Below are 144,179 nucleotides of genomic sequence, written 5' to 3'. Positions count from 1 at the left end.
CTACGGTCACAAGACGCAGGCCTCCTTATTGTTCCTTATTGTTCTAAGCAAACAGCTGGAGGCAGCGCCTTCTCCTATAGAGCTACATTTTTATGGAATGGTCTGCCTATGAATGTCTCATCTCCTCAGTAGGTCCAATGATTGAGTGTAGTCTGGCCCAGGGGTGCGAAGGTGAATGGCAAGGCACTGGAGTGATGAACCGCCCTTGCTGTCTCTGCCTTGTCGGCTCCCCTCTCTCTACTGGGATTCTCAGCCTCTGACCCTATTACGGGGCCGTCCCAAGGAGAGGTGCGTCACGTTGTGCCAGGCTGTCTGGTTTTGCACCCCCCCGGGCTTGTGCGGTGGAGGAGATCTTTGTGGGCTATACTCAGCATTGTCTCAGGGTAGTAAGTTGGTCTGTTGATATCTCTCTAGTGGTGTGGGTTATATCCTGCCTGGTTGGCCCTGTCAGCAACAAACAGCTCTCAGAAAAAAGGTTTTTGAACATGCCCAAACCAAGGCCCATTTAGCAGCAGCAAGTATTATAGACAAGGCTAAAGACGACATCTTAACACAGGTTGTACTTAACGCTCAAAATTAAAACAGACACTACAACCAGAGTCCTACGAACAGCTTACAAGGAGGCTAAACGTCACAGACTCACGGTTTTGAGCAAGAAATTTACTGTCAGGAGTTAAATGGACTTGACATGGGGAGAATTCTCCATTCCAATGTATTCTGATATCAAGTCAAATGATTGTGATATGTTTGTTCTACTGCTACATTGATGTCTTGAAAAGTATATGATATTCGAGTCTTGTAAGCCCCATAGCTGAGTATGTGTGCATATGCATATGGCGGGTGTTCTGCAGTGACACCTAAAAATGTTGCTGTACATTGATGTCTTGAAAATTAGGCTATATGAAATTCAGACGTGTAAGCCCCGCAACTATACTAGAGTATGTGGGCATAGTATATGTTTGAGACCAACGTGTGGCCGACGCGTGACGGTGGCTGTGTGAGAAGCACGCCTGTATCTCTCACATAACTAGAATGAGATTCACTTTCTATGATCTCTCTCCCTCTCTGCTCCGATTGACATGACCCTGAACTCTCATCTCTCAAGCGTTGCACTTAAGAATTTATTTAGACTCTATGCTGTAGGCCACCTAAATATTTGATCAACTTCCAAATATTGTTTTACAAAAGAGAGAGAGAGAGATATGCTTTTGGCATGAGTGCATTGGCCATCACCAGTGAGTGAACTGCGCATCATTGGGTGAGTCAGTGAAACTGGAAAGCATTTTTAGGACTATAATTTCCTCCTCATATTGTAGCCTACAATATGTGTCTCCACACACCTAGGCCTAGGCTATTGATGGATTCAAAACAAGGTCGTTTTTATTGATCTCTGATTCTCAGTTTGTCAGTGTCAAACTAGCCTGCCATTTCGATCATTTGTGTGGTATTAACAAAAGATTCTGCCAAAGTCTCCAGTGATGACGTAGATTTGTATGAAATGCATTTATAAAAGGCCAACATATTATGTACTAAAAATGTACCCCATGTGTGCAACTTCTGTAAGTGCCTCTACTCTACTGCTCTATACCACTATGCAAATGTGACGATATGAATGCAATGCTTTATTATAAAGGAGTTAAAAAATATATATACATTCCGGTACCTCAGAACTCCCCAGGTCACACCCCTCTCATGCTCACTGTTTGTTCCTGCACCTCCAGATTGACAAATTAAGCACTGGTTGACAGTGCATGTCAGAGCAGAAATTATACCATGGAGTCCAAGGAACTGCCCGTAGATCTCAGAGATAGAATTGTGATGAGGCATATATCTGGGGAAGGGTATAAAACCATTTCTAGAGTGTTGAAAGTTTCCAAGAGCACAGTGGTCTCCATCATTGGGAAATTCAAAAAATATGGAACTACCTAGACTCTGCCAAGAGCTGGCTGTCTGACCAAACTGAGCAACCGGGCAAGAAGGGAGGGAAGTGACCAAGAACCCAATGACCACACTGACAGAACTACAGAGTTCCTTGGCTGAGATGGGAGAACCTGCCAGAAGGACAACAGTCTCTACAACACTTCACCAATCTGGGCTTTATGGGAGAGTGGCCAGACGGAAGCCATTCCTGAGAAAAAGGCACATGATCGCACGCCTGGAGTTTGCAAAAGGCACGTGAAAGACAGAGCATAGGGCAAAAGATGATGTGGTCTGATGAGACAAAAATGGAACTCTTTGGCCTGAATGAAAAGCGCTATGTTTGGAGAACCAGGCACAGCTCATAACCAGTCTAACTCCTATCCCTACCGTGAAGCATGGTGGTGGCAGCATCATGCTATGGGGATGCTTTTCAGCAGTAGGGACTGGAAGACTGGTAAGGATAGATGGAACAATTAATGGAGCCAAATACAGGCAAATCCTTAATGAGATTTCATGAGATTTAAAGATTTAATGAAGATTTACGTTCCAACAGGACAATGACCCCAAGCATACAGCCAAAGCAACGCTGGAATGGCTTCAAAACAAGAATGTGAAAGTCCTTGAGTGGCCCAGCCAAAGACCAGACTTGAAACCCATAACAAATCTGTGGAAAGACTTGAAGATTGCTGTTCAGCACTGCTCCCCATCTAACTTAACAGAGCTTGAGAAAATCTGCAAGGAAGAATGGGAGATAATCCTCAAATCCATATGTGCAAAGCTGATACAGACATACCCAAGACGACTCAAAGCTGTAATCGCTGCCAAAGGTGCTTTTACAAAGTATTGACTCAGGGGTGCGAATTTCTGCATTTCATTTCAATATACTTCAAAAAATTATTAAAACATGTTTTCACTTTGTCATTATGGGGTTTTGTGTGTAGAAGGGTGAGAAAAAAAATCTATATAAACCATTTTTAATTCAGGCAAACAACAAAATGTGGAATAAGTCAAGGGGTATCAGTACTTTGACGGCACTGTATATACAGTGGCTTGCGAAGGTATTCACCCCCCTTGGCATTTTTCTTATATTGTTGCCTTACAACCTGGAATTAAAATAGATTTTTTGGGCGTTTGTATCATTTGATTTACACAACATGCCTACCACTTTGAAGATGCAAAATATATTTTTTTGTGAAAAAAACAAGAAATAAGACAAAAAAACTGATACTTGAGCGTGCATAACTATTCACCCCCCCCCCCCCCCCCCCCCCCCCCCCCCCAAAGTCAATACTTTGTAGAGCCACCTTTGCAGCAATTACAGCTGCAAATCTCTTGGGGTATGTCTCTATAAGCTTGGCACATCTAGCCACCATTCTTCAAGGCAAAACTGCTCCAGCTCCTTCAAGTTGGATGGGTTCCGCTGGTGTACAGCAATCTTTAAGTCATACCACAGATTCTCAATTGGTTTGAGGTCTGGGCTTTGACTAGGCCATTCCAAGAAATTGTAATGTTTCCCCTTAAACCACTCGAGTGTTGCTTTAGCAGTATGCTTAGGGCCATTGTCCTGCTGGAAGGTGAACCTCCGTCCCAGTCTCAAATCTCTGGAAGACTGAAACAGGTTTCCCTCAAGAATTTCCCTGTATTTAGCGCCATCCATCATTCCTTCAATTCTGACCAGTTTCCCAGTCCCTGCCGATGAAAAACATCCCCACAGCATGATGCTGCCACCACCATGCTTCACTGTGGGGATGGTGTTCTCGGGGTGATGACAGGTGTTGGGTTTGTGCCAGACATAGCGTTTTCCTTGATGGCCAAAAAGCTCAATTTTAGTCTTATCTGACCAGAGTACCTTCTTCCATATGTTTGGGGAGTCTCCCACATGCCTTTTGGCGAACACCAAACATGTTTGCTTCTTTTTTTCTTTAAGCAATGGATTTTTTCTGGCCACTCTTCCGTAAAGCCCAGCTTTGTGGAGTGTTTGGCTTAAAGTGGTCCTATGGACAGATACTCCAATCTCTGCTGTGGAGCTTTGCAGCTCCTTCAGGGTTATCTTTGCCTCTCTGATTAATGCCCTCCTTGCCTGGTCCGTGAGTTTTTGTGGGCGGCCCTCTCTTGGCAGGTTTGTTGTGGTGCCATTTTCTTTCAATTTTTTAATAATGGATTTAATGGTGCTCCGTGGGATGTTCAAAGTTTCAGATATTTTTTTATAACCCAACCCGGATCTGTACTTCTCCACAACTTTGTCCCTGACCTGTTTGGAGAGCTCCTTGGTCTTCATGGTGCCGCTTGCTTGGTGGTGCCCCTTGCTTAGTGGTGTTGCAGACTCTTGGGCCTTTCAGAACAGGTGTATATATACTGAGATCATGTGACAGATCATGTGACACTTAGATTGCACACAGGTGGACTTTATTTAACTAATTATGTGACTTCTGAAGGTAATTGGTTGCACCAGATCTTATGTAGGGGTTTCATAGCAAAGGGGGTGAATACATATGCACGCACCAATTTTCCGTTATTTATTTTTTCGAATTCTTTGAAACAAGTTATTTTTTTCATTTCATTCACCAATTTAGACTATTTTGTGTATGTCCATTATATGAAATCCAAATAAAAATCCATTTAAATTACAGGTTTTAATGCAACAAAATAGGAAAAACGCCAAGGGGGATGAATACTTTGCCAAAATAAAGGAAACACCAACATAAAGTGTCTTAATAGGGCGATAGGCCACCACGAGCCAGAACATCTTCAATGTACCTTGGCATAAATTCTACAAGTGTCTGGAACTCTATTGGAGGGATGCGAGAAATTCCATAATTTGGTATTTTGTTGATGGTGGTGGAAAAAGCTGTGTCAGGCTCCACTCCAAGTGTTCAATTGGGTTGAGATCTGGTGACTGAGACAGCCATTGCATGGTTTACATTGTTTTCATACTCATCAAACCATTCAGTTGACCACTCGTGCCCTGTGGTTGGGGGCATTGTCATCCTATGGGGGCATAGCCATGGTAGCCAAAATAATAGCCTGCCCAGAATTTTTATACATGACCAGAAGCATGATGTTAATTGCTTAATTAACTCAGGGACCACACCTCTGTGGAAGCACCTGCTTTCAATACACTTTGTATCCTTCATTTACTCAAGTGTTTCCATTATTTTGGCAGTTACCTGTATACGTAGGTAAATGCCAATGATTCAAGTGCAACGGTCAAGTGTGGCCTTTTCCCACAATCTAAGGACGCTCTCATTGGTTGATATGTTATCTTTTAGATCTTGTATCATTTTAATTTAGATGTTTATGGTTGGTTACAATTACTTTGAGATACAAAGACAATATTATAATATTTTCTTTATTTAACAGAAGATGATTATTTTATTTTTTAAATAAATAAAATATTATATTGTCTATGTATCTCAAAGTGAAAGTGTATTGACTTCAATACAAAATCTAGGAGGCTCGTGCTCCTCACCCCCTTCCATAGACCTACTTGGTAATTATGACGACTTCCGGAGGAAGTAATTGACTCTACATACAGTAATGAGAGAAAATTGACAGGGCTACTCACAGTGCTTGGAAAGGAAACATTCAGTGAGTGAGAGACTTGGCTTCAGTTCATGTCAGGAGAGAGGTGACACTGGTAGTGGAGTGGTCATCACCTCTGAATCAGCGAACAGGAAGGGGCCTTAGCTTTAAATACAAATAGCAGATACATTCCATTACAGCTGCACCATCACAGGTTTGGGCAACAAGTTTCTCCATGAAGTTAAATCTCAGAATTCACAAAGTCAAATACTGCGAATCTTGCCCACTTGACATATCAAAATAGCCCAAGAAATGTTCATGAATAAAGCTTTTATCATTCAAATACCTGACTATAACTGACAACTGCGAGCGACAGCTAATTTCTGTGGTTTCATCCATTTGCCATGCGAAAAAAGGCACTGTGTCAACCTCATTTTAATATTTTTTAAATTACGTTTTCACAGATATTCCTTCACAATAACATAATATGCAATTGAAAAGTAATTAATCCTACAGGAATTGTTATTTTCTTGCCCACCCACCCACTTTTAACCCCACCCCTCACCCAAATGTCCATCTACCCTCTCACCCACTGTCACGTCTCCTCCCGTTGCTCCCCTCCGGCGCTCTGATTCGCCGGTCTACTGAGCCACCGGTCTGAGCGCACCACCTCGGCAACACTGGAATGGAAACCCAACGCACCCTAATCACCTCCAGCGCACCTGCATCTCATCATCTCATCACCACCCCTATTTAGTCCTGGACTGTTCTGTAATATGTTGTGTGTGATTGTTTTTGCTTCGTGTCATGTACTCTCTCTTTGTTAATTCTCTTTGTCATTGTTTGAGTAAAACCTTGACCTTGTTAATTCCTGCGTCTGCGTCCTGCCTCTTCGTATCCTCAGCACTCAGCACTCGTCACACCCACAACCCCACCCTCCCTCCCACCCATCTCTTCCCTATGGATGGGAAAAGAGCAGACAAATCATAACAAGTCATAAACATAAATAATAATAACACAAGAAAGCAAAACAAACAACAAACAAAACAAATAATTATAATTATAATAATTATAATAAAAGCAAACAAATAAAATAGAAGTACAATTATTCAAACATTGGTATTACTGTAAATAGGTTGTTGAAGTACACTTAGTGGTCTACATTTAGTGGTACATTTCAATTCATTTATTTATTTTTATTTATCATTATCTTTTCCTAAGTAGTTCCATCTGACACACATCATCCTCTTATTTCCTCACCTGCAGAGTTATTTAATAGTCTGCGACAGTGCCTCTCACACCGGCCTCCACGCCCCCCCGGCCACTCACACATACCGATCCACCCTGACACCAGCAAAACGGACCACGCAGGTCCTGGGTTTGCTAGTTAAATGGCTAGTTGGATCTGGTGTGCTAGAGCCGTGGACAGACCAAGCAGCCGGTGGCCACGAGGGCCGGACCTGGAGGCACCCGTCTACATAGAATGTTAGTAAACATTTACAGTGCCTTAAGAAAGTATTCATACCCCTTGACTTATTCCACATTTTGTTGTGTTACAGCCTGGTTATTTTATTTTTTTCAAACCCCTGAGTCAATACTTTGTAGAAGCACCTTTGGCGGCGATTACAGCTTTGAGTCATCTTGGGTAAGTCTCTAAGAGCTTTCCACACCTGGATTGGGCGAAGCCCATTATTCTTTCCAAAATTCAGAAACTCTGTCAAATTGGTTGTTGATCATTGCTAGACAACCATTTTCAGGTCGTGCATTGATTTTCAAGGAGATTTAAGTCAAAACTGTAACTCGGCCACTCAGGAATATTCACTGTCTTCTTGGTAAGCAACTCCAGTGTAGATTTGGTTAATGTCCTGCTGAACAGTGAATTCCTTTCCCAGTGTCTGGTGGAAAGCAGACTGAACCAGGTTATCCTCTAGGATTTTGCCTATGCTTAGCTCCATTCCGTTTCTTTTTTATCCTGAAAAACTCCCCAGTCTTTAACGATTACAAGCATACCAATAACATGATGCAGCCACCACTATGCTTGAAAATATGGAGAGTGGTACTCAGTAATGTGTTTTATTGGATTTGCCCCAAAAATAACACTTTGTATTAAGGAGAAAAAGTTAAATGCTTTGCCAATTTGTGCAGTATTACTTTAGTGCCTTGTTGCAAACAGGATGCATGTTTTGGAATATTTTTATTCTGTACAGGCTTCCTTTTTTTCACTCTGTCAATTAGGTTAGTATTGTGGCGTAACTACAATGTTGTTGATCCATCCTCAGTTTTCTCCTATCACAGCCATTGAACTCTGTAACTGTTATAAAGTCCCCATTAGTCTCATGGTGAAATCCCTGAGCGGTTTCCTTCCTCTCCGGCAACTGAGTTAGGAAGGACGCCTGTATCTTTGTAGTGACTGGGTGTATTGCTACACCATCCAAAGTGTAATTAATAACTTCACCATGCTCAAAGGGATATTCCAATGTTTGCTTTTGTATTTTATTTTTTTGTAAACAATTCAAAAAACATAATTCTACTTTTACATTATGGGGTATTGTGTGTAGGCCAGTGACAAACACATCACTTTCATCCATTTTAAATTCAGGCTGTAACTAGGGTTGTTACGGTGATGGTATTACCGCCACACCGGCGGTCACGAGTCATAAAGGCAGTCAAACTCCAAGCTCTGATGCTGCTAATGGTCATTAGTAGCCTACCAAATTTGCTAACTGCCTGGTACTCAGCACTCTATTGTCCCTCTAATCACTCTGACATCAATGCAAATGTGTTCGAAAATCTAATCAAACACTTCATGAGAGCCCATGAGTTCATGTTGCGCAACATTTCTATAGGCTATGCAATTGCGGGAGAAAACAGAGTGATGGCCTCTATTAAAAAGAGGAGGATCCCATCAGCTTTCTATAGGCTAGGCCTACTATATTTATTTCTCAACTTTCGTAATATTAAGCACATTGCTTCTCTTTACAATAGGAGTATAGCCTACCTGGCTGGCATGAAAATTAACCACAGGAAAAGCATCTCCAATTCGCTATTTAAGTACATAGATGACATATATCTTTTTCCCCCTGCCCCTGTTTCGAGACAGGTGCATGATAATGGTCCATTCTAAATAAAAACAAATTTCACACATATATTATTTAGTATTTGTAAAGACAAGATTAAATTAAGAATAGTTTGATGGCTGACAATATTAGCCTATCACTTGTGAATGATGCCCAGCGTGAGGCAAGAAACAATGTGTACCTTTTTTTAGCGACTTTTTCAAATTACAGTCGCACACCTCATGTAGCCTAGCCCATAGGCCTATAAGTTTTGATAAGGTTTGTATCACAACTAAAGTGGCCAAATAACTTCTTAAAATTAAGCACATTCATCTGCTTTACAAGGGGTGTAGAGCCTAACTGGCATACATACGCAGCGCGTGAGTTAGAAGTTTGCGCTTATAATGTGAAGAAATAGCCTAATAGTTTATCAACATTTTAAGCTAAACATTGTTATCTGTTGCGTCAGCCTCGTTGCTTAAATTTTTTTTGGGGATGCTAGTGGTTGTATTAATCTATTGCATCCCACAACCATCCCAGACTATGTTTGGAATATTTATTTCTCGCACAGAATAGAATAGGTCAACTTTTGTACTAATGGGGATAGTAGATTTAAATAGGTTAGTGCTTTTGCTGTTCATAAGGCCTACTCATCTTATTGGCTGACGAAAAGTAAATGTGGACAGTTCTTCCAAAATATTCAATATGCGCCTCGGAATTGGATAAGGACACGCGCAGTTGCGTCTCCGATGTGTTTGTTTTCACTTGTTGCCTGTGAGAAAGACCCGATCACGTGACTGAGAGCCATGTGAGTGAGAGGTGCTTTGGAGCAAGCAGCACCAAAGGAGAAGGGAATTATAATTATATTATATTCAGCCCAAAGGCACAACAGCCACTGGCCGCAAAAGGCATGGATTTTTTTAGGGTGCATTACGTCCACACAAAGGGGATGCCACCAGGAAATTCTAGGCATTATCAAGTGCTTGTCAAATTGTGAATGAGAGACTGATGAAGTGTGTACAGCCTGCAAAAAAACAAACAAAGCAGAGCTCATGCCTTTCATGCGACTTTTTTCATCATTAGAGTCGCGTCATGCAGCCTTAGAATGTATTTAAAAAACGGGCCTCCCGAGTGGCGCCGTGGTCTAAGGCATTGCATCGCAATGCTAGCTGTGCCACTAGAGATACTGGTTCGAGTCCATGGAGACCCATGGGGCGGCGCAGAATTGGCCCAGCGTCGTCCAGGGTAGGGGAGGGTTTGACCGGTCGCCAGGTGTACGGTGTTTCCTCCGGCACATTGGTGCTTCTGGGTTAAACGGGCACTGTGTCAAAAAGCAGTGCGGCTCGGTAAGGTTGGGTTGTGTTTCGGAGGACGCACGACTCTCTACCTTCGCCTCTCCCGTGTCCGTACGGGAGTTGCAGCGATGGGACAAGACTGTAACTACCAATTGGATACCATGAAAAAGGGGGTAAAATACAATTTAAAAAATAATGTATTAAAAATCAAAACATATAGCCTAAATTAAGCAAATAGGAGTACCTATTTCTTTGTTAACCGCTCAACACAGAATAGCCGCATGTGCGCACTCCCTCATATTGTTTGGAGAAAATATCCTTTCTATTTTATTCAATTGTATTTTTCATACTATAAAATACTATAAAAGAATGCCATATATAATAATTCTAAGCAAATCTTGTCTGCTAAATGAACTAGTGTAGCCCACAGCCATATGGCATAGCCAGATCAGTACCTAACACAAGGACAACTCAGAGTATGCTATTCTGTTCTTCTGAAATAGACTACATTTTCTTCATATCATGTTTCTTTAGACCTGTCTAAAATAAAGAATGGATTTATTGTGAAGGGGTAGGCTATATTACATGGATTTATTATACTTTTTTAAATGTAGATGTTCCAAAGGTCTGCATCAGTGGCTTGTAGGCTATGTGTGGAAGCCAGAAGATGCTAAATGTGTTTATGTTAATTAACGGTCAATTACTGTGAGACCGGCAGTTGATGAAATTTCGTGACCGCCACAGCCCTAGCTGTAACACAACAAAATCTGGAAAAAGTCAAGGGGTGTGAATACCTTCTGAAGGCACTGTAGTTATATTTGGGGACTGTACACTGTAAAACATTTCCCTGTAAATGTACAGCATTATACTGGCACCACAGTGGCCAGCTCAATACTGTAATTTTGCTTTACAGCAGGGATGCTGTAATATGTGTTGCCAACTAATTTTCAGGGGAAGTTGCTAGAGGCAGGTCGATTTGTTGCTAAATGACGTTGTGATATCATTGCGTGATGACGTCATTACGTAATAAGGTAAAACTGCGTCATTATGTAGAATACACAATAACGTTACTCAAACTGACTGGCCATCTCGGCGATAAATATGATTTGACATTTGTTAGTTTAGATTTGTTTGTTTATTATCACATATTTTTATTTGTAAAAGTAATATAAACACAACACATTTAATATGATCAGATAGTTATATTTTTAAACACAACACATTGAATTATTGAACAATTACACATTACACATTATTGAACAATTACATTTAATTTATTTTCCTATTAACTAGTAAACCTACACATTCTGAACAATTATAGTTTTAAGCAGTGTATTGGTAGTTAGTTAACATGCTACCTAACTGATCACCAATTATAGGTACAAGCTAATAACAAGGTATTATTCTATCTTATTGAACAAGCAACTTAACTCAAATAATGATGTGTGCGCTAGGCATCTCTCTCCAGCTCTCTCCAGGTTGTTGTGCTGCTTGGCTGGCCTGCTGCTGCCTGTGCACGAGCTGAGCGCCTGCTGCTGACGTCACTCACAATGCACTTTTGCAGCCATGCACGTCTGTTGTGACTGAGTGTGTGACAGAGAAAATCGTTTTTGTGTAATTTAGAGGGAAAATGCGCGCATTTTAGCGTTTGAGTCACTTTTCAAAAGTTGGTAAAAGTAGCTACATTTGTTGCTAGGTGCTGTTTGAAAAAAAAGTTGCCAGGGTAGTCTGAAAGGTTGCTAAATCTAGCAACAAAATTGCTAAGTTGGCATCACTGGGTCGGCAGGCACCTCGATACAACATGGTGCACTGCATGGTCATTCGCATCAGCTTTAGCGGCTCTTGAGTACGGTCCACAACGCGGTTTATGTGTAAAATGCAGCCCGTCAATCCGAAGAAATATGGGTCATCTTTTGAACTGCTAGGAACAAGCAATTTTGTCTTTAGTAATGGTGGAAACATAACGGTCACGAATCTGTGCTCTGGGTGATGTTTTTCTAGGTCGCACAGCTAGATCTTTACGAGCAATTTAAAGCAGACCAAAATTGATTTTGTCAACTTGAGCTAGCTAGCTAGCAAACGTTAGCCAACTATCTAGCTAGGTTAGCTAAGGAAACGTGCAGTAATTCAACGTTGGCTAGCAATAAATATAGTTATAAACAAGGCAAGGTACCTACCCAGTAGCTGCTGAAAATATTATTCCACTTCACAGCCGCTTCAGTATTTACTTAAATAGTCTGAGCTTCATGTGTCTCACCCGACAGCATAAGGTTGGCGCCTGAAACGGATAATTTGAATCTAAAGTAGGCATAAGCTATTACTGTAAAGAAATTACAGTTAATAACAGTGTTTTTCAGCATTTTACCCACAATGCAGTGCAATCTACAGCATGAATGCTGTTAAACTGTCACGCTCTGGCTCCGGGACTTTGTGTGTTGAGCCAGGGTGTGTTCGTTTCGTGGTGTTTTGTTTGGTTGGGTGGTTCTATGGGTTGTATTTCTTTGTTTGGTTGAGTGACTCCCAATCAGAGGTAACGAGTTCAGCTGTTGGCTCGTTGTCTCTGATTGGGAGCCATATTTATACTGTCTGTTTTCACCTTGTGTTTGTGGGTTTTTGTTCTATGTTCAGTCGTTGTCACTGAGGACTTCATGATCGTTGTTTATTGTTTTTGTTTCGTGTGCAGTACAAATAAAGTATGTACGCTTATCACGCTGCGCCTTGGTCCGCTTCCTCTATTAACGACGATCGTGACAGAAAAACCCACCAAGATGGGACCAAGCAGCGTGTTCAGGAGCCATTGCCAGGGAGATCCCTCACAGATCTCCTTCGCCTCCTGGACTGGGTCAAGCCGAGGGAGGAAGACAAGGGCTTGACGTTATGGCAGAAGGGCGAGAAGCTGGCGAGGGATATGGAGACGTGGTCCACGGGTAGGAGAGACGGCCCGAAAATTTTTAGGGGGGGGCTCACGACGGCGGACCAGCAGGAGGCCGCGATAGAGCGGTCCAGTGGGTTGCCGGAGAAGGCCGCCGGGTTACGGGGGCCACTGGTAGAAGAGGGGATGGAAGGTGTGGAGGCACGGCGAGAGGTACTGGCGTGTGTTGCCAGTCCGGTCCGGCCCGTTCCAGATCCCGGTGTAGAGCCAGTGGTGTGTGTCCCCAGTACGGTCCGGTCTATTCCTGCTCCCCGCATCGAACCTGCGGTGCGCGTCGCCAGCCCAGTCCGGCCCATTCCTGCTCCCCGCATCAAGTCTGTGGTGCGTCTCGTCAGCCCGGCTCTGCCCGTTCCTGCTCCCCGCACCAGGTCGGGGGTACGCGTCGCCAGCCCGGTCCGGCCCATTCCTGATCCCCGCGTCAAGTCTGTGGTGCGTCTCGTCAGCCCGGCTCTGCCCGTTCCTGCTCTCCGCGCCAAGTCTGTGGTGCGCGTCGCCAGCCCTGTCCGGCCCGTTCCTGCTCTCCGCACCAAGTCTGTGGTGCGCGTCGCCAGCCCAGTCCGGCTCATCCAAGCTCTCCGCACCAGGTCAGTGGTGCGCGTCGTCAGCCTGGTCCAGCTCGTTCCTCCTACACGCACCAAGCCAGGGGCGCGTGTCGTCAGTCCGGCTCCGACCAGCGGGGCTAGACAGGACCAGGGGTACTTTGGGGGGTTGGAGAGGAGGTGGGGATCAGGGCCGGAGCCAGAACCACCGCCGAGGAGGTATGCCCACCCAGCCCTCCCTTGTTTAGCCTTATTGAGGCGCGGTCGCAGTCCGCGCCTTTAGGGGGGGGTACTGTCACGCTCTGGCTCCGGGACTTTGTGTGTTGAGCCAGGGTGTGTTCGTTTCGTGGTGTTTTGTTTGGTTGGGTGGTTCTATGGGTTGTATTTCTTTGTTTGGTTGAGTGACTCCCAATCAGAGGTAACGAGTTCAGCTGTTGGCTCGTTGTCTCTGATTGGGAGCCATATTTATACTGTCTGTTTTCACCTTGTGTTTGTGGGTTTTTGTTCTATGTTCAGTCGTTGTCACTGAGGACTTCATGATCGTTGTTTATTGTTTTTGTTTCGTGTGCAGTACAAATAAAGTATGTACGCTTATCACGCTGCGCCTTGGTCCGCTTCCTCTATTAACGACGATCGTGACATAAACACATTTATGGTATTGTACGGTGCATCCTACAGTGCTTTACTGTTGAAATGACAGAAAAGTCTTAAAATGTAGAAATTCATACATTAAACCCTTTAGGTTTAACATATTCCAGGTATTCTGCCAATATACATTCAAATATCCTGGGTTTTCCTATTATAAAGCACGCGATCTACACTACCGGTCAAAAGTTTTAGAACACCTACTCATTCAAGGGTTTTTCTTTATTTTGTACTATTTTCTACATTGTAGAATAATAGTGAAGACATCAAAACTATGAAATAACACATATGGAATCATGTAGATGATCTCCGCATGTGTATTTCCCACTGTAAAGCATGGAGGAGGAGGTGTTATGGTGTGGGGGTGCTTAACCAGCATGGCTACCACAGCATTCTGCAGCTATACGCCATCCCATCTGGTTTGGGCTTAGTGGGAATATCATTAGTTTTTCAACAGGACAATGACCCAACACACCTCCAGGCTGTGTAAGGGCTATTTGACCAAGAAGGAGAGTGATGGAGTGCTGCATCAGATGACCTGGACTCCACAATCCCCCGACCTCAATCAAATTGAGATGGTTTGGGATGAATCGGACCGCAGAGTGAAGGAAAAGCAGCCAACAAGTGCTCAGCATATGTGGGAACTCCTTCAAGACTGTTGGAAAAGCATTCCAGGTGAAGCTGGTTGAGATAATGCCAAGAGTGTGCAAAGCTGTCATCAAGGCAAAGGGTGGCTATTTGAAGAATCTCAAATATAAAATATATTTTGATTTGTTTAACACTTTTTTGGTAACTACATGATTCCACGTGTTATTTCATAATTTTGATGTCTTCACTATTATTCTACAATATAGAAAATAGTAGAAATAAAGAAAAACCCTTGAATGAGTAGGTGTTCTAAAACTTTTGACTGATAGTGTAATTATCTAGCTCGATAATTCCACAAACCAATGGGCAACTGTTGGAGGATCGGGTGACTTCCAGTGCAGAGCAATAACATTTTATGCTGCTATAAGGGCTAAATTACAGAACTTCTGTTGATAGACGTCACCCATGTTTGTATTGGCCAAAAGGCATATGTAAGGGGACCTTGGTAAGTTTATTCCCACACACCGAGATATAACCAATATTATGGCGTCCCAAAACTTAGATAGCTCTGGACCAGAAAACAAAATAGTAAAATAAAATATATAATAATATATATACAGTGCTCAAAAAAATAAAGGGAACACTTAAACAACACAATGTAACTCCAAGTCAATCACACTTCTGTGAAATCAAACTGTCCACTTAGGAAGCAATACTGATTGACAATAAATGTCACATGCTGTTGTGCAAATGGAATAGACAACAGGTGGAAATTATAGGCAATTAGCAAGACACCCCCAATAAAGGACTGGTTTTGCAGGTGGTGACCACAGACCACTTCTCAGTTCCTATGCTTCCTGGCTGATGTTTTGGACACTTTTGAATGCTTTCACTCTAGTGGTAGCATGAGACGGACTCTACAACCCACACAAGTGGCTCAGGTAGTGCAGCTCATCCAGGATGGCACATCAATGCGAGCTGTGGTAAAAAGGTTTGCTGTGTCTGTCAGTGTAGTGTCCAGAGCATGGAGGCGCTACCAGGAGACAGGCCAGTACATCAGGAGACGTGGAGGAGGCCGTAGGAGGGCAACAACCCAGCAGCAGGACTGCTACCTCCGCCTTTGTGCAAGGAGGAGCAGGAGGAGCACTGCCAGAGCCCTGCAAAATGACCTCCAGCAGGCCACAAATGTGCATGTGTCTGCTCAAACGGTCAGAAACAGACTCCATGAGGGTGGTATGAGGGCCCGACGTCCACAGGTGGGGGTTGTGCTTACAGCCCAACACCATGCAGGACGTTTGGCATTTGCCAGAGAACACCAAGATTGGCAAATTCGCCACTGGCGCCGTGTGCTCTTCACAGATGAAAGCAGGTTCACACTGAGCACATGTGACAGACGTGACAGAGTCTGGAGACGCCGTGGAGAACGTTCTGCTGCCTGCAACATCCTCCAGCATGACCGGTTTGGCGGTGGGTCAGTCATGGTGTGGGGTGGCATTTCTTTGGGGGGCCGCACAGCCCTCCATGTGCTCGCCAGAGGTAGCCTGACTGCCATTAGGTACCGAGATGAGATCCTCAGTCCCCTTGTGAGACCATATGCTGGTGCGGTTGGCCCTGGGTTCCTCCTAATGCAAGACAATGCTAGACGTCATGTGGCTGGAGTGTGTCAGCAGTTCCTGCAAGAGGAAGGCATTGATGCTATGGACTGGCCCGCCCGTTCCCCAGACCTGAATCCAATTGAGCACATCTGGGACATCATGTCTCGCTCCATCCACCAACGCCACGTTGCACCACAGACTGTCCAGAAGTTGGCGGATGCTTTAGTCCAGCATTTCAAGGTAAGGTCTACACCTGTTGTATTTGGTGCATGTGACAAATAACATTTGATTTGATTAAAGGAGGATGGGATCCACCCAAATCACTTGGGTTCCTGGATCCTTTCACAGCATTATAAGGCTGCGTTGAGACAATTACTTATCAATGACCCAAGCCTAGCTCAGTTAATCCCTACCATTGTTTTGCTGAGTCATCATAATGCTTTAGCAAATGTACATTATACAAGGGGCATTGGAAGACACAATATAAGTAACCTAATTTATGTCCCTCTAACTGCCCTGAATGCCTCTGCTGATCCTACAGCTATTGTATGCAGCAATCATGTGCCTATGAACCAAATGTATGCTGTTAGCACTGAGGCAGTGTGCCCTAGTAGGAAGTCCACTCTGTGCAGCTTACCCTGCACAAACATAAATAACATGAAAATATCTACTTCTGCTAAACTTCCCAGTAAAGCAATGAAAATGATCTAGCATCCCAGAAAAGTGCTCAAAATAGCCCATGTTAACATATGTAGCTTAAGAAACAAGGTTCATTAAATTAATAATTTGCTAGTAATAGATGACATTCCCATTTTGACTATCTCTGAAATTCACTTATACAATACCTTTGATGATACAGTAGTAGCAATACAAGGTTATAACATTTACAGAAAAGACAGAAATGCCAATGGTGGAGGTGTTGCTGTTTATATTCAGAACCACATTCCTGTAAAGATTAGAGAGGATCTCATGTTAAATACTGTTGAAGTAATATGGCTACAGGTTCATCTGCCTCACCTAAAGCACATTCTTGTGGGAAGCTGCTATTGACCACCAAGTGCTAACAGTCAGTATCTGGATAACATGTGAAATGCTTGACAATGTATGTGATGTCAACAGAGAGGTATATTTTCTGGGTGATTTAAATATTGACTGGCTTTAAGCTGCCCACTCAAGAAAAAGCTTCAAAGTGTAAACAGTGTCTGCAACCTGGTTCAGGTTATCAGTCAACCTACCAGGGTAGTTACAAACAGCACAGGAATGAAATCATCAACATGTATTGATCACATCTTTACTAATGCTGCAGGAATGTGCTTGAAAGCAGTATGAAGATCCATTGGATGTAGTGATCACAATATAGGAGCCATATCTAGGAAAACCAAAGTTCCAAAGGATGGGCCTAATATAGTGTATAAGAGGTCATACAAGAAGTTCTGTAGTGATTCCTATGTTGTTGATGTAAATATTTGTTGGTCCGTGGTGTGTAATAAGGAGCAAACAGATGTTGCACTTGACACATTTATGAAATTGCTTATTCCAGTTACTAAAAAGCATGCACCCATTAAGAAAATGATTGTAAAAACGGTTAAATCCCCGTGGATTGATGAGGAATTTAAAAATGGTATGGTTGAGAGGGATGAGGCAAAGGGAATGGCAAATAAGTCTGGCTGCACAACCGATTTGCAAACGTACTGCAAATTGAGAAATCGTGTGACTAAACTGAATAAAAAGAAGAAGAAACTACACTATGAAACAAAGACAAATGACATAAAGAATGATAGTAAAAAGCTTTGGAGCACCTTCAATGACATTTTGGGAAAAAAGGCAAACTCAGCTCCATCATTCATTGAAATTAATGGCTCATTCATCACAAAACCCAATGATATTGCCAACTACTTTAATGATTTTTTCATTGGCAAGATTAGCAAACTTAGACATGACATGCCAGCATCAAACGCTGACACTACACATCCAAGTATAGCTGACCAATTTATGAAAGACAGGAATTGTAATTTTGGATTCCATAAAGTGATTGTGGAAGAGGTGAAAAAATGATTGTTGTCTATCAACAATGACAAGCCACCGGGGTCTGACAACTTGGATGGAAAATTACTGAAGAAAAGAGCGGACGATATTGCCACTCCTATTTGCCATATCTTCAATTTAAGCCTATTAGAAAGTGTGTTCCCTCAGGCCTGGAGGGAAGCATAAATCATTCCGCTATCTAAGAATAGTAAAGCCACCTTTACTGGCTCAAATAGCCGACCAATCAGCCTGTTACCAACCCTTAGTAAATCTTTGGAAAAAAATTGTATTTGACCAGGTACAATGCTGTTTTACAGTAAACAAATTGACAACAGACTTTCAGCACACTTGTAAAGAAGGACATTCAACAAGCACAGCACTTACACAAATTACTGATGATTGGCTGAGAGAAATTTATGATAAAAAGATTGTGGGGGCTGTTTTGTTAGACTTCAGTGCTGCTTTTGACATTATTGATCATAGTCTGCTGCTGGAAAAAATGTATGTGTTATGGCTTTACACCCTCTGCTATATTGTGGATAAAGAGTTACGTGTCTAACAGAACACAGAGGGTGTTATTTTAGGGAATCCTCTGCAACATAATCCAGGTAGAATCAGGAATTCCCCAGGGCAGCTGTCTAGGCCCCTTACTTTTTTCAATCTTGACATGCCACTGGCTAAGTAAATGACATTACTGGCTTGAGTAAAGCCAGTGTGTCTATGTATGTGGATGCCTCAACACTATACACAGCAGCTATTACAGCGACTGAAATTACTGCAACACTTAACAAAGAGCTGCAGTTAGTTTCAGAATGGGTGGCATGGAATAAGTTAGTCCTAAATATTTCAAAAACTAAAAGCATTGTATTTGGGACAAATCATTTACTAAACCCTAAACCTCAACTAAATCTTGTAATGAATAATGTGGAAATTTAGCAAGTTGAGGTGACTAAACTGCTTGGAGTAACCCTGGATTATAAACTGTCATGGTCAAAACATATTGATACAACAGTAGCTAAGATGGGGAGAAATCTGTCCATAATAAAGTCCTGCTCTACCTTCTTAACAGCACTATCAACAAGGCAGGTCCTACAGGCTCTAGTTTTGTTGCACCTGGACTACTGTTCAGTCGTGTGGTCAAGTGCCACAAAGAGGGCTTTAGGAAAATTGCAATTGTCTCAGAACAGGGCAGCATGGCTAGCCCTTGGATGTACACAGAGAGCAAACATGAATAATATGCATGTCAATCTCTCCTGGCTCAAAGTGGAGGAGAGATTGACTTCATCACTACTTGTATTTGTGAGAGGTATTGACATGTTGAAAGCACCGAGCTGTCTGTTGAAACGACTAGCACACAGCACACGGCTGATTTCTGGGGATCTGTATTCCCGAAGTTGTTGACTGTTTTTGTGCTTGCCAGTTAGCTAGCAGTTCTCATCTGTTAGCAGCCAATGGCTAGCAGTTTCTTACTGACGATAAAAAAAGATGATTGCCATCATTTTTTCTAATCATTATTGAATTACTCAATATAACAAATCAAATATTAAACCTCATAAACGATTCATGGTAACCTCGTAAACAATTAATTTGCGTTTATTTGAAACAGCCATTTATTTGCTGAAATGTGTGCCGTTGCCCGGCTATTAAAAGGGACAGGCGACTATTTGAGATTCAGCATTGACATTTTACGGTATTTGTCAAATCTGTCATAATTTGTGTGTTCTAATCTAGCAGGCCTCCAATGTGGTTACAAAAATCCGATTTGGTTATGTTTGGCTGTTTTCACAAAATAGTGTGAAATACACACATAAACAGCCAAAATATAGGCTAATGTTGTGCTGTAGAAAGATGAACCAATTGCTTCATCTTTTCTACAGCACATGCCAGCATGCCACATTTCAATTGACCAGGGACAATGATTGTCTCTGGCCAATAGCGGTGTTCACACAGCAGGAAAAGTGCAGAGCTACAAATCAGGATGATTTGGTCACAGAGTTTTCCAACCCAGAGTTCCAACAGGCGAATACTTCCGGGAATGCCTTTCGAACCAGACTTGACAGACCAGACCACGGGTTGCGGTTTGGGAAGTCAATGGGAGAAGTGAAAAATGTGTCCTTAGTTGATCATTTTCAGCCTTAAGTAGCTGAACATGTTATGAGTACAACCTTGTTAAAGTGACAAACGGACACGTCTTCATTTTTCGTCCACAACAACTTTATAGCGAAAGAGTGCCTTTGATTTGACGGCCTGCTCATGCGCAGGTCAGTGCGACACAACGTGATCGGGAGTTTCTATCGGAGAAGCAGTTTCTGGAGCTCTTCATCTACAGTATATACAGTGGGGGAAAAAAGTATTTAGTCAGCCACCAATTGTGCAAGTTCTCCCACTTAAAAAGATGGAGAGGCCTGTAATTTTCATCATAGGTACACGTCAACTATGACAGACAAAATGAGATTTTTTTTCTCCAGAAAATCACATTGTAGGATTTTTAATGAATTTATTTGCAAATTATGGTGGAAAATAAGTATTTGGTCAATAACAAAAGTTTCTCAATACTTTGTTATATACCCTTTGTTGGCAATGACACAGGTCAAACGTTTTCTGTAAGTCTTCACAAGGTTTTCAAACACTGTTACTGGTATTTTGGCCCATTCCTCCATGCAGATCTCCTCTAGAGCAGTGATGTTTTGGGGCTGTCGCTGGGCAACACGGACTTTCAACTCCCTCCAAAAATGTTCTATGGGGTTGAGATCTGGAGACTGGCTAGGCCACTCCAGGACCTTGAAATGCTTCTTACGAAGCCACTCCTTCGTTGCCCAGGCGGTGTGTTTGGGATCATTGTCATGCTGAAAGACCCAGCCACATTTCATCTTCAATGCCCTTGCTGATGGAAGGAGGTTTTCACTCAAAATCTCACGATACATGGCCCCATTCATTCTTTCCTTTACACGGATCAGTCGTCCTGGTCCCTTTGCAGAAAAACAGCCCCAAAGCATGATGTTTCCACCCCCATGCTTCACAGTAGGTATGGTGTTCTTTGGATGCAACTCAGCATTCTTTGTCCTCCAAACACGACGAGTTGAGTTTTTTCCAAAAAGTTATATTTTGGTTTCATCTGACCATATGACATTCTCCCAATCCTCTTCTGGATCATCCAAATGCACTCTAGCAAACTTCAGACGGGCCTGGACATGTACTGGCTTAAGCAGGGGGACAAGTCTGGCACTGCAGGATTTGAGTCCCTGGCGGCGTAGTGTGTTACTGATGGTAGGCTTTGTTACTTTGGTCCCAGCTCTCTGCAGGTCATTCACTAGGTCCCCCCGTGTGCTTGTGATCATTTTGACCCCACGGGGTCAGATCTTGCGTGGAGCCCCAGATCGAGGGAGATTATCAGTGGTCTTGTATGTCTTCCATTTCCTAATAATTGCTCCCACAGTTGATTTCTTCAAACCAAGCTGCTTACCTATTGCAGATTCAGTCTTCCCAGCCTGGTGCAGGTCTACAATTTTGTTTCTGGTGTCCTTTGACAGCTCTTTGGTCTTGGCCATAGTGGAGTTTGGAGTGTGACTGTTTGAGGTTGTGGACAGGTGTCTTTTATACTGATAACAAGTTCAAACAGGTGCCATTAATACAGGTAACGAGTGGAGGACAGAGGAGCCTCTTAAAGAAGAAGTTACAGGTCTGTGAGAGCCAGAAATCTTGCTTGTTTGTGGGTGACCAAATACTTATTTTCCACCATAATTTGCAAATAAATTCATAAAAAATCCTACAATGTGATTTTCTGGATTTTTTTTTCTCAATTTGTCTGTCATAGTTGACGTGTACCTACAGTGAGGGAAAAAAGTATTTGATCCCCTGCTGATTTTGTACGTTTGCCCACTGACAAAGAAATGATCAGTCTATAATTTGAATGGTAGGTTTATTTGAACAGTGAGAGACAGAATAACAACAAAAAAATCCAAAAAAACGCATGTCAAAAATGTTATAAATTGATTTGCATTTTAATGAGGGAAATAAGTATTTGACCCCTCTGCAAAACATGACTTAGTACTTGGTGACAAAACCCTTGTTGGCAATAACAGAGGTCAGATGTTTCTTGTAGTTGGCCACCAGGTTTGCACACATCTCAGGAGGGATTTTGTCCCACTCCTCTTTGCAGATCTTCTCCAAGTCATTAAGGTTTCGAGGCTGATGTTTGTCAACTTGAACCTTCAGCTCCCTCCACAGATTTTCTATGGGATTAAGGTCTGGAGACTGGCTAGGCCACTCCAGGACCTTAATGTGCTTCTTCTTGAGCCACTCCTTTGTTGCCTTGGCCGTGTGTTTTGGGTCATTGTCATGCTGGAATACCAATCCACGACCCATTTTCAATGCCCTGGCTGAGGGAAGGAGGTTCTCACCCAAGATTTGATGGTACATGGCCCCGTCCATCGTCCCTTTGATGCAGTGAAGTTGTCCTGTCCCCTTAGCAGAAAAACACCCCCAAAGCATAATGTTTCCACCTCCATGTTTGACGGTGGGGATGGTGTTCTTGGGGTCATAGGCAGCATTCCTCCTCCTCCAAACACGGCGAGTTGAGTTGATGCCAAAGAGCTCAATTTTGGTCTCATCTGACCACAACACTTTCACCCAGTTCTCCTCTGAATCATTCAGATGTTCATTGGCAAACTTCAGACGGCCCTGTATATGTGCTTTCTTGAGCAGGGGGACCTTGCAGGCACTGCAGGATTTCAGTCCTTCACGGCGTAGTGTGTTACCAATTATTTTCTTGGTGACTATGGTCCCAGCTGCCTTGAGATCATTGACAAGATCCTCCCGTGTAGTTCTGGGCTGATTCCTCACCGTTCTCATGTTCATTGCAACTCCACAAGGTGAGATCTTGCATGGAGCCCCAGGCCGAAGGAGATTGACAGTTCTTTTGTGTTTATTCCATTTGCGAATAATCGCACCAACTGTTGTCACCTTCTCACCAAGCTGCTTGGCGATGATCTTGTAGCCCATTCCAGCCTTGTGTAGGTCTACAATCTTGTCCCTGACATCCTTGGAGAGCTCTTTGGTCTTGGCCATGGTGGAGAGTTTGGAATCTGATTGATTGATTGCTTCTGTAGACAGGTGTCTTTTATACAGGTAACAAGCTGAGATTAGGAGCACTCCCTTTAAGAGTGTGCTCCTAATGTCGTCTTTTATACAGGTAACGAGCTGAGATTAGGAGCACACTCTTAAAGGGAGTGCTCCTAATCTCAGCTTGTTACCTGTATAAAAGACACCTGGGAGCCAGAAATCTTTCTGATTGAGAGGGGGTCAAATACTTATTTCCCTCATTAAAATGCAAATCAATTTATAACATTTTTGACATGCGTTTTTCTGGATTTTTTTGTTGTTATTCTGTCTCTCACAGTTCAAATAAACCTACTATTAAAATTATAGACTGATCATTTCTTTGTCAGTGGGCAAACGTACAAAATCAGCAGGGGATCAAATACTTTTTTCCCTCACTGTATGATGAAAATTACAGGCCTCTCTCATCTTTTTAAGTGGGAGAACTTGCACAATTGGTGGCTGACTAAATACTTTTTTTCCCCACTGTAGGCTCTTTGATTTGGAATTGTCTGGCGCTCGCAAGTGCAGTAAATTGAATGTCGTTGACCCTGCCACACTGTGCGACTCACAAGTTCCCGTTTTTCGTGAACAACAAAAATACAAGTAGTTGAATATTGGAATGTATTTGGAAATACACTTGGAAAGTATTGGCATGTATTTTCAGATACAAGTGTATTTCCAGATACAAATATTTAAATACTCCATGCACTCGTACCCCGGTCTGTTTGGTCCTAGGGGTATTTGGAAACAAGTATTTGAAAATTGTTTCAAATAGTACTTATAGGAAATTATTTGAAAAATACTTTCAAATACTTCAAATATAAATAGCTGATTTGGCCAGACAATAATTATTTAAAATACAAATACTTAGATACGCATGTATTTGAACCAGGTCTGCAAATAATTTCCAATCAATGAGGCGCTGTAGCATATGAACTATTCTTTATTCACCTTTAGATAAATAATCACAGATATGTATATCACAAAAAAAGGTTCTACAGTGAGGGCTAACTGTACGAACACAGGAGTGACGTCATATTCATTGCTATACTTAACAGTTGGACTATTGTGACCCTATTTAAACCAATTACATAGATTGCATATCTGATTTCTCTCCCAGCACCTTCCCAGTGATCTTAGACTTAAAAAATATAAAGTTAAATAAATACAATTTATCATAACATTTCATTCACAGATAAATAACTTCATATGTCTTTCCACTGGTTGACTTGGTTTCTTGTATATATGTAATTGCAGATATAAGGTATAAGGATATACACATTAACGTTTTATGTTAGGGAGCTAGTGTTATTTTTTTTATTTTACTTTGAGAAAGCTGCATCTGCCAGTTCCTGGATCTCAGCTTCATCACTAACATAATTTTTCATGCTGGAAACTCATCGGACGTCCAATCCGATGCTCAGAATTTCAATGTCCATTATGTTTCGGCAAGAGCACAGCATGTCTTGTCAATGAACAATGTCAACACAGAGTACGCCAAAAAAATCATCACCATAGCCACACACATACAGCCATGACACTACAAGAGAACACTAACAATGATGCAAGATAACATTTATGGCTGAAATGTCAGAAAGAAAACACTTAAAGTAACACTTAAGAACGGTTAGATAGATCATAGCACTACAGATTCCGATAAATTCCGCTGCAGAGCAACAAAATCAATACAATACACTTGGTGCAGAGAAGATAAGGTAACTTTTTTTTTTTTCTTCAGGAGGAATTTCTCATTTTAGTTTATCCTTCAAACAGATATGGATTTACATGTGGAGGTCAAGGGATTTACATGTGGAGGTCACCACACTTCCAACAAAGCACACATCAATTCGCCGCTGCTTAAAGGTTAACAAACAAAAAAAGGTTAGACCATACTATCGCATCATGCTCATGTTATTTTTCGTTATGCTTCGAGTAGGTACTAGTGTTTATCCACACTTGGTTTGTGTTGTTTCCTCTATTAGTGAGGGCCTTGGTCTGTCTGGTCACAGACGGGTCAGCAGACGATCGGCTAGACATTGTCTGGAGATCACAGGCCCCTTCACCTCCCCCCACAACTCTTTTCTCCAGGCTCAGATGGTTACTCCAAGCGTTGTGTGAAGTTTTCTGGGAAGAGTCCTTTGTGGGCACTGGCCCCAAGGTGCGACCATTCACTTTCCTTGATTCCTGTAAGCCAACCTGCATCCTGGAAAACATAGAGAAAGAGAGGCAAGGGGTGAATTTGATAGGCCATGGATATGCCTGTGTAGCTAACGTAAAGCTACACTACTCTATTTGTGTATGTGTTAGGTAGACAAGGGCCCAGCTGTTTCGGTCCTCTTACTTCCCCAAAAGCCTATCCTTTCAGTGTTCACAGATATGAGGCGTAAGCAATATGGTTATGGCTTCACCAAGTGGATCATCTGGCATATTGTTAAATGGAATCAGGTCTCTGTACTGAAGTCCTGTGTATGTTTTTTTTAACGTACAAATGATCTGAGAGCCACTCTATTTTATGTTATACCATATTTATGATATTCTATGGATGTGAAGTGCTCAGTATTTGTACAGGGTTAATATAGAGTTTCTAGAATTGTAATACTGGTTTAATACAGTTTTTCCTCACCTGATCTTCTGCTGTAGCCGTGGGAACAACCAGAACCACGTCACCTTTCTTCAGCTCCAGCTCATCTGAGTTTGCAGCTTCAAAGTCATGCAGGGTCTCCACCTACAGGATGGGAGTTCATAATACAGCATGAGCGCGCATGTGTGTGTGTTCATACACGTGTGTTGATAACGGTATACAACAAAATACAGTTATTCTATTTTGAGTGTTGCCAGATTCACACTATAGGGCCAAACCTAGCAAAGCCTAGCTGTATTGGGCTAGCCTGGGTATTGGGCTAGCCTGGGTATTGGGCTAGCCTGGGTATTGGGCTAGCCTGGTTATGAATCCACCATAGTTGCTGGAACGATGCTGGAAAGACAAAGTGAAAAGAAAATATACTACCAAGCCAGCACAGTACAATTCGGGTCAGGCTTATAGTGTGAATCAGGGAGGTCTTGTGGGTGTTTGTGTGTGTGTGTGTGTGTGTGTGAGAGCAAGAGTGAGAGAGAGACTGACACAAAAAAGGAGTATAGTGGGTGACAGAGTGTGTGTGTGTGTGTGTGTGTGTGTGTGTGTGTGTGTGTGTGTGTGTGTGTGTGTGTGTGTGTGTGTGTGTGTGTGTGTGTGTGTGTGTGTGTGTGTGTGTGTGTGTGTGTGTGTGTGTGTGTGTGTGTGTGTGGACCAGGGAAAACCTTGTAAAGGAAGCCAGGAGGGAGTCCTGGTGGGCCGTCAGAGGCGGTGATGTCGTTGGCCGTCTGACTGTCCGGTGTCACGCCGTTGTCGCTGATGGTCGTTGGGGAAATGATGTCAATGATGTCGCGGTCATCGTCACCTTCGTTGCTGGAGGCTGGCTCAATCACCACTGAGGGAATAGGCATCTTCTCCTGGCGAGGAAAGAAACCCGTTAACGAGACACAATAACACACACATATCCACACATTTATGCACGCTAAAACGTAGGCATACAAGCCAACTCTCCCTGCAGTTAACATATTCTTCAATAAATAAATAGAATGATACTCACACTACAGTTCCGAATAGTTTCATTGGATTAATACGTTGACATTTCAGTGTCTTGCGTGTATAGAATAAAAATGATTTGACAGCAAAAGTATATGCAATCTTCTCTCGCATGGAAAATAGCATAGCCTCAAATCAATGAATTTTGTTTATAAAGCGACTGCTAACCTCTCCGAAAACAAGTGTATTCACCATTAATTTGGCTATTCACCAGAAAAAAAGAACTGGTACTATTTTCATGAATACCATCCATGTTTACATCAATGACTACAGTACCTCCCAATAGTTCTAAACAAAAGCTTCCTTTCCTTCATGACCACTCATCACAAACATGATGACCTTATGTAAACAACATGGTGGCAACCAAACCTCAAAGGTCATCAAGGAAAGGAAAGGGAAAGGGGGATACCTAGTCAGTTGTACAACTGAATGCATTCAACTGAAATGTGTCTTCCGCATTTAACCTAACCCCTCTGAATCAGAGAGGTGCGACGAGGGACAGGTGTTTTTTAAGTAATGGGACAAAGCCTACAGTTATGTCCAAGGCTAAGTGATTTTCTGATCAGGTGACCTGACCAAGATAAATTCTGGGCCCCAATTATGTTTTTTTTTTCATTGTATAATGACATACCGGTAAGATATTTATGCTTTGCACCAATTTTTTCTAACATATTAACATTTAAAAAACATAATATGCAAAGGGAGTGGAGCTGTCCAAGGCAGCTAACAATAAGATAAAATAGGGGTGGGTAAGTTCAACAGCTGTGATGATGACCACAAAAAAAGTCAACAGCCCTAACGACAAGGAGTATTCCAGTCATCAGCGGATGTTCTGATTTGTCAGTGTGATGGGGGATTATTATCTATTCAACGAGTCAGAGCATCTCAGCGCATGAGGACAAATGAGTTTGCTCTTTTCTAATACCATTTGAAAATATGGGGGATTATTCCTTTCTATGGTATTCAGAAAAGAGGTATCTATAAAGGTGGGAATAGATTCCCACTCAAAAATGCGTTTAGCATTTGATAGGAAATGTAATTTTCAACAAATACAGTATGGAAGCGATCACCACAAATGAATACACAGTAAAAAATAAAAATAAACACCAGAAACATAAAAAAAACTAATGAATACCAAAATAAATAAACATTATTTTACAGTTCATAATGTGAGAAGTTTGGGAGGTTTTGGGGTATTTTTACTCTATTGCTCAGAGACCACTTGAATTAGGCAAGTTTTTTGATATAATAAATGTACATCGGTCTCCTAATCATTCATACCATTTATAGATCACAATATTGTCGGAGCACAATATTGATTTTAATCCGAAAAGTCAGGACATTACATTTGCCCCGTGCCAGGGGAATTGTAGCTGGAGTCAAATGTAACATCTAAAAAATAAACCAAATAAACTAACTTAACTTAAAAAACACTCAAGTTTATGAATGATCATATCATAGACATTTGTAATGATTTTGCAATAAATGTAAGTATTTTTAGGTATGTAACCAATATTTACAGTAACAACCCTGTTCGTGCATGGCCATTCGGTTCCGCTCAAAACATCTTGAATAGTCTGATGGTGCCCAGATCATATCTGTTTTGGCACTCTACAGGACCCCAAGGCTATTTCAAGTTAGTATTTGTATAATTAATGTATAATTCATACCACCTTAAAGTTAAAATCACTTCTTGTTTTCAACATTTGCCATTATGTGCCTAGCAAGAGACACTAATAGTAACACGTCAATGTTTTGCCAACATCTAGTGATGAAAACAATGCTAGTTTGAATTCTTTGACATTAATGCTCAGGACAGTATAAAAAAATATACAGCTGGTGGGAAAAACTACTTTCACCCCTAAAAAAACTAACATTTGGCCATAAAACAAGCAAATAGTGAGATATTTGGCTGAACAATTTCAAGCAGGGAGAGAACCTAAATTGTGAGTGAGTTTCATCACACTATCTTGTTTCTGTTTGGAGAAATTCAAAGTGTTACAATTGGCCCATGTTACAATTGCCCCTGGTCTCCCCTACTAGCAGCACTGCAAAAGATAATGTAACCACCAGAAAACAACACAACATATAAACACAAAATATATACGGCAAAACAGCACTATTCATAACAAAACAATATATGAACATAAAATATATACAGCATAGACGGGTTGGTTGTTTAGCAACATAACCGCCGCATACGCAACTATAGGGCAAAACAGACAGGGTTGGCTTAGATTGTTGACAACTTGTAAACTGTATTTCGTTTCCAATGTTATTGTTGGTTAGCAGCTAGTGAATTTGAGCCATATTAGCATAGACGTGATATCAGTCAAGACACCTCAAAACAAGACATGGTATCAAGAACAAGATAAAACTAGCTGAAACAAGCCACCTACGATACCCCACATGGCAGCTTATTGTCATTGTTGCTAGCTATCTGGCCATCCAGAATCACAACAACACTGACTTCTGCCCCATTGAAGCGTTTGTATCTTTTCCGTGACGTTGCCAACTAACCCGTCTATAACGACACCGAAAACATAATTGTATCAGAACTGCTCTTTGAATATTGAATTTAAGGGTTAAAGTTATAAATGATGAACACAATATATGTATGAACCAACAACAGGATCAAGGAAAATTACAACACAAGGTTAACAACACACCATGGAAAATACATGCATTTCAAACATCGTAATCTAATATCTGCCCGAATCATCATCTCCCACTGGGCACAGATGTCATTTCAACATCTATTCCACATTGGTTCAACGTAATTTCATTGAAATTACGTGGAAACAACGTTGATCCAACCAGTGTGTGCCCAGTGGGCTAGGTCTTTGTTAGTGCTACTGGTGTAACACCCACACCTGTAAACCTACTTGCTACTGTTTGTTTCAAGTCAAGTGATGTGGAAAGTAGGCTTTTGATAGAAAATATTAACAGCAAAAAGCTTGTTTTTCGATGTGTGAAAACAGTATCCTATAAAGGAGATCCGTTTTGGGGACAAGTCTGATACCAAGCTTGTAGATGATATATACATAATGTTGAGCATTGTGCAGCAATCCGGATACCATGCTGCTGCTACAAGGCAACATTTCCATCATTCAGTAACACTTTACCTAAACCCAACATTATATAACAGGTAATTTCGTTTGTTGTGCAACAAACTTAAAAGCTAACAAACTTAAATAACAGTACATCTCACAGATCAGGTAGCGGAAATCAGATGCCATGACTGTTTGCGACGTTAGCATTGTCATGTCTGCGACATGGTATGTCATCATTATGATCACATTATGTAGGCAGATTCAAATAAAGTGTTAGCAATAATGCTAGGTGATAGCTCTGGTATCAGATACATCACCACGATGAGGATAATGGGGATGCAACTTTCAGTAGTCAGTTTGTTACCGGAGTGTCTTCCTGAGGAGACCCTTTAGCATCCACAGGTGCCTACAGTTCAGACAAAGAGATGTTATTGATGCAGACCAACCACCATAAGGCTACGGCTCAAACAAGAGTTAAGACAAGTGCCTGTTCTCCATTACAAAGTACAATGTCTGTTCTACACCATATAGTTATCCATCTGAACGCTCAGTAATGTTGCACCCTCCTACATACGAAAACGACTGATAACTTTCAAAGATTTAGTCATGGCGGTGTTAAGGCAGCATTCACAAGAAATGTGAGTTAGAATTGTAGCAGTTGTTTGTGGTTCAGCAACTATTAATGACAGTTCATAAAATTAGATGGGAAGCAATTACGTAACATCTACCGTGGAATGGGGGGCAATAAAAAAGCATTGTGAACAATTTAGAAGCAGTTTCAACTTAAAACATTTCGGCCGACATCTGTTATAGCAATTTTTTATACATTTTAGTTAGCAGTGGAAACATTTATTGCGATGCAATCATGGCTGTGGTATTCAATTTTTTTTGTGGATTAACTGTCGCCTTGTTCGTTTGGCTTTGTTTTTTAAATATATTTTGAGCAACTTTCATGCCCTACAATAGCCATTTTGTTTATTTTCAGAATTGTTAAACACCCACACCAGTAGAAATCCACTTTTTCGAGCTGAAAGACGATGGCCAGAGCTTACCCATGATGTTGCGCAACGATTTAAGTCAAGAAGTCATCGTTTTAGTTAAGGTATGATATATTTGGGCTTGAAGTGCCTAATCCGAATGTGTGACTCCACATGTTTCCATGAGATTTACGTGTCTTTTCCTATGAAAAGTACATTTCAGCCTATGTTTTGTTTCAGGGCTGGGTTTTATTTAAATGTTACTTACCACCTACCAGTATGGCAATATTTATTAATCAGAAACACCTGCTGCAAAGTTCTTCCTATTCGCAAGTCGTCTGAGAGCCTTTTCTCTGTAGCCTACACTTGGGTTTCTACTAGATAAAACAGCTGCAAAGTCAAAATTGCCGTACAAATTCAAGAAAACAAAAATGAGCTTTTTGGTTTTAATTTAAGGTTAGGGTTAGGCTAAGGTTAGCTGTGTGGTTAAGGTTAGGATTAAAAGCCGATTTTAAGACGAGAAAATGTAGAAAAAGACTAGGTTTATGACTTAGTGGCTGTGTTAACTAGTGATGACCCTACACTTGGCCACCTTGCCATGGAGCAAATTAAAATATATAAAAAAATATATATATATTTTAAAAATGTTTTTGCACCTCTCCTTTTTTACCAGCAAATTACCATAATCCATTGCCACTCCTATTTGCCATATCTTCAATTTAAGCCTACTAGAGTGTGTGTGCCCTCAGGCCTGGAGGGAAGCAAAAGTCATTCCGCTACCTAAGCATAGTTAAGTTCCCTTTACTGGCTCAAATAGCCGACCAATCAGCCTGTTACCAACCCTTAGTAAACTTTTAGAAAAAAATGTGTTTGGCCATTCCAAGACATTTAAATGTTTCCCCTTAAACCCCTCGAGTGTTGCTTTAGCAGTATGCTTAGGGTCATTGTCCTGCTGGAAGGTGAACCTCCGTCCCAGTCTCAAATCTCTGGAAGACTGAAACAGGTTTCCCTCAAGAATTTCCATGTATTTAGCGGCATCCATCATTCCTTAAATTCTGACCAGTTTCCCAGTCCCTGCCGATGAAAAACATGGATGGTGTTCTCGGGGTGATGAGAGGTGTTGGGTTTGCGCCCAACACCCAGACATAGCGTTTTCCTTGATGGCTAAAAAGCTCAATTTTAGTCTCATCTGACCAGAGTACCTTCTTCCATATGTTTGGGGAGTCTCCCACATGGCTTTTGGCGAACACCAAACGTGTTTGCTTATTTTTTTCTTTATGCAATGGCTTTTTTTCTGGCAATTTGAATGCACAGAGATACTGTGATGAGATCCTGAGGCCCATTGTCGTGCCATTCATCCGCCGCCATCACCTCATGTTTCAACATGATAATGCACGGCCCCATGTCACAAGCATCTGTACACAATTCCTGGAAGCTGAACATTTCTCAGTTCTTCCATGGCCTGCATGCTCACCAGACATGTCACCCATTGAGCATGTTTGGGATGCTCTGGATTGACGTGTACGACAGCGTGTTCCAGTTCCCGCCAATATTCAGGAACTTCACACAGCCATTGAAGAGGAGTGGGACAACATTCCACAGGCCACAATCAACAGCCTGATCAACTCTATGCGAAGGAGATGTGTCGCGCTGCATGAGGCAAATGGTGTTCACATCCGATACTGACTGTTTTTCTGATCCAGGCCTCTACCTTTTTTTTTTAAGGTATCTGTGACCAAGAGATGCATATCTGTATTCCCAGTCATGTGAAATCAATAGATTAGGGCGTAATGAATTTATTTCAATTGACTGATTTCCTTATATGAACTGTATTTATATGAACTTGCATTTATATTTTTGTTCAGTATGAATGTGTCACGAATTCAGCCGAGGCTGCCCCTCCTCCTTGCTCGGGCAGGCTTCGGCATTCGTCGTCACCAGAGTACTAGCTACTACCGATCCATGTTTCTATGTTCGACTTGTTTTGTCTTTATTGGTCACACCTGTTTCACATCATGTAGTTATGTCTTCCCTATTTAACCCTATGTCTCACACTGTGTGTTGTGTGTGTTTGTTCATGTTTTGGTTGTCGTAGTGAGCGGGTTTGTTCCTTCCTGCGTGGAGGTTTGTTCTTTCTATTACCTACGAGTAAAGTACGTTTTCTCGATTAGCTCTGTGTCCTGCGCCTGACTTCGTCCTACCGCATTACACTGACGCCTCGACAGAATGGTAAAATTGTGTGATATGATTGCATTTTAGATCCCCACTCCCCCCATCGCCCCAAGATGAACGGTTTTGACCCTTAACGTTTTAGGCTAATTAGTTTTGCTTGGCCTGGGTCCGCGGGTGTGCAGGGTTTGCAAATGTTTTAACATTACATTAATCCTAAAGAGCAATCTCCAAACCGTTCAATAGTTAGGCATACTAACATACTGTTAGTCAGGTGAAAATAATGATTGACTATCTTAACTGAAATGGTGCTCACATAACTTTCATTAGCTGGCTAAGGTTAGCATGCTAGCTAGTTAAACTGCCAGCTGTCAGTCAGTGACCTATTTGTCGTTATTTCTCCGCTACATGTGGAAATCACCACAACGTTCCCATCCCCAATTCCTGAATATGTATTAGCAACCTGCGTCAGTCTTCGAGGTGGAACCTAAATGAGAATTTCTGCTCTAGGACAGTAATTACTCTAAATAAGTGCAGAAAATTTCCCTGAGGTGGGCCTTTAAATTTAAAAGCCTCATGTCCTTCTACTATGTTCTTAAAACATCTACCTTGTAATTTGAAAGTAAAGTATAACCACAACAATCACTACTATTTTCTGAAGCCTATTTCCGGCTTAAGCGAATCAATGGACTTTCGGACAGGTCCCAATAGGTCCCAATTACTGAACTGTGTTGAATAAGGCAAATGTTGGATCATGGATATTAGGGTTTTGGGAATGGGGGTTGGGAATCTTGGGATAATAATTACCGGAGTCTCCTCCACAGGGGACTCCATTTCCTCCGGGGTCGGAACGGATTCCTACGTACAAAAGAGAGTTGATTCACAATCACAAGAACATCTGGGGAAAAAAATCATTTTCAAGCCTCAAGGATGGCCTCTCTCGACTCTCCAGATGTAGTTTGGTTATTTAAATTTATTTGGTATGTTTCATTTAATTTTGTGTACACCTATTTCACAGAGGACGGCTCATAATAATGGTTGGAATGGTATCAAACATATGGAAAACGTGTTTGATGTGTTCGATACCATTACATTTATTCTGTTCCTGCCATTACTATGAGCCCGTCCTCCCCAATTAAGCTGCCACCAACCGCCTGTGACCTATTTGCTATTCTTCTAAATCAATATAGCATTTTGATATTTCAACTCATATACGTACAGTATATGAGAGTTTATAACTTTGTGGAATTTCAAGATTCAAAAGGTTGAGACTTCTGATGGCTGATGATTCATTTCAATTTCACATGGCATTGGTTCCTTTGCTATAGGGACATGGGTCCTGCTATTTAAAGTGCATCTTATGAAGGCTTCATAAATCCTTCATATAGGCTTCATAAGCACTACATAGATGCTTCACAAATCATCTATAACTGTATATCATGCTCTATAAAGAGTCATAATGTGGCATAACTGTGTGACATAACCATCAATTTATGTTAGATTCTGGGATTTTAAAGCATGGAGCTTTAGGTGGAATACATGGAACAGGGGTTTGGGGATATAGCCAAGCTCATATGAGACTGTGTACTATTCAAACAAACCCAGAATCTGGTGAATACTGTTGTCTGGAAAAAATATTATTTCCCCTGCCCCACGGGATGAGGCATTTAATTAATGATGGAAAGTGACAATTTATGTCAATACAATACATTGAGTAAAATTTCTACATTATAAAGGCTCATTTTGAATGGCACATGAAATCCAAGGTTTGTGGGATTATGGGTTTGTTTTAATAGCATCCTCTGTGTCCTTTGGAATGAGTCAGACCTCAATGTCATACCACTCTGCCCTGTATGACTCAACCTTAAAGCTTATAAGATTCTACAAAACATTGTAAAATATGACTTGAGGTTCAACCTCACACAAGACACTCGGCCAAATATGATTTGAGCTTCCCTTTTGCCAAATTTGGCATACGTTATAGTTACCGGGGGAGCTGCTTCGCTGGGGGATGCTTTTTCAGCCTCTTCAACAGGGAGGATCTAAGCGCAAAGAGAGGTTTTAATTCAACTAGCTACCTAAGCTTTTTCAGTACAACCTTTAGCATTGAGTTTGCATTTGGGCTGTTTGCATGGAATATATTGAGCTTAAATCAGCATCAATTACATACATAACAGCAGTTCTCCTTTTCACTGATATTGTTAGTATAGCATTCATGCAAGTGCAGAACGTAAAGTACTGAGATGCAGGCTTTGAGGAATAATTTCATACAGTCATTGCATTGGCAAGGAAATGTTTGGTCCAGTTTTTCAAGGTACAGGCTATCTTAACCCAGGTAAAATATATTGGTGTATCAATATTCTGCACAGAAAATATGAACAGAGTAAAATACACCAATTAAAATGTGGTTATTATATTCAGTGGGATATGCTCTTGTTCAAGGAAATTATTATTTCTAAAATCAATGAAAATCTAAAATCAAATGAATGAAATTAAGGCCTATTCATCTTTTTAAGTAGTTTTGATACATGGTTGGCACTTGGAAGAAAGTAAATGTATTTACGGACATTTCCTCCACTCCCATGTCAAGCATGACAATAAGAGCCATATGTACACACCAGGAATTGTAATTACCCTTCGTAAATTAGCAACTCCCCCAAGGCACATACCCAATATATACAAACGTATGTGGACACCCCTTCAAATTAGTGGATTCGGCTATTTCAGCCACACCCGTTGCTGACAGGTGTATAAAATCGAGCACACAGCCATGCAATCTCCGTAGACAAACATTGGCAGTAGAATGGCCTTACTGAAGAGCTCAGTGACTTTCAACGTGGCACCGTCATAAAATGCCACCTATCCAAAAAGTCAGTTCGTCAAATTTCTGCCCTGCTAGAGCTGTAAGTGCTGTTATTGTATTGAGGAAATGTCTAGGAGCAACAACGGCTCAGCCACGAAGTGGTAGGTCACACAAGCTCACAGAATGGGACTGCCGAGTGCAGAAGTGCGTAGCACGTCAAAATTGTCTGTCCTCGGTTGCATCACTCACTACTGATTTCCAAACTGCCTCTCGAAGCAACGTCAGCACAATAACTGTTCGCCGGGAGCTTCATGTAATGGGTTTCTGTGGCCGAGCAGCCGCACACAAGCCTAAGATCACCATGCGCAATGCCAAGCGTCGGCTGGAGTGGTGTAAAGCTTGCCGCCATTGGACTCTGGAGCAGTGGAAACTCGCTCTCTGAAGTGATTGATCACGCTTCACCATCTGGCAGTTCGAGGGACAAATCTGGGTTTGGCGGATGCCAGGAGAACGCTACCTGCCCCAATGCTGTGTCAACTGTAAAGTTTGGTGGAGGAGGAATAATGGTCTGGGGCTGTTTTTCATGGTTCGGGCTAGGCCCCTTAGTTCCAGTGAAGGGAAATGTTAACGCTACAGCATACAATGACATTCTAGGCGATTCTGTGCTTCCAACTTTGTGGCAACAGTTTGGGGAAGGCCCTTTCCTGTTTCAGCATGACAACGCCCCCGTGCACAAAGCGAGGTCCATACAGAAATGGTTTGTCGAGACCGGTGTGGCCTGCACAGAGTCCTGACCTCAACCCCCATTGAACACTTTTGGAATGAATTGGAACGCCAACTGTGAGCCAGGCCTAATTGCCCAACATCAGTGCCCGACATCACTAATGCTCTTGTGGCTGAATGGAAGCAAGTCCACGCAGCAATATTCCAACATCTAGTGGAAAGCCTTCCCAGAAGAGTGGAGGCTGTTATAGCAGCAAAGGGGAGACCAACACCATATTAATGCCCATGATTTAGGACTGAGATGTTTGACGAGCAGGTGTCCACATCCTTATTACTACATGACATCTTTGTGATCTGGCTAGTGCCTGACCCAGGTTCAAACCTTGACTAGGACTGAACAGTTCACTACAATATATACACTCAAATATAACCAGTCAGTCACAATGTATAAAACAACACATACCAGCCTCATAGGAACAGAACGTAATCATATTTTGGAATACACAAGAATAGTAGAATACTAAATGTTTTATGAATGTATGTGCATGCATGACAGCTCAACAGAAACGTATAGTAGATCATTAAAAATACCTCCCTAATTCTTCAATCACATTCCGAGGCATGACACAGACACACACACACATTTCCCACCGAAGATGAATATGATGCACTCAATACAATCAGTTATTCACAAAGTCTCGACACGAACAATCTCTCACCCTCTTGACACTTTGACAATGTTGATGGTAGGGTTTGGGCCCGGCTACTGAAATAAGGTGGACTTCAATGCAACACTCACAGAACCGAGTCACAGAACAGTAATGGGAGGGCGTGGGTGGACAAAGGGGAGGATCTTACACATACCTCAGTTGGTGCAGCCTCCTCAGGCTCTGCAGATGTCACTGGAGACCCCACAGTGGACTTTACCAAGAGTGAGTTAGAGAAGAATGTAATATTTAAGACTCGAATCCTGCCATGATGTACAGATTTGTTATAAAACAAGAAATGGGAGTTGTAAAGTGGATTGATGTCAAAGCAAAGAGTAACAAGTTTAAAATGGGAAGTTTTAAAATCAAGGAGAACATCATTGAATGACAAGGAAGGTGTCGTAATGGCAAAGTAATAATCGTAAAACATATGAAATCAGAAAGCATCTCTATGGAAATAATGAATGGGATGATGATGATGATGATAATGACAAAGGTGAAAACACTGATGATGATGACGATGATGATGATAATAAATACGATGATGACGGTGATGATGATGATGATGATGACGATGATGATTATGATGATGAAAACACATGATGATGATGATGAGTATGATGATGATGAAAACACTGATGATGATGACGACGATGATAATAAATACGATGATGACGGTGATCAAAAGGTTAACTTAAACAGTGGCATACAACTATGCCTATAATGATGACTTGAACCATAGATGGCTGGGGAATGGCCCATGCTTGTGATGATGAGCGTGCTATGTCACAGTTACTGTATATAATAGCTAACTGTCACTCACAGCAGGCTTCTCCTCTCCAGGGCTGGTGGCACTCTCGGCTGCCTCAGCCTCACCAGTAGGGGGAGCAGGCTCCTGGATCTCCCCTGCCTCGGCCGCTGCCTCTGTGGCCTCTGAGGTCTCAGCCCCAAGGGTCTCCGGGGCCACAGCAGTCTCAGCTGGGGCCTCCGGGGCAACAGCAGTCTCAGCTGGGGCCTCCGGGGCCACAGCAGTCTCAGCTGGGGCCTCCGGGGCCACAGCAGTCTCAGCTGGGGGCACTGCAGCTTCAGGGGCCACGGCCTTGCTTTCAATCTTTCCACAAAGACAGGCGAGGGAAGAGCTGATCAACATCCCCTGTCTTACACATTACAGCAGCCCCACAACCACCCCTGTCCCACCTCACCATACCTCTTTTGTACTTTTTGATTATGCTGTGTAGTTGGGTGCAACAAATGCACTAGCGATAAAATGAATTATCATTATTATTATTATTATTATTATTAACCTGGGTAGGTATGGCTGTTTAGCCCTTTACCCCCTGTATAACTGAATGTGGCTCAAATTGGACCCCCCAATTCAATATTATGCAGATAAATGAAAACATTCTGCATGTTCACTCAGAATGTTTAACATGTATTTTCAATTTTCGTTTCACATCAACATTGAATGACAATGTTTGTGAGAGGTAAGGTGTATCGTTCTTTACATGATAAACCCTTCAGAAAGCCTACATTACAACATTCTGAGTGGAACTGCAGTTCAGTTTCCTTTTATCTACAATTGATTGAGTTAGTTATGCCGTTTCAACAGAGAATAAAGGTGGTTGAAGCCCTTAAAGGTAGACTTAATAATATGACATCATACAAGGCAACCTTACAGATATCACAGAATTCAAATCAGAACAGATTGTCACTGTTGCCTCTTCCTAGTGTGGAAATACCTCAAGGGAGGACACAAATTGGGAAGAGCTAATAGGGGCAGTCTTGACAGATTAAAATGTTGTGGTGAGGTCTGTATGCAGGAAGTTGTTCCTCTATGTACAATATGATGATTCAATATTGCTGAGTCTAGTTTAAATGTTGCTTCAGAGTAAAGTTTGTGAATTTAGGCAGTAATACAAAAAAATTAAACAATTAAATGTTTTTGGATAACAAATTCAACATAAGTGTGAACACATCAAAAACTGCACTATGCAGAAATCGCTCCACCATTTCCTGGTTGCAAAAATTATAATAATTTGCCTAATTTAAGTTTATGTAACAAAACAAGGAAGTATAGTGTAGAGAATCATTGTACCATCTAAACCGCTGTGAAATATATTTTCCATAACCAAAAATATTGCATTTCAGCTGTTTGAAGCTGGTGTACAAAATCGAAAGTAAAAGACGCAAAAAATAACCTTAGGAACGGGAAACATAGAAATAGCGCACATAGAACAGATCTAATGCTTCTTAAGACTTGCTTTCAATGAGCATGACAGATCTATAACTCACATTTCTATGTAAATTTGGTCGGGTCGGCCAAAAACGTTCATATTGCAGCTTTAACAAATACAACTGAATGACAGTACACAAAACACAACACTATTACGGAATGGGGTCACAAAAAATGAAAATAAATATATGAAGTGAATCCTTAATTGTCTGATTCAAATAATATTCCCTCAACAACATTATACACACCCACATACATACATATATATACATACATATATATACACACACACACACACACACACTACTGTTCAGAAGTTTTAGAACACCTACAAATTCAAGGGTTTTTCTTTATTTTTACTATTTTCTACATTGTAGAATAATAGTGAAGCCATCAAAACGATGAAATAACACATATGGAATCATGTAGTAACCAAAAACGTGTTAAACAAATCAAAATATATTTAATATTTGAGATTCTTCAAATAGCCACCCTTTGCCTTGATAACAGCTTTGCACACTCTTGGCATTCTTTTAACCAGCTTCATGAGGTAGTCACCTGGAATGCATTTCAATTAACAGGTGTGCCTTCTTAAAAGTTAATGTGTGGAATTTCTTTCCTTCTTAATGTGTTTGAGCCAATCAGTTGTGTTGTGACAAGGTAGGGGGGTATACAGAAGACAACCCTATTTGGTAAAAGACCAAGTCCATATTATGGCAAGAACAGCTCAAATAAGCAAAGAGAAACGACAGTCCATCATTACTTTAAGACATGAAGGTCAGTCAATACGGAACATTTCAAGAACTTTGAAAGTTTCTTCAAGTGCAGTCGCAAAAACCATCAAGCGCTATGATGAAACTGGCTCTCATGAGGACCTCCACAGGAATGGAAGACCCAGAGTTACCTCTACTGCAGAGGATAAGTTCATTAGAGTTACCAGCCTCAGAAATTGCAGCCCAAATAAATACTAATAGGGGCAGTCTTGACAGATTAAAATATTGTTGATGTTGAGGTCTGTATGCACGAAGTTGTTCCTCTATGTACAATATGATGATTCAATATTGCTGAGTCTAGTTTAAATGTTGCTTCAGAGTACAGTTTGCGCATTTAGGCAGTAATACAAAAAATAAAACATAAGTGTTTTTGGATAACAAATTCAACATAAGTGTGAACACTTCAAAAACTGCACTTAAAGATGCACTACGCAGAAATCGCTCCACCATTTCCTGGTTGCAAAAATTCTAATAATTTGCCTAATTTCAGTTTACGTGACAAAACAAGCAGGTATCGTGTCGAAAATCATTGTACTGTCTAAACCGCTGTGAAATATATTTTCCATAACCCTAAATATTTTATATTCAGCTGTTTGAAGCTGGTGTACAAAACCGAAAGTAAAAGACGCAAAAACTAAAAACTTCAGAACGGGAAATATAGAAATAGCGCACATAGAACAGATCTAACACTTCTTAGACTTGCTTTCAATGAGCATGACATTCTATAACTCACATTTCTATGAAAATTTGGTCGGGTCGACCAACAACGTACATATTGTAGCTTTAACAAATACAACTGAATGACAGTACATAAAAACACAACACTATAACAGAATAGGGTCACCAAAAAAATGAAAATAAATATCTGAAGTGAATCCTTAATTGTCTGATTCAAATAATATTCCCTCAACATCATTATACACACACATATACAGTGGGGAGAACAAGTATTTGATACACTGCCGATTTTGCAGGTTTTCCTACTTACAAAGCATGTAGAGGTCTGTAATTTTTATCATAGGTACACTTCAACTGTGAGAGACGGAATCTAAAACAAAAATCCAGAAAATCACATTGTATGATTTTTAAGTAATTAATTTGCATTTTATTGCATGACATAAGTATTTTATCACCTACCAACCAATAAGAATTCCGGCTCTCACAGACCTGTTAGTTTTTCTTTAAGAAACCCTCCTGTTCTCCACTCATTACCTGTATTAACTGCACCTGTTTGAACTCGTTACCTGTATAAAAGACACTTGTCCACACACTCAATCAAACAGACTCCAACCTCTCCACAATGGCCAAGACCAGAGAGCTGTGTAAGGACATCAGGGCTAAAATTGTAGACCTGCACAAGACTGGGATGGGCTACAGGACAATAGGCAAGCAGCTTGGTGAGAAGGCAACAACTGTTGGCACAATTATTAGAAAATGGAAGAAGTTCAAGATGACGGTCAATCACCCTCACTCTGGGGCTCCATGCAAGATCTCACCTCGTGGGGCATCAATGATCATGAGGAAGGTGAGGGATCAGCCCAGAACTACACGGCAGGACCAGGTCAATGACCTGAAGAGAGCTGGGACCACAGTCTCAAAGAAAACCATTAGTAACACACTACGCCGTCATGGATTAAAATCCTGCAGCGCACGCAAGGTCCCCCTGCTCAAGCCAGCGCATGTCCAGGCCCATCTGAAGTTTGCCAATGACCATCTGGATGATCCAGAGGAGGAATGGGAGAAGGTCATGTGGTCTGATGAGACAAAAATAGAGCTTTTTGGTCTAAACTCCACTCGCCGTGTTTGGAGGAAGAAGAAGGATGAGTACAACCCCAAGAACACCATCCCAACCGTGAAGCATGGAGGTGGAAACGTCATTCTTTGGGGATGCTTTTCTGCAAAGGGGACAGGACGACTGCACCGTATTGAGGGGAGGATGGATGGGGCCATGTATTGCGAGATCTTGGCCAACAACCTCCTTCCCTCAGTAAGAGCATTGAAGATGGGTCGTGGCTGGGTCTTCCAGCATGACAACGACCCGAAACACACAGCCAGGGCAACTAAGGAGTGGCTCCGTAAGAAGCATCTCAAGGTCCTGGAGTGGCCTAGCCAGTCTCCAGACCTGAACCCAATAGAAAATCTTTGGAGGGAGCTGAAAGTCCGTATTGCCCAGCGACAGCCCCGAAACCTGAAGGATCTGGAGACTGGCTGTATGGAGGAGTGGGCCAAAATCCCTGCTGCAGTGTGTGCAAACCTGGTCAAGACCTACAGGAAACGTATGATCTCTGTAATTGCAAACAAATGTTTCTGTACCAAATATTAAGTTCTGCTTTTCTGATGTATCAAATACTTAGGTCATGCAATAAAAATGCAAATTAATTACTTAAAAATCATACAATGTGATTTTCTGGATTTTTGTTTTAGATTCCGTCTCTCACAGTTGAAGTGTACCTATGATAAAAATTACAGACCTCTACATGCTTTGTAAGTAGGAAAACCTGCAAAATCGGCAGTGTATCAAATACTTGTTCTCCCCACTGTACACACACACACACACACACACACAATCGGTCAAAAGTTTTAGAACACCTACAAAGTCAAGGGTTTTTATTTATTTTTACTATTTTCTACATTGTAGAACAATAGTGAAGACATCAAAACTATAAAATAACACATATGGAATCATGTAGTAACCAAAAAAGTGTTAAACAAATCAAAATATATTTTATATTTGAGATTCTTCAAATAGCCACCCTTTGCCTTGATAACAGCTTCGAACACTCTTGGCATTCTCTCAACCAGCTTCATGAGGTAGTCACCTGGAATGCATTTCAATTAACAGGTGTGCCATCTTAAAAGTTAGTGTGTGGAATTTTTTTCCTTTTTAATGCGTTTGAGCCAATCAGTTGTGTTGTGACAAGGTAGGGGGGTATACAGAAGATAGCCCTATTTGGTAAAATACCAAGTCCATATTATGGCAAGAACAGCTCAAAGGGGCAAAGAGAAACGACAGTCCAACATTACTTTAAGACATGAAGGTCAGTCAATACAGAAAATGTCAAGAACTTTGAATGTTTCTTCAAATACAGTCGCAAAAACCATCAAGCGCTATGATGAAACTGGCTCTCATGAGGACCTCCACAGGAATGGAAGACCCAGTTACCTCTGCTGCAGAGGATACGTTCATTAGAGTAACCAGCCTCAGAAATTGCAGCCCAAATAAATGCTTCACAGAGTTCAAGTAACAGACACATCTCAACATCAACTGTTCAGAGGAGGCTGTGTGAATCAGGCCTTCATGGTCGAATTGCTGCAAAGAAACGACTACTAAAGGACACCAATAAGAAGAAGAGACTTGCTTGGGCCAATAAACACAAGCAATGGTCTGGAGTCCAAATTGGAGATTTTTGATTCCGACCGCTGTGTCTTTGTGAGATGCGGTGTGGGTGAACGGATGATCTCCGCATGTGTAATTCCCACCGTAAAGCATGGAGGAGGAGGTATTATGGTGTGGGGGTGCTTTGCTGGTGACACTATCTGTGATTTATTTAGAATTCAAGGCACACTTAACCAGCATGGCTACCACAGCATTCTGCAGCGATACGCCATCCCACCTGGTTTGGGCTTAGTGGGACTATCATTTGTTTTTCAACAGGATAATGACCCAACACACCTCCAGGCTGTGTAAGGGCTATCTTACCAAGAAGGAGAGTGATAGAGTGCTGCATCAGATGACCTGGCCTCCACAATTCCCCGACCTCAACCCAACTGAGATGGTTTGGGATGAGTCGGACCGCAGAGTGAAGGAAAAGCAGCCAACAAGTGCTCAGCATATGTGGGAACTCCTTCAAGACTGTTGGAAAAGCATTCCAGGTGAAGCTGGTAGAGAGAATGCCAAGAGTGTGCAAAGCTGTCATCAAGGCAAAGGGTGTCTATTTGAAGAATCTCAAATATAAAATAGATTTTGATTTGTTTAATACGTTTGTGGTTACTACATGATTCCATATGTGTTATTTCATAGTTTTGATGCAGAAAATAGTAAAAATAAAGAAAAACCCTTGAATGAGTAGGTGTGTCCAAACTTTTGACTGGTACTGTGTATATATATATATATACATACATTAAATAAAGTAAATATAAGGACATAAAAAATAGTATTGGAAGAGCAATGTGATGAGAGACACTGTTGACTCACCAGCTTATCAAAATCAGCAACAAATGTTGGGGCAGTTGCTTCCATCTTTAACATAAGGTGGTGAAAAGAGAAAGAGAGAGAGGGAGAAAGTTAAAACTACACTGGCAACAAACCAGCAATTTAAAATACAATAAAGTATCAGAGCATATAAATGTTAGTTTTCAAAGGTAAGTTATGATGGGATAATTTTTGGGAAAGTATTAGTGAGGGACTGACAAAGTGTTTGTAACCGGGATGAAGTGGAGGGTAAACTCATGTTAGCATAGTTGATCTACCTTTTTAAACAGTGAATAGTGTTTAGGCACCAATTACACTATATTAGCGTTGTTAGCAAGTTTGTCCAACTACATTATTGTTGTTAGCATAAGTTTACCCAACTTTTGTTTTACCACTACATACCTGGTTAGTTTACAAAACTGTAGTTTAGTTCTAGTTTATTGTAACATCCTTAAAATGTAACACCATGTACTTCCTACATTCATATAATGATGAATATAATATTCAAGTCAGTCTTTGGCTTCTTTATACACAACAGGAACTGCTTTTTATATAACTGGAAGTTCAATGTTATGGGTCAATTGAAACCAGTGTTGGGGGTAATGCATTACAAAAGTAACGTGTTACGTAATCAGATTATTTTGATGAGTAACAGAGTAAAGTAACTTGTTACTTTCTCAAATTGGGTAATATTATTAAAGTGACTTTGTTAAACAACGCGTGCGTAAATAATCCCAACCACGAACAACATCAGGAGATAAGCTTTTGCGGCCTACGATCACCTAACTTCACTTTATACCTAATTTAAATACTTCAGTTGTTTCAATTAATCTGCAAGTAAGTAAGCTACATGACCAAAAGTATGTGGACACCTGCTCATCGAACATCTCATTCCAAAATCATGGGCATTAATATGGAGATGGTCCCCCCTTTGCTGCTTTAACAGCCTCCACTCTTCTGGGAAGGCTATCCAATAGCTTTTGGAACATTGCTGCGGGGACTTGCTTCCATTCATCCACAAGAGCAATAGTGAGGTCGGGCACTGATGTTGGGCGATTAGGCGTGGCTCGCAGTTGCTGTTCCAATTCATCCCAAAGGTGTTCGATGGGGTTGAGGTCAGGCTCTGTGCAGGCCAGTCAAGTTCTTCCACACTGATCTCGGCAAACCATTTCTGAATGGACATCGATTTGTGCATGGGGACAATGTCATGCTGAAACAGGAAAGGGCCTTCCCCAAACTGTTGCCACAAAGTTGGGAGCACAGAATCGTCTAGAATGTCATTGTATGCTGTAGCGTTAACATTTCCCTTCACTGGAAATAGCCCGTACCATGAAAAACAGCCCCAGACCAATATTCCTCCTCCAACAAACTTTACAGTTGGCACTATGCATTGGGGCAGGTAGCGTTCTCCTGCCCCAATGCTTGCGTGCGGCTGCTCGGCCATGGAAACCCATTTCATGAAGCTCCCGTCTAACAGATCTTGTGCTGACGTTGCTTCCAGAGACAGTTTGGAACTCGGTAGTGAGTGTTGCAACCGAGGACAGACGATTTTGACACGCTACGTGCTACAGCACTCACCGGTTCCGTTCTGTGAGCTTGTGTGGCCTACCACTTCGTGGCTGAACTGTTGTTGCTCCTAGACGTTTCCACTTCACAATAACAGCATTTACAGTTGACCGGGGCAGCTCTAGCAGGGCTGAAATTTGACGAACTGACTTATTGGAAAGGTGGCATGATGGAGCCACGTTGAAAGTCACTGAGCTCTTCAGTAAGGCCATTCTACTGCAAATGTTTGTCTATGGAGATTGAATCGCTGTGTGCTCGATTTTATACAACTATCAGTAACGGGTGTGACTGAAATAGCCAAATCCACTAATTTGAAGGGGTGTCCACATACTTTTGTATATATAGTGTATAATATTTATGGTCAGTTTCAACAAGTAATTCCATTCACAGGAGGAAATACAAAAAAATACCTGACACAAATGGAGATTATATTAAACCAAAAAATGGGAACATCTCCTCCTAATGTTCTGTTGCAACTGATCCAACTTGATCCATCCTGTCCTCTACCATATTAGATTTTAGTTATTATAATGACAAACCATCTGCTCTAACTAACAAGGTAGTGATGAATCCTTTTCTCAATATCATCTTGTGATCACTACAATAGAAATACAAATTCGGTCGAGACTAATTACCTGGGGAAATCCGTTAAATGCATTGTTGGTCACCTAAATCGAATCACAGACACACAATTAGTATTTGAGGCTTTTGGCATGACTGCTTTGAAATGTGTTTTAATTATGCGGCAAGAGATGGAATGTTTTTTATAAAATTGACAAAGTGGAACCGACAAGCAGACAAGCAAGCAGAGGAGAGAGAGGAGAAGAGGGCTGGGATTCTGTGGCGCTGCAGGATCCAGGTAGGGTTGCGGGACAGCACTTTTTATTTTATTATTTGTACATCTGCGGGAGGGAAAATAAGGAAGAGGGGATTCTGTTTGCTCTAGTCTACTCTACGCTACTCTCTACGTAGAGGGGGGAGGAAGTCAGGTACCTCTTCCTTCTCTGTATCTATCTCTTGGTACAACTTTCCGTATCTCCTGTTCGCGACCTCGTCTTCGGACAGGTCCGAGTTCTCAGGCTCTTTGTGAGCTCGGGGGACGACTCCTTCCTTAGCTACTGCTTCGCTTCCTGGCCCGGGAAAGGAGGCGAAGAGGTCCCCTGCCTGGCTGCTGTCACCCCCTGAGGAGAAGAAGCCACTGCTGTCGCTGACTTCCTGCCAGGACCCGCTGTCGGTGGTGGCGCCCCCTGTCTCTGCGGAGGGAGCGGGGAAACCTGCCCACTGGGCTGAACCATTGTTAGCGAAAGGGTCTGCCGCCCACCCTGCCCCACCTTCCCCGGTCGTCTCAGCGAATGGATCCGTCGCAAATCTAACTTCCCCACCTCCCCCTTGAGTTACGGCAAAGGGACCAGACTCGAATCCCCCTCCCACATGAGTTTCCGCAAAATAATCAGACGCAAAATCACCTCCCCCGCCTTCCCTCTGAGTCTCCGCAAAAGGATCTGAGGCAAATCCCCCAGGCGTCTCTGCAAAGGGGTCAGACTCAAAACCACCTTCCCCGCCACCTCCCCCAGGGATCTCTGCAAAAGGATCGGTCCCAAAATCGATCACCGGTTCACCGGTTGAGCCCTGTTCTGGGACACTGGTTGGATCCGTGACTGCTGTCCCTGTTTCGGCAGACTGCGTTGGTGCCTGTTCTGTTGGTTGGGCCCAGTCCGTTGCGAACCCTGCATCGCTTGCCAGAGCCTTCTCCTCTTGCAAGGGGGCGGCCCGATCACTTGAAGCCCAGTCTGCGAAGCCTCCCTGGGCTGTGCTATGGTCTGTGAGACCCTGGTCTGCGAGACCCTGGTCTGCGGCAGGGTCCAGTTCATCGTCAGCGCTGGCCCAGTCTCCGTTCTGCCCCGCTGAGTCCCCCCACTCCCCCATCGTCTCATATTCTGAGTCGAAACCACCTTTGCCGTCCGGCTGCACCAGGTACAGGCCATGCTCGCTGCCTTGAGGGGTGTCCTCAATCACCTGGCCATGCTCGTTGGTGATGCGCAGGCCCGGTGTGGATTTGCGACGATCTCTCCAACCTGCCTCGTCTCCCTCTGAATCTGCCTGACCTGCTCCCCACCCTGCCTCCCGTCCCTCTCCTGACCCTGCCTTCCCTTTCTCTGCCTCCCCTGCCTCTCCTGCTTCCCATCCCCATGACCCTGCCTCTGGTGGCCCCTGCCCCGGCTCCTGCTGGGCCTGCTGGTCGCCCCCCACTGCACAAGGATCACAGTTGGGGGTAAGTTGGGGGTTGGGGTCCCAGCCGCTAACCTCGTCTCCAGCTGCGGCCGTTTCGGCCCCCTGCGGCTGCTCTGCTGCTGTTGCCTCCCCTGCCTCCCCGCCCCAGCCGTCCGCTGCAGGCCAGCCTTGGGCCTCGTCCTGCCCTGTCGTCGCTGGAACCTCGCCGGCTGCCGCCTCGGTGGCAGACGGGAAAGAGTCTCCTTTCCCCGGGGCCGAGCTGAAGTCAGCAGCCCAGTCGGTGGAGAAGCTGGGGTCTCCCGCCTGCTCGGGGAATGCGGGGAACCCAGGGTTAAAGTTGGCAGCGTTCGGGGCCTCGCCACCGCCACCCCCATCCTCCTCCACACCCACAGTACTCACAGACTCAGAATCCGTCTGGAAGGACCAAGCCGGTGTGTGAAGGTGAGGTAAAGAGAGGACAGAGAGTGTTTATCATGAGAGAAGGACATAGAGAGAGAAAGTGAAATAATTGACAGAGGTAAAGAAAGAAGACAAGGCATAGACACAAAAGAAGACAATTGTGACTGTGGATTGTGGCTAATGGAGTGGTCTGTGGTGAAGTCTAGTGAACAGTTCTGGATTGTGATGAAGAGTGTGAAAAACATACAGGTATCAAACAACTGGCTTGATGACAGGTACGACCAGAGGTCATAGATATTAACAATTAGAAATCAAGGCACGTAAATATTCTCCGAAAGTGATTTGGAAGTCAGGTGTGGATGTATTACTTACAGGCTGCACAGGTTCAGCATTTCCCTGGGAAGAAATAATTTGTATTTAATGTCAGATTCTATAGTATACTACTGTAAAAGAGATCACAAGCAAATTAAGATAACCATCTACCGGTAGAAGAGAGCAGTTTTTTTTTAAATCAATAAGAACCAAAATAAATATAACTTTTAGGGGTGTAACGATTCGTTTTAACAACGATTCGATTTGTATCACGATTCGTGGTTGTCGATACGATTCAAGGACGATATTGGTTCATTTAGAACGATACGATCCGAAACGATTCAGTGACTTGAAATCGATTCAGTAACCTTTTAGCCAAAAATTCAACCAGTGTGACTGAAATAAATACCTGGATACTGGACAGTGCAGGTGAAGTTTCCTAGATTCCTGTTTCTTGTAAGGACCGCAATGGTGGCTTGATAATTTCTCGCTCGTCGGCTTCTCCTCTGTCGTCCGCCATGCTATGTTTTGTTGTCTTTGCGCCTTTGCGCTGCTGCTGGCGCGGGGCGATGACGTCACGGATAGGCAGACTGAATCGAGTAATATTTAAAGCCTTTATCATTAAAAGTGCTAAGAAAAAACATCCATATAAAGTCTGACGTGCTTAAATCCAATGGGTTATTTCCTAGTATCGATACAATCGATTTATTACATTTTAAAACGATGTTAGATTGATATATGTTGTCCAAAAGGCCAACTCGCCGAGCACAGATTGATGTAGTTGGATCATAGGAATATAAATCGATACATCGATGTAGTAGATGGATCGTTACACCCCTAATAACTTCCATTCATCGTTACATATACAAATTGTAATAAAACTGTACATGGAGCAGCAGAAGAATAAGACAGGGGCAAGTTCATTGCTTGGAACTTAACTTGCAATCTGCTATTTGGTAGTCCTAAATACTGTTGCATGGGAGAAAAACCATTTGGCATAACAAAAGCCACAAAATGGCTACTTTGTTTTTATTTAGTCTACTGAGCATGCAGATCAAAGCTAGTAGAGGTCAGGATTCCTACATGTTTAGACTGATAGCGTTTGCTCACAATGGATTTTCTGAATTTTTCACTTGATTGAAACACTTTAATAATGAATCAGTGCTAAATGGCGACATGTAAAATGGGTTGTAGTCTTGTATTTTTCAAAATTCAAAGTCTACGACTGGTCAATTTTATAAAAAGGAATGTATACTTGATTCTCTAACATATCTAGGTATAATATAAATTATTATAGTGCTTATAACTAACTAATGACTATCTCATACATCAAGGTTATCAATCCCATCAACCAACCAATCATTCAACCAATTAATCAATCAAGGAGGACATTACTGTACTTACTGTCCACAAATCCCAGGGTAGCTGCTGCAGAATAAAACACATGATTATTCACTATGAATATTCACTATGAATGAAGAGCACTCTATGTGCTCTATTGGTGTGGACAGATTTTACTAGAGAGAACAGAGATATACAGTATCTACTGTACAGAAACATTTAAAGCTGAATATAAGATACATTTAAGACGGATAACATAGCATTGTAGTATAATAGATGAAAATGGAGAGAAATTGACCTGTGTTATGGGGGGCGCAGCCTGTCCGATAGTGGTGTTGCCGTCAGGCTTGAATGGATCAAAGTCCAGATCCAGGAGAGATTCTCCGGGTCTTTCATTTGGCTGCAAATAATAGAATTCAAGTGTTGGTTGAGTTAACAGCTCTATAACACAACTGTACTGAAAGGCTGAACATTTGAGATCAGGAGCCGTATCTATCATGCATCTCAGAATAGGAGTGCTGATCAAGGATCAGGTTCATCCTCCCTGTCTTTGTAATCTTATTCCTTGTGATATCAAAGGCAAAACTGATCCTAGAACAGCACTTTGAGACGCTTCATATGGCCCCAGGTTATTTGTATCCTTTGTAGTTTATAAGGGATTTGTAATAGCACTCTCTTAATAAACCTTTGACCCCTCCCCTCTATAATAATAATGTTCAATATATCCCACTCCCACCGGTGGAAAACCTGCAAACACTGTGGCCACCAGGACCAGAAAAAAACAATACTGTAATAGATGGAACTATGACGGGGCATGCTAGCGGAGATAATACTCAATGGCCACCTCTGCATCTCAGGTGGTTGTGGAGAGTATTTTAGTGCTCAGTTCGAATACTTTGAAAAAGCCAGATAAAGACACAAAAGAAGACAATTGTGGCTATTGACGTGGTCTGTTGTGGAGTCTACTGAACAGTTCAGGGCCCGTTTCCCAAAAGCATCTTAAGGCTAAGTTCATCAGTAGAACCTTCGTAGGAGCATCGTTAAATCTTTGAGCTGTTTCCCAAAACCATAGTTACTAAAGTTGCACTCGATAATCCTCGTTATTTACCGACAGCCTCGTAGAATAGCTAAGTGCGTCGTTAGACGCGTTTATTCCCTACCGCGTCACTTTATACACAGAAGAGCTACGCTAAACATACATTACATGACTAAAAGTATATGGACATCTGCTCGTCGAACATCTAATTCCAAAATCATGGGCATTAATATGGAGTTGGTCCCCCATTTGCTGCTATAACAGCCTCTACTCCTCTGGGAAGGCTTTCCACTAGATGTTGGAACATTGCTGCGGGGACTTGCTTCCATTCAGCCACAAGAGCATTAGTGAGGTCGGGCACTGATGTTGGGCGATTAGGCCTGGCTTGCAGTCAGCGTTACAATTAGAGCTGTGGCGGTCACGAAATTTCATCAGCCGGTGATTGTCAAGCAAATAACTGTCGGTCTCACGGTAATTGACCGTTAATTAACATAAACTAATTTAGCATCTCCTGGCTTCCACACATAGCCTACAAGCCACTGACGCAGACCTTTGGAACATCTACATTTAAAAAAGTCTAATAAATCCATGTAATATAGCCTACACCTTCACAATAAATCCATTCTTTATTTTAGACAGGTCTAAAGAAACATGATATGAAGAAAATGTAGTCTATTTTAGAAGAACAGAATCGCATACTCTGAGTTGTCCTTGTTCGGTCCTGATCTGGCTATGCCAAATGGCTATGGGCTACACTAGTTCATTTAGCAGACAATATTTGCTCAGAATTCTGTGGCATTATTTTATATTATAGTATGAAGAATACAATACAAAGCTGAATAAAATAGAATGGATATTTTCTCCAAACGATTCGAGGGAGTGCGCACAATACTATTCTGTATTGAGCGGTTAACAAAGAAATAGGTACTCCTATATGCTTAATTTAGACTTATTAATGTAGCTTTAGTTGTTCTACAAACATTGGGCTATGTTTTGATTTTTAATACATTGTAAGGCTGTAATGATGATTTGAAAAAAGTTGCTTGAAAGGCATGAGCTCTGCTTTGTTTTTTGCGCAGGCTGTACACTTCATCAGTCTCTCATTCACAATTTGACAAGCACTTGCTAATGCCTCGAATTTCCTGGCAGCATCCCCTTTGTGTGGACGTAATTCACCCTAAAAAAATCCATGCCTTTTGCAGCCAGTGGCCATTGTGCCCTTGGCCCGGAGTGCTGCATCCTCCGAAGCACCTCACACTCACATGGCTCAGGTCTTTATACAGGTAACGAGTTCAAACAGGTGCAGTTAATACAGGTAATGAGTGGAGAACAGGAGGGCTTCTTAAAGAAAAACTAACAGGTCTGTGAGAGCCGGAATTCTTATTGGTTGGTAGGTGATCAAATACTTATGTCATGCAATAAAATGCAAATTAATTACTTAAAAATCATACAATGTGATTTTCTGGATTTTTGTTTTAGATTCCGTCTCTCACAGTTGAAGTGTACCTATGATAAAAATTACAGACCTCTACATGCTTTGTAAGTAGGAAAACCTGCAAAATCGGCAGCGTATCAAATACTTGTTCTCCCCACTGTATATAATTCACAAGTGATAGGCTAATATTGTCAACCATCAGACTATTCTTGATTTAATCTTGTCTTTACATATACTAAATAATATATGTGTGAAATTTGTTTTGATTTAGAATGGACCATTATCATGCACCTGTCCCGAAACATGGGCAGCGGGAAAAAATACATGTCATCTATGCACTTAAATAGCGAATGGAGGATGCTTTTCCCCGTGGTTTATTTTCATGCCAGCCAGGTAGGCTATACTCCTGTTGTAAATATAAGCAATGTGCTTAATATTAGGAAAGTTGAAAAATATACAGTGAGGGAAAAAAGTATTTGATCCCCTGCTGATTTTGTACATTTGCCCACTGACAAAGACATGATCAGTCTATAATTTGTAAAAATAAAATGTTATAAATTGATTTGCATTTTAATGAGGGAAATAAGTATTTGACCCCTCTGCAAAACATGACTTAGTACTTGGTGGCAAAACCCTTGTTGGCAATCATAGAGGTCAAACATTTCTTGTAGTTGGCCACCAGGTTTGCACACATCTCAGGAGGGATTTTGTCCCACTCCTCTTTGCAGATCTTCTCCAAGTCATTAAGGTTTCGAGCCTGACGTTTGGCAACTCGAACCTTCAGCTCCCTCCACATATTTTATACGGGATTAAGGTCTGGAGACTGGCTAGGCCACTCCAGGACCTTAATGTGCTTCTTCTTGAGCCACTCCTTTGTTGCCTTGGCCGTGTGTTTTGGGTCATTGTCATGCTGGAATACCAATCCACGACCCATTTTCAATGCCCTGGCTGAGGGAAGGAGGTTCTCACCCAAGATTTGACGGTACATGGCCCCGTCCATCATCCCTTTGATGCGGTGAAGTTGTCCTGTCCCCTTAGCAGAAAAACACCCCCAAAGCATAATGTTTCCACCTCCATGTTTGACGGTGGGGATGGTGTTCTTGGGGTCATAGGCAGCATTCCTCCTCCTCCAAACACGGCGAGTGGAGTTGATGCCAAAGAGCTCGATTTTGGTCTCATCTGACCACAACACTTTCACCCAGTTCTCCTCTGAATCATTCAGATGTTCATTGGCAAACTTCAGACAGCCCTGTATATGTGCTTTCTTGAGCAGGGGGACCTTGCGGGCGCTGCAGGATTTCAGTCCTTCACGGCGTAGTGTGTTACCAATTGTTTTCTTGGTGACTATGGTCCCAGCTGCCTTGAGATCATTGACAAGATCCTCCTGTGTAGTTCTGGGCTGATTCCTCACCGTTCTCATGATCATTGCAACTCCACGAGGTGAGATCTTGCATGGAGCCCCAGGCCGAGGGAGATTGACAGTTATTTTGTGTTTCTTCCATTTGCGAATAATCGCACCAACTGTTGTCACCTTCTCACCAAGCTGCTTGGCGATGGTCTTGTAGCCCATTCCAGCCTTGTGTAGGTCTACAATCTTGTCCCTGACATCCTTGGAGAGCTCTTTGGTCTTGGCCATGGTGGAGAGTTTGGAATCTGATTGATTGCTTCTGTGGACAGGTGTCTTTTATACAGGTAACAAGCTGATATTAGGAGCACTCCCTTTAAGAGTGTGCTCCTAATCTCAGCTCGTTACCTGTATAAAAGACACCTGGGAGCCAGAAATCTTTCTGATTGAGAGGGGGTCAAATACAGTGGGGGGAAAAAGTATTTAGTCAGCCACCAATTGTGCAAGTTCTCCCACTTAAAAAGATGAGAGATGCCTGTAATTTTCATCATAGGTACACGTCAACTATGACAGACAAATTGAGAGAAAAAAAAATCCAGAAAATCACATTGTAAGATTTTTAATGAATTTATTTGCAAATTATGGTGGAAAATAAGTATTTGGTCACCTACAAACAAGCACGATTTCTGGCTCTCACAGACCTGTAACTTCTTCTTTAAGAGGCTCCTCTGTCCTCCACTCATTACCTGTATTAATGGCACCTGTTTGAACTTGTTATCAGTATAAAAGACACCTGTCCACAACCTCAAACAGTCACACTCCAAACTCCACTATGGCCAAGACCAAAGAGCTGTCAAAGGACACCAGAAACAAAATTGTAGACCTGCACCAGGCTGGGAAGACTGAATCTGCAATAGGTAAGCAGCTTGGTTTGAAGAAATCAACTGTGGGAGCAATTATTAGGAAATGGAAGACATACAAGACCACTGATAATCTCCCTCGATCTGGGGCTCCACGCAAGATCTCACCCCGTGGGGTCAAAATGATCACAAGAACGGTGAGCAAAAATCCCAGAACCACACGGGGTGAGATCACGGGGACCTAGTGAATGACCTGCAGAGAGCTGGGACCAAAGTAACAAAGCCTACCATCAGTAACACACTACGCCGCCAGGGACTCAAATCCTGCAGTGCCAGACGTGTCCCCCTGCTTAAGCCAGTACATGTCCAGGCCCGTCTGAAGTTTGCTAGAGTGCATTTGGATGATCCAGAAGAGGATTGGGAGAATGTCATATGGTCAGATGAAACCAAAATATAACTTTTTGGTAAAAACTCAACTCGTTGTGTTTGGAGGACAAAGAATGCTGAGTTGCATCCAAAGAACACCATACCTACTGTGAAGCATGGGGGTGGAAACATCATGCTTTGGGGCTGTTTTTCTGCAAAGGGACCAGGACGACTGATCCGTGTAAAGGAAAGAATGAATGGGGCCATGTATCGTGAGATTTTGAGTGAAAACCTCCTTCCATCAGCAAGGGCATTGAAGATGAAACGTGGCTGGGTCTTTCAGCATGACAATGATCCCAAACACACCGCCCGGGCAACGAAGGAGAGGCTTCGTAAGAAGCATTTCAAGGTCCTGGAGTGGCCTAGCCAGTCTCCAGATCTCAACCCCATAGAAAATCTTTGGAGGGAGTTGAAAGTCTGTGTTGCCCAGCGACAGCCCCAAAACATCACTGCTCTAGAGGAGATCTGCATGGAGGAATGGGCCAAAATACCAGCAACAGTGTGTGAAAACCTTGTGAAGACTTACAGAAAACGTTTGACCTGTGTCATTGCCAACAAAGGGTATATAACAAAGTATTGAGAAACTTTTGTTATTGACCAAATACTTATTTTCCACCATAATTTGCAAATAAATTCATTAAAAATCCTACAATTTTCTGGATTTTTTTTTCTCAATTTGTCTGTCATAGTTGACGTGTACCTATGATGAAAATTACAGGCCTCTCTCATCTTTTTAAGTGGGAGAACTTGCACAATAGGTGGCTAACTAAATACTTTTTTCCCCACTGTACTTATTTCCCTCATTAAAATGCAAATCAATTTATAACATTTTTGACATGCGTTTTTCTGGATTTTTGTTGTTGTTATTCTGTCTCCCACTATTCAAATAAACCTACCTTTAAAATTATAGACTGATCATTTCTTTGTCAGTGGGCAAACGTACAAAATCAGCAGGGGATCAAATACTTTTTTCCCACACTGTATGCGTCAATGACGCACTTAGCGAACATTCTCTCTGCGTGGTGTTTTGGGAAATGCATGTTACGTCTTTGTCCATTGCAGGAAACATGCATCGTTAAAACACTCGTAAGACTAAGTTCCATCGCTATCAGGAAACCGGGCCCTGGATTGTGATGAAAACGCTCTCTCTAGGGTCATCTAGACAGATAGTTCCACTACATAGAATTCACCAATTCAATCATGTCAATGCATGTCCAAGGAAAGGAGGGCATAAGAATCTCTTGTTAAAATGGTCAAATAGGACCCAGGATGTGACTGACCTGCGAGGGCGTAGCCGCAGGTAAGAACTGGCCCCCAAACAGGTCGATTATCTGCTCCTGGTGCAGATCCTTGGTCGGTGTCTTGGGTGGCGGGGGCACCGGCGGTCCCTTTTTGAACTGGGGAGGTGGAGAAGGGTGCCAGAAGCATTAGTGTTGGAAAAAGTCAAGGGGTCTGAATACTTTCTGAAGGCAATTCGGTAAGTATTCAGACCCCTTGACTTTTTTGACATTTTGTTACATTACAGCCTTATTCTAAAATTGATTAAATTGTTTTTTCCCCCTCATCAATCTACACACAATACCCCATAATGACAAAGTGAAAACAGGTTTTTAGAAATGTTTGCTAATTTATAAATAAAAACCCCCCGGAAATATCACATTTATATAAGTATTCAGACCCTTTACTCAGGACTTTGTTGAAGCACCTTTGGCAGCGATTACAGAATCGAGCCTTCTTGGGTATGACACTACAAGCTTGGCACACCTGTATTTGGGGAGTTTCTCTCATTCTTCTCCGCAGATCCTCTCAAGCTCTGTCAGGTTGGATGGGGTGCGTTGCTGCACAGCTTTTTTCAAGTCTCTCCAGAGATGTTCGATCTGGTTCAAGTCCTGGCTCTGGCTGGGCCACTCAAGGACATTCAGAGACTTGTCCCGAAGCCACTCCTGCGTTGTCTTGGCTGTGTGCTTAGGGTCGTTGTCCTGTTGGAAGGTGAACCATCGCCCCACTCTGAGGTCCTGAGCGCTCTGGAGCAGGTTTTCATCAAGGATCTCTCTGTACTTTGCTCCGTTCATCTTTGCCTTGATCCTGACTAGTCTCCCAGTCCTTGCCGCTGAAAAACATCCCTACAGCATGATGCTGCCACCACCATGCTTCACCGTAGGGATGGTGTCAGGTTTCCTCCAGACGTGACACATGGCATTCAGGCCAAAGAGTTCAATCTTGGTTTCATCAGACCAGTGAATCTTGTTTCTCATGGTCTGAGAGTTTTTAGGTGCCTTTTGGCAAACATGTGCCTTTTACTGAGGAGTGGCTTCTGTCTGGCAACTCTTCCATAAAGGCCTGATTGGTGGAGTGCTGCAGAGATGGTTGTCCTTCTGGAAGGTTCTCCCATTTCCACAGAGGAACTCTGGATCTCATTCAGAGTGACCATCGCGTTCTTGGACCAAGGCCCTTCTCCTCCGATTGCACAGTTTGGCTGGGCGGCCATCTCTAGGAAGAGTCTTGGTGGTTCCAAACTTCTTCCATTTAAGAATGATGGAGGCCACTGTGTTCTTGGGGATCTTCAATGATGCAGACATTTTTTGGTAACCTTCCCCAGATCTGTGCCTCGACACAATCCTCCCTTGGAGCTCTACGGACAATTCCTTCGACTTCATGGCTTGGTTTTTGCTCTGACATGCGCTGTCAACTGTGGGACCTTATATAGACAGGTGTGTGACTTTCCAAATCACGTCCAATCAATTGTATTTACCACAGGTGGACTCCAATCAAGTTGTAGAAACATCTCAAGGATAATCAATGGAAACAGGATGCACTTGAGCTCAATTGTAAGTCTCATAGCAAAGGGTCTGAATACTTATTTAAATAAGGTATTTATGTTTCTGTTATTATGTGGTATTGTGTGTAGATCGCTCAGGATTGTTTTTTATTTTATCCATTTTAGAATAAGGCTGTAATGTAACAAAATGTGGAAAAAGTCAAGCAGTCTGAATTCTTTCCGAAGGCACTGTACCTCCATGTTGGCATCCAAGAACAACAATATTGTTGGCATCCAAGACAACAAGTGTATTTGAGTCTTCCACTTGGGAAACAAAAATCTATAGATGAAAATGTGCTATGGGTTTTGGGTTCCTATAGGGAGATTTGGGTGGGGTAGTGTGTTTTGGTTTATTAAGATACTCCTCTTCGGTTCACATGCAGGCACGCATGAACACACACACACACACACACACACACACACACACACACACACACACACACATACATACATACTGTACTTTCATAACTATCAACACATTGCTACCTAAATCTAACACTACTCTGGGTCTAGTCATACCACTACCCTGGTGTTTAAAAACGAATGTGACACCACATTAGATATTATTACTCACCATTATAACAATACATAAAGTGTGCGTGGAAGAAATAGAGCCATAACAAGTCAATACAATCAATCACAAACTGCCTCTACAACTACAGTGGGTTAAAAAAATCTGATTCTCAAATAAACAGGCAATCATTGATTAGTTTCACTTTAAAATGAATTATCTCTTGTTGAACCAGAATTAGCTGGAAATTCATATAAACTACTGAACAGGTGGTTGGTTAGCATACGTCAAAGGAACACACGCGGTGGAGTGTAATTGTACATGGATAGTGTACAACTGAGTAGACTAGAGCGTCATACAGTATACTGAAATACTTTGGACTGGCGCTACATGCGTTTGGTTAGAGCATGTTACCCACAGGGGTGGACTTTTTTGTTCTAGCCTATGGAAAACACACCTGATTCAACTAATCAGCCAATCATAAAGGCTGTGATTAGCTGAACCAGGTGTGTTAGTGCTAGGGTGGAACAAATGCCTGCATCCAGGACTGAAGTAGGACATTCCTGTGGCTGTTAATAGGATTGTATTGGGGTAAGGCATACCTGGCCTGAAGGAGATTTGGGCCGGGGCGGGCCGGGAGAGGCAGGTGCCAGCATGTGGTTAGGAGTGGCCGCTGGGCTCTCGTCGCTGTCGCTGTCCGGTGGCGAGGGGGCCCGAGAGAGTCTCAAAGGTCCTGAATCACTGAGGTAAAGAGGATTCAACAATTAAGATATATATATATTTTTTACCTCATTTACACATGCGCCAACAAGAGAAAGGCTAACTCAAGGAATACGGCTTGTCTATATTTGTGATGTGAGGGGGGGAAAACTATTATTGTCATTTAAATTAAATGTGAAACGTGCACAATGATGAGGGTGCAAACGCTGGGATTAAACTGGGATATGATATGCTATTTATGTAATTATGCTCTAACTCGCAGTCCCCAGATAGACACATAGAAAGCAGCTATTTAGTTAATTTGAAAGGTTTAATTAAAATACATTTAAATGTTGCACATGTGAGACAGAAACGTATGTCAAATCCATATCAATCCAAATGCCTAAGTATTTAAATGCGGGAACAAGTTCGATTGGAGAACCATCTATTGAGTGAACATGTAATTCATCTGAAACATTCTCATGAGAGTTTAAAAACAACATGAATTCCGTTTTGGCCGTATTAAGCCCAAGTTTTAAATCAGCAAGGGATTCCTGCATAGCTATAAAATCTGACTGTGGTTTTGACACAGCCAGATCAACAGTCGGGGCAATAGCATACATAATAGGATCATCCGCATATAGATTAAGTTTACAATTCTTTACAGATTGACCAATGGTGTTTATATAAAGAGTGAAGAGAACAGGTTTATGCACTTCAAGAAATTCAGACTTAACCCCATCAATCACGACGGCCTAAGTTCTGTCACTAAGATAATCATGAACCCATGAACAGGTGACAGAGCTCAGGCCTATCGAGGACAACTTATTCAATAAAATAGCATGATCGACAGTATAAAAAGCTTTTGAGAAGTCCACAAACAAAGCTGCACATTTCATTTTAGTGTCTAAAGCATTGACAAGATCATTAACAGCTAAAGTGGTTGCTGTAATAGTGCTATGCCCAGGCCTAAACCCTGATTGGTTTACATTCAAAATATACATTTCTCTGATAAAAAAGAGCAAAGTTGTACATTTACCAAGGATTCGAGAATCTTAGCTAGACAAGGAAGCCTTGAAATGAGGTGATAATGAATAAGATCACTGCTATCTTTTGGAATATTTCCTGATAATTAATACATTTGGGTTATTGAGCCAACAAGGATAGGAGCTGCACACTTAAGCAGACCAGTATCCAATTGGTTGGCTCCTGTGGATTTCTTGTTGTGTATTGCTAGCAAAGCATCCAGGACTTATTTTTCTGTAAATGTTACTAGTTTCAAGAAGCTAGGCCTATATCGCATGTCACTATTTCACAGGAGAGTCATTTGAACGTACACCCCTGTTCAAAAGTTTGGGGTCACTTAGAAATGTCCTTGTTTTCGAAAGAAAAGCAAATATTTTTGTCCATTAAAATAACATCAAAACATTCAGAAATACAGTGTAGACATTGTTAATGTTGTAAATGGCTATTGTAGCTGGAAACGGCTGATTTTTAATGGAATATCTACCTAGGCGTACAGAGGCCCATTATCAGCAACCATCAGTCCTGTGTTCCAATGGCACGTTGTGTTTGCTAATCCAAGTTTATTATTTATATAATTTTAAAGGGCTAATTGATAATTAGAAAACCCTTTTGCAATTATGTTAGCACAGCTGAAAACTGTTGTGCTGATTAAAGAAGCAATAAACTGGCCTTCTTGAGACTAGATAGTGTATCTTTACCTGGAGTTTTTTCCTTATTGTAGGCTACTACTTCCACCACTTTTAGTATTGAAATCTTTGGTTGTTTACTACACCTTGTTTAGCACATGGACTCACATGTGAATCCTTAAAGAGATGGGTGGGGCTAAGGCTTAAGAGGGTGTGAATGATGCTGAATGGGTGTAGACAAAGAAGAGCTCTACAGTAGGTTTACCAAAACATTCAAGGGCCATTTTCTCAAAAGTGGGGTTACAAGTTTATCAACTTTCAAAGCAGAATTACTTTCCCATTGTTCCTCAACTGCAGTGTATGATCTACCATTTTGTAGCTCTGAGTCTTTACCTTTATCCAATGTAAAAAACACCATTCAAAATGTTGCTACATAAGACCGAATCGAGGTGGTCGGTCACAAATAGCCTAAAAGCTTTGACTATAATTTCTCTGATCATTCAGCAAGTTTCCCCTATCAGCATCCAGCCCAATATCATTGTGAATAGTCTTAGAAGTTATTTCAAAGAGATAACTCGCTGAAATAAAATGGTGATTAAATGCATCAATGATGGCATTTTTTTCCGTAATGAGGCCAGTGTCTGAATTAATTTGTTGTGGGAGAGAGGAGGAAGTAGAACCCTTCAGGGATTTGACAGTTTTCCAGAATTTAGCCGAGTTTCCATTGCAATCTGAAAGAGCGATGACATAATAATCAGATTTAGCCTTTCTGATTTTTTTTACACAATGATTTCTTAGTTGCTTAAAAGCTTGCCAGCCCAGGCCTAAGCCTGCATTCCTGGCCTTGACCCAAGCATCATCTCTTTCTTGAATGACTTCTGATAATTCCGGAGTGTACCAGGCATTCGATCTTCCTTCAAGCATGATTATCCCCAATAGTATTGAAGACATCAGCAAAGAGGCTTAAAGCTAAATCAGGTTCAGGGATAGCTGAAATACAATTAAGGTCACTAAAATAAAGATGGTGTAAAAATGCCTGTTCACTTAAGTTTTTTAAGTTCTTCTTTGTGATGACGCGATGCTTAGATTATTGTGTCCTCACATCTCTAACATAAACAACTGGGCAATGGTCACTAATATATTGGGCGAAGACACATATTTCTCTGGTGTATTCGTTAAAATAAGATCAATCAGAGTTGACTTTGAAGGATCTTTAGGGTTGAGCTGTGTAGGTTTAGTCACCAGCTGGGTTAGGTTTAGATCATTACACGTTTCTTAGATTGCCTGCATTTCCCAATCATAATTTAGGTCACCCAGGATAATAACTTCTGATTTAGTAAAAGAAGACAACAAACTAGTTAACTCCTTGAGTGCAAAAGTTAGCCGAGGGAGGATGGTAGAAAGTTTTTGATAAATTTTTCCCCAGACAAAGGCTTAAGGACAGTAGCTCAAATTCTTTGGCAAGGGAAATGGATTTCAGTAAAGAGACAGAGAAATTATTTTTAATTAAAATGGCCACTGCACCCCCTCTACCCTGTCTGTCAGCTCTGAACAAATGATAGCCAAGTTTCAGTCAATACGAGAATGTCCGGATTTGTCTGCATAACCCAGATCTTAATATACCGTATTTTCCGTACTATAAGGCGCACCGGAGTATAAGCCGCAGCAGCTAAATTGAATGATATTGAATGATGTGTACATATATAAGCCGCACTGGACTATAAGCCGCAGGTGTTTTAATGTTTAATTACCATATGTAAGGGTTCGTGCACAGAGGGGATTGTCGGGAAAGAGATGGATTGTGCATGAAAACTTTCTTTGCACAAACTGTCTCGCTCTCGTAATGTCTGTCTGTCTTGCTCTCGTTCTGTCTCTCGTTCTGTCTCTCATTCTGTCTCTCGTACCACTCTCGGTTCCACTTTTACTTTTGCGCGCTACCTGTCTCACTCTTTTCCGGCCTCCAGCTTTTCCTGCTGGAGACCGCCGCTTAAAGGTGAGGGGCGCGGACCGGTCATAGAGCCCATAGAGTTAAAGTTGGTGGACTGTAACCTGTAAAATCCATAGATTTAGGAGGTCTTCTAGTGGCCGTTAGCTGTAAAAATCCATAGATTAGCCGCACCGTTATATAAGCCGCAGGGTCGAAAAATTTGAAAAAAGGCGCAGCTTATAGTCCGAAAATTACGGTAATCCAATTTAGGAAGTAAGCTCCTAATATTCAGATACATCAACCCAAGGCCTTTGCGAATTTTAAAGTCACGTGGAAACTCCAACTCAAATAAGCTATGTTCAATTTGCAGTTGTGGGTCCTGTCTGATGGTTGATATTGATATAGTTGGTATGGCTATAAGATTGCATTGAACTGCACCATTTGGTCTATCCATATTAGTAATAGAGGAAGAAATTGGAATTACTTTTCCAAGGTTAGCACCATAGGGCCTGAGGCCACAGCCAATGTCAATTTGAGGAACTCTCAGAGTAACCAATGATGGAATGTTATAAACTGACTTATATGGGCTTTGGTTGCTATCCTGCAACAGCCCAAGCCCTCTATGTGATTTGAAAACCGAGGGGTTATTCAAGTTGATGGAACTCACATATTAACTAAAATCACTGGGTGAGCAGGCCACAGTGGGCTCCTCTTTTGAGCTAACAATAGCAGACGAATGGGTACAAGATTACAACTGACAACACCCCTAGAAGTATAGACAACAGTACGACGATAACGCTTAGAGAGGATCGAAGGTATTACCTGAGCGGGGCTTGGTCTGTCTCTGAGTCAATATCTAAATGCGGCCTTGAAATGTGAAGAGAGGGTTCAGGCTCATAGATGGTTTGGGTGGAGTCCATCATCCCTGTAGAGCATCTTTTGTTTCCAAAAAGTGTCGAAATTGTCAATAAAAGTTATGCCAACAGAGTGGCACTAGTCTTTACGCTAGATATGAAGTGATAAGAGCCTGCTGAACCTTTCGCAGCCGTGACCCGGCAGCCGCGACCCGGCAGCCGCGATCGGCTGCTTTTCAGAGCCTTTTAGGGTGTTAAACAGCTCATTAAAATCCTGTTTCATTAGCTCTGATTTACCCTTTTTGATATAATTTGATCCCACATGCACTACAACAGCAGCAGCTGTTGGACGAACTGTAACTTAGTCAAATTGTTGCATGTTGCGTTTATATTTTTGTTCAGTGTAGTATGTATAAGCTGGAAGTAGAAACCTAAGTATTGTTGTCCATTAGTTTACTCCAATTAGGGGAGGGGTGGTAGGATTAGGGTAAAATAATAAAGAAGGAAAATATATATATTTTTTAAAGAGAATAAATATGTGGGAGATTGGAAATTATGCAGACAATTACATTGATAGAACCCACAATCTATCTGCAATATTAAAGCTGACATATAGAAACTGCTCACCTGGGCGCTCCTTGTATGGTGAACATTTTGTCAGAGTGTTGCTCTCCCAGCTTGGTCATCACTTCATACAGCTGCTTACAGAGCTACAATAGCCAAAAGAGAGAGACAAGTGTTCAAGTTATAAAATCCCCTTCCTTTCATTACATGTTAGCAGGGGCCTCACACGTATCTCAATACCATATCAATATAATTTATATAAGGGTGGCCAGTTACCGATAGTGAAATACTACTTTGTTTGTCAAAGTGCACCAATTCCACCATGTTGCCTTGTTCCTTCCCTGTCCCATTCAGTCCAATCATAAACAACAGCCAGCAAAATAAAGTATGTCCGTGCGGTAGCAGAGAGAACAGTCTATGACTAGGGTGGCTGGAGTATTTGACAATTTTTAGGGCCTTCCTCTCACACCGCCTGGTATAGAGGTCCTGGATGGCAGGAAGCATGGCCCCAGTGATGTACTGGGCTGTACGCACTACCCTCTGTAGCACCTTGCGGTCGGATGCCAAGCAGTTGCCATACCAGGCGGTGATGCAACCAGTCAGGATGCTCTCGATGGTGCAGCTGTAGACCGTTTTGAGGATCTGAGGACCCATGTCAAATCTTTTCAGTCTCCTGAGGGGGAATAGGAGTTGTCGTGCCCTCGTCACAGCGGTCTTGGTGTGTTTGGAACATGATAGTTTGTTGGTGATGTGGATCCCAGTGAACTTGAAGCTCTCGACCTGCTCCACTACAGCCATGTCGATGTGAATGGTCCACGATAAGCTCCTTTGTCTTGATCACGTTGCGGGAGAGGTTGTTGTCCTGGCCCCACACTGCCAGGTCTCTGACCTCCTCCCTATCGGCTGTCTCATCATTGTCGGTGATCAGGCCTACCACCGTTGTGTCGTCGAAAAACGTAATGATGGTGTTGGAGTCGTGCTTGGCCATGCAGTTGTGGGTGAACAGGGTGTCCAGGAGGGGACTGAGCATGCACCCGAGGGGCCCCTGTGTTGAGGATCAGCGTGGCAGATGCGTTGTTGCCTACCGTTACCACCTGGGGTCGGCCCGTCAGGAAGTCCAGGATCCAGTTGCAGAGGGAGGTGTTCAGTCCCAGGGTCCTTAGCTTAGTTATGAGCTTTGAGGGCACTATGGTGTTGAACACTGAGCTGTAGTCAATGAACAGCATTCTCACGTAGGTGTTCCTTTTTTCCAGGTGGGAAAGGGCAGTGTGGAGTGCAATTGAGATTGCGTCATCTGTGGATCTGTTGGGACGGTATGCGAATTGGAGTGGGTCTAGGGTTTCTGGGATGATGGTGTTGATGTGAGCCATTACCAGCCTTTCAAAGCACTTCATGGCTACAGACGTGAGTGCTACGGGTCAGTAGTCATTTAGGCAGGTTACCTTGGCGTTCTTGGGCACAGGGACTATGGTGGTCTGCTTGAAACATGTAGGTATTACAGACTTGAAAATGTCAGTGAATACACTTGCCAGTTGGTCAGCGCATACGTGGAGTACACGTCCTGGTGCTCTCATGCATGCTTCAGTGTTGCTTGCCTCAAAGCGCGCATATGTCATTTAGCTCGTCTGGTAGGCTCGTGTCACTGGGCAACTCATGGCTGGGCCTCCCTTTGTAGTCCGTAATAGTTTGCAAGCCCTGCCACATCCGACGAGCGTCAGAGCCGGTGTAGTAGGTTTCAATCTTAGTCCTGTATTGACGCTTTGCCTGTTTGATGGTTCATCGGAGGGCATAGCAGGATTTCTTATAAGCATCTGGGTTAGTGTCCCGCTCCTTGAAAACGGCAGCTCTACCCTTTAGCTCAGTGCGGCTGTTTCCTGTAATCCATGGCTTCTGGTTGTTTTATGTACGTACGGTCACTGTGGGGACGACGTCATCGATGCACTTATTGATGAAACCAGTGACTGATGTGGTATACTCCTCAATGCCATCGGATGAATCCCAGAACATATTCCATACTGTGCTATCAAAACAGTCCTGTAGCTTAGCATCGGCGTCATCTGACCACTTCCGTTTTGAGCGAGTCGCTGGTACTTCCTGCTTTAGTTTTTTTATTTTAAGCAGGAATCAGGATAGAATTATGTTGGGGCGGTATGTACTCGTCTCTGTGTATGGAGTAAAGGTGGTCTAGAGTTTTTTTCCCTCTGGTTGCACGTGACATGCTGGTAGAAATGAGGTAAAACAGATTTAAGTTTTCCTGCATTAAAGTCCCTGGCCACTAGGAGCACAGCCTCTGGATGAGCATTTTCTTGTTTCCTTATGGCCTTATACAGCTCGTTGAGTGCGGTCTTAGTGCCAGCATCGCTTTGTGGAGTAAATAGACAGCTACGGAAAATACAGATGAAACTCTTCGTAAATAGTGTGGTCTACAATTTATCATGTGAGGTACTCTACCTCAGGCGAGCAAAACCTCAAGACTTCTTTAATATTAGATTTCACGCACCAGCTGTTATTGACAAATAGACACAAACCACCACCCCTTCTCTTAGGGTAGAACTGAGAAGGTAGCTGTTCTGTCTTTCCAATGCACGAAAAACCCAGCCAACTGTATTATACATGTCGTCGTTCAGTCACGACTCAGTGAAACATAAGAAATTACAGTTTTTAATGTCCCGTTGGTAGGATAATCTTGAATGGAGCTCATCCAGTTTATTCTCCAATGATTGCACATTGGCCAATAGGACGGAGGGTAGAGGCGGGTTACCCACTTTCCGCCGAAATTCTCACAAGGCAGTCAGATCTGCATCCCCTGTATCGGCGTCTCCTCTTCATGTGAATGACGAGGATTTGGGCCTGGTCCGGGAGCAGCAGTAAATCCTTCACGTCCGACTTGTTAAAGAAAAAATATTTGTCCAGTTTGAGGTGAGTTATCGCTGTTCTGATATCCAGAAGCTGTTATCGGTCATTAGAGACAGTGGCAGAAATATTATGTACAAAATAAGTTACAAACAACGCCAAGAAACACACAAAATAGCACAATTGGTTAGGAGTCCGTAAAACAGCAGCCATCCCCTCCGGCGCCATTCTCAATCATAGGCCTAACATAATTGGCAGTAGCATCTGTCGACAGACTGTTGGATGCCACGACTAAAGAGGAACTTTGTTCCAGTACGCTGATTTTTATTCACTGATCATTTGGACAAATCACGATTTCGCAGGTGCTCGCTGGGTGTCCGAGATTACTTTAAAAATAAATGATCAATTAAATAAATAAAAATATATCAGGGTTGGGGTCAATTCCAATTGAAGGTATTCAATTCAGAAAGTGATTTGAATGTACAATTCAGAAATGGAAAAACTTTAGAAATAAATAGCTTCTACTTTTCAGTTTATTTAAAATTATATACTGTATACAAAAAAATTATATTAAATTGTAATAAACGTTTTCTTCCTGAATTGAATTGACCCCAACCTCAGCGAGTCGGAAACAACCAAATGCATCCAGTCTTCAGCGTAAATGGAAAGAGAGCCTGTGACGCGACATCCGCTTTTGCATGTTAACAAGGCGACACTCCATCTTAACTCCTTCTCCACATTTACTGGATTGGTTGAACGGTGCAAAAGGATTAGAAAGAAAGAAACGCCATCTCAAGCGTTTCTTTTTGTACGTCTGGTATGTTAGGTTAAATTGACCTAAACCCTGAAATAAATGAAAAATGAATAAATGAGGCACAATTTATACTTTTCCCTGCAGAGGGCAGTCTAGAACCAAATGTTGAACTTGGACGGATAAAGATGTCAGGACACACACACACGATACAAAACAATTGACCCCAGGAAAAAACATGAATAGGGTTCTGCATAAAAACCGCACCACAGGTTTAAATGAGTTGTGCCCTCGGTCTACTGACTGCTGCTTTCACATCTGTCCTCTGTTCTTTATTGGGACCCTGCTGTCTGAGGGGGCATTCTTTGTACCAACACACCTTCCAGCCAGGCATCCATGAAGGATGTAGATGGTGTGATCTGAAGGAGAACATGCCTAAAACAAGTCTGAACATAAAGCTTTCTCTCTGGGTCGGGCAAGGACCAGAAATCTGCCCGGGCATTTCTAACACATCGGTCCATTTTGTCCTTTGAGGCCCCGATTATTAGTCAAATTATTATTATTCTGCACAGCAACTCCACTTTAGACAGGCCCACTGGGCTAAAGATGGACCAGCTAATCTGGCATTTGCCAGAACTGCCCTATGGCCACTCCGTTTCTGTCCATAAACGACGCAGATGGTGTGATCTGAATGAGAACAAGCCTAAAACAAGTCAAACAGCCTTCTCTTCATCAACGGCCAAAAACAATCCCTTTCCTACCTGACCATTTAGGCTCAATTTCAGAACAGATGTTCAGAATACTTACAAGACTCAAATCACTGGTGTCCCTAAACCAATCATATCGTGACACCATGGCAGTGTCCTAAATGGCTCCCTATTCCTATAAAGTGCACCATAGGGCTCTGGTCAAACGTAGTGCACTATATAGGCCCTCATGTTTGGCCTGGAGCGATGGGGAGTAGTAGCCAGGCTAGGAATCGCGAGAGGCTATAGTTTAGGCATTACCTTGATATTCACCAGTAATACTGCTGACAGCCAATACAATACAATAGGCCTAATATATGGTAGTTACTGTAGTCATTTCCCTAGACCTCAGTAAGACAATTACAATGTCACATAACAGTGCTGTCCCTGCTAGTTGGAAATGCAGTACCTTTGAAGACAGGATAATAAGGTTTAAGTGGGTAAGTGTGAGCGAATCATGTGCTGGCCTAAAGTTATTTCAGGAAGTGAAATAAAAATGGAATTCATTAATTGAAAACATCATAATTGATGGGTATTTTCCTCGTTTAAAAATTCAATTTCAGTGCACTTCCTTAACGGAGTTGAAATGGCATTGAGCCAAACACAGATGGCTGTGGACCCCTGAACCAGTATTCATCAGAAGACACAGGCTGCCAGAGTTGTATATTCAGTCCAACACAGTACTGGCATGTACAGTGGAGAAAATAAGTATTTAGTCAGCCACCAATTGTGCAAGTTCTCCCACTTAAAAAGATGAGAGAGGCCTGTAATTTTCATCATAGGTACACGTCAACTATGACAGACAAATTGAGAAAAAAAAATCCAGAAAATCACATTGTAGGATTATTTATGAATTTATTTGCAAATTATGGTGGAAAATAAGTATTTGGTCACCTACAAACAAGCAAGATTTCTGGCTCTCACAGACCTGTAACTTCTTCTTTAAGAGGCTCCACTGTCCTCCACTAGTTACCTGTATTAATGGCACCTGTTTGAACTTGTTATCAGTATAAAAGACACCTGTCCACAACCTCAAACAGTCACACTCCAAACTCCACTATGGCCAAGACCAAAGAGCTGTCAAAGGACACCAGAAACAAAATTCTAGACCTGCACCAGGCCGGGAAGACTGAATCTGCAATAGGTAAGCAGCTTGGTTTGAAGAAATCAACTGTGGGAACAATTATTAGGAAATGGAAGACATACAAGACCACTGATAATCTCCCTCGATCTGGGGCTCCACGCAAGATCTCACCCCGTGGGGTCAAAATGATCACAAGAACGGTGAGCAAAAATCCCAGAACCACACGGGGGGACCTAGTGAATGACCTGCAGAGAGCTGGGACCAAAGTAACAAAGCCTACCATCAGTAACACACTACGCCGCCAGGGACTCAAATCCTGCAGTGCCAGACGTGTCCCCCTGCTTAAGCCAGTACATGTCCAGGCCCGTCTGAAGTTTGCTAGAGTGCATTTGGATGATCCAGAAGAGGATTGGGAGAATGTCATATGGTCAGATGAAACCAAAATATAACTTTTTGGTAAAAACTCAACTCGTTGTGTTTGGAGGACAAAGAATGCTGAGTTGCATCCAAAGAACACCATACCTACTGTGAAGCATGGGGGTGGAAACATCATGCTTTGGGGCTGTTTTTCTGCAAAGGGACCAGGACGACTGATCCATGTAAAGGAAAGAATGAATGGGGCCATGTATCGTGAGATTTTGAGTGAAAACCTCCTTCCATCAGCAAGGGCATTGAAGATTAAACGTGGCTGGGTCTTTCAGCATGACAATGATCCCAAACACACCGCCCGGGCAACGAAGGAGTGGCTTCGTAAGAAGCATTTCAAGGTCCTGGAGTGGCCTAGCCAGTCTCCAGATCTCAACCCCATAGAAAATCTTTGGAGGGAGTTGAAAGTCCGTGTTGCCCAGCGACAGCCCCAAAACATCACTGCTCTAGAGGAGATCTGCATGGAGGAATGGGCCAAAATACCAGCAACAGTGTGTGAAAACCTTGTGAAGACTTACAGAAAACGTTTGACCTGTGTCATTGCCAACAAAGGGTATATAACAAAGTATTGAGAAACTTTTGTTATTGACCAAATACTTATTTTCCACCATAATTTGCAAATAAATTCATAAAAAATCCTACAATGTGATTTTCTGGATTTTTTTTTCTCATTTTGTCTGTCATAGTTGACATGTACCTATGATGAAAATTACAGGCCTCTCTCATCTTTTTAAGTGGGAGAACTTGCACAATTGGTGGCTGACTAAATACTTTTTTTCCCCACTGTATATTTCAGGTGATTTATCAAAGGTTAAGGATAATGGCGCTGGCAGTTTCTGTCACTCACTCTCCCAGCATTCTCCTGACTTGCCTTAGTAACATGTTCACGTTGGTATTCTGAAGGTCTATGACTATGTTCAGAATTCAACCTTCAATGGCAAACCAGAGAAATTGAGAGCTGAGAAGTTCTGGTTCACAGACTTGCCTCACCGCTGATATTTCCCACACACAAACAAACATCTCTCCAAATTATGATTGACTAGCATTTCTGAAGGAAAGAGGAAGGCCTACATTATAATGTTTCACTCGATCACCGACAGGAAGAGAGGTGAAATAGAGAGGTGTTATTACCGAAACTGGAGGAGCAAATTTGAAGCTATAATGCTAGGTTTTCAGCCCATATTTGATATGAAAGGATTTTCCACTACAAAAGTGTTATGTGCAGCAAAACCTTACTATAAACCCTTTATTTCTAGGTAAATATTTCTACATTTTACAAAAAATATATGCTGCTCAAGTAGACATCTAAACGTCTTGTGTATTGACATTTTCAATTCCACATTATCATCGTGAGCTGTAATTTTCATGCTCCTTGAATCAGCCATCAGTTGACTATTTGTCCATTTACATTTTAATAAATTGTTGAATTAGTAACTTAGTGTATGTCTTAGTGAAAAAAATTGGCTATATGATCAAGGCTAATGTGATATGATGTAAGTCCACAATTAGGCTATAGAAGTAAAGAGCGCTGAGGATGTTTTTGGATAACAAGAATTTCAGATACTCGCTCATCTTCACCATCTGGTGCTTGAGGTTGGTCAAGCGGTTAAGGCTGCCTAACTGAGCATGTATGCAATCTCCTGCCTGCGTGGGATGGAATCCCGGCCCCACCGGTCTTCACACTACGTTCCCTCTATCTGTCTCCCAGCTCTCTTCTGTCTAAAATGAACTTTAAAAAAATATATATGTGTTTGGATACACTAGGCATAGATGGTACATGGTACATCATCATACTGAACTGTACTTTATCCCTTGTGTTGATGCAATGTCAGAAGAAAGAGACTCAACCTTCAAAAACACCACCCAGCGCATAAAGCAAATAGCCTTGAGTATTTCTATTTTTTTAACTTACCACAGAGATTTCCCGATGGAATTTGGCCTCCAGGTTCGTCACGTTCTTGAATGTGTTCACGTAGAATCCGACTCGGCTTGAAGGGGGAAAACACATCTGTTACCATTGTGCTGTCTTTTCACCAACAAACATCTTCTTTAAAGCCCTAAAATTATGGAAGTAATTTATGAATTGACAGCCTTAGCTATAAGGCTAATGCTGTTAGACTTATGAATTCCATACATTGGAATGAACAGTTTACCATAACAATATACTTTTCATACCACTTTTCAAAAAAATAAAACCATATCAAACTGGTGGTCAGAGATACAAAACGCTGTTTAACTATAGTCCCTATACATGGTTATTGCCTTCTAGGGAGTTTCCTGGCCACTGTGCTTCTACCTCTACATTGCTAGCTCTTTGGGATTTGAGGCTGGGTATCTGTAAAGCACTTTGTGACAACTGCTGATGTAAAAAGGGCTTTATAAAATAAATTGTATTGATTGATACATTGTTTACCAACCAGTTTGCAAAATGTTAGATACGTATTGTAAATTGCGATCTATTGCTGCTATTCAGGTGAACTCATAGCACATCTTTCTTCTGAACATATAAGCAATAAGTGCGAATTTCAGAAACTGCTAAACCAAAGTGTACAGCAAACATTGTGTTGCCCTTGTGAGGATCCTCTCTCTGCAATGCCCTCTAGCACTGCTCTATACTCTTGTCATTTTGCAATGATGCAGGTAGGAGACATGTGGTCATTCATTCACACACACACACACACACACACACACACACACACACACACACACACACACACACACACACACACACACACACACACACACACACACACAGGGGTTGAATTGATTCTGACACATATCCTGAACACATATACTGTAGCTCAGCTGTTAATGCAGATTTTTTCACAAAAGGATGACTGTCATTATAACTATGATAGGGCTAAAAATAAAAAGTACCGCAATTCCTATCCACGAGTAGAGCGGTGCTAGAGGGCATTGCAGAGAGAGGATGCCTCTGATTGGACAGATTACGTAACCACGGCTGCAAGCATTCCTCTCCAGTGAGCAGCCAGTGCGCTGCTTGCTGCTGCTCAAGATGGCACACACACACACACACACACACACACACACACACACACACACACACACACACACAGGGGCGGACTTTGTGATTTATAGGCCCCAGGCAGAGGCCAGTCTGAGCCCCCCCCCCCCATGTCTATTTAACAACATCATGGCTACCGGCTCTTTTAGGTGAACGAAGTAGAATGAAAAGGCTTACTGAAAATAATTAAAATGCCCTTCACTAGTAAAGGTCTTTACATCACCACTTAGAACAGGGGTGGGAAATAATTTAAACGGAGGGACAAACCATTTTCTTTTGTTGTTGAAAGCAATTTGTGGGCCAGAAGAAAGGCAGTTATTTTAAAATATTATAGGTCCATTGTCATTTCTACATACTTTCTATCTGGTTTTACTTAGATAGGGATGCACTGATGTGGAAAGTCTGTGCCAATAACTATATCTGATATTTTCTTTGGAATATCGACCAGTACCTTTATTTTGGGGGATTTTTATCCATTCTAGCACAGATACAAACTGCAACCAAGTTTCTAGAGTCACATCTCGACTGTGAATCACCTAAGAACTAAAGAGGAAATATTGGGCTCTGTCCCAAATGGCACCATGTTCCCTATTTAGTGCACTAGATTTGACCAGGACCCAAAGGGCTCTGGTCAAATGTAGTGCACTACGCACTGAATAGGATTCCATTTGGGATGGATCTAAGGTGACTCAGAGAGTAACACGTTTGCATTCACGATTTTAAAGGATTTCTATGTCAAAGCGCATAGAGTAGAGCAATACCAATAAAAAAACAACACTGCATAATCCTTTATAAGCAATAAAGTACTCCTGTGTGGCTCAGATGGTAAAGCATGGCGCTTGCAACGCTAGTGTCGTGGGTTCGATTCACAATGGGGCCACCCATACAGTGGCTTGCAAAAGCATTCACCCCCCTTGGCATTTTTCCTATTTTGTTGCCTTACAACCTGGAATTAAAATTGACTTTATGCGGGTTTGTATCATTTAATTTAATGCCTACCACTTTGAAGATGCAAAATATTGTTTTCTTGTTTGTTTCACAATAAGACAAAAAAACAGAAAACTTGAGCGTGCATAACTATTCACCACCCCCCACCTTGTTCCATATGTTTGGGGAGTCTCCCACATGGCTTTTGGCGAACACCAAACGTGTTTGCTTATTTTTTTCATTAAGCAATGGCTTTTTTCTGGCCACTCTTCCGTAAAGCCCAGCTCTGTGGAGTGTACGGCTTAAAGTGGTCCTATGGACAGATACTCCAATCTCCGCTGTGGAGCTTTGCAGCTCCTTCAGGGTTATCTTTGGTCTCTTTGTTGCCTCTGATTAATGCCAAACCAAATTCAACCTAGCTAATTTCCGATTTATACGAAATTGTTTGACTACAGAGGTAGCAAAACTGTACTTCAAATCTATGATACTCCCCCACTTAACATACTGCTTGACTAGTTGGGCCCAAGCTTGCTGTACAACAGTAAGACCTATTCAGTCTGTCTACAAACAGGCTCTCAAAGTGCTTGATAGGAAGCCCAATAGCCATCATCACTGTCACATCCTTAGAAAGCATGAGCTCCTGAGTTGGGAAAATCTTGTGCAATACACCGATGCATGTCTTGTATTCAAGATCCTAAATGGCTTGGCTCCCCCTCCACTCAGTATTTTTGTTAAACAGAAAACCCAAACATATGGCAGCAGATCCACAAGGTCTGCCATGAGAGGTGACTGTGTAGTTCCCCTAAGGAAAAGCACCTTTAGTAAATCCGCTTTTTCTGTGAGAGCTTCCCATGTCTGGAATACACTGCCATCAGACACACATAACTGCACCACATATCACACTTTCACAAAATGCTTGAAGACATGGCTAAAGGTCAATCAGATTTGTGAACATGGTCCCTAGCTGTGTGTTGCCGCTTTCCATGTCTGTTGTCTGTAACTTGTGAGGTGTGGAAACACTTTGTTGCTTTTATGAATTTTGTCTTGCTGCTTTTTGTTCTATGTTGCTCGGTCTGTATGCTACGTCTTGTTTGTCCTATGTTGCTATGTCTGTATGCTATGTCTTGTTCTATGTTGTTATTGTCTATATTGTAATTGTTTTTAATAACCTGCCCAGGGACTGCGGTTGAAAATTAGCCGGCTGGCTAAAACCGGCACTTTTACTGAAACGTTGATTAATGTGCACTGTCCCTGTAAAAATAAACTCAAACTCAAACTCAAACTCAAACTCAATATTAAAGCTGATCTAACCCCTAGAAAAAAAACTACTGCATCACGCACACACTTCTCATAATTGAAAACAGGAAGCAGCTAACTGTAACAGGAGTATACCTATACCCGTGCTTCTACATCTAAATTGCTTGCTCTTTGGGGTTTGAGGCTGGGTTTCTGTATAAGCACTTTGTGACATCTGCTGATGCAAAAAGGTGGCGCAGTGGTCTAAGGCACTGCATCGCAGTGCTAGCTGTGCCACTAGAGATCCTGGTTCGAATCCAGGCTCTGTCGTAGCCGGCCGCGACCGGGAGACCCATGGGGCGGCGCACAATTGGCCTAGCGTCGTCCAGGGTAGGGGAGGGAATGGCCGGCAGGGATGTAGCTCAGTTGGTAGAGCATGGTGTTTGCAACGCCAGGGTTGTGGGTTTGAAAAAATAAAATAAAATAAAAAAATAATGTATGCACTCACTAACTGTAAGTCGCTCTGGATAAGAGCGTCTGCTAAATGACTAAAATGTAAAATAAATACATTTGATTGATTGACCTCATAATAGTACTGTAGTATATATTTTTTTATTTTTTTTACAGTACCCGAAACCATTCATTTTGATTTGTAATTGACCATGGGAAGAGGCGCTACAGCGTAAATACCACAACATTGGTTTATCTATGACAGTTTTAATTAGGGTCATATTAATTAGCGCACACCGTACCAAATCGTTTTGCAACGGAAAACAAAAACAAGCGTTTCTTATTGGACAAATCAGGTAGGCCCCTCTCCATGGTCGGCCCATTTTTTTCCGTTTGGTGCCTAGTGAATGTGACTCAGGTGTTGATATTAGTTTACCTGTCCCAGAGAGTTGGTAGCTCGTCCTGTAGATCAACATTGAGCTCATCAAACACCTTCTGGGCTTTTTTCAACTCATCCTCTGCCTGAAGAGAGAAATACATAACGAGGGGGGAAATATTAACATATCTCTTTCCTGCCAAAACCAGCACCTTGAAGATGAACTGCTTTGCACAAGGATTCTCTTTTACACTTGATACACAGTACTTTACTTGTAGTGTACTGTCATGATGCTCTTATAAGACTGCCATAAGAATGACATAACGTACACTATGTTAATGACCACCCACTTTTCAATTATGGTTGGAGACTAGGTTGTTGTTAAATGGCTCTAGTCTGTTTGTTGGGTTTACATCACAAAACTATTGGAAAGGTGAACTATTATAGCATATGAGGAATTTTCGTTTTAGTAAAAGGGTTGTGTTTCTCGATCATTCTTCACTACAATGGTAAAGGCGGACAGAATAGCACATTGTTGTATTACTGCATAGGTCTTACCTTGGAGACCTTCCGATCACTTCTATTGACCACTGCCTGAATGGTCTCGAGATGGTGCCGTGCACTGTCGTAGTCAATTAGCTTTCTGCTTCTTTTCGCCACACGGATCTGATGGTGAATAGAGTACATGGAGTTAGCAAAGTACCACACAGACCGGCCTTTAATACAATACAATAGTATACAAAGTCCTTCCCCTGAGCAAAAGTTCCAAGCATAAAGGTGTCAACCTTTCTGAGGCTGTGTCCCAAATGGCACCCTATTCCCTTTATAGTGCATTACTTCTGACCACGGCCCATTGGGCCCTGGTCAAAAGTAGTGCGCAATATAGGGAATAGGGTGCCATTTGGGACGCACTCTGAGCCACAGGGACAAAAGCCTGAAATCTCTTCAAGTCTTTGAGACCGTGAGCATATTAAGAATATGCCGGAAGAGATGAACCAATTATTTTACAAGGGCAATTTCCTAGTCAAACTTCTCACCAAATAGCTAATTTATTACAAATAGTGCTGTACTATAAATAATTTGGATACATAAGTGAAAAAAAACAATATTATTGAGTTGGTTAAAGGGAAGCGTCAACTCAAATTTTGACACACAAGGACTGCTATTAGTTTCTGTGGCGACAGAGCCAAGGCTAAACTGTTGTTCATGCAGTATACTGTACCTTGAGGTCGGGGAACTGTTGCAGGTACGTGTCCAGTGTGATAAGTGATGAATCAACCAGCTTCTGATGGAAGTCCTCCCATAAGACATCACAGTTCTAAAGGAGAAACACAGAGAAACATTTCAGTTAGCCAGATGCTGAACAAGAGGAGAACAGGTGGTTAAAATCAGAGTCATATGGTGTAATATACAGTACCTATATCTACCTACACTACCAGTCAAAAGCTTTAGAACACCTACTCATTCCAGGGTTTTTCTTTATTTTTACTATTTTCTACATTGTATAATAATAGTGAAGACATCAAAACAATGAAATAACACATATGGAAGCATGTAGTAATCAAAAAAGTGTTAAACAAATCAAAATATATTTTATATTTGAGATTCTTCAAATAGCCACCCTTTGCACACACTTTCTTTCCTTCTTAATGCGTTTGAGCCAATCAGTTGTGTTTTGACAAGTTATACAGAAGACAGCCCTATTTGGTAAAAGTAAGGAAGCTACTCCCCTCACCATTATTTAGACATAAACTGCATCTCCTCCCTTAATTAGTATGGCTCTCTCAAGTGGTAGTATTAAAGTGTTGTGGTTAAGAAATGATGATGATTTATGTGAACTACTGATGTCTGTGATGACTAATAATGCAACGCTGATCTCATCCATAGCGATCGCAGTGCCCTGTTGTGTACCCTATATCATATTTTGTCTGATCTGTCTTATGTTGTGGTCCTTTGTAGCTCAATTGGTAGAGCATGGCGCTTGTAACGCCAGGGTAGTGGGTTCGATCCCCGGGACCAGCCATACGTAAACATTTATGCACACATGACTAAGTCGCTTTGGATAAAAGCGTCTGCTAAATGGCATATTATTATTAAAAGACCAAGTCCATATTATGGCAAGAACAGCTCAAATAAGCAAAGAGAAACGACAGTCCATCATTACTTTAACACATGAAGGTCAGTCAACACGGAACATTTCAAGAACTTTGTAAGTTTCTTCAAGTGCAGTCGCAAAAACCATCAAGCGCTATGATGAAACTGGCTCTCATGAGGACCGCCACAGGAATGGAAGACCCAGAGTTACCACTGCTGCAGTGATTGTATCCATGTGATAGAGAAAACCTTTGGCACAGAGGACTCAGGAGATAATTACATTTTAATTAGGTTTTTGTTTACACAGTGATGAAGGGGGTAAATGAAAAGGTGGATGCTACCTACATGATGTTCTTCCTGCAACAGATGTGAGTGAGATTAATTAACATACAGTGCCTTCAGAAAGTATTCACACCTAGGGCTGTTGCGGTGACCATATTACCGCCACACCGGCGGTCACGAGTCATGAAGGCAGTCAAATTCCACGTGACCGTTTAGTCACGGTAATTAGGCTTCTCCAAGCTCTGATGCTGCGGATGGTCATTAGTAGCCTACCAAACTTGCTAACTGCCTGGTACTCAGCACTCTATTGTCCCTCTAATCACTCAGACATCAATGCAAATGTAAACGAAAATCTAAACAAACACTTCATGAGAGCCCATGAGCTCATGTTGCGCAACATTTCTATAGGCTATGCAATTGCGTGAGAAAACAGAGTGATGGCCTCCATTAAAAAGAGGAGGATCCCATCAGCTTTCTATAGGCTAGGCCTACTATATTTATTTCTCAACTTTCCTAATATTAAGCACATTGCGAGAGTTCAGTGACCGGCCGGCCGAAGACGACACGACAGCACCCTCCTCAGGGGATAGGTACTCAGTGTAAAGCCAATTAGTAAACGGCTGGGTCCACTAATTGCTTTGTGTCTCCCTCTATAAAGTTGTTCCAGGAGATGAGCTCGGGGCTGGGAGCATACACAGGGACCTGTGAGGACGTCGTACTCTCCTATCTCAGAGAACACTTCTTCTGATGAACCTTGGCTCTCGGTTAAGCAAGGCAGGCTATAGGTAGAGAGAAGCGTTCCCCCTGTAAATGTTATGTGCAGACGATAGTCTAAAGACAGGTGAAGCCTTTTGTTGTTAGGTTTTCCCTGTTGGCCACGGCCTTTAGGTCAACTGCTTTGTTTATTTTTTCTTCATTTCCCCCCCCCCCCCTCGCTGTTGTGTCGGGTGAAAGAAAACTTGTTTATTGACAATACAAAAGCAAAGGAACCACAACCACTGCCTCCGGTCTGTTCATTTCATGCCTCCCGCCTGTGTTAGGGTGTTTTGGACAAGCTGATCCGTCACATTATCTTTACAACAGGACTATATCCTACCTGGCTGACATGAAAATGAACCACGGAAAAGCATCCTCCATTCGCTATTTCAGGTGCATGATAATGGATCATTCTAAATCAAAACAATTTTCACACATCTGTTATTTAGTATATGTAAAGACAAGATTAAATCAAGAAAAGTCTGATGGGTGACAATATTAGCCTATCACTTGTGAACGATGCCCAGCATAAGAAACAATGCTTTTTTCCCCCTTGTCTTTTTCTAATCATAGTCGCACGCCTCATGTAGCCTAGCCCATAGGCCTATATGTTTTAATAAGCTTTGTATCACAACTAAAGTGTCCAAATAACTTCATAAAATTAAGCACACTAATCCGCTTTATAAGGGGTGTAGAGCCTAACTGGCATACATAAGCAGCGCATGAGTGTCAAGTTTGGGGAAGATAATTTTCACCATAAAAATGCACCGTTATAATAAAAGCATTACATGCATAATTGCATTTGCGGTCACCTTTGATAATGGTGTTTTCCTACTAATGGAACATTGGCGCTTATAGCCTACTGCCATGTGCACGTTGCCGCGCTTATAATGTGAAGAAATAGCCTAATAGTTTATCAACATTTTAAGCTAAACTTTCTGATCTGTTGCGTCAGCCATATTGCGTAATTTTTTTAATTTGTTATGCTACTGGTTGTATTAATTTGGGATCTAACGCATTCCACAACTGTCCCAGACTATGTTTGGAATATTTATTTCTCGCACAGAATAGAACAGGTCGACTTTTGTAGTATGGGGGATAATAGATTGACATAGGCTAGTGCTTTTGCTGTTCGTTAGGCCTACTCATCTTGTTGGCTGATGAAAAGTAAATGTGAACAGTTCTTCAAATATCTTCAATATTCACCTCGGAATTTGATAAGGACGCACGCAGTTGCGTCCCCGATGTGTCCGTCTTCACTTGTAGCCTGTGAGAAAGACCCGATCACATGACGGAGAGCCATGTGAGTGAGAGCTGCTTCGGAGCGCGCAGCACTCAGGGAGAAGCGCACAACGCAGCACTCTGGGCCAATGGCATGGATTTTTTTAGGGTGCATTATGGCCACACAATGGGGATGCCGCCCGGGAAATTCAAGGCATTATCAAGTGCTTGTCAAATTCTGAATGAAAGACTGATAAAGTGTGTACAGCCTGCGCAAAAAACAAAGCAGAGCTCATGCCTTTCAAGCAACTTTTTTCAAATCATCATTAGAGTCGCATCATGCAGTGTTACAGTGTTTTAAAAATCAAAACATATAGCCCAACGTTTGTAGAACAACTAAAGCTACATTAATAACTCTAAATTAAGCATATAGGAGTAGCTATTTCTTTGTTAACCGCTCAACACAGAATAGCCGCATGTGGGCACTCCCTCAAATCGTTTGGAGAAAATGTCCTTTCTATTTAATTCAGCTTTGTTAAATTGTATTCTTCATACTATAAAATAATGCCACGGAATTCTAAGCTTGTCTGCTAAATGAACTAGTGTAGCCCACAGCCATTTGGCATAGCCAGATCAGGACCTAACACAAGGACAACTCAGAGTATACTATTCTGTTCTTCTGAAATAGACTACATTTTCTTCATATCATGTTTCTTTAGACCTGTCTAAAATAAAATAATGGATTTATTGTGAAGGTGTAGGCTATATTACACAGATTTATTATACTTTTTTAAATGTAGATGTTCCAAAGGTCTGCATCTGTGGCTTGTAAGCCATGTGTGGAAACCAGGAGATGCTAAAGATTATGTTAATTAACAGTCAATTATCGTGAGACCGACAGTTATTTGCTTGACAATCACCGGCTGACGAAATTTTGTGACCGCCACAGCCCTATTAACACCCCTTGTCTTTTTCCATATTTTGTTACAGCCTGAATTTAAAATTTATTAAATTGAGATTGTGTGTCACTGGCCTACACACAGTACCCCATAATGTAAAAGTGGAACTATGTTTTCAGAAATGTTTACAAATAAATTAAATAAATTAAAAGCTGAAATGTCTTGAGTCAATAAGTATTCTACCCATTAGTTATTGCAAGCCTAAATAAGTTCAGAAGTGAACATTTGCTTAACAAGTCACATAATCAGTAGCATGGACTCACTCTGTGTGCAATAATAGTGTTTAATAAAAATAAATTATGACTACCTCATCTCTGTACCTCACACATACAATTATCTGTTAGGTCCCTCAGTCAAGCAGTGAATTTCAAACACAGATTCAACCACAAAGACCAGGGAGGTTTTCCAATGCCTTGCAAAGACGGGCACCTATTGGTAGATTGGTAAAAAATAAATACAAAAAAGCAGACAATGAATATCCCTTTGAGCATGGTGAAGTTATTAATTACACATTGGATGGTGTATCAATACACCCAGTCACTAAAAATATACAGTCGTCCTTCCTAAATCAGTTGCCGGAAAGGAAGGAAACCGCTCAGGGATTTCACCATGAGACCAATGGGGACTTTAAAACAGTTACAGAGTTGAATGACGAAAATTGAGGCTGGATCAACAACATTGTAGTTACTCCACAATACTAAACTAAATGACAGAGTGAAAAGAAGGAAGCCTGCATCCTGTTTGCAGTAAGGTACTAAAGTCAAACTGCAAAAAATGTGGCAAAGAAATTAACTTTATTTCCTGAATACAAAGTGTTATGTTTGGGGATAATCCAACACAATACATCACGGAGTACCACTCTTCATATTTTCAAGAATGGTGGCGGCTGCATAATGTTATGGGTTTGCTTGTCATCGGCAAGGACTAGGGAGTTATTTGGAATAAAAATAAATGGAATAGAGCTAAGCACAGGCAAAATCCTAGAGGAAAACCTGGTTCAGTCTGCTTTCCAGACACTGGGAGACAAATTCACCTATTAGCAGGACAATAACCTAAAACACAAGGCCAAGTATACTGGAGTTGCTTACCCAGACCACATTGAATGTCTGAGTGGCCTAGTTACAGTTTTGACTTAAATTGGCTTGAAAATCCATGACAAGACTTGAAAATGACTTTCTAGCAATGATCAACAACCAACTTGAAGCTTGAAGAATAAAAATAAATAATAATGTGCAAATATTGTACAATCCAGGTGTCCAAAGCGCTAAGAGACGTACCCAGAAAGACTCACAGCAGTAATCGCTGCCAAATGTGATTCTAACATGTATTGACTCAGGGTTGTGAATACTTATGTAAATCAGATATTTCTGTATTTCATTTTCAATAAATCCGCAAAATTTACTAAAAACATGTTTTCACTTTGTCATTATGGGGTATTGTATGTAGATGGGTGATAATATATATATTTTTTAATCCATTTTGAATTTAGGCTGTAACACAACACAATGTGGAATAAGACAAGAGGTATGAATACTTTCTGAAGGCACTGTATAAAGGGGTTTTAAAACAAAGATGGAGGGTGCATGAAAATAGAAAATGGCATCACACAAACACTTACAATGTACTTTTTATAGTCCAACCTTACTGCCAAGTTTATTTAGTAAATATTTTCTTAACTCTATTTTCACAAAACTGCATTGTTGGTTAAGGGCTTGTAAGTAAACATTTCACGGTAAGGTCTGTTTGTATTCGGCGGATGTGAGAAATAAAACTTGATTTGATTTGAACTCAATGAGATCGAGACAGATGCTTTGTCCTTGAGCCTTGGTTGACACCTTCATCTAGCTTGGTTTCTATTCAAGTCACCCTTCAATTCCAGAGCTTTTATCAGCAACACAATGTATCATGCTCTGCACTTTATTTGACTATGTTCTCTGTTAAAGGGATAGTTTAGCCAAAAATAGTTTAGCCAAAACTCTTACCTTGAGTTGTCTCTGTAGGACATTAGTAGCAGCATCCACAGTTATCCATTGTTTACTTTTCCACAGCCAGGATTTAGCATGATTAGCATTGTACAAAAAAATGAATGTAATCCATGGTACCGATGTTAGCAAAGCTTCATTGCAAGACAAAACTTATTTAAAAAACACTTTAAGCTATGTTCGGCAATTGGTGGAGTTTGCAGGGATTTCTTTACCTGCATATTTGTGAAATAATCACTGGAAGTGTGTTACTCAAAACTGGAACCGTTTCCTCATGTAGTCTCACACCCACATCTGTTTCTGTTGTTTGCTGTAACATGGACAATAAAGTTGTATTGTATTATATTGTACTCCATTGGGCACTTAGACGTGGATTGATTATCAGCTGTGAACAAATTCACCTGTGGTTTGATGGAACTATCAGAGCATTTCAATTTTGAGATATTACTGCAGAAATAACAACATTCTCATGGGGAATAAAACATGGACAGGTTCTTCACGAGTATCGACGCTACCAAACTTACTTTGAAGTGTTTTTGAGGAGGTTTTGGCTTGCAATGCAGCTTTGCTAACATTGGTACCATGAAGTACATTCCTTTTTTAAAAATCATGCTAACTCCTGGCTTTGGCAAAAGTAAACATCGGATGACTGTGGATGCTGTCACTACTGGACTTCAGTAGTGACAGCTAAGAGGAATTTGACCGAAACATCAATTATGGTTGAACCATAAGGGGCACTCTAGTCTTTTGGTTAAACAGTCGCTACTTTCAATGACTAGATCGTAACCACATCGATCTCAGAGAGCATTAATATATTAAAGTGGAACTGACAGCATTTGAACTACTTTGCAGATATGAAACAAACAGACAATCATAATATCAGTCAAAAATATCAAATTCCCATTTTATGCTTCAAAACCAACTTTATAAGAGATTTACTCTTCCTGGAGTCCAGCAACATTAAGGCAGTTATATACAATAAAAAATATTACATGACATTACATTTCATAATAATAATAATAATAATATGCCATTTAGCAGACGCTTTTATCCAAAGCGACTTACAGTCATGTGTGCATACATTTTTACGTATGGGTGGTCCCGGGGATCGAACCCACTACCCTGGCGTTACAAGCGCCATGCTCTACCAATTGAGCTACAGAGGACCACTTTTCACAACACATTAAGTGTGTGCCCTCAGGCCGCTACTCTACTACCACATATCTACAATACAAAATCCATGTGTACGTGTGTGTAGAGTACGCGTTATCATGTGTATGTGTATGCGTGTGTCTGTGTGTGTCCCTTCACAGTACCTGCTGTTCCATAAGGTGTATTTGTATCGGTTTTTAAAAATCTAAATTCTACTACTTGCATCAGTTACCTGATTTGGAATAGAGTTCCATGTAGCCATGGCTCTATGTAGTACTGTGCGCCTCCCATATTCTGTTCTGGACTTTGGGATTGTGAAGAGATCTCTGGTGGCATTTCTAGTGGGGTATGCATGGGTGTCCGCATGTCAATACTTCTTACAAAAACTAGTAGTGATGAAATCAATCTCTACTTTGAGCCATGAGAGATTGACATGCATATTATTAATTTTAGCTCTCCGTGTACATTTAAGGGCCAGCCGTGCTGCCCTGTTCTCTCTTTGTGGTACCTGTCCACTCGACTCGACAGTAGTCCAGGTGCGACAAAACTAGGGCTGTAGGACCTGCCTATTTGATAGTGTTGTTAAGAAGGCAGAGCAGTGCTTTATTATGGACAGACTTCTCCCCATCTTAGCTACTGTTGCGTCAACATGTTTTGTCCATGACAGTTTACACTCCAGGTACATTGTTTGCTGCCTCCACCCATTCAGGATGCACTGTTTCAGTTTCAATGACTTAATATATTTTTTTTTATGGACGACTGTAACTAAGGCTGGGAATGTCAATACAATCAAACTAGCAAGGGCAATGATCACAAGTCAGTCATAACGTGGCTAATAGGCTAGCTAAACCTGAAACAAAACACCATGCAAAGGAGAAACACGTAGGCATATTGCAGCAACATTTGAGCAGTAGCCTAGGCTGGCTAGGCTACTCAACTACAATACATTTTGAATTCACCATACAGCAATGCTGCATTCAACCGCACTGGTGCAGTGCAAAAAAATGAAAAACATGTTTTAAGTTTAAATGTTACAACAAACCTATAGCTACGTTTTTGTGATTTGGAGTTATTAAATACTTTTTGATTAGGGTCGCAGCATACAATACATGACCAAAAGTATGTGGACACCTGCTCGTCGAACATCTCATTCCTAAATCATGGGCATTAATATGGAGTTGGTCCCTCCTTTGCTGCTATAACAGCCTCCACTCTTCTGGGAAGGCTTTCCACTAGATGTTGGAACATTGCTGTGGGAACTTGCTTCCCTTCAGCCACAAGAGCACTAGTGAGGTCGGGCACGGATGTTGGGCGATTAGGCCTGGCTCGCAGTCGGCGTTCCAATTCATCCCAAAGTTTGATAGGGTTGAGGTCAGGGCTTTGTGCAGGCCAGTGAAGTTCTTCCACACCGATCGACAAACCTTTTCTGTATGGAGAAGGCCCTTTCTGTATGGCCTTCCCCAAACTGTTGCCACAAAGTTGGAAGCACAGAATCGTCTAGAATGTCATTGTATGCTGTAAGATTTCCCTTCACCATGAAAACAGCCCCAGACCATTATTCTTCCTCCACCAAACTTTACAGTTGGCACTATGCATTCGGGCAGATGGCGTTCTCCTGGCATCCGCCAAACCCGGATTCGTCCGTCGGACTGCCAGATGGTGAAGCGTGATTAATCACTTCAGACAACATGTTTCCACTGCTACAGAGTGGCGGTGAGCTTTACACCACACCAGCCGACACTTGGCATTGCACATGCTGATCTTAGGCTTGTGTGTGGCTGCTCGGCCATGGAAACCCATTTCATGAGGCTCCCGACGAACAGTTATTGTGCTAACGTTGCTTCCAGAGGCAGTTTGGAACTCGGTAGTGAGGGTTGCAACCGAGGACAGACAATTTTTACAAGCTACGAGCTTCAACTCTCGGCGGTCCCGTTCTGCGAGCTTGTGTGGCCTACCACTTCGCGGCTGAGCCGTTGTTGCTTCTAGATGTTTCCACTTCACAATAACAGCACTTACAGTAGACTGGGGCAGCTCTAGAAGGGCAGAAATTTGACGAACTGACTTGTTGGAAAGGTCACTGAGCCCTTCAGTAAGGCTATTTTACTGCCAATGTTTCTCTATGGAGATTGCATGGCTGTGTACTTGATTTTATACACCTGTCAGCAATGGGTGTGGCTGAAATAGCCGAATCCACTAATTTGAAGGGGTATCCACATACTTTTGTATATACTGTGTAGTGTATTATGCACATCTGCAAGCATAGCAGGAAAGGCTGGACAAATATTATTTATCTATTCTTTTGTTTTAATATGTTAAAACTCTATATACAGCTTCCTATGTACATAAGTGGACATTATAAAGGGCCATATTTCTTCTAATAAAACAATTACCAGTTTGGGTCGTTAGCTAGCTAGCTAGCTGCTGCGAGGATGTCATGCCATTGGAGGAGTGGGTGAGTGACCGACCTTTTCCCCTCATATCGTTTTTCGGTGGCTACAGTTAGAGATGCAGGTGTCATTTGGTTAGCTAGCAAGAAATGTGAATTACTTTGCTAGCTAGCAATTTTGATGGCCAACAAGCTTAAAAAGTTTGAGAGGGTTATCTAATGTTCCCTCGTTAGAGTTTAGCTTATCTCGCTCTGGCTAGCTTTAGTTGTTGATCTTGTTGTTGTTGATTTGCATAGGCAAATGAGGGAGAGATAGCCTACCTTTTCATGGTTGTTTGATCAATAGGACTGTGAAGTTCCCAAATATAAGAGGACTCCCGTGGTATTTACATTTTAGCAGAAATCCATTAATGTGTATTTTGTGGCTTTTGGCGAATGCGTTCTAATGATCTAAAGTCGCGCTGTTGCTATTGCCTGTAAAAACTGAATCCAGTTCAAAGTGAATGATGGCAGCCCCGTGTGGCAAATGGCTTATTTGCATATAGGCCTACTGTAGCTCTAATTGGCTATGGTGCACCGGTCTGCGTAGACTCCGGTCCTGGACAAGACAGATGTTTTTATTAGGTTTTATTTACTGCAGTGTCTATTAATTATCCAAAGGCATGGCCGCTTTCCCACTGTATATTGCTATAGAATGTTTACATTCCTAAACATTCTATGAATTTATGGAAACGTGAAAATGACCGTAAGTGCTCGCTTGTCAGAAAATGTAAAAAAATAAAAATATGTCATATTCTTCCAGATTTTAATATGATTTCATGTTGCTAAAACACTGTCAGTTCCACTTTAAATATTGCAGAAATTCATTCAGTTGGTATCATATCTCTTTACTACTTTCAATAAAGCCAAAGATCTTTAAAACTGCTGGTTTTATTTGATTCCAAAACTATAATTTATTCCTACCATGATCAATATTGATGGATACTGTCATAGTGCTATTGTCCTCTTGACTTGACTCAGTTTAGGAAATGGGTCAGTGTCTAGTATGCTCTATGTATGCTGTCTATGTATGCTCTGTGTATGCGGTCTATGTATTCTCTGTGTATGCTGTCTATGTATTCACTATGTATGCTGCCTATGTATGCTTGGCCGAGATAGAAACATGCTCACATACAGTATGTATTCTCTGCCATTTTAGATAATTATGGACCACAGTGTGTGGAGCCGTGGTCCAGTGGTAACACTCCTGGTTCCATGCACATATGCAACTTTCTGCTCGAGACTGGGGTTCAATCCCTTTGTACTCACTTCTCACTGCATCTCCATCTCCCACTGTTTCTAATATTTTTGTCAATAAAGCATAAAAATATATGAAAGGAGAGTGACTGTATATATATAATTATGGACCACAAGACTATAGCGATTGCTATGGCTTCAGCTAATGGAGATAAAAAAAATTAAGAAAGAATTTAGGCTAAGATGATTTATTTCAGACTAAAGCAAAATCATAAATACTGATAAGTGATCATGCCTCCCACACTTTAGATGACTGACATACAGGTATGAAAACCCAGAGAGAACCATGACTTCTGAGTGAACCAGACCAGAAACTCAATCAATCAAGTGTGCCTACAATGAACGAAAGACTGAAAGAACAGAGGGATATGAGAATGAAAGAAGAAGAAATGTAGGCATGTGGTGCTCACCTTCCCGATGCTCAAGACATCATCCTTCCCATGCCAGTCCGGCTCGTAGACTTCATGTAGGGACTCTGTCAGGTTCATGGAAGCCTGTTGCATTGCTAGAAGACACCATCAACATGATAAGGGCTTAATTCAATCCAGCGGACCAGGTTCCCAGACACAGATCAAGCCTAGTCCTGGATTTAAGAGCGCTTCCAATGTAGATTATCCATTTCGAATGCTCGAGTCCAGGACTAGGTTTAAACCAACCCAATAGTACTGTCCTACCAAATGAATAAAAAATTATGATCAAATGAGCAGATGATGGAGATCAAAGTGCATGGTCAGCAAAAATAAAAGGAAGACTGAACACTGCCATCTTGACCTGGGCCTGTATCCACAAATCATCTCAGAGTAGCAGTGCTGATCTAGGATCTGTCCATATACTCTTATTCATCATGATCTAAAGGGGAAAAACTGATCTTAGATCAGCATCATAGTATACATCATTTTAGTCTGTAAAAATAGAATAGCTTGATTCCCCTTGCAGGAGCTGACCAGTCAAAATGAAAAAATATGTACATTTGTTTATTTGACATTTTAGTCATTTAGCAGACTGAGTGTTTGTGCATTGAGGTACGACAACCACTTGTCACAGTCATAGAAAGTAATATGCATTCTCATTTCAACGCCAAGAAGAGCTCTATTTTCATGTCATCCAACAAATGTTAACGCCTGGAGTTTGCTAAACAGCATTGACACTTGGATTGGAACCTGTGCTTTGGTCAGATGACATGAAAATAGAGCTATTTGGCCACGCACACCAGTGGTGGGTTTGGCGTCGAAATGATAATGCAGAATCTGAAGAAAAAAAAACATTCATACTGTAAAATATGGTGGTGGACCTTGATGTTATGGGGCTATTTTGCTTCCCCTGGTCCTGGGGCCTGGGTTAAGGTCAACGGCATCATGAACTTTACCCAGTACCAGGACATTTTTGCCAAAAACCTGGTTGCCTCTGCCAGGAGGCTGACACTTGGCCGCAAGTGGATCTTTCAGTAAGACAATAACCCCAAGCACACATCAAAATCCACAAAAAATTGTTAATTGGCCACAAAATCAACATTTTGCATTGGCCATCTCAGTCCCCGGACTTGAAACCCATTGCAAACCTATGGTTTGAATTGAATAGGGCAGTCCAAAAGCGCAGACAAGGATATACAAGGATATGGAAGGATTCTGTATGGAAGAATGGTCTAAGATCCATCCCAATGTGTTCTTCAACTCATAAAACATTTTAGAAAAAGATTAACCAAAGGTTATTATAGTCTTGTGTTTTTACAGTTGAAGTCGGAAGTTTACATACACTTAGGTTGGAGTCATTAAAACTCGTTTTTCAACCACTCCACAAATTTCTTGTTAACAAACTATAGTTTTGGCAAGTCGGTTAGGACATCTACTTTGTGCATGACACAAGTCATTTTTCCAACAATTGTTTAGACAGATTATTTCACTTATAATTCATTGTATCACAATTCCAGTGGGTCAGAAGTTTACATACACTAAGTTGAGTGTGCCTTTAAACAGCTTGGAAAATTCCACAAAATGATGTCATGGCTTTAGAAGCTTCTGATATTCTAATTGACATCATTTGAGTCAATTGGAGGTGTACCTGTGGATGTATTTCAAGGCCTACCTTCAAACTCAGTGCGTCTTTGCTTGACATCATGGGAAAATCAAAAGAAATCAGCCAAGACCTCAGAATTTTTTTTGTAGACCTCCACAAGTCTGGTTCATCTTTGGGAGCAATTTCCAAACGCCTGAAGGTACCACGTTCATCTGTACAAACAATAGTACGCAAGTATAAACACCATGGGACCACGCAGCCGTCATCCCGCTCAGGAAGGAGACGCGTTCTGTCTCCTAGAGATGAACGTACTTTGGTGCGAAAAGTGCAAATCAATCCCAGAACAACAGCAAAGGACCTTGTGAAGATGCTGGAGGAAACAGGTACAGTGGGGAAAAAAAGTATTTAGTCAGCCACCAATTGTGTAAGTTCTCCCACTTAAAAAGATGAGAGAGGCCTGTAATTTTCATCATAGGTACACGTCAACTATGACAGACAAAATGAGAATTTTTTTCTCTCCAGAAAATCACATTGTACGATTTGTTATGAATTTATTTGCAAATTATGGTGGAAAATAAGTATTTGGTCAATAACAAAAGTTTCTCAATACTTTGTTATATACCCTTTGTTGGCAATGACACAGGTCAAACGTTTTCTGTTGGTCTTCACAAGGTTTTCACACACTGTTGCTGGTATTTTGGCCCATTCCTCCATGCAGATCTCCTCTAGAGCAGTGATGTTTTGGGGCTGTCGCTGGGCAACACGGACTTTCAACTCCCTCCAAAGATTTTCTATGGGGTTGAGATCTGGAGACTGGCTAGGCCACTCCAGGACCTTGAAATGCTTCTTACGAAGCCACTCCTTCGTTGCCCGGGCGGTGTGTTTGTGATCATTGTCATGCTGAAAGACCCAGCCACGTTTCATCTTCAATGCCCTTGCTGATGGAAGGAGGTTTTCACTCAAAATCTCACGATACATGGCCCCATTCATTCTTTCCTTTACACGGATCAGTCGTCCTGGTCCCTTTGCAGAGAAACAGCCCCAAAGCATGATGTTTCCACCCCCATGCTTCACAGTAGGTATGGTGTTCTTTGGATGCAACTCAGCATTCTTTGTCCTCCAAACACCAAAAAAGTTCTATTTTGGTTTCATCTGATCATATGACATTCTCCCAATCCTCTTCTGGATCATCCAAATGCACTCTAGCAAACTTCAGACGGGCCTGGACATGTCCTGGCTTAAGCAAGGGGACACGTCTGGCACTGCAGGATTTGAGACCCTGGCGGCGTAGTGTGTTACTGATGGTAGGCTTTGTTACTTTGGTCCCAGCTCTCTGCAGGTCATTCACTAGGTCCCCACGTGTGGTTCTGGGATTTTTGCTCACCGTTCTTGTGATCATTTTGACCCCACGGGGTGAGATCTTGCGTGGAGCCCCAGATCAAGGGAGATTATCAGTGGTCTTGTATGTCTTCCATTTCCTAATAATTGCTCCCACAGTTGATTTCTTCAGATGAATGGTCAGATGAAACCAAAATATAACTTTTTGGTAAAAACTCAACTCGTCGTGTTTGGAGGACAAAGAATGCTGAGTTGCATCCAAAGAACACCATACCTACTGTGAAGCATGGGGGTGGAAACATCATGCTTTGGGGCTGTTTTTCTGCAAAGGGACCAGGACGACTGATCCGTGTAAAGGAAAGAATGAATGGGGCCATGTATCGTGAGATTTTGAGTGAAAACCTCCTTCCATCAGCAAGGGCATTGAAGATGAAACGTGGCTGGGTCTTTCAGCATGACAATGATCACAAACACACCACCCGGGCAACGAAGGAGTGGCTTCGTAAGAAGCATTTCAAGGTCCTGGAGTGGCCTAGCCAGTCTCCAGATCTCAACCCCATGTTGCCCAGCGACAGCCCCAAAACATCACTGCTCTAGAGATCTGCATGTAGGAATGGGCCAAAATACCAGCAACAGTGTGTGAAAACCTTGTGAAGACTTACAGAAAACGTTTGACCTGTGTCATTGCCAACAAAGGGTATATAACAAAGTATTGAGAAACTTTTGTTATTGACCAAATACTTATTTTCCACCATAATTTGCAAATAAATTCATTAAAAATCCTACAATGTGATTTTCTGGATTTTTTTTCTCATTTTGTCTGTCATAGTTGACGTGTACCTATGATGAAAATTACAGGCCTCTCTCATCTTTTTAAGTGGGAGAACTTGCACAATTGGTGGCTGACTAAATACTTTTTCCCCCCACTGTATATCGACATTACCTGAAAGGCCGCTCAGCAAGGAAGAAGCCACTGCTCCAAAACCGCCATAAAAAAGCCAGACTACGGTTTGCAACTGCACATGGGGACAAAGATCGTACTTTTTGGAGAAATGTCCTCTGGTCTGATGAAACAAAAATAGAATTATTTGGCCATAATGACATTCTTTATGTTTGGAGGAAAAAGGGGGGGGCTTGCAAGCCGAAGAACACCATCCCAACCGTGAAGAACGGGGGTGGCAGCATCATGCTGTGGGGGTGCTTTTCTGCAGGAGGGACTGGTGCACTTCACAAAATAGATGGTATCATGAGGAAGGAAAATTATGTGGATATATTGAAGCAACATCTCAAGACATCAGTCAGGAAGTTAAAGCTTGGTCTCAAATGGGTCTTCCAAATGGACAATGACCCCAAGCATACTTCCAAAGTTGTGGCAAAATGGCTTAAGGACAACAAAGTCAAGGTATTGGAGTGGCTATCACAAAGCCCTGACCTCAATCCTATAGAACATTTGTGGGCAGAACTGAAAAAGCGTGTGCGAGCAAGGAGGCCTACAAACCTGACTCAGTTACACCAGCTCTGTCAGGAGGAATGGGCCAAAATTCACCCAACTTATTGTAGGAAGCTTGTGGAAGGCTACCCGAAACGTTTGACACAAGTTAAACAATTTAAAGGCAATGCTTCCAAATACTAATTGAGTGTATGTAAACTTCTGACCCACTGGGAATGTGATGAAATAAATAAAAGCTTGAATAAATCATTCTACAATTATTCTGACATTTCACATTCTTAAAATAAAGTGGTGATCCTAATTTTTACTAGGATTAAATGTCAGGAATTGTGAAAAACTGAGTTTAAATGTATTTGGCTAAGGTGTATGTAAACTTCCGACTTCAACTGTATATTCGTTTTTATTTCTATTCGTTTTCAGATTTTTATTTGAAATTCAGTTTAGTTTCAGATCCACTTTACTCGTTTTTATTTAGTTTAAGTTTTATAAAAACATTTATATTTCGTTTTTATATTATTTAGTTTCAGTTTTAGTGTTAGGGACAGAAAGTCGCCTATGCGTGGGAGGCTAGGAGCCATTTATGTGTTGTATAGTATTTTTGTTTTTGGGGATGTCACTTTTTGCCAGTGTGGGGCAGTAATGCAGGTTTAAAAGTAGACTCAGTGAGATAACGTAGATGCACAAAGTAAACAGTTGTAGTGGGTAAATTTCAGCAACAACCTGGAGCGTTGAAGCGCAAGACTAAACTTCTCCACTGTTTTGGTCCTGTAGCTACTACCACGCTGTAGCAGCGTGCACATGCACAGACACTTTTGCATTGTGCTCATCTCAATGGGCGCATTCGAGCGGATCAATTTTGTCAAATCAAATTGTATTGCATTCTGGGGATGAAAATTGTCTGACTTGCGCCTACATTTACAAAAACTTTACAAAAATCGTGTGATCAAAGGTCATGAAGTTTTGACTGCAAGTTTCTGCAGTTGCTCTGCACCAACTTTATCCTGCAGCTATTTCCTGCATTGTGTACAAATGTGTTATCAATGCGTTTCGATGGGCTATAGCAGTAAAGGCCAAATTGAATGTTTAAAATGATTGTGTATATCTTCTTTATCCCTACAGTGGTCCTAAAATTCCAAATCAAATGGCTAAATGATCCATTTTATGACCACCTTAAAATAATTCCATATCTTAGCTTAGTAGATATTGCGATCTAAGGGTTTAGACCTAGAGAGGTTAGGGTGTTTTTATTTGACCAAAGACATGACTTAAACTGGAACCAATTTGCCGTGATTTATGTGTACAGTGGATATATACAAATACATGTGATATTTCAGGCTCTCTCTCACAAAAAGCTTGAAAACCCCATTGGAAAATCCATTTGAATTTTGTCCCCCCCCAAAAAAACTAAAACTGAACATAATTATTTCATTTTGGAGTCAAAGATAATAGTTTCAGTATATATCAATTATTTTATATCAGTTTACTAAATAGTTTTTTCATTATTCATTTAGTTTTCGTTTCAGTTTACAATATTAACTTTGAGACGAACAACCACCTATATAAACTAAAACATTTTTATTGCATTTTAATGTAGGCCTATTGGGAAGACAGGCCATGTGGAGATGTTCATATTGAAACATATATATTTTCTAAGTTCCTAACTTGTTTGATGAGATTAGTACAGATTTTCTCAGGGGACCCTACATGGGGCCCAGACCCCAAGTTTGGGAACCACTGTACAACTCCGACCTGGGGTAGTTCGTTTCACATCACAGGCCGAGAGGGCGGAGTTAGCCGTTTTAGAGAGTGGTGAATGTGCTGCTAAAAGGAAAACCCGGTAGGCAGATTCTGGGGGACGCAAGCGAACATAACGAACAAACCACTTTTCATGATTCCACTCGTTCGCAAAGACGCAGGCGCGTTAGAACTCAGTCAGATCAAGAACATAAGCGTTCTGAACTTTGATCAATACTGGGAGCAATATTTAGATGTTGACCCGTAATTGATTTTCTTTATTGTATACAAAATATATATTTGTATTATTTAAAAAAATATATAATTAGAAAAAAATACCAAGGTCCGGACGCCGGTGTCCTCATGTAGTTACGGCCCTGCATGGGTGTCAATAATTTTGACCCCTACCTTTTAGAGAAAAAAAGTATTACTTGTTAAACAAAATCTATTTCTCTCAGCAAGTGTATTACTATAAAATAATATAATTTCCCAATTTTTTGGAGCAGACAATATAGCTCAGTATTTGAATTATTTATACAGACATTTTTGCTCATCTTTATCAAAGGTGTCCATAATTTTGAATCCCACTGTAGGTAAATAGGTTACTGTTCATGAAAGTACATGCGAGCATCATACACAATATGGCATGCGAGGGCTTTCTGTCTTAATACTTAGGTGCTGGAGCAACAGAAAAACACTATGTAAAATTCTAAGAACTGGATATAAATCACAGATCTTTCAGAACTGAAAATAAAACGATCTTCCAAATTAAAGCAGTTGCTATTCGTGTTTACTTTCCACTGTATGTGTTTAGATATAGGCACACATACTGTAAGTCTTGTGGGAGGGCACATATGTTCATAGGATTAGACGACGGCCATGCTCTAGTGTGTGTGTACGTGTTTGTGTGTGTGTGTGTGTGTGTGTGTGTGTGCGCATATGCATGTACAGTGCATTCGGAAAGTATTCAGACCCCTTGACTTTTTCCACATTTTGTTACGTTACAGCCTTATTCTAAAATTGATTAAATTGTTTTTTTCCCCTCATACTACACACAATACCTTACAATGACAAAGCAAAAACAGGTTTTTAGAAATTTTAGCAAATTTATTAAGAAGAAAAAACGGAAATATCACATTTACATAAGAATTCAGACCCTTTACTCAGTACTTTGTTGAAGCACCTTTGGCAGCAATTACAGCCTCGAGTCTTCTTGGGTATGACGCTACAAGCTTGGCACACCTACACTACCAGTTAATTGAAATGCATTCCAGGTGACTACCTCATGAAGCTGGTTGAGACAATGCCAAGAGTGTACAAAGCTGTCATCAAGGCAAAGGGTGGCTACTTTGAAGAATCTCAAATATAAAATATATTTTAATTTGTTTAACACTTTTTTGGTTACTAAATGATTCCATATGTGTTGTTTCATTGTTTTGATGTCTTCACTATTATTCTACAATGTAGAAAATAGTAAAAATAAAGAAAAACCCTTGAATGAGTAGGTGTGTCCAAACTTTTGAATGGTAATGTATATTTGGGGAGTTTCTCCCATTCCTCTCTGCAGATCTTCTCAAGCTCTGTCAGTTTGGATGGGAAGCGTCGCTGCACAGCTATTTTCAGGTCTCTCCAGAGATGTTAGATCGGGTTCAAGTCCGGGCTCTGGCTGGGCCACTCAAGGACATTGAGAGACTTGTCCCAAAGCCATTCCTACGTTGTCTTGGCTGTGTGCTTAGGGTCGTTGTCCTGTTGGAAGGAGAACCTCCGCCCCAGTCTGAGGTCCTGAGAGCTCTGGAGCAGGTTTTCATCAAGTATCTCTCTGTACTTTGTTCCGTTCATCTTTCCCTCGACCCTGACTAGTCTCCCAGTCCCTGCCGCTGAAAAACATCCCCACAGCATGATGCTTCCACCACCATCCTTCACCGTAGGGATGGTGCCAGGTTTCCTCCAGACCTGACGCTTGGCATTCAGGCCAAAGAGTTCAATCTTGGTTTCATCAGCCCAGAGAATCTTGATTCTCATGGTCTAAGAGTCTTTAGGTGCCTTTTGGCAAACTCCAAGCGGGCTGTCATGTGCCTTTTACTGAGGAGTGGCTTCTGTCTGGCCAGTCTACCATAAAGGCCTGATTGGTGGAGTGCTGCAGAGATGGTTTTCATTCTGAAAGATTTTTGCTCTGACATGCACTGTCAACTGTGAGACCTTACATAAACTGGTGTGTGCCTTTCCAAAGCATGTCCAATCAATTGAATGTACCGCAGGTAGACTCCAATCAAGTTGTAGAAACTTCTCAAGGATGATCAATGGAAACAGGATGCATCTGAGCTCAATTTCAAGTCTCAAAGCAAAGGGTCTGAATACGTATGTAAATACGGTATTTCTGTTTAAAATTTGTTATAAATTTGCTAAACATTCTAAAAACCAGTTTTCGCTTCGTCATTATGGGGTATTGTGTGTAGATTGATGAGGAAAAACATTAATTTAATCCATTTTAGAATAAGGCTGTAACGCAATAAAATGTGGAAAAAGTCAAGGGTCTGAATACTTTCCGAATTTTACATTTTATTTATTTAGCAGACACTACTATCCAGAGAGATTTACAGTTAGTGAGTGCATAGATTTTTTTTTCTTTGAATGCACTGTATGTGTGTGTTTTCACCTGTGAGTGAATGTGTCTCTTGCGTAAGCATTTGCTCTGCAGACGCTTACCTTGTACAGCTGCCAGGTATGTGTGCGTACGTGTGTGTGCCTCACCTTTCACAGCCGCCAGGTATGCCTTCATTTCCCTCTGCAGCCGGGAGCCCTCCGTCTGTAGTGAGAACAGCAGACAAATGCATGAGTCTGAGTGTCACACACACACACACACACACTTTATTGGAAGAACAGCTACCAAATTGGTATATATCCCAACCCCCCACATGCATCACACAAGTTTTTTATTGAAACTAATGGTTCCGTAAGGTAAAATATCGCACATCCTTCCAGAAGTAATTTGCTGTACCAAATGGCATCATATATTTACTCCCAAGACTGATCTCAAACCAGTCGCAAAGATAAGCAATCTTTCAGTTTAATTTAGCATCAGAGGCTGAGGCTAAAAATCTATTTGTCTCAGAAGGCAATAATATTAGCCATCATTCCTTTCGTTTATTAATGTTTAGTTCTGTATATTAATTTTAACCTCTTAAATGTAACGGCAAAATTTTGATTTCCGCCTAAATAGACATACCCAAAAGTAACTGCTATTCATGTGTAATTACATGATTCTGACATGCCAAAACTTGGTCAATTTGGAAAGAAGACATATGGGAGATTATGAGGAAATGATCAGAAGATAGATAGGAGTTACATAGTTCAGAATACACAAGATCAAGCACACACAAAATAACTGTTTTTTTATTTTGAAAGTAATCTTTCTTTGACAAGCTATGAGTGAATTATTGATTCCCAGAGCTGGAAACACATCAGATGGCTTCCACAACATGTGAACAATATCAGACAAAAAAATGGGATTGATAGACCTAACAACTAGAAATGGGCAGATGTTTTAGTAAGTGGTGTCAGGTGTGGTCACAGGACGTTTCCAAGTGTCCCTAAACCTCTCCAAAGTGGCTGTAAATTAGATCATTCCAGTGCTATTACATATTTGCAATCCCTAAATGCTATTTGTTCACTATAAAAACACAATTTCTACCATATCAACCCCACTCAAACATTGTGGTGGTGTTATGGGGTATCCAGGGTACAATCAAGTGTCCTTTCACCCTCTCCAAAGTGTCCGAATGTGGTAATTGCACAGTTTTTGCCTAAAAGTTATTGCTCACTATAAAAACTAAATTTCTACAACACCAACCTCTCTCAAACATTGTGGTGTGTCGGGGGACATACAGGGGATGTTTTTTCAACCTCTCCAAAGTGCCTGAACGTTTAGAAAATGTAGAAAATAGTAAAAATAAAGAAAAACCTTTGAATGAGTAGGTGTGTCCAAACTTTTGACTGGTATTGTACATAAAAAATATATAAAAATGTCTTATCAAACACAAACTTGGTTACACACGTGTCCTTCACTAAAAAAGGTGCAAAAATAGAAATAAGCGCAACTATTTACAAATGGCTGTTGTGTTCGTTTTACATCCCAGGTGTAGATGATTAGATTTCACTTTCACCCTGGCTTGTGCATGTCTTGATAGTCTTTGAAGCAGTCCCTCTCTGCCAGGAAACAAAAAGCGAACTGGCATTTCGGACAGAAGATCTGGCATTTCACCCAAGCAGTCCCTCTCTGCCAGGAAACAAAAAGCGAACTGGCATTTCGGACAGAAGATCTGGCATTTCACCCTTTTTCCCCCCTGTGTTTTGTGCAATGCTTGCAGTTCTATCTTTTGGCATGTGTGTTGGATAGTGGCGCTCACCTTGAGTATTATACCACTTGTGATGGTTGTGAGGTTGCTTTGGGCCCCCAATTCAGCCATTTCCAACACCAGCTGCTCTCAGAAGGCCAACTGGGAGAGAGGGGTTTGACCTTTTGCTTTGGCCATCTGCTTGTAGAGAATGCAATCATTTACTGTGGCAATGTCCACAAAGTGGTTAAAAAAAAGTATTATACCACTTCCTGGTCTTGTGGAGGACCTGGTAGTAGCCTATCAGAGCATCAGATAGGTCAACACCCCCCCACGCTGGCATTGTAGTCCTTCACAGAAACGGGGACATTCTTCCTTTTTCACCCTCCTTTCGACATGGTCGTTATTGAATGTCTTATGCTGTGTGGTGAGCATGGTTACTTCCCTAGTGTCCTTCCATTTAATAAAAAGCAGCTTGTTAGTCCTGATCCAACGTATGGTCCCTCTCTCTGCTGTCTTTGTCATGTCGTTTACCTTGGTCTTGGGGAAACACATTCTGTTAGGACGAATGGTGCCACAAGCCCCTATTTCCTTTTTCAAGCGGTCTATGAAAAGTGGATGTAGAACCATCAGATGGGGTGATTGACATAGCAGTGGGGGGTGAAGACCTTGACCGGCATTGCTGGGTAGGGGTGGCTCCAAAATGTCATCATCCAAATCCTCTGCATCCCCCACTCTGTGGTGAATAAAATAAAGGGATATATTGTTGTAAGACACACACAGATTTACAGTTGACTACATTTACAAAACGACATTACTGTAAAGTAAAAACACCAAGCCTAAACTTTATCTGTACAGTGACTCACATAGAAGGTGTTAAGCACACAATGCAAACAGTAACACTTTGGAGACATAGGCAGAGGTGAGAACCACAAATAAACAATGGCCATGAGAATTTAGTGGCCTCTAAAGTAAAAAGGATGAAATTTAAAAGGAAACAGTTAACTAATATGAAACATAGACAATAACTACTTTGGAATTATATAACATTGAAATTACTTGTTACATCGGCCTATGTAAACTAAATGCAAAGCACAAAAAGCAGACAACTTATAAAAAACGAAATACATATAGTAAATTAGCTATATCAAGTCATGAAAATAATTTACTTACAGATCTAAAAGTGGATCCGATCCTTCTAGAAAGCAATCTTCATCGGCCGAGTCGAAATACTCGTTGTCCAAATCGCTCCCCTGATCCGAGTCCGATCAGTATTTTGTTCAAAGCTTCTATGTCGGTATACTTATTCATAGCTGCCTTCTTTTTAGCTTCCTGTTCGATATTCTTAGTTTTACCTTTTTTTTTACCCCCCTTGCGAAGCCATCTTTTATGCGAGTAAATTAAAGCGATGACATCTGTTTACAATGTAGAGTGCACGGTGCGTCTCGTCTCTGAGCCGGGTAGCAATAGTTCACATTACGCAGGTTCTAGGACAGGGTTCTTCAATTCCGGTCATGGAGGGCCGAAACACTTCTGTTCTTTATTTCTACCTGGTAGTTAATTGCATTCACCTGGTGTCCCAGGTCTGAATTAGCCCCTGATTAGAAGGAGAGGATGAAAAACAGAGGTGTTTCGGCCCTCCAGGACCGGAATTGAAGAACCCTTTTCTAGGCCTTGCTTTTTCCCACCCAGGTCAACTGCATTTTATACCCATATATGGTAGTAAGTCACACCGAAGATTTTAAGGCACGGTTCAATAGCCAAGATACTCAGCTTTCCGCAGACACTCTGCTTTTGCAGAGATGGGCTACAGTTCTCATACCAGACTGAATTGAATAAAACAAATCTAATAGGGTCCCCAAATATGGGGACCTTACATTTAAGAGGTTAAATAGGTGCATAATGATTTTACCGAGCTATATTGCTGAACATTTTGGCAGAACTGATTACAAATATTCCATTATGGCTATGGTAGGTAAGTAACACTGTAATTTCAGGACCATGGGCAGTTACTCATGCCTACACACACATTCTGTCCATGGTCCTGAAATGACAGCACTGCTTGTACAATTGATGCAGTGCTATGCTAGCTTTGCGTGGCATAGCATATTATCGTGTTTACATCAATGGAGCTGGAAGCTTGTAAATGTTATGTATTTCAGAAAGAGCTTGCTCTCATTCTGCAAATGTAATGTTATACAAACTTTGAACTTATGCTGGAACATGTGTCGGCTAATGCAGTCAGGTAGCTTAGTGGTTAAGAGCGTTGTGCCAGTAACCGAAAGGTCACTGGTTCTAATCCCCGAGCCGACTAGGTGAAAAATCTGTCAATGTGCCCTTGAGCAAGGCACTTAACCCTAATTGCTCCTTTAAGTCGCTCCGGATAAGAGTGTCTGCTAAAATGACAAATAATAATGGGCCAATTTGGGAAGTAATTTCTTTTGATATTGACAGGTTGGGATCGCGACCCTGTGGGTATAACCAGGTACAGTAAGAAATGTTGACCCACTAGTCATTGTAGTGTAGTAATTTGCACAACTATAACTTAATATGTATGTAATTTAGTTGTACAGTGCCGAGTAACCCTTGGTCATTCTGTTATTTATTCACTGTAAAATAAAGTTTTGTGGTTGGTCTTTCAAAGCATTCCATCATGGTCCCCTGTAGCTCAGTTGGTAGAGCATGGCGCTTGCAACACCAGGGTTGTGGGTTCGTTTCCCACAGGGGGCCAGTATGAAAAATGTATGCACTCACTAACTGTAAGTCGCTCTGGATAAGAGCGTCTGCTAAATGACTAAAATGTAAACATGGTACATTTAAGTCCTCCTACTGTAGCTTTACCTGCTATCAATCAGATAACACATTCCAGCATTTATTGTACCAGCAAATTTACATTTTATCAGATGCTCTTATCCAGAGTGACTTACAGTTAGTGAGTGCATACATATATATTTTTTTCATACTGGCCCCCCATGGGAATCAAACAAACAACCCTGGCGTTGCAAACGCCATGCTCTACCAACTGAGCTACATCCCTGCCAGCCATTCCCTTCCCTATCCTGGATGACACTGGGCCAATTGTGCGCCGCCCCATGGGTCTCCCGGTCGCAGCCAGCTACGACAGAGCCTGGATTCGAACCAGGATCTCTAGTGGCACAGCTAGCACTGCGATGCAGTGCCTTAGACCACTGCGCCACTCTGGAGGTTGTATAGTATAAAATAGTATAATTTTAAGACCATTTCAGGCCATCCTAGCTTTGCCTGGGACTTACCATTATGTCTTCTAGGTTATAGCTTTTCCTAGCTTTGCATGGCATTTAGGTTTGGTTATACAATCCTTGAAATATTTGCATGCTGTCACTGTATCCCACATTTTGTGTGCTCTCCATAGCTTTGAGTGCTATTAACCATACATCTTGGAGTTAAGACTTCAGCCTTCCTTGCTTTGCATGCCATTTGTCACCATATGACACATTTTGTATTGAATTTGTTTTGAACCGTTTTCTGATTTCAGCCTTCCTAGCTGTAGCTCACCCTCATATTTACCATATGAAACATTCTGTATTGAATTCACAGCTTTTCCTAGCTTTGCATGGTATTCCCCGTCTGACACATTTTCGGGGGTTTGGACCGCTGCCTTGTTAGCACAGTGTGGTCCGTGGTCTTTGCTTGGGATTTGCAAAACCTGGCTGGTGTAGCGTAAGCAACAGCAGAAGTGGCGGCACCAGCCGCTGTAGTGCCAGCCCTCCAGTATGACTCAGCGCTCCAGTGTGAAGTTTCCCCTAGGTACAGATCTAGGATCAGCTTCTCAGCCCCCTAACCCTAACCTTTAGTGGGGGAAATGCAAAACTTGTTCCAAGCAAAGTGGTGGTGGTGGTACCAGCTGCTGTAGAGCCAGTAAGAGTTTCAGTATAAATCAGCAGCACAGTCTGTCTAGCGCTGATTCATGATGCTTTTGCACAGCGGAGCGGGGCGAATCAATCTCAGGCTACTGCGGGGGAGCTGGGAATTTAGCACGAAGCATCTCCCTTCTGGACTGCTGCCACTTAATTTGCATACACGCACACACACACACACACACACACACACACACACACACACACACACACACACACACACACACACACACACACACACACACACACACACACCACATAAAAAGACACACAGACACACTAGAGTGCATAAGTAGGTAATCTTGGTATTCACACCCCCACACAGACACGCACACACACACTCTCTCAAAAAAACATAGACCTGTAACGGGGGTTAGTGTGCTGCTAACAGCTTAGCTTCCTCCACTGTCCGACTGCCCCACACTGAGCTCGAACCAGTGATCCTCTGCTTCACAACACACGTGACCGCCCTCCTTGACAATGTGCAAACCGATTGAGCCATACAAAATGCACCTCTTGGATGGCTCCATCGGTGACATTTCAAGCTAGCTGTGGAGTGAGTTTACGGTACTTTCTTAACTCCGTTACACATGTATAAGAAATAAGATGTGATACATGCATGTGTACGCGCACACACACACACACACACACACACACACACACACACACACACACACACACACACACACACACACACACACACACACACACACACAGTCTCTCTCTGAAAGACCCAACACAGCAACCTATGGATATTTACATTTGGGTCTAAACTGACACAAACGAACCACTAAATGTCACTTTGGCTATGGCTGCATCCTACACAGCAGAGAGATACATCTAAATTATCCAGCTGCCATTTTGATCTATTGCTCAGGTCTACCAGTGTCATCAGTATTCGGAATTGCATCAGAATGCAACGAAGCTCTACAACTTGTCACAGTGGAGAGGAGGGACTGGGAGTGGCCAGATGGACAGGCCAGAGAGTTAAGGCATAGGTAGGGTAAAAAAAGGGATGAAAAGACAACGAAAGTTTAACATTAAATGTTCTCGGGGAGATATTTGAAAGAGGTAAATGTAGAGAGCGGAAATAGAGAGCAGTGAGGGAGAGGAAGGAAGGCCAGTTGACTATGTAAAACCACACTGGTGTTATAAAGCGCTCTAATCAGGATTATATAGGACAGGTGGGGAGACGTTTACATTACATTTACATTTACGTCATTTAGCAGACGCTCTTATCCAGAGCGACTTACAAATTGGTGCATTCACCCTATAGCCAGTGGGATAACCACTTTACACATTTTTTTTTTTCATAATAGTTTTTTATTTTTTATTTTTTTTATTTTTTTTGGTGGTAGAAGGATTACTTTATCCTATCCCAGGTATTCCTTAAAGAGGTGGGGTTTCAAATGTCTCCGGAAGGTGGTGAGTGACTCCGCTGTCCTGGCGTCGTGAGGGAGCTTGTTCCACCATTGGGGTGCCAGAGCAGCGAACAGTTTTGACTGGGCTGAGCGTGAACTATGCTTCCGCAGAGGAAGGGGAGCCAGCAGGCCAGAGGTGGATGAACGCAATGCCCTCGTTTGGGTGTAGGGACTGATCAGAGCCTGAAGGTACGGAGGTGCCGTTCCCCTCACAGCTCCATAGGCAAGCACCATGGTCTTGTAACAGATGCAAGCTTCAACTGGAAGCCAGTGGAGTGTTGGGAGGAGCGGGGTGACGTGAGAGAACTTGGGAAGGTTGAACACCAGACAGGCTGCGGCATTCTGGATGAGTTGTAGGGGTTTAATGGCACAGGCAGGGAGCCCAGCCAACAGCGAGTTGCAGTAATCCAGACGGGAAAAAGAGAGATGGGACAGAGAGAGAGATGGGGAGAGAGAGAGAGAGCGAGAGAGGGGGGGGGGGGGGGGGGTTAGATTTCACCACCATAAATGCATGCCATGTCTTGAATCACCTCTCATTCACACAGAAGGTGTGTGTGTGCGCATGTGGGAGCGAGCCTAATCGGATCACCATTTTTCACACTACTCATGTCACACAATAGGATTGCAGCAGTAATCTAGACCATATTAATTGATTTTAATTGACTAAATACTGCATCTTTTTATATTTCCCTCATTGCTAGTTTCACTGTGTATAGGCTTTACAATGTCTGTTGTACATTGAGATATCTCTCTGTTTTCTTGTGCATAAAGCGATTTGAACGGTTATATGCTGTAGAAATAGAGTTATAATTATTATTGTGTTATAATAATATTTCAATACCGTAATGATATTATAGTTATGGTAATATGATAAATTGATTACGTGTATCTAATCCAAAGCAACATATAGTTAACATACTCAGTTGCTAATCAAATCAAATCACATTTTATTGGTCGCATACACATATTTTGCAGATGTTATCGCAGGTGCAGCAAAATGCTTATGTTTCTAGCTCCAACAGTGCAGTAATACCTAACAATACAAAACAATACACACAAATCCCCAAAAATGAAGAAATATCAGAACGAGAAATGTCGGAGTCCGGAATACATGTGACCATGGGCGGTGTGTTCAATAGGGCGATATGGGCGACGCACTGCCAAACGGGAAAAGGAAGGGATTTTTTTTCTAATCAATTATATCACGGCAACAGTAGTTATCAGTGTTCACGTCTGATCTGCCAGCCACTAAATATCAAATCAGGCTAAAGTCGTGCTTCAAATGGCCCCGCCCGTTTTTGGGGCGATTTCAGTCAAGTTGAAAATCGCCCAGAAGTCTCTCATAGCCTGTCATGTAAAATCTATTTTTTTCAAATTTCAAAGCTTTCAATACATTCTCTATGGGTGTCTGTGGGCATGCACTTACGCGCTTTCGTCATACGTGACGTAACCATGAACGTAACTAAGACAATGGCGGCGAGCAGCGTCTCTGTTGTGACCTGCAGTGTGGCGTTATTTTATGTTTTTAATTTGTAGACTTAGTTTACAAACATTCTGCAAACATTCTGCTTTGAACTGATCTTTCGGTTTTGGACTGATCTTGTTGATCGTGTACATACCCGCTACGAACGGACTAAATAATGAAAACGCTGCAGGCAGCTGTAATCCCAATACAGCTGGGAGACTTGGCTGGATGACAGAGTCCCGGACAGAGAAGTGGAGCCGGCCACCTTCACCCTGGTCAGAGCGGACCGCGATCCTGGTAAGAGAGCGACTCTGTACCCCGACATTGAACTGCTTTCTGTGTCATTGCGACCTTACTATCAATTCAATTCAATTTAAGGGCTTTATTGGCATGGGAAACGTGTGTTAACATTGCCAAAGCAAGGGAAGTAGATAGTAAACAAAAGTGAAATAAACAATAAATATTAACAGTAAACATTACACTCAGAAGTTTCAAAAGAATAAAGACATTTCAAATGTCATATTATGTATATATACAGTGTTGTTACAATGTGCAAATAGTTAAAGTACAAATGGGAAAATAAATAAACATAAATATGGGTTGTATTTACAATGGTGTTTGTTCTTCACTGGTTGCCCTTTTCTTGTGGCAACAGGTCACAAATCTTGCAGCTGTGATGGCACACTGTGGTTTTTCACCCAGTAGATAAGGGAGTTTATCAAAATTGGGTTTGTTTTCGAATTCTTTGTGGATCGCTGTAATCTGAGGGAAATATGTGTCTCTAATATGGTCATACATTTGGCAGGAGGTTAGGAAGTGCAGCTCAGTTTCCACCTCATTTTGTGGGCAGTGTGCACATAGCCTGTCTTCTCTTGAGAGCCAGGTCTGCCTACGGCGGCCTTTCTCAATAGCAAGGCTATGGTCACTGAGTCTGTACATAGTCAAAGCTTTCCTTAAGTTTGGGTCAGTCACAGTGGTCAGGTATTCTGCCACTGTGTACTCTCTGTTTAGGGCCAAATAGCATTCTAGTTTGCTCTGTTTTTTTGTTTGTTCTTTCCAATGTGTCAAGTAATTCTCTTTTTGTTTTCTCATGATTTGGTTGGGTCTAATTGTGTTGTTGTTGTTGTTGTTGTTGTTGTTGTCCTGGGGCTGTGTGGGGTCTGTTTGTGTTTGTGAACAGAGGCCCAGGACAAGCTTACTTAGGGGACTCTTCTCCAAGTTCATCTCTCTGTAGGTGATGGCTTTGTTATGGAAGGTTTGGGAATCGCTTCCTTTTAAGTGGTTACTATCTGCCCCGTGAGTTCCCCCAATTGTTTGTTACCGTTGTGTACTGTTGATAATCACAAGTTTACTGGAGAACTGAGACCAAGTAGAGACTTTGGACAGGGTGGATATGGTATAATAAAGGCAGTTTATTCAGAGGTAAAGATATCTGGAATCGCGTGCACGGACTCGTTCGTGCACGCGAGTAAAGTAAAAGTGTCCTGTCTTAGGTCAGCTAGGATCACCACTCCTTGGCCACCTGCTGACAAGGCTGACAAGATAGGACTCTTTTGTCCATTGTTATAGGATAGGAACAGAAACAAACGCCCAACACAAAATGGGTCATGCACAAGATTTTAGTCAGACCAAGCTATAACATTATATATTTACTACGACAGTACATTCAACCAAAAGCTAATATAACAAAGGCATCAGAGATTATTTATAATCTGTCACAGAAACTGGAATCCATCTCCCCAGATCAGTCAATAAATGCTTCTGGTATTGACTTATATGCTGCCCCTGTCTTCATGTTGTTGCTGGATATATCTTTTTTAAAATGTGTGTAGGTCACCTAAATCATCAGAAAAATTGCCCCTCCTGAGAATTTTTTCAGGAGCCGCCACTGCATGTGACCAATGTTGGAATCAAATCCACAACCCTGATGTTGCAAGTACAGTACCATGCTCCAATTAACTGATCCATAATTTGACTAACAATATTGTAGTAGTAAGTAAGTAAGACCTGTCCGAGCCAAATGGCCCATAGGGCAGGAGCTTATCTCCTGTTTCTGCAGCGTGAGGCAGCTTGACGTACAACTACATGCCCATATGTCCTTAAAGGATATACAGTGCTGTCACGTCTCCTCCCGTTGCTCCCCTCCGGCGCTCTGATTCGCCGGTTTACTGAGCGCACCACCTCGGCAACACAGGAATGGAAACCCAATGCACCCTAGTCACCTCCAGCGCACCTGCACCTCATCATCCCATCACCACCACTGTATATCCCTGGACTGTTCAGTCATTGTTGTGTGTAATTGTTAGCGTCGTGTCGTTTACTCGCTCTTTGTTATTCTCTTTCTCATTGTTAAGTAAACCTTTACCTTGTTGATTCCTGCGTCTGCGTCCTGCCTCTTCGAATCCTCAGTACTTGTCACAAGTGCCTTCAGAAAGTATTCATACCCCTTGACTTATTCCACATTTTGTTGTGTTTTTCTAACCCCACTACACACAATGCCCCATAATGACAAAGTGAAAACATGTCTTTAGAAATGTTTGCTAATTTACTGAAAATAAAATACAGAAATATCTAATTTAGTATTCACACCCCTGAGTTAATATTATGTAGAAGCATCTTTGGCGGTGATTACAGCAGTGAGTCTTTTTGGGTCAGTCTCTAACAGCTTTGCAACATGGATTGTACAATATTTTCTAATTATTCTTTTTAAAAAATGTCAAGCTCTGTCAAGTTGATTGTTGATCATTGCTAGACAGTCATTTTCAAGTCTTGCCATAGATTTTCAAGCCAATTTAACCCACCCGTTGTCCTAGGGTCAAAATGACCCGCCACTGTGTTGAACCAACTTTATTTAATTTTTATATTTTTGGGATCATTTGTGAGAAGGAGGCAGTGAGACTTTAAAGAAAGTATAAATATAAATGATCCAAAAAATATAAAAATTAAATAAAGTTGGTTCAACACAGTGGCGGGTCATTTTGACCCTAGGACAACGGGAGGGTTAAGTCAAAACTGTAACTAGGCCACTCAGGAACATTCAATGTCGTCTTGGTAAGCAACTTCAGTAGATTTGGCCTTGTGTTTTAGGTTATTGTTCGTCTCCCAGTTTCTGTTGGAAAGCAGACTGAACCAGGTTTTCTACTAGGATTTTGCCTGTGCTTATAGCACTGTATTCCGTTTATTTTTATCCTAAAAAACTAGTCCTTGCCGCTTGCAACGCCAGGGTTGTGGGTTCGCATCCCCAATGGGGACCAGTATGAAAAAATGTATGCACTCGCTACTGTATGTCGCTCTGGATAAGAGCGTCTGCTAAATTACGTAAATGTAAAAAAATGATGCAGCCACCACCATGGATGAAAATATGAAGAGTGGTACTCAGTGATGTGCTGGATTTACCACTGAAGTTAATTGCTTTGCCACTTTTTTTGCAGTATTACTTTAGTGCCTTGTTGCAAACAGGATACATGTTTTGGAATATTTATTATGTACTGGCTTCCTTTTTTTCACTCTGTAATTTAGTTTAGTATTGTGGAGTAACTACAATGTTGTTGATCCATCCTCAGTGTTCTCCTATCACAGCCATTGAACTCTGTAACTGTTTTAAACTCACCATTGGCCATAATGGTGAAATCCCTGAAAGGTTTCTGTCCTTTCCGGCAACTTAGTTAGGAAAAAGGCCTGTATCTTTGTAGTGACTGGGTGTATTGAAACACCATCCAAAGTGTAATTAATTACTTCACCATGCTAAAACAGATATTCATTGTCTGCTTTTCCTTTGTTTACCCATCTACCAATAGGTGCCCTTCTTTGTGAGGCATTGGGAAACCTCACTGGTCTTTGTGGTTGAATCTGGGTTTGAAATTCTCTACTCGACTGAGGGACCTTACAGAAAGTTGTATGTGTGGGGTACAGAGATGAGGTAGTCATTCACAAATCATGTTAAACACTATTATTGCACACAGAGTGAGTTCATGCAATTTATTATTTGTATTTGTATTTATTTGTATCTATTAGGGATCCCCATTAGCTGCTACCAAGGCAGCAGCTACTCTTCCTGGGGTCCAAACATATTAAAGCACCTACATTACATATAATTGTTCTGGACTTGGGGACTGTGAAGAGACCTCTGGTGGCATGTCTTGTGGGGTATGCATGGGTGTCCGAGCTGTGTGCTAGTATTTTAAACAGACAGCTCGGTACATTCAGCTTGTCAACACCTCTTACAAAAACAAGTAGTGATGAAGTCAATCTCTCTTTCACTTTGAGCCATGAGAGATTGACATGCATGTCATAATGTTAGCTCTCCGTGTACCTTTAAGGGCCAGCCGTGCTACCCTGTTCTGACCCAACTGCAATTTTCCCAAGTCCCTCTTTGTGGCACCTGACCACACTACTGAACAGAAGTCTAGGTGCGACAAAACTAGGGCCTGTAGGACCTGCCTTGTTGATAGTGTTGTTAAGAAGGCAGAGCAGCGCTTTATTATGGACAGACTTCTCCCCATCTTAGCTACTGTTGTATCAATATGTTTTGACCATGACAGTTTACAATCCAGGGTTACTCCAAGCAGTTTAGTCACCTCAACTTGCTCAATTCCCACATTATTCATTACGAGATGTAGTTGAGATTTAGGGTTTAGTGAATGATTTGTCCCAAATACAATGCTTTTAGTTTTAGAAATATTTAGGACTAACTTATTCCTTGCTACCCATTCCGAAACTACCTGCAGCTCTTTGTTAAGTGTTGCAGTTATTTCAGTTGCTGTAAGAGATGACGTGTATAGTGTTGAGTCATCCGCATACATTAACACACTGGCTTTACTCAAATGTCGTTAGCAAAGATTGAAAAAAGTAATGCCAAGAGTGTGCAAAGCTGTCATCAAGGCAAAGGGTGGCTATTTGAAGAATCTCAAATATAAAATATATTTTCATTTGTTTAACTACATGATTCCATATGTGTTATTTAATAGTTTTGATGCCTTCACTATTATTCTACAATGTAGAAAATTGTAAAAATAAAGAAAAACCCTTGAATGAGTAGGTGTGTCCAAACAAGATCGTCTCTAAGCTTTACAGGAATGGGGTTCTGAATATAGACCACAACACCGCCCCCGTTGGCATTTCTGTCTTTTCGGTAGATGTTATAACCATGTATTGCTACCACTGTATCATCAAAGGTATTATCTAAGTGAGTTTCAGAGATAGTCAGAATATGAATGTCAGATGTTACAAGCAAGTTATTGACTTCATGTACCTTGTTTCTCAGGCTGCATATGTTAAAATGAGCAATTATTAGCACTTTTCTGGTTTGCTTGATTGGTTTTAATACTTTACTGGGAAGCTTATCAGAAGTAGACTTGCTCATGTTATTTATATTGAAGCTGATAGTGCAGGGTGAGCTGCACACAATGGTCTTCCTACTAGGGCACACCGCCTCAGTGCTAACAGTGTAACTCTGGTTCATAGGCTCATGATTACTGCATACAATAGCTGTAGGATCAACAGAGGTATTCAGGGCAATTAGGAGGACATAAATTAAGTTACTATTATGTGACTTGTTGAGCAAATTTTTACTCCTGAACTTATTTAGGCTTGCCATAACAAAGGGGTTGAATACTTATTGACATTTCAGCTTTTCATTTTTATTTAATTTGTATCATTTTCAAAAAATATAATTCCACTTTGACATTATGGGGTATTGTGTGTAGGCCAGTGACAAAAACATCTACATTTAATCCATTTTAAATTAAGGCTGTAACACGTTTCATTTCGCTGCCACTGTGTCCAGTCCAAGATGAGCTGTTCATCAAAAAACATATTTCTCTCAGATTTTGTGAACAAATTTGTTTACATCCCTGTTTATTGAGCATTTCTCTTTTGCCAAGATAATCCATCCACCTGACAGGTGTGGCATATCAAGAAGCTGATTAAACAGCATGATCATTACACAGGTGCACCTTGTGCTGGGGACAATAAAAGGCCACTCGAAAATGTGCATTTTTGTCACACAACACAATGCCACAGATGTCTCAAGTTTTGAGGGAGCGTGCAATTGGCATGCTGACTGCGGGGATGTCCGCCAGAGCTGTTCCCAGATAAATTAATGTTAATTTCTCTACCAACGTCGTTTTATAAACTTTTGCAGTACATCCAACCGGCCTCACAACAGCAGACCACGTGTAACCACGCCAGCCCAGGACATCTACGTACGGCTTCTTCACCTGCGGGATCGTCTGAGACCAGCGACTCGGACAGCTGATGAAACTGGGGGTTTGCAAAACCAAAGAATTTCTACGTGCTTGTCGTCTTCACCAGGATCTTGACCTGACTACAGTGCGGCGTCATAACCGACTTCAGATGGCAAATGCTCACCTTCGATGGCCACTAGCACACTGGCGAAGTGTGCTCTTACGGATGAATCCTGGTTTCAACTGTACCAGGTAGATGGCCTACAGCGAGTATGGCATTGTGTGGAAGAGCAGTTTGCTGATGCCAACGTTGTGAACAGAGTGCCCCATGGTGGCGGTGGGGTTATGGTATGGGCAGGCATAAGCTACGGACAACAAACACAATTGCATTTGATCAATGTCAATTTGAATGCACAGAGCTACCGTAACGAGATCCTGAGGCCGAATGCTGTGCCATTCATCCGCCGCCATCAACTCATGTTTCAGCATAATAATGCACGGATCTGTACACAATTCCTGGAAGCTGGAAATGTGCCGGTTCTTCCATGGCCTGCATACTCACCAGACATGTCACCCATTGAACATGTTTGGGATGCTCTGGATCGACGTGTACGACTGCGTGTTCCAGGTCCCGCCAATATCCAGCAACTTCGCACAGCCATTTGAAGAGGAGTGGGACGACATTCCACAGGCCACAATCAACAGCTTGATCAACTCTATGCGAAGGAGATGTGTCGTGCTGCATGAGGCAAATGGTAGCCACACCAGATACTGACTGGTTTTCTGCTCCACGCCCCTACCTTTAAAAAAAAAGGTATCTGTGACCAACAGATGCATATCAGTATTCCCAGTCATGTGAAATCCATAGATTAGGGCCTAATGAATTATTTCAATTGACTGATTTCCTTATATGAACTCTAACTCAGTAAAATCTTTTAAATTGTTGCATGTTGCGTTTATATCTTTGTTCAGTGTAGTTTCGATATAGTTTAGGTGTAGTTTCGATGGGCCATCATCAGCTACTAAATGTTGTCCTCTTAAAACTGCTTATAACACAAATTCTGTTTGTGTTATGAAGATTCTAACAACGATAGTGTTTTAGACTTATTTAGGAAAAGTCAAGAACGGGACATAATGGCATTGTAATTAAAAAAGTACATTCGTTTGGAGTCAATATGACACTCTCTGCTCTCCTAGTGTTAACTGATTACATTTGTGGCCGCCTAGCCTACTATCTCCTGGTTGCTGAGCCTAGCCTACTATCTCCTGGTTGCTGAGCCTAGCCTACTATCTCCTGGTTGCTGAGCCTAGCCTACTATCTCCTGGTTGCTGAGCCTAGCCTACTATCTCCTGGTTGCTGAGCCTAGCCTACTATCTCCTGGTTGCTGAGCCTAGCCTACTTTCTCCTGGTTGCTGAGCCTAGCCTACTATCTCCTGGTTGCTGAGCCTAGCCTACTATCTCCTGGTTGCTGAGCCTAGCCTACTATCTCCTGGTTGCTGAGCCTAGCCTACTATCTCCTGGTTGCTGAGCCTAGCCTACTATCTCCTGGTTGCTGAGCCTAGCCTACTATCTCCTGGTTGCTGAGCCTAGCCTACTTTCTCCTGGTTGCTGAGCCTAGCCTACTATCTCCTGGTTGCTGAGCCTAGCCTACTATCTCCTGGTTGCTGAGCCTAGCCTACTATCTCCTGGTTGCTGAGCCTAGCCTACTATCTCCTGGTTGCTGAGCCAGTGAGAGGTTGCCGAACCTATTGTGATTATTACTGTTCTATCAGGGCATTTCTCATAGTCTATTAATTATAAGCCTATGGTTTATTATGTGTAGGTCTATGTGAGTCACATGTTAAATGCAAGAGTCATGGATTTACGTAGGCCTACAAGACTATTTGGTCTGTAATGCAAAATCACATGTTAGATAGTTTGTTGTTTGCAATCGATTACAGTAGGGTATAGGGTAGGCTATGCTTTTATTATGATTTAATAATGATTTGAGTGCCCAAATTTTGGCCCACCTACATTCTTGCTGGCCCTGCCATCAACTGATTCCTGCCTATGCCACTGGACCAAATACTAAACTTTTTTACTGAATTTGTCTAAATACAATTTGACTTCTTCACATAGGGGGATTAGATACATAAAGTGCTTTCATTTCTAAACGATAAAACAGGTATGTATGGAAATACCTTCAAATAAAAGGTGAAATTCTGTACTGTTGCCTCATATGAAACATTTGATCTCAAATCAGTGATCCTGTAGCCAAATTCTCTCTTATTTTAAAAGCTTTTTTTTTTTTACATACTGTAGGGCCTTCATTTTCTGCATAAACACACTCACTCATCACACATTGTAGACCAAGCATGCTGTCAAAACAAGCGAACTAGACTTGATTTGAATTTGTTCTGCTACTGACAAACAGTCGAATTGCAGTTGCCCCCTTCCCTGTCCCTGACTGTGCTAGCAAATACAAAGTAACCTACTACTGGCAGTATTCATTTCAAACTCACCGTCCGGCGTCGGTAGGTAGCTCATGCATGCGGGACGAGTCACAGTGGAAAAAGGGCAGTGGGAGGGGACTTTTTTCAAGATTCATATGTTTATGAGAAATTATCTAGTTTGATGGGCAATTTGTTATATCTAAAGTTACAAGAGAGAAAAGAGAAACACATGTAATATAAAGTAATTAGTTTTAAAAAAATACAGTATTTGGCCACTTTTTATATAGTAGGGCAAAAGGGCAGGTGCACCAGCACCCTTAGGGCTCCATCTGTCCAAATACTGTACATATGGAGGGAGTATATGAAACAAGGGGGTCTGAAGAAGGAATCCGTTCACCAGGCATCATAGTATTGTTAAAAATGTATATGCAAGCAGAGAAGCATCAGGTCTCATTTTGAGAGTCTGGGAGAACTCGACCGGGGATCGAACTCCCAACCTTCCAATCTCAGGGCGGACACTCTAAACAAAAGGCCACTGAGATGGTACCTGACAAAATTCAATTATGTAATATAATATGAGAGAACAAAGTCATTGGCCTTCCTCACCTCCTGTCGCTTGAAGTTCTGGACGGCTTGATCAAAATGGTCATCTTTTGTCTCATCCGCCTTTCCCAGCTTCTGCAGTACCTGGAACCAAATGAACACAATATGTTCAGAGACAGTCTGTGAAATAAGCATCAATTAGCCACTTTTGCTGCTGATAGGAGTAGGGTGAATTGCCCCTAGACACTGATTTTGTGTCAGTTTTGCATTTTCCCTTAATAGTTAAAGGTCCAATGCAGTCATTTTTATGTCATTATCAAATCATTTCTGGGTAACAATTAAGTACCTTATTGTGGTTATTCAAATAAAATGTCAAAAAGAAACAAAAATAGCTTCTTAGCAAAGAGCAATTTCTCAAGCAAGAATTTTGCTAAGACTGTCTGGGAGTGGTCTGAGCGAGGGGCCTAATTGAACGAGCCACATGTAACCTGAAAACTAGCTGTTATTGGCAGAGAGGTTTGAAACTCTGTTATTAGTCTATTAACTTAAATCGCCTGGTGATGTCGCCAGGTAGGCTAAAACTCCCTCCCACCAAAACAGGATGAAATGTCAGGTGGTCTTTTCAAACTGCTCTTACACTAAAAGGGCATTATCATTATTTTCACAATTTCACAATATTATTCCTACCGCAGTGTGAAAATATATATAAAACACAGGAAAATCATGTTTCTGACTACACTGGGCTAAGGTTAGGATTGGGGGAGGAGAAGCTGATCCTTGATCTGCATTTGGGGAAACTTCACCCTGGAGCTTAGCACACACTCATCAATTTAAAATCAAATCAAATTGTATTAATATTGTATTTAAAATCGCAACACACTTTATAGCAAAACAATAAAAAAAAGGCAATTAAAAAAAACAACAGAGGGCAGAAAATTACAGACTTGCCAACTAGATTGAATACCAACTGAATTGTATTCTTGTTGACCTGGGCACTGGGTACTGGTTGCTAATGAGTAGAGAATTTTCAAAAGATACACTACATTACCAAAAGTATGTGGACACCTGCTCATCAAACATCTCATTCCAAAATCATGGGCATTAATATGGAGATGGTCCCCCCTTTGCTGCTATAACAGCCTCCACTCTTCTGGGAAGGCTTTCCACTAGATGTTGGAACAATGCTGCGGGGACTTGCTTCCACTCAGCCACGAGCGTTAGTGAGGTCGTGCACTGATGTTGGGCAATTAGGCCTTGCTCGCAGTTGGCATTCCAATTCATCCCAAAGGTGTTCGATGGGGTTGAGGTCAGGGCTCTGTGCAGGCCAGTCAAGTTCTTCCACACCAATCTCGACTTTTGCACGGGGGCATTGTCACAGGAAAGGGCCTTCCCCAAACTGTTGCCACAAAGTTGGAAGCACAGAATCGTCTAAAATGTAATTGTATGGTGTAGTGTTAAGATTTCCCTTCACTGGAACTAAGGGGCCTAGCCCGAACCATGAAAAACAGCCCCAGACCATTATTCCTCCTCCACCAAACCTTACAGTTGGCACTATGCATTCGGGCAGGTAGCGTTCTTCTGGCATCCGCCAAACACAGATTCGTCCGTCTGACTGCCAGATGGTGAAGCGTGGTTCATCACTCCAGAGAACGCGTTTCCACTGCTACAGAGTCCAATGGCGGCGAGCTTTAAACCACTCCAGCTGACGCTTGGCATGGCGCATGGTGATCTTAGGCTTGTGTGGGGCTGCTTGGCCATGGAAACCCATTTCATAAAGCTCCCGACGAACAGTTCTTGTGCTGACGTTGCTTCCAGAGGCAAGTTTGGAAAGACGATTTTTACGCACTACGTGCTTCAGCACTCTGCGGTCCATTTCTGTGAGCTTGTGTGGCCTACCCGTTGTTGCTCCCAGGTGTTTCCACTTCACAATAACAGCACTTACAGTTGACCGGGGCAGCTCTAGCAGGGCAGAAATTTGACGAACTGACTTGTTGGAAAGGTGGCATCCTTTGACGGTGCCACGTTGAAAGTCTCTCTTCAGCAAGGCCATTCTACTGCCAATGTTTTTCCTATGGAGATTGCATGGCCATGTGCTCGATTTTATACACCTGTCAGCAACGGGTGTGGCTAAAATAGCCGAATCCACTAATTTGAAGGGTTGTCCACATACCTTTGTAGATATAGTGTAAATAAATAGTGTTTTCCATAGGATTCTCCACTCTTGAATGACCTCACCTGTCCCCAGGCATTCCCAAAGCTCCTTTCAGACTACACAATTGTATAATTCCTACAATCGTATAACCTTTCACGCTACACGACACTTGAGTTCTATTATCACATTTGTTAAATGAAAGGCTTTCATGTTTACTGACTGTTTACTGGAACAAAGAATGTCAGACATTTATAGAATGTGCATCGGGTATAATAAATATGAAGCATGTTTTCATTTAGTTCCTCAAGGCTGTATGACCATCGAGAGTCTGTACACAGCACTCGTACAACCTTTCAGAGCATGATCATAAAATTTGTCACGAATATCGTGTAGTGTGAAAGCAGTTTTAATTTACGCAATCTGAAAATAGGGTTTGATAGGCTGTGCAAATGTATAATGTAGGCCTATGTGCAAATACAGAATGTGCATGCTTTCATGTCAAATTTGGAAAAATGATATTGACTATTCAATATAATCTGAAATAATTGACTATCTTTGATATTGTACTTTAAAGGTAGCTCATCACTGCACATGACTCATGACAGATGTGATGTGACCCTATTCTATTGGCCATGCTATCCAAGCCAATAGAACCTCCTCCTTGGCAAACAACCAGTCCAGACTGTCCATACGGTCAATCAATGCCAAACACGTTCTTCCTCGGACCACAACAAAAACCACAAACGTTTCAGCGGACATCGTAAGCTGCCTGCTCTTATACCGAATCAGTATGAGGGTCAAGTAGCTACATCTACCCTCTACCATACTTAATGGGATGGTCTGAAATGTGATTCATCCATTTGTGAGTGACTTGATGGAATAAAATAACAGAACATTGAAGATGACTTTTTAAAAAACAGAGTGGCTAAGGACCCTTTTCGCCCTGCCCGCAGGATGCCTTCACCATTTTCTCCATTGTTTGGCACATGCGCAGAACGTTAGCCTATATGAACATTTAGAAAACGGGAAAAGGCTTCCTGGAGGGTGGGGAGAACATGATGCTAAACCTCGGCCTACAAAATATTACTGTGGAATTGATTGATGAGAATAAAAACACAATCAAACCAAATAAAAACACATTTCAAACAAACAAATACATTTAAGGCCTAAACATTCCTTCCTGTGAACTAACATGTGGCAAATTGTGGCCCAGCAGTGGCTCCCGGACCACTGTTTGGGAACCACTCACTACTCTAAGAGATCCCCCTTTGAGTCAGGGTTGTGTTAATTTGCAACAGAAAATGAACCAAAAAGTGTTTCTTAGTGGACACGTTCAGGTAGTCCCTCCCCGCTTTGGCCCATTTGCTTCTGTTTTGTTCCTAGCTGAATACGACCCAGTCCCTGGTGAAAAGGTTGAGTCAGAGAGAAAGAAAGTGGGCTGATCCCGAATGGAGTAGCCATCTGGCCCTCTCCAAAGGACAAGGGAAGAGGCCAATCCTCCTAGTGGTCAACAGTCTAGAGAATCCCCTTGGTAGCCTATGGAGTAGGGTGACGTTTTGGGGGAGGGGAAGCTGATCCTAGATCTGTACCCCAGTCCATTAAGTAAACACTATCAGACAGGTAGAGTGATCTGACATACAGTACAAATCTATATGGCACAGAGGAATACACAAACTGAGTAAAAGCATTATGCTGAGTCAGCGGTCTCTCAGCGCGTTGTCCCAGCGTCAAATACACTGAATTGGTCCCCAGTTCCCTCAAAGCTAGCCCAAACGCTGAATGAGTGAATGTCATGAACTTAACAAGTAAGCGACAACAACTCAGGGACTAGTAAGACAACAGAAGCACAGAGCCTAGAGGGCGTTAGCATAAAACGAAACGATGCGACGGAGGCTTACGTAAGCGGTTGCATTGTTTGTTTATCGCAGACAGCTTTCTAGGTGATAGTGATTGCTTCAGCGGAAGGGGATCAGGTTGCAGAGACGAAGACTGTCTTTTCAATGGCTATTTCACTGGTAAAGTGGACAAACTGAGAAGTGAAATGACAACATTGAAAAGTGAACCATCATATTTTTGTATAAAATATCTAATAATGAAATAGAAGGATTGCTGTTTTGAATTTGGTCAAGTTAGTGTGGGTGAGGTGGAAAAACGATTGTAATCCATCAATAATGATAAGCCACCAGGTACACACAACCAAGATGGGAAACTATTGAAAATGCTAGCAGACCGTATTTTCACCCCTATTTGCCATGTCTTTAACCAAAGCCTAAAGGTGTGTGTCCACAGGCGTGGAAGGAAGCTAAAGTAATTCCACTGCCTAAAAATAGTAAAGGAGGAAGAAATGACATGGTAGGTGCTGGCGTGTTGAGCTCCAAACCTGTTTCATAATTTAGTGTATAAAAATTGTAATTTGAGGACATATCGGAACTGAAGCCTTTTATTGATATGTCCCATGATATGCTAAGTCAACAAACAAAGCGAGTTAGAGCAGTAATGTCATCCAGCAAAACCGACGAACCACAGCCATCCAAACATTCTAACATAATGGACGGAGAAGGAGATTACCGGATAACGTTCTCCAAGGATGACAGTAATGTGTTGGCGAAGATAAATTAACAATTGAAAAAGCTAGATCTGATCCCTGGGGTATTGGCATAAATTGAGGCCCTCAAACTGTCGGTGGAGTTTAACAGCAAATTATGACATGACATGGGCTCGGTGGTTACCCATGCCAAGTAATGTGTAATGGAAGATCATATATTTATATTTGGGCTATTATGTTAATGATTGGGCTACTATTCAGAGCGGTAGCCTAATTTCTGCAACTCACAGCCGATGTACATCTAATGAGTAGGTAGTGCTGAGCGATTAGTGCTTTTTGAGGTCAGTTTGGTTTCGTTTTGATTATTAATAAATAATGACGGTCTTCAATTTCGTTTCAAATTATTTATTTATACATTAAATGCACTATGCATTATATGGGTTGAATGCTGTAGGTTTCTGGGATAAACACCATTATCCCAGAAACCCTAGACCCACTCCAATTTGCATACCGCCCCAACAGATCCACAGATGATGCAATCTCTATTGCACTCCACACTGCCCTTTCCCACTTGGACAAGAGGAACACCTACGTGAGAATTCTATTAACTGACTACAGCTCAACACCATAGTGCCCTCAAAGCTCATCACTAAGCTAAGGACCCTGGGACTAAACACCTCCCTCTGCAACTGGATCCTGGACATCCTGATGGGCCGCCCCCAGGTGTAAGGGTAGGTAACAACACATCTGCCACGCTGATCCTCAACACGGGGGCCCCTCAGGGGTGCGTGCTCAGTCCCCTCCTGTACTCCCTGTTCACCCATGACTGCATGGCCAGGCACGACTCCAACACCATCATTAAGTTTGCCGACGACACAACAGTGGTAGGACTGATCACTGACAACGATGAGACAGCCTATAGGGAGGAGGTCAGAGACCTGGCCATGTTGTGCCAGGATAACAACCTCTCCCTCAACGTGATCAAGACAAAGGAGATGATTGTGGACTACAGGAAGAAAAAAAAAAGGACTGAGCACGCCCCCATTCAAGATTTGACATGGGTCCTCAGATCCCCAAAATGTTATACAGCTGCACCATCGAGAGCATTCTGGTATGGCAACTGCTCGGCCTCCGACCGCAAGGCACTACAGAGGGTAGTGTGTATGGCCCAGTACATCACTGGGGCCAAGCTTCCTGCCATCCAGGACCTCTATACAAGGCGGTGTCAGAGGAAGGCCCTAAAAATTGTCAAAGACTCCAGCCACCTTAGTCATAGACTGTTCTCTCTGCTACTGCACAACAAGCGGTACCGGAGCGCCAAGTCTAGGTCCAAAAGGCTTCTTAACAGCTTCTATCCCCAATCCATAAGACTCCTGAACAGCTAATCATGGCTACCCAGACTATTTGCATTGTCCCCCCCACCCCACCCCCTCTTTTACGCTGCTGCTACTCTGTTTATTATCTATGCATAGTCACTTTAACTCTACTCACGTGTACATATTACCTCAATTACCTTGACTAACCGGTGCCCCCGCACATTGACACTTTTTTTCTTTTTCTTAAAACTGCATTTTTGGTTAAGGGCTTCTAAGTAAGCGTTTCACTGTTCACTGTTGTATTCGGCGCATGTGGCAAATAACATTTTATTTTATTTGAATAAAACAATTAATAAAAGTCCCATGATGGTGGTGACTGCCCATTACGGCTTATCACTTATTAAACATACTTTATTCACATTACTTTACTTTATGGAAAACGTTTAACTGAGGTCAGTCAATTAGTTGTTTAAAAAATAAAAAATAACTGAAATGTTGGTTAATCGCTATGAATAAGCAAATGGGACATGCATTGGATGTATAGGGTGCTTTGGTGAGGGTGAATTTAAATGCTATTTTCTCTCACCAACGTTTCATTAGGCCTACTTTTACAACAGTATATACTGTATATACTGAACAAAAATATATTTTCATGAGCTGAAATAAAAGATCCCAGAAATTGTTCATATGCACAAAAAGCGTATTTCTCTCATGTTTTGTGCACAAATTTGTTTACATCCCTGTTAGTGAGCATTTCTGCCATGCTAAAATAATCCATCCACCTGACAGGTGTGACATATCAAGAAGCTGATTAAACAGCATGATCATTACACAGATGCACCTTATGCTAAGGACAATAAAAGGCCAGTCTAAAATGTGCAGTTTTGTCACACAATACAATGCAGCAATGTCCACCAGAGCTTTTGCCAGATAATTTAATGTTAATTTCTCTACCATAAGCCGCCTCCAACGGACAGCTGATGAATCTTTGCACAAACTGTCAGAAACCGTCTCAGGGAAGCTCATCTGCATGCTCGTCGTCCTCACCAAGGTCTTAACCTGACTGCAGTTCGTCGTCATAAACAGACTTCAGTGGGCAAGTGCTCAGCTTCAATGGCCACTGGCACACTGGAGAAGTGTGCTCTTCACAGATGAATCCCGGTTTCAACTGTACTGGGCAGACGGCAGAAAACGTGTATGACGTCGTAAGGACGAGCGGTTTGCTGATGTCAATGTTGTGAACAGAGTGCCCCATGGTGGCGGTGGGATTCTGGTATGGGCAGGCATAAGCAATAGACAATTTGGTCAGATATACTTGGATGTGTATTGTCAGCGTTTGTTGCTGGCATGTCATGCCTAAATTTGCTAATCTTGCCAATTAAAAAATAATTAAAGTACTTGGCAGTATCAGTCGGTTTTGTGATGAATGAGCCTTCTAATTCAATGGATGATGGAGCTGAGTTTGCCCTTTTCCCAGAATTTCATTGAAGGTGCTCCAAAGCTTTTTACTCTCATTCTTTGTCATTTGTCTTTGTTTCATAGTGTAGTTTCGTCTTCTTTTTATTCAGTTTAGTCACATGATTTCTCAATTTGCAATACGGTTGCCAATCGGTTGTGCAGTCAGACTTATCTGCCATTCCATTTGCCTCATCCCTCTCAACCATACCATTTTTCATTTCCTCATCAATCCACGGGGATTTAACAGTTTTTACTGTTATTTTCTTGATGGGTGCATGCTTATTAGTAACTGGGATAAGCAATTTCATAAATGTGTCAAGTGCAGCGTCTGTTTGCTCCGCCTTACACTGATATGGCTACTATATTGTGATCACTACATCCGATGGATCTGGATACTGCTTTCAAGCACATTTCCGCAGCATTAGTAAAGATGTGATCAATACATGTAGATGATTTCATTTATGTGCTGATTGTAACTACCCTGGTAGGTTGACTGATAACCTGAACCAGGTTGCAGGCACTAGTTACAGTTTGCAGCTTTTTCTTGAGTGGGCAGCTTGATGAAAACCAGTCAATATTTAAATGACCCAGAAAATATACCTCTCTGTTGATATCACATACATTATCAAGCATTTCACACGTTATCCAGATACTGACTGTTAGCACTTGGTGGTCTATAGCAGCTTCCCACACGAATGGGCTTTAGGTGAGGCAGAAGAACCTGTATCCATATTACTTCAACAGTATTTAACATGAGATCCTCTCTAAGCTTTACAGGAATGTGATAACATTAATCATAACATTAATAACATTATGATAACATTAATGAGAATAAATGTCCCCATGGTATTCAGGGTCTCTCATTGCTCCGCACTCGGCCCGCAGCTTAGTGGGAATTTGAAAATGTAGCCTTTAAACCAAATGATGGTATGAAAAACAATTATTTATTCTATCTTGTCCTATTCCGGTGCGGAATAGGTGGGACCCTGGTGGCCTGTATTAAGGTTGATCGTTTAGACTCTTGTAAGGTAGGCTATTGACAGTGCTTTTAATATCCAATCAAGCTTCTCTCATCATTAAAAGACCAGAGGAAAATGTGCAATTGTTAGTTCCTTGTTGCTGTCTTTCTTTTTTCTGTTAAGCATTTAGACTAGACTCTAGGCAGAGAACATGAAGCACTACGGCTAATTCGTTGTCATTTTTCCTGTGCATGTATAGTATGTATAGGTCTATCATTATGTGGACAATCTGAACAGAACTTGCGCGATATAGGCCTATGGACTATCTCCTATGGCTATCTGCGATGGATTATTTACTTTCCACCCTTCTGCCAAATGAATTGCTCATTCTGTTTGTGCATATTCTGGATTAATCGATGATTTATCATCTTTCTCAGTATCATGGCCTAGGCCAACTGACCAGAATTTATTTCATTAATCTGAAGGGAAGCACTTCGATTAGAGTTTTGTTTCCCTAATGTATCGATATCACAGGTATTGTTCTGCTGAAATTGATTGTATAGATTTAATTAGGGTATATTTAATCTGAAAGGAAGACCATTTTAGAGTGGATACATTCTATAAGTATTTTCTATCCTTTTCGTTATTTATAATGTGATATTCATAATTTTGGGTATTGGTAGTTAATTTTGGGATATTGATATTGATTGTCTCGATTGAATTAATTAAGATGAAGGGAAGGAATTCATCTGGAGAGGATACATTATCTATTCTATCTTCTATATTTTTTTTACTCTTGCATTCTCAATTCTAGGTATTACTGTCAGCTAAGGGTTTGCTAATAGTGATTGCCTTTGTTGGCTTCTGGGTATTTTCATCCTTTTTTTTGTTATTTATTTAGAACTGTTAATGCTGGTCTCTTTTCTCGACAGTTTATTATTTTTCTCGTTTTGTTACACTACCCAGTCAAAAGTTTGGACTCACCTACTCATTCAAGGGTTTTTCTTTATTTTTACTATTTGTTCATTGTAGAATAATAGTGAAGACATCAAAACTATGAAATAACACATGTGGAATCATGTAGTAAACAAGAAAGTGTTAAACAAATCCAAATATATGTTATATTTGAGATTCTTCACCAGCAAAGGACAAAGTTTGCCCAAGCAGGTCAAGAAACACGAGCAATGGACATTAGACCGGTGGAAATGTATCCTTTAGTCTGGAGTCCAAATTTGAGATTTTTGGTTCCAACCGCCGTTGCGTTGTGAGACGCGGTGTGGGTGAACGGATGATCTCCACATGTGTATTTCCCACCGTAAAGCATGGAGGAGGAGGTGTTATGGTGTGGGGGTGCTTTGCTGGTGACACTGACACCATAGGATTTATTTAGAATTCAAGGCACACTTAACCAGCATGGCTTTCACAGCATTCTGCAGCGATACGCCATCCCATCTGGTTTGGGCTTAGTGGGACTATCATTCGTTTTTCAACAGGACAATGACACCAACACACCTCCAGGCTGTGTAAGGTATATTTTACCAAGAAGGAGAGTGATGGAGTGCTGCATCAGATGACCTGGCCTCCACAATCCCCCGACCTCAACCCAATTGAGATGGTTTGGGATGAGTCGGACTGCAGAGTGAAGGAAAAGCAGCCAACAAGTGATCAGCATATGTGGGAACTCCTTCAAGACTGTTTGAAAAGCATTCCAGGTGAAGCTGGTTGAGAGCATGCCAAGTGTGCAAAGCTGTCATCAAGGCAAAGGGTGGCTAATTGAAGAATCTCAAATATAACATATATTTTGATTTGTTTAACACTTTTTTGGTAACTACATGATTCCATATGTGTTATTTCATAGTTTTCATTATTCTGCAATGTAGAAAATAATAAATGTGAAGAAAAACCCTGGAATGAGTAGGTGTGTCCAAACGTTTGACACTATTCACAAGTCCTTAACGATTACAAGCATACACATAACATGATGCAGCCACCACTATGCTTGAAAATATGAAGAGTGGTACTCAGTAATGTGTTGTATTTGGAATATGTTTATTCTCTACAGGCTTCCTTCTTTTCACTCTGTCAATTAAGTTAGTATTGTGGAGTAACTACAACATTGTTGATCCATCCTCAGTTTTCTCCTATCACAGCCATTAAACTATGTAACTGTTTTAAAGTCACCATTGGCCTCATGGTGAAATCCCTGAGTGGTTTCCTTCCTCTCCAGCAACTGAGTTAGGAAGGATGCTTGTATCTTTGTAGTGACTGGGTGTATTGATACACCATCCAAAGTGTAATTAATAACTTCACCATGCTCAAAGGGATATTCATTGTCTGCTTTTTTTTTTTTTTTTTTTACCAATCTACCAATAGGTGCTCTTTGCGAGGCATTGGAAAACCTCCCTTTGGTTGAATCTGTGTTTGAATTTCACTACTCAACTGAGGGACCTTATAGATAATTGTATGTGTGGGGTACAGAGATGAGGTAGTCATTCAAAAATCATGTTAAACACTATTCTTCCATACAGAGTGAGTCCATGCAACTTTATATGTGACTTGTTAAGCACATTTTGTACTCCTTCACTTATTTAGGCTTGCCATGACAAAGGGGTTGAATACTTATTGACTCAAGACTTTTCAGCTTTTCATTTTTAATTAACTTTGACATTATGGGGCCAGTGACACAAAATCAAAATGTAATCAATTTTAAGTTCAGGCTGTATTATGTTATGTTTCATGTTTTGTGTGGACCCCAGCAAGAGTAGCTGCTGTGTGAGCAACAGCTAATGGGATCCTAATAAACAAACAAACAGTCTGTTGTTGATCGCGTTACTTATTCTAACCTCCAGTCCAGAGGGTATTTCATTGGCCAGGAGAGGAACGTTGCCAACGTTGAAGATAGAAATGTAATGTACAGAGCTGACATGAATGGCGCCTCTGTCAATGCTGTGAATGTATGTCTATGAATGTCTGCAGGCATGCCAAGAAAAAATTAAGGTTGGGGTCAATTCGGTCAATTCAGGAAGTGAATTTTAATTCAATTCATGACTTGAAATGTTGGAAGTGAGCAACCGTCAACAACCCTCAACCCTCATCGAATATTCAAAAAAGGATTACAATAATGAGATGTATCCACCAATCCAAAGAAAGGATAGGCGGGAGGTAGACAGCCCGCCATGCCGCTTTGTAGACAACGACTCCCATTGTTAGGGCGGAGAGACATGCATCTTGTCAGTATATCCATAATCTTTGACAGGGTTCTTTGTAAGGCTAATGGTTCTATCTATTTAGAACCATAAATGACATTAACTCAGCTGTACTGTGGTTGTGCTTTGTGAGTAGAAAACACAAAAATGTCTGACACTTAACACAAAACATTTTTCCTGTATAAAATAAATATGAAATACCAGTAGAGCCTAAAATCTGCACCAATTGGTTTTGCTATTTTTATATTTTCATTATTCTTAGGCATGAGCTGCACCCATATACATCAGATGTTTGCCATCCGTTAAGTTGCTTACAGCTATTCATTTGTGTTAGATCGGTGATTTACTGATCATTGGAATGTTCAAACAGGGCCTGACACTAAGCTTAAAGGAGATGAGAGGACATCCTCTCCCCCTGGACTATATGACACACTGAGGAGGCCACAACGGGGGTGTAGGGGAAACACGGATGGTAGGGAACGCCCCCCTGGGGAGTGACTGTCAGAGACAACCACCCTCTCCCTGTGTATCATGTTCCCCTCTCCCAAACAACCAGGGAGATGACACAGATAGTCATGTGACATAAGCAGACACCACTGCTGTATCTGGTTACTGGGGCGGCAGGTAGCTTAGTGGTTAAGAGCGTTGTGCCAGTAACTGAAAGGTCGCTGGTTCTAATCTCCGAGCCGACTAGGTGAAAAATCTGTCAATGTGCTCTTGAGCAAGGCACTTAACCCTAATTGCTCCTGTAAGTCGCTCTGGATAAGAGCGTCTGCTAAACGACTAAAATGTAAAATGTTACTAGCCCAACACTCTTAACCGCTAGGCTACCTGCAGCCCTGTAACAAGGTAGGGAAATACAGAATGTGTCAGTCAGACTGTTGTAAATGTGTGAGTCATACAGTTAGCTGTGTTCTTCTCTCTCTCATCCCCACTATGCCAGCAGTGCTTAATTTGAGCCGGAACAAGATCTAGCACCTCTCAAATTTGACTTTGTTTGTTCCGGCACCTATTTGCCCAGATCCGGTACCTCTCGCGGGCATGATTTATTAATTATTTCACTGTTCGCACTGTAGACATTCTAATAAAAGTGATCAGCATTAAATCAAGTTGCCTCCTCGTTATTTCTCCCACCCCACCAGAAAGACCATCATGTAAAAGTGTGGTGATCCTTCTTTGTAATCATCCAATCCTGCCACACTGATTCCAGACCTGCTCTCTTATTTGTACATAGAGGTTATGGGGAGGGCCAGTGGGGTAGGTAACTGATCTTGACACAGGTCTTGGTAGGGGTAGTCAGCTAGTGAAGAGGTCCCTACGTAATCACGTCACGTAGCCTAGTCTTCTCCCTACTGAATTTGAATTGTGGGAAAATCAAAAATGTATACGTAAAGGCAATTGAGTTTGACATTTTTCAAGTCCAAAAATCCAGAGAAAGATGGTGAATCGAACCCAGAACGAGCCAGAGAACTGTCAGTGTCGGAGGAGAGGAGTGAGGGGCAAACTGTTCCTGTTGGCGATGCTAATCCCGCCAGTTCAGCATCACCACTGGCACCTCACTAGCTAGTAGGCTACTAGCGAGTCAGACTCAGCGGGAGAGGGAGACAGGGAGCTGGGGTGGAGGTAGGCAGTGCATCCACCGACAAAAGTGCTTGGAGCAGGTGCAATTTGCAGTTCAAGAACAAGCAAACGTATAACCCCTCATGCAGAATTCAAAGTTGGGCAGTACAACATGCAAAAAGGTAGGGAGCTTCGGTCTAGAAACGACTGGAGGGATTAAACTAGCAAAAGAGTGGGTGGAATGTACAGTAAATTAACATCCTATGCATCAGACCTAAAAAAAACTAAGAGCCCTCAGAAAAAAGGTTTTTGAACATGCCTGAAGCAAGGATGTCAACGTCTGGGTGAAGTGGTGAAACGGAATCAGGCGCAGGACACAGAACTGAGAAATGAATGGATTTACTCAAACGAAAGTAAACCATAACAAACCCTCCACGCAGGGAAGAGCAGTACAACAGCTCAGCAAACGACGTAAAACAACGGACAATCACGCACAAACCCTGGAGGGAAAACAGAGGTAATTATAGGGAAACAAATAAGCATAATGGGTAACAGGTGTGAATAATAAAGACAAGACTAGTGTAACACAGAAACATCGATTGGTGGCAGCTAGTACTCCGGTGACGACGAATGCCAAAGCCTGCCCTAGCAAGGAGGAGGGGCAGCCTCGGCTGTATTCATGACAAAGGCGCATTTCGTGGCAGCAAGCCTTGTAGACAAGGCTAAAGAGAACACCCAAGTTAACACTCAAAATAAAATAAAAAAATAGACACTATAGCCAGAGTCTTCAGAACAGCCTTAGAAGGAGGCTAAACATCACAGCCACATGCCCACTCATGGCTTTGAGACTCTCAGGAGTTAAATGGACTTGACATGGGGAGAGTCATTGTGGGAGGTTTTGAAAACTAAAATAGGAAAAAAAAAATCCTTTACCTTCAAAGCACAGAACAAGTTTGTAATCTGAATATGTGCTTCATATTATCACATAGGCAGGAGGCCTATATATTATCATATGTGTGTTCTGCTGTAGCCTACATTGATTTATTTTATTTGAAATTATATTCCGATATTTGTTCTACTGCTACATTGATGTCTTGAAAATTATATGAAATTCGGGTCTTGTAAGCCCCACAGATGAGTATGTGTGCATATGGCGGGTGTTCTGCAGTGTCGTCTAAAAATGTTGCTGTACATTGATGTCTAGAAAATTAGGCTATAAGAAATTAGGACTTGTGTAAGCCACGCAGCTATACTCAAGTATGTTGGCATACTGCAGTGATGTCTAAAATGTTTTGCATTAATTAGCACCTTGGAGAGTGCTGTCCGTTTCACCACCAGAGATAGGAGGCTACTTGGCTGCTACGTTGTGTTTGACACTTTTTTCTCAATGTGTTCCGGTACCTCAGAGCACCCCGGATAACCCCTCAGCCCCCATCCCGCCACCCCCCGAACCCCCCCCCTCTATGTATTCTGGGACCTCCCGATTTACAAATGAAGCACTGTACGCCAGCCAGTACACCAACTCGCCTGTCTACTCACCTGTCAACAGTGTGCCATTACATTCTGTCTGGCACTGTGTCTGTGTGTGCGTCTCTATGTGTGTGTTTACCTGGGTTTACTGGTGTGTGTGTGTGTGTGTGTGAGAGAGAGCGTGTGATGAGAGTAGATGGTGCCTCATACTACAATATAGACACCCAAACACACACACATACATACCGTGGCTTGCGAAAGTATTCACCCCCCTTGGCATTTTTCCTATTTTGTTGCCTTACAACCTGGAATTAAAATGGATTTTGTGGGGGTTTGTATCATTTGATTTACACAACATGCCTACCACTTTGAAGATGCAAAATATTTTTTCTTGTGAAACAAACAAGAAATAAGACAAAAAAAACAGAAAACTTGAGCGTGCATAACTATTCACCCACCCCAAAGTCAATACTTTGTAGAGCCACCTTTTGCAGCAATTACAGCTGCAAGTCTCTTGTGGTATGTCTCTAAAAGCTTGGCACATCTAGCCACTGGGATTTTTGCCCATTCTTCAAGGCAAAACTGCTCCAGCTCCTTCAAGTTGGATGGTTTCCACTGGTGTACAGGAATCTTTAAGTCATACCACAGATTCTCAATTGGATTGAGATCTGGGCTTTGACTAGGCCATTTAAATGTTTCCCCTTAAACCACTCGATTGTTGCTTTAGCAGTATGCTTAGGATCATTGTCCTGCTGGAAGGTGAACCTCCGTCCCAGTCTCAAATCTCTGGAAGACTGAAACAGGTTTCCCTCAAGAATTTCCCTGTATTTAGCGCCATCCATCATTCCTTCAATTCTGACCATTTTCCCAGTCCCTGCCGATGAAAAACATCCCCACAGCATGATGCTGCCACCAACATGCTTGGGATGGTGTTCTCGGGGTGATGAGAGGTGTTGGGTTTGCGCCAGACATAGTGTTTTCCTTGATGGCCAAAAAGCTCAATTTTAGTCTCATCTGACCAGAGTACCTTCTTCCATATGTTTGGGGTGTTTCCCACATGCCTTTTGCACTCCAATCTCCACTGTGGAGCTTTGCAGCTCCTTCAGGGTTATCTTTGGTCTCTTTGTTGCCTCCTGATTAATGCCCTCCTTGCCTGGTCTGTGAGTTTTGGTGGGCGGCCCTCTCTTGACAGGTTTGTTGTGGTGCCATATTCTTTCAATTTTTTTATAATGGATTTAAATGGTGCTCCGTGGGATGTTCAAAGTTTCTGATATTTTTTTATAACCCAACCCTGATCTGTACTTCTCCACAACTTTGTCCCTGACCTGTTTGGAGAGCTCCTTGGTCTTCATGGTGCCGCTTGCTTGGTGGTGCCCCTTGCTTAGTGGTGTTGCAGACTCTGGGGCCTTTCAGAACAGGTGTATATAAATACTGAGATCATGTGACACTTAGATTGCACACAGGTGAACTTTATTTAACTAATTATGTGACTTCTGAAGGTAATTGGTTGCACCAGATCTTATTTAGGGGCTTCATAGCAAAGGGGGTGAATACATATGCACGCACCACTTTTCCGTTATTTATTTTGTCGAATTTTTTGAAACAAGTAATTTTTTTCATTTCACTTCACCAATTTGGACTATTTTGTGTATGTCCATTACATGAAATCCAAATAAATATCCATTTAAATTACAGGTTGTAATGTAACAAAATAGGAAAAATGCCAAGGTTGATGAATACTTTTGCAAAGCACTGTACACAGTAAACACCAAGCTAATAGGAAACATGCCACACAGACCTTCGCAAAGCTCCCCAGGGTATCCCATGTCTCTTCAGATAATTTACACCTCTTAGATGTAAATATAGCGTTGTACGAGTTTGAGCAGGTTCTCATATTTCCATTTCACAACTTTCTCTGTATGGACTAATACCATGGACTCATGACAAAAACTAGGATGGTAAGAAATTGATTATGTGGGCCCAGAGTCCTTTGGGTATCGTCTAACCACACAGGACCACAGCTAATGGGAATCTAGCTCTCAAGAAGTCATTAGATTGTAGATCTACCTTGGGGATGCAATGTAATGTCTAGCATCAGTTATAGGCTAATTGAACATATAGCCTACATGTGAACAGGGCCACACACGTGCTTCCCTGAGCTATTATAAATAGCACCAGGTGTTTTTCTGTTTACCATTGGTACCATATGTTTGTCTATTGTATGGGGCTGTAACCCAGTCCACCAACAATAATAATCCAATCGAATCATAACCAACATTCCTCATAGGACACTCTCATAGGACCACATAGCCAAGATGCTCCATCTCAAAGGTTATAGCAAGCCTGAGATAAAAATACAAATAAAGATAATGTGACTCTAGTTAAATCATCCTTGGTGTTATCATGCGTAGCTACTAGTTTCAGAATGGTCACACATTCTTTTTCATTATTTTTCATTCGCACAAGTTGCGAGTGTTAGTAACACATAGTTTGAGCAGGGTTTTTGGTTTGTCAACCTCTAACCTTAAACTCATATTTTACTCCAACTGTAGTTAACCACAACCCACCAACCTTAACCCCAAGGCTGAAAAATGCAACATGAGAAGTTGAAGAAAACATTGCATGGATATTACGGAAAATACACTTGCATTTTCTCACTTGCGTGCCAATGGTATACAATCTTAGGAGACTGTAAATATAGGGCAACTGCAAGGGCTCTTTGTTGGTTCATTAACCAAATGCTAATATGAATGACAGACAGACATCCTTTAGGTACCCTCTTTTGAACAGCTAGTCAGCTGTTTCCAGGGTCAGTCACTCCCCTGAAATACTCAACTGCACCAATAGAATCACATTCTCAACAGTAGAACATGCAAACAATGGAGCAAATAACCAAGTAAAGCATCTACATACTGTGGACATATTCAACTACGGTCCTGGAGGATGGAAACACTTCTGGCTTTCATTCTTTGCTTCTAAACATGGAAACGTGGGCTGTGTCCATTAAGATATAGAGTAGTAGATAAACGTTTTGCAACAGTACCTCCTCGTTTCACTTCATCTCAAAACGTTTTCTGCCTACTGAACATGACCCAAGTGAATGATTGCCAATGACAATTGATCAATTAACTAGGTAGGAAAGAAAACCAGCAGTACCTCAGCCCTCGAATAGTTGAATTGCCCTCGCATACAGATGTATATTGAATTTGGGTGGGGAATGTATTAACTGGGGAAGGGAATGTTGCCAGAGTTAGTTAGTCTACTTCTTCTGTAATGTTGTTCTCTGATCCTTCCGAATGTGACAAAACATCACAACCTCCAGTCCCCGGTTTAGGCTAATGCTCTGAGTCACTGCTCTTGCTCTAGATATTAGTCATGACCTGCTCTGTGATAACTCTTTATTAATTCTCCCTTTTCTGTAAAATCTGAAATATATACACTATCCTTCAGAGTTGTGGGCTCGAGTCACATGACTTGGACTCGAGTCACAAATTTGATGACTTGAGACTCGACTTGATAGAAAAGAAAAGAACTTGAGACTTGACTTGGACTTGGAGCCTTAAGACTCGGGACTCAACTTTGACTTAAGACTGATGACTTGAAATGATCTGGCCAGGTGTTGTAATGTTTTGTCACTCATTTTGTGGCACAGAGTCTACATGATTACTCTACACGCAGCCAGAGACAATAGCCGCAGCATAGCCTTTGCAAAAAAACCTGCAACAGATTGGCTAGTGAAACTCACACTCGGCCCTCTGATTGGACCAGCAAACTGTCAATCAACACATGTCGGGTGAGCTAGCGAACAGATTGCTGATTTGCAGTAGAGCTATAGGATCGGGTGCAGCGCAAACGTCAAATTGTAGGGAGAGAGGATTGCCATAATAAACAAATATGCAGCTCCAAAAATAGTTTGCGTGATCAGAAATATGAACTGTTTACTTTGCAAGCTCACCAGCAATGGGGCAACAATTACTAGCATAGGCCTACTGGTCTTTTGGTATGTACAAATAGCTTGAAATTGATAATTTACTTATGAAGCTCGCATTTGGAATTTGTTGTTAAAATGAATTATTACTGTGGCGAAGACGCACCATAGGCGCGGCTCTCCACTTGCTCTCTCCAAACTCCAACCAGTGGAGAGTGCTTTTTTCTCTTGTTGAAATATTTGCTGTTGCTTTCACACGTTTAAATGCATATGTGGTAAATCTATATTCCATCTAAAACTACAATAATTGCTAGTGTTTCATCATTCCATCCCATACCGTTTACTGCACCACTTAGACATTTCTGTTATCTGTTTCATGTGTAGTAGGCCTACGATACATTTTCATTCAGCCAACCATTTCTTACCCCACTTTGAGTGGGTGCGATGTTTATTGTGCACGTGAATGTTCGCAAGACTCATGAGGTAGAAGTTCTGTTTATTCAATGTATGGTTCCCTTTCTTCATATTTCCCGAGTTATCTCGGAGTTCCGTGTGTCTGTGTCCTACGTCTCTGTCATTTTTGTTGTGTGTAATAGGAGCACAGGCGCCTCAGTGCGCATAGAAATAGGCTACGTGGCCTCCACTCCACGCTTTGGAGTCAGAACATTGAATAAGAGAAAATGATTGTTCCATATATGCATGGTGTTGAAATATCATTAATAATCATTAAGTCTGATTAATACGAATGTACTGTACCAACGTAACAATGGATGTGGAAATTGCCTTTTACATTGTAGAACCAGTTTATTGGTTGTAACTGCCAATTGGGTAATTGTATGGTCCTGGGGGCCAACTGCTTATATTATGTAACTCTTTGAGCTCCTGTTAGACAGATTCGATTTGGTTTCTCAAGGGGATGTTGTGCAGTCTTGCCGTCTACCTGTGTCCATTCAGATAGGACAGGTTAAGCCTGATACAGAGGCTATTTCCTTTTGGGCTATTGCCCATGTATATTTGGTAAATCTACTTGTATATTTTGTATGATATGGCACTTTCACCATTGGATCACCAAGATCTGTAAATAAATCTACACTCTGAGCATGTCAATCTGCCTTGCCTTGTGCTGATTTCATGCCCTTCCGACTTCTACAAGGCCCCTATTTTACAATTAGCCTACATAGGCTAATCAAAATGTGTTGCAGACAAATTAATAAAAAGGTCTGTCTTCAATAAATAAACAAAGATTGGTAGTTGAACAAGTCATTGCATGTATAGATTTTTTTTACTTGACTTGACTTGAGACTTGACTTGAAAAAACTTGACTCGACTCGACTTGCTTTTAGAATGCAGGACTTTGACTTGACTTGAGTCTTGACCCGTTCTACTTGTGACTCGACTTGAGACTTTGACCTTGTGACTTGAGACTTGCTTGTGACTCGAATAATAGTGACTTGGTCCCACCTCTGCTATCCTTGTTCAATAAAATAACAACAACAAAGTAAGGGTTGATTCCAACTAACATCATCAGGAAAGAATCAAACAAAATAGATGATGAGCGTTCTCTTAAATGTTATAATCATTGAATATGCCACTAGCTTACATTTCAGATTAATTAGCAATAGATGTGAGTGAGAAACATACATGAGATTATCTCAAGCAAGCCCTGACAATGCTCATTTCAATTGACCAACGGAGCCTGGTGATTATTTTAACACCCCAGGATATTTCATCCAGCTAAGGTGTCAGTCGGCAACACAAGCATCCAAACCCCATTACTATGTGGTGTACCTGTATTAGTCACTTAGCTCTGTTTACACCCTGGCCACAAAACCTAGCGGGGAAACGCAATCCAGCAGAGACGGCTAGCCTATCAAATATTAACCTCTCGGCTAAGCCAGGAGTCTCAGTCTCACAGCACAGCAAAGTCACCAAAAGCGAGACATTTCCGGGATGCTATTCGCAGCAACGCTAGCTAATTGGAATGCTATCCTCAACACACACTAGCCATGCTAGCCATTAGCGACCTGCTCTGCTAGCTATAATATCGTACATGTTCAACTTTTGAGTTGAGCTAATAGCTTTGACAATGGATACCCCATTATTGTGAAAGAGACAAAAAGTGGAGTATGTTCCTTCGCCAAGATACCTAAGCATATCCCTTTGCTAAAACATTATTATGGATGGAGCTCTAGTGCTGGATTTCAACACTGCACACAGCGACTAGTACACCTCATCAGCATAATAGTCTCAACAGGTCAGCCCCTGCCAAAATGTTTCTGTCTCTTCACGCCAAATCATTGTTGAAGTGGGTGGAGATGAGGGGGCAATATACGCTTACTCTTGTGTATTTTTATCTGCAAGGTTAGATTGTTATGAGTCGCACATAAATCGCAATCAAGCCATACCAACCCAACTGTTCCACAATAAAGCTTAGATAATAAAGAAAGACAATGAATACAGGACCAGCACAACACTAACGACATTGATTGTGTCAACAAGAGGAACAGTGAATACACTGAAAATACACAGAGGAGTCCTTTAAAAACAAACTTGAGCCAGGGTGGAAACCAAGCAGGGACTTTAATATTATACGCTTAGATTAATGCTTATGACAAGGTTTTCATGTCTCATAAACCCTTGTAGCAGTTTAAAATACATTCTATGTGTATATAATTGGGACATGATGTGTCTTGTAACTTGGGATCGGTATTGATCGTTTCTTTTACCCTACTTATTCATCATGTGATCCATCCTGCCCTAGGATCTCATATATCAGGGCTAGGCTACATCCAATACCTTCCCACTGATAACAAAGGACTCATTGTCCTTTCTCTTATTCCTGCCAGGGCTGCTCCAGGTTGAAGTTTCCCCTAGGTAAAGATCTAGGATCAGCTTCCCCAATTCTAACCTTAACCATTAACCCTTACACTTGTGGGAATTGGCCTATATGGATAAGGCAAAATTGAAATGTTTCTTACAGAAGAAATATGGAATGCATAACCAAGGTAGCAATTACAAGGGAACAGTTTGTAGATTATTGGAAAATGATTACACTAAAGGTGAGGACACAACACTTAACCTGACACAACACTGAATCCAAACATGAACACTGTTGATTTTATGTTCATTTTACATTTTCTGTACTTTTCGCTGCATTTGTTGATAATGACATCTGAAATACTCTGGATACATTCAGTAACATGATAAGAATATTCTTGTAAAATTGAGGGTAGGTGCAGCATGACCACAAAAAAATTACAAGGGTTTGAGTGAGAGGTCTAACTGGTGTTTCCAAGTGGCCACACACCTCTCCAAAGCGTGTACAGTTCCTAAATCATTTCAATGCACTTTTCTGACTCAAAGAAGAGTCTTCAACTATAAGGGGATTTTTTGAGCTCTCCTAGCTGGGCCATTGCAGAACTAGAAAAAGCACACTTGTAGTTGTCTGGTTTGGAACACAGCCCTGCATCCCAGCCTTTACACAATTACTGTTGTTGTTTATGCAATCCAAAAACAGTCCATAATAAATCGCAATCTGGGTCAGGTGGGCATAATTTTAAAGATTGTTTTATTGCCAACATGACTAGCTAAGTAAAAAAATATGATCTTACAGTGTTAGGCTTTCACAAGGCAATTCAGTGAAGCAGATCTTAATTTTGGTGCGCATAGAATGGAGTCATGAATGCATTCAGATGTGCATTGAAATGCGCGGTCCGCGGCAAATTTTCTTCACATTACAACAAACAGGCTCATTCTGTTCAGGACAACCAAGGGTATAATGCTATGTCATCTTGTAACTGTACATCAAACATAGGGATCATAAACATTGACAATGTATATGATATGAGTTTTATGATATGTAAATGTGAAGTGCACATTTGGACTCACGGGTGTTTGGCTTGCTTGTATGGCATCAAAGCGGCATTTATTAAAATCCTCAATGTCTCATCTTTCAAAATTGAGCCCACATAATTTAAAGCATTTTCCTTACTCAAACATTTGCTAAAGTTGCCCAATTAGCGGAGTGATGGGGGCAACTTATTGTTGCGCGGTGCTCAAGTTCAGAACAGCTGTCAGTCAAAACCCTTACAGAGCTGTTAAGCGGAGACCCAGAGCTCTGACGTCATGTATAGCATGTTACTGTACAACCACTGCGTTCCAATTTAAGCGCTTATCTGTGTCTAAATATGCCATTTTCAACCCATACAGTGCATTCGGAAAGTATTCAGACCCCTTCCCCTTTTTCCACATTTTGTTACGTTACAGCCTTATTCCAAAATGGATTAAATAAAACATTTTCCTCAGCAATCTACACACAATACCCCATGTTGACAAAGCGAAAACAAGTTTTTAGAAATTCTCTAGCCAATCTCGATTATGGTACCATGTATTAGCAAAAGACTGCTTCTTCCCTGAATACAACTTACTGGAAACATATCTAATATCACCTGATTGGGCTTCTCAACCCCAAGGTCTTTTGGGGCTCCTTCTCTGGATGTGGGTGGCTCTGGCCTGTATGCTTTAGCATGGCTAGCAGCTTCTGCTGAGCTGGGTGGTGGCAAGGAGGCAGGTGGCGGGACTGGGAGGGGGGCACTGCTAGCTTCACCGTTGACAGAGACTAGGCTAGCCGAACTCTGTGGGCTAGCCACATTGCCATGATCCCCAGGAATTGTAGCAGTGGTTTCGACGAGTGGTGTTTCAGTGCCACTTGTTGCAGCAGATTATGCATTATTTTAAAACCAATTTCTAATATCCATTTTGCAGATAGCCAGGCCTACTGAGGCACACTTTTGTGTCCCACTCCACCCACTACTAATTCGAAATGGTGGTAAAAAAAAAAGTAATGACGCTCATCTAAGTGGGCCAACACCTACTGACGTACCGCCATTATTAAATTGAGTGTCAAAATCAAAATGGCTATCTATGCTGATTAAGGGACAATGAATACCCTGGATACTGCACATGTACTCACACTTACTAATAGCAAATCCACTCAAAAGTATTTGGTCCAATTTGAGGGTTGAATATACAGAAGATTAAAAGTATAAATGAAATGGGGAACATTTACCCAAAGAGCAAACAAAGCCATCATCGTTCAGGATTAAAATGAATAGCTGTCATCCACAGAAGCCTTTCCAGTAAGGACGGTAGTGTATTGGAAATGTGTTGCATGTCTAGGGCTGTGTCTTAAATTGCACCATATTCTCTACATAGTGCACAATTTTTGATAAGAGCCCTATGGGACCTGCACTACAAAAGTAGAGCACTATTTAGGGAATAGGGTGCCATTTGGGACCAAGCCTAGATGGATATGTCAGTATAAACAAGGCCTGGATATACTCTATTTGGATGGCGGCTAAAATTAGCACCGTAATTGGTTCCTTTCAGAGTAAATTGAGCTCTGATTCATGGTGTTCATTGATACATGTGTGTGTCTGTGCCTGTGTGTGTGTGTGTTGGGGGGGGGGGGGTTATGGTTTCATGACTATGCCAAAATTGCACACAAAAAATAACCAGTGCATTCACTTTTAAGGGCAAACACTGTCGTAAATAACAGATCAAATAGTGGGTGTAAAACATGTGCTGCTATACTCCATTCTAAAGTCATATTGGATTGTGTTGATAACAATATCTAGGGTAAAGCTGATGATAGAATATGAGCAGGCCTGATGTTGACAACAAGGTGCATTCATTCAAGAAAGTTTTATTGAATATTTATGATGAACTTCAATATGAATTAAAATGTAAGGTTTGTCTTAGAATAGAAGAGAATAGAATAAGAATAGCATATTGAATACCAAATGAAATAACACTCCGAATGTAAGTGTAGTATACTGCAAGCCAAAACCTTTCGTAAGTCTTACACCTCCCCCTTATTTAGGGTAAAGAAAGTAGCGCCAGAACAGTGGTGATTTCAGCACCATGGACAGCATACTTAGAGGTAGATGGTCTACACATCTTGCCTGCCACCACACAGATTTTAGACATGTTGATTCAGCTTCGTCATATGGCGGACGCACCTCCAGGGAACAAATGTATAACAAATAAAAATGTGTCATCGTGAATTTCCCCGGCAAAAGGCCCATGTGCGTCTGTCAACGCTATTGAATTTAGAGGAGAGGTATTAAACGAACGTTTCCGCCTGTGCTCGAGTTCAGAGAACATTTGTTTGGGAATACCGTGTAATTAAAAAGCCATTTTGGCTGTAGTGTATATATTAACTAAGACCGTTGCAATTAAGCGCGTTCTTCACCTCGAGTCTGCCATTAAGAGAACAGTAGCACGAGGGGATATTAAAAGAAAGACAATCCTCTTACTGCAGTTTGTGTGGGTGTGTGAGTGTGTCTGAGCTAGAACCGGGTAATGCTCTCTTTACCAGCTTCACAGGCCGTTTATTTTTATTTCGACCTGACCATCAGCTAGATGAAAGAAGGGTGATAGGTGGTCGGGTGTGTGCAGTCTTTTATCATGGTTGTAGATGCAATTGAATTATGTCTAATAGGCTGTCTGTAATTGCATCTGTGTTCATATCAACGTCCCATGTCATATCAAACCAATTCTGCTCTGCATGTGCAATTCAAATGAGGCAGGCCAAAACAGGTTGTAAAAACAACTGGCTAAAACCATTCAATTTTGTCTTGTAAAAATGACTAGGTCACCTAAAGATATAAGCCACAATAAACATAGATCCCATTTTCGGTAACACATAGCCTGTAAAACCATAGATTAAGATTACTATATTGGTCAATTGCACACAAGGTCCAACCAAAATTTGACTTCCGCCTTTAACCCAAACCCTCTACAAACCCTCTACTACATATATATTGGTTTTTGGAGCGGTAGCCACACTGTGCGCCCAGGGAGCTGTTGTTGTGGGAAGTGCATTGCTCAAGGGCACAACGGCAGGCAATGGCATCTAGGATTTGATACCAGCAACCCTCCGGTTGCCAGCTCACTTCCCGACAGATTTTTCTCGTCGGGCCCGGGATTCGGACTGGCCACCCGGTTGTTGGCTCGCCTCTCTAACTGCTAGGCCGCCCCTAGCCTAGGCTGTTTCACTTTTAAAATATTTTGGACAAAATCCCATTATTTGTCTGCAGTGAGTCTGTAAATACAAGCAAGGCTCTAAATACCCGTTCTTAAATAGAAAGGATTGGCTGACGTATTATCTCTACTACTGTAAACCCAGGCATATAGGCTACGCCACAGCCTAAAAAATTATCCCCTTCCCCTGACCTTGCAGAAAAACACGGGTTTGACACAAAACCTGAATTAAGGTTATGCATTTCATTGGGCTATGAGTGAAATGTAAATGAAACAACACAATCATGCATCGAAATGGAGTAGGCTGATCTTAACATCGAATTAAACGTTTCACACGTCGCTATGACATTTCGTTGACGTGATATTCGTTATAAGACTGATATAGGCTAATGCTAATTTGACAGGCTTCCTAAAAGCAGTGCGTTGGCCTCTATCATGAAAAAAGGCCCAATCTCCGTGCAAAGAGCCTTCCGTTTATTTAGTTCGGTCTTAACCACTTTACTATGCCGTAAATTAGAGTGGATACTGTCATGGAGCCTTCCCAGCCTCGCTGTGAAATGGCAGTAGGGGATAATATCGCATTCGTGACATTAAAATTGTCGCCATGCATCTAGGCTAAATGCAGAGGCTAGAACATAAATGCAGCTATATTCAAGCAAAAAAATATATCAGTGAAGGTATTTAATCATGATACATATTCACTGATCCGTGCACGAATAGCCTACACCGATTATTATTTCTACACACATCTATACACCTGCTCCTCCCAGCTACCCTAGAACATCCCTTGGACAGCTCCTCTGGGCACAAAAGCGGTTTAGCACGAAGCAAAAAAGACTTGATACTTAAAACCCATCGACACAAGATGTAGATTTGAAATGTGTGAGACGCCTTACCTTTTCCTGTGCCCTACTTAGCCGTTTCTGGACGTTTTTGGCGAAAATCCCCGTCTTTATTTCGGCCATGGCTGCTGGTACTGAAACGGGATGAGCGTCCCTTCAGTTCAGCACCTAGGACAGAGAAATTATGACGGACTAGGAAGGAGGGGGAGGATACATTCTTAAAGCCACAGTAAAACAATTACACACTCAATCAAACGTTCCAGTTTAGTATAATGATTATTATATGTTCTGGTTTGTATATTACGCTTAGTTACAATGTATTTATATCATGACAAGATATCAACACGATGCCTTGCTGGAGCAGGCTATATTTATCCAGTTTCTGCTTCAAACAGGCATACAATTTAACCTATAGGCATAGACTTGCTCCAACCCTGCCCCCACCGTACATGTTGCTTGCTTGTGAACAGCGAAAGCACTTCTGAGTTGAGTCAAGGCATTCATGGACATGAGCCCGTGTGGATAGTCTTATGTAGAAAACATACAGTACATGAATGAGTGGTAGGCCTAAACCGTACCTCTCTGCCTATATGATTAAACACATAGGCACTACTTTCAAATTCCATGCCTTTTAAAACCCGAAAAGCCTACGTCAAAATCTGACAATATCGTGCTGCAATAGATAGCCTACATATGACTGCAGTTGCAATTGTACATGTAGAATGTGTACGTCAGATGTGTATGCAATGATATAGAAGGCATATGATGAGGGAATATTATATTAAACTTGTTCTGAATGTAGCGTACTAACTTGAATAATTTCTTATTCAATTTGAATAATTTGTTATTCTCAATTTTAGCCAACCTGTAGTTCTATTTGCACACAATTCCAAGTAGTTTCCCCATTAAGATTAGTCTAATATCTTGAGATGTGTGCAGACTGTCAGCTTTAATTTGAGGGTATTTTCATCCATATCGGATGAACCATTTAGAAATTACAATACTTTTTGTACATAGTCCCCCCATTTTAGGGGACCAAAAGTATTATAACTGTCACACCCTGGCTCTGGGGACTCTATATGTTGAGCCAGGGTATGTAGATTCTATGTGTTTTGTTCTATGTTCACAGTCTAGTTCTTGTATTTCTATGTTGGCCAGAGTGGTTCCCAATCAGAGGCAACGAGTGTCAGCTGTTGCTGGTTGTCTCTGATTGGGAACCATATTTAAACAGTCTGTTTTCCCATAGTGTTTGTGGGATCTTGTTCCGTTTGGTTTGTTCCGTGTTGGTTGTGTTAAACCTAGGACTTCACGTGTCGTTATCGTTTGTTGTTTTGTTATTATTATCACTAAAGATAATAAAATATGTTTGCTCATCACGCTGCGCCTTGGTCTACTCCGTTCAACGATCATGACAATAACAAATTCACTTACAGTCCCTTCGGAAAGTATTCAGACCCCTTGATTTTTTCCACATTTTGTTACGTTACAGCCTCATTCTAAAATGCATTATTTATTTTTATCTACACACATTACCCCATAATGACAAGGCGAAAACAGGTTTGTATACATTTTTGCAAATCTTTAAAAATAAATAAAAAATAGAAATATCTTATTTACATAAGTATTCAGACCCTTTGCTATGAGACTCGAAATTGAGCTCAGGTGCATCCTGTTTCCAATGATCACCCTTGAGATGTTTCCACATCTTGATTGGAGTCCACCTGTGGTAAATTCAACTGATTGGACATGATTTGGAAAGGCACACATCTGTCTATATAAGGTCCCACAGTTGACAGTGCATGTCAGAGCAAAAACCAAGCCATGAGGTCGAAGGAATTGTCCATAGAGCTCCGAGACAGGATTGTGTCGAGGCACAGATCTGGGGAAGGGTACCAACAAATTTCTGCAGCATTGAAAGTCCCCAAGAACACAGAGGCCTCCATCATTCTTAAATGGAAGAAGTTTGGAACCACCAAGACTCTTCCTAGAGCTGGCCGCCTGGCCAAACTTAGCAATCGGGGGAGATGGGCCTTGGTCAGGGAGGCACATGACAGCCCGCTTGGAGTTTTGCAAAAGGCACCTAAAGACTCTAAGACCATGAGAAACAAGATTCTCTGGTGTGATGAAACCAAAATGGAACTCTTTCGCCTGAATGCCAAGTGTCATGTCTGGAGGAAACCTGGCACCATCCGTACGGTGAAGCATGGTGGTGGCAGCATTGTGCTGTGGGGACGTGTTTCAGCGGCACGGACTGGGAGACTAGTCAGGATCGAGGCAAAGATGAACGGAGCAAAGTAGAGAGAGATCCTTGATGAAAACCTGCTCCAGAGCATTCAGGACCTCAGACTGGGTCGAAGGTTCACCTTCCAACAGGACAACGACCCTAAGCACACAGCCAACACAACGCAAGGGTGGCTTCGGGACAAGTCTCTGAAT

At 41.7% G+C, this 144,179-nt stretch overlaps 1 protein-coding gene across 1 annotated transcript; it reads right to left on the bottom strand.

The window, feature by feature from the left end:
• Window positions 1-24,141: 24,141 nt before the first annotated feature.
• amph (amphiphysin) lies at window positions 24,142-141,909 on the bottom strand. The gene is made up of 25 exons (XM_084188015.1): window positions 141,798-141,909; window positions 115,327-115,407; window positions 97,738-97,792; window positions 88,862-88,956; window positions 77,546-77,641; window positions 76,882-76,989; window positions 76,384-76,469; window positions 72,222-72,297; window positions 64,513-64,595; window positions 59,356-59,494; window positions 56,705-56,821; window positions 50,621-50,722; window positions 50,386-50,409; window positions 49,042-49,065; window positions 48,343-48,684; window positions 46,674-46,706; window positions 44,476-44,520; window positions 38,098-38,385; window positions 37,432-37,488; window positions 35,030-35,083; window positions 33,849-33,899; window positions 30,260-30,301; window positions 26,515-26,706; window positions 25,841-25,942; window positions 24,142-25,420 (listed from the first exon to the last, which is right to left on the bottom strand). Exons 1-25 carry the CDS (start codon window positions 141,864-141,866, stop codon window positions 25,316-25,318), a joined length of 2,466 nt encoding a protein of 821 aa, XP_084044141.1. The 5' UTR covers window positions 141,867-141,909; the 3' UTR covers window positions 24,142-25,315.
• Window positions 141,910-144,179: the final 2,270 nt, after the last annotated feature.

The sequence above is a fragment of the Coregonus lavaretus genome, assembly GCF_964263955.1.
Source record: "Coregonus lavaretus genome assembly, chromosome: 23".
NCBI classification, from domain to species: domain Eukaryota; kingdom Metazoa; phylum Chordata; class Actinopteri; order Salmoniformes; family Salmonidae; genus Coregonus; species Coregonus lavaretus.
Note: the sequence above shows the minus strand (reverse complement) of the source record. Positions and strands in the feature narration are given on the sequence as shown.

Excerpts from the sequence above, each read along its gene's own strand:
- amph (XM_084188015.1), bottom strand. The coding sequence starts at position 141,866 with ATGGCCGAAATAAAGACGGGGATTTTCGCCAAAAACGTCCAGAAACGG. Across the intron at positions 46,707-48,342 it reads CGGCCGCAGCTGGAGACGAG|GTGACCAACAATGCATTTAA; the intron begins GTTAGCGGCTGG and ends GATTCGATTTAG. Across the intron at positions 30,302-33,848 it reads CCCCTGTGGAGGAGACTCCG|GCACCTGTGGATGCTAAAGG; the intron begins GTAATTATTATC and ends TCTGAACTGTAG.